At 38.8% G+C, this 144,179-nt stretch overlaps 1 protein-coding gene across 1 annotated transcript; it reads left to right on the top strand.

Annotated features, from left to right (window-relative positions):
* Nucleotides 1-25,199: 25,199 nt before the first annotated feature.
* CDH2 (cadherin 2) lies at nucleotides 25,200-140,348 on the top strand. The gene is made up of 16 exons (XM_066562682.1): nucleotides 25,200-25,865; nucleotides 36,669-36,780; nucleotides 101,959-102,185; nucleotides 104,005-104,151; nucleotides 105,237-105,392; nucleotides 106,774-106,918; nucleotides 107,974-108,146; nucleotides 113,079-113,216; nucleotides 113,577-113,762; nucleotides 115,653-115,909; nucleotides 117,242-117,384; nucleotides 118,575-118,808; nucleotides 119,125-119,358; nucleotides 120,583-120,722; nucleotides 131,672-131,836; nucleotides 138,931-140,348. The coding sequence occupies exons 1-16, from the start codon at nucleotides 25,791-25,793 to the stop codon at nucleotides 139,135-139,137; spliced, it is 2,739 nt and encodes a 912-aa protein (XP_066418779.1). The 5' UTR covers nucleotides 25,200-25,790; the 3' UTR covers nucleotides 139,138-140,348.
* Nucleotides 140,349-144,179: the final 3,831 nt, after the last annotated feature.

The raw sequence follows: 144,179 nt of genomic DNA, 5'->3' as shown, positions 1-144,179 counted from the left end.
TTGTAATGAATTCTAAATTGGTAATGGGACCACTTATGGATAACTAAAGGCTTATTCACTCCTCTGGATATCTGGTGGTTTTTTTTTTTCCTTTACTACTCTTTGCTGGATTTAGTGCCACTATTCACTTGGCACTTTCTCTTCTCCATTTATTTCCAGTTCTTTTACTTTTCTACTGTCATTTCTTATGCTGTCCTATTCCTCTAAAATTATAATCTGTCAGGCTTTGCACTTATTCTAGTAGCCTTACTGCAGCAAATCTATGCCCTACTAATCTGTAGGTACTATTGCTAGTTCTCTTTTCCCATATGGGACTTATCACTCAAGTTGCATGATTTTGAAAAAATGAAGTATAGATAATAACATTTCTAGGACAACAAAATTTCATTTTATTACTACTGAAAAAAAAAAAAAAGCAAACTTCATTCATACCACCTAGGGATGGGTGATATAATGACAAGTGGTAAAATAATAGGTGGTACAATGACAAAGGATTGCATTAATGGGCAGCAATCATAACTGACACAGACCTGTAGTATCTGGCTGATGCAGTTTTAAATGATGTTAGTGTTGATTGTGGTGTGTCTTTTTGCCTTAGGACATATGTGTTAAGTATAAAGGTTTGCAGTTAAAATTCTGTGAGGCGCAAGACTCCTCTGGAACATCTATCATGTCAGCAGAACTGCTAAAGTGTAACTCTGGTCAAAAAAAATGACACTATAAAAATTACATCTATCATGTACCCTATTTATTTTCCCTTGGTGATTTCCAGATTAAATCTGCTCAGTTTAAAAATAAAGGAGACTTTTTTTAACCTCCTTTTTATCCGGCCGTCTACATTGCCTGTTCAGCTTCTGCCTAGAAAAAGATGAAACCATGTTCCTTCTATTCCATACATCATTTTCCATCCACTCAGAACAAAAATTCTCCCACTAAAATACACGTTATGTTTACACAGATATGAAATGAATCAGAACAAACTGTGTATCACTCACCTTTCAGATTAAAGTAAAACCTGGGGGTTTTTTCCTAACCAGTAAGACACAAACATGTATAGATGACACGGAGCGATCAAACTTGTCATTTTCACAACAGCAAACTGTAGACTGTTTCCCACTAAATATATACCTAACTCGTGCTACACATTTATGCCTCTCTATATATACAGACACACGGGTATGTGTTATATATGTAGGCATGCAATATGCACCTGTGTATTTCTACACATACATATTTGGATATGCTTTCAAGCATTGTCCTAATCATAGCCTGTCAATGCTATTTTATATCCCTAAAATACTTGTGCTGATACCTCCCTAAAATGTCCTTCTACAGGAAAATTTGGGAAAAGGACAGTACCAGCCTTTACCAGCACCAAATGACTGCAGCCCTGCACTACTTTGTGTGTGTTGAAAAGCATTAGGATTATTTGTATCATTTCCTACCCCTTTCCTATGTCTCCTATTTACTCACTTATACTTCATTAACTCTCTGTTTTGATATGCTGAATTTTGTCAAACTATGTATCTTTTCTATTTATAAGAGATAATACAGTTACCTAGTCCTTGTTATCTCTCCATAGAATATGAATAATCATGTTATAAAAGGTGTTATACCACCAAATGGATTTGGCTAGTTAGCAGGTATTTTTTCCCAAGGCAAAGGAATCTTATTAGAATAACAAAATAAAATAAACAAAAAGCTACTATAAAGAATGATGCATTTAAAATACCAGGATTATGGAGAAAGCAAGAAATGCAGGGTAAAAGATGGTATTTCAAGAAAAAAATTACTTTGTCTTCAGCATTAATGGCTAGAATGGCAATCAGATTATCTCATTTCATGAATGAAGTATAGCCAAATGTAGGTGAAGCAAAGCAAGGCAAAGGTCCTGCAGGTAAACAGAATATACTTTGTGGAGTGTGCTTCACCATGCTTGAGTTTATTTTGGCCAAAAGTATGTGTGAGCAGTTGGTCAACCTGACCCAGTTTTGGAGGAGTACTTTGCTTGTACCAGATTTCTCCATGACTTTATCTGTGAAGTGTCTTTTCTATCAATACTATTTAATGACGTAGATCTGGTGGTGGTTCGTCCCTCCATCACAACCTAGAGGAAAATGACACCATCATCCATTGTCTTGTCCCATCACAACATTATTGCAGGAAGTTATCTGGCCAGGAAATTATCATTATTATTATTATTATTATTATTATTATTATTATTATTATTATTATTATTATTATTATTATTATTATTATTAATCTTAAGCACATGTTCTCAATAATGTAACCTATCACATGTACATTTGATCTGTTTTTCATTCCTTGTGCTGGGTCACAGTCTTTATTTTCCAGACAAGATTTGGGGTGGAGCCAAGACAACTGAAAAATCACCTAAAGCTCTCAAATGATGACTAATGGGTGGTAGTATTATTCTTCAGACACAAGGGAAGTTTTATGACAGAGGAAAAGCTTGTCTGTGCAGGAGACACAACTCTTTAGGGGTGTCTGCAGGACTATCAATTAAGCTACCACATGAAATAATGGCCTTTAAAAATCTTGCCACTTTCTTCTACAACTGCATGTGATCAATGTTAATCATTTCATTTAATGTAGTGCTGGAAGGTGAAAGGAAGAACAGGAGCTGAGACAGAATTTAAGCCTCAATTTGTCTATATCAGTGGTTGGCTTACAATATGGTCTTAATGTATTTGTGTCAGTTAATAAATTGCTATAAAAATTTACAATAAAATTGAGTTAACGTTGATGGCATATATTTGAAATCTATACTAAGACATATCCTTACACTGTTAAAAATTAAAACTGTATAGGAAATAGTTTAATCATAATGAAAAAGGTCAAGATTTTATAATCTCTTCCCACACCAAATCAAGAAAAAAATTAAGATCTCAAGAATAGTCAGTACAATCCAGCTCAATTTAAACAATTAATCCAACAGTGTAATAAATTTCATCAATGAACTTATTTAAAAGGTTTAAGGGAAACATTCAACTGAAAAATTATTGACTCATGAAATTATTGATTCTGTTGTTTTATAGACAGAGCTTTGTTTTGTAATTTTTTAAACTCTCAATTTCTTGCCAAAACAGAATCTTCCACAGGAAGTGGTTCTGCTTGAAAATCATGCTCAACAAAGACCTCTATGTTTTTCTGCCCAAAACTATCATACACAATATAGTCAAAATAGAGCTTAGAAGTTTGACATGTACAAAAATAAAAAATGCTTAACATTAGTTCTAAAACCAAAACAACAGCTATGGACAACAGAGGAACCAAATCAACTAATTACTGGTCTACATTGTCCAGTGAAATCATGAAATAACCCCAGGTCATGACTGAGGCATTCATCTGGCTCTTCACCTTCAGTGGAATATTTATTAAAAGAAATTGCTCTTCAGAATACATGAAAGTGCCTTTTTCTTCCTTTTTCTGGTGAAACAGGAGCCCATGTGGCTGAAGTATCCGTGCTAGACGTCCTCACCACTCCATATCTTTTCTGCATATCCCCAACACATGCTGTCTTCTGCCATAAATACTCTCTCATAGCTCTTCTCAGCACTCCCTGTTTAAATGCACACCTGCACTGCCGCTCTTCCTTATCCTGTGCTTCTTACCTCTGCTATTGTTTGAACTATCAATAAAAACACAGAGCCGAAACCTGCTTTCATTAAAAGCAGGTGCTTTTTTCTAGGGAAAAAAAGAATTATTCCCTTTCAAAATGGCTGCTGCTTCCCACTGTCTCCAGCAATACTGATGCTAAGACATGTACAAAGACAGAGGCTTCCTACCCTGAAAGAGGAAAGGGTTTTTGGAATGATGTTCATAAAAAGGAATTAGATGTTGAAATGTGTATCTGCTCAGATAAGTGTAGTCATAGATTTATCCTGGCTGTACTCCAAGCTAGGGAGTTATGCATGTGCTTTGGCTTGGCAGCCAAAGAGGCAAATTAGAAGAGTGTTAATACACTGTGCTTTTCAGCTTTCTGCTCCAGGTACAGCTCTAGACCAGGCTGACTCATATTTGGGAAACTCAGAAAGAAAGATGAGAGAATAGTAGGAATATCTGGTACAGCTGACCCTCAGCTATGAACAAAAAGATGTCAAGAAACAAGTTCCAGAATTAAAAAAGCCCCTGATCTGGTAGGAAATTTATGGCAAACCTCACTAAAATGCACTTTTTCATAAGCAGCAGCATATTAACATTCATAAGTAGTATCACGTTAATATTCATAAACAGCATCATGTCATCTTAAAGTAATTAAAGGAATTTAAGTGGTGAAATTCTTAGAGTTTTAACATGTTAGCTGTTAGACAACTTAATGATAGCAAGAACTGTGGCCCAGCTTTGATTGTCAAGTTGTGAGATAGTGAAGATCTCACTGCACGTGCAAGTGGAACATTGGTGGGACATGACTTCAGAGGTGACAAACAGCAGCCTCAGAGTGACCTGTCCTCTTAGTAACCTCCAAGGTAGCCCCACAGAGACCCATCTAACATCTAACTTACCTGGGTGGCCCCTAGCTTGATCATCCTCTCCTCTTCCATGGAGATCTGGGAGCCCTTAGATCACTATCCCTCACTTATTCCTTGCACATCCTCTTCTCCTCTGCTACATTAGTTTCCATGGACATAGAGAATAACCAGCAACTCTTTACATATTTGAAGTTTGCAATCATGTCCTTCCCCTGTCTCTTTTCCTTATGGAAAATATCTCATGATGCAGTCTTGCCTGGAACTTGAGGTGTTTCAAAATCTGGATTACATTCATTCTTCTGCTTTTACACCTAGAACTGAACTCAGTCCACTATCTAATACCCTATTTTCATTAAAAATACTGCAGTTTTCCTGCATACCAAGTATGTACAGCAAGATTTCAGTTCTTCCCCTCCACCTTTTTTTTCTTCCTTTGCATAATACATGTAGATTTCATGGTGTTTAAAAAGAAAAGGACTAATTATGTGCAATGGAACTCCAAATACAACTTTCCCTGATTTAAAACTCAGACTTGCATTCTCTAGGAGTGATGTCCCCCTGTGTTGTTGCTAGTTGGGATGCTTAACCTACCTCCTACTTCTAAGATGAAGAGGCAGCCAAAGGTACACCCACTACCTAGATGGAATAGTATGATGAGCAGCTGTAAGCATTGCTCAGTTTAATCCTCTTGACCTAAGGCTGTCACTATATCACTGCAGTTACACCTAGCTAAATAAAGCACATTGCAGCAGCTTAGTTTATTTTTCCCAGACCAGAACTGGGTGCAAGTTGGTTTACCAAGCATTGAAAGTAAAGACTAAGAGGTAGTTAAGAGGAAATGTGGGTATAAGCCTTACCTTTTATCTTTTTCCTGCTTTTCTGTGTTCTGTGAATGAATGCATGAATGCATGAATGAATGAATGAATGAATGCCTACAGTTGAGTAGTTTTTACCAAGTGTGCTGATCATAAGCTCTTTGACAGGAAAGATTTTGCTTTTACTGTGTATAAGTACATCCATAATGCCAACACTGTTGAGAATACAGAGTTATGGGACTCCAAGGCTTCATCTTCTGTGATGGGTGAGGGAAAACAAACCTGTCACTTAATGGATATCCTAGCAGGATCTAAAGCACAGTTTGTCATGCAACCATACCAACACACTTGGATTTTCTGTGCCAGACACTTAAAAGAAGCCTGGGCTAGTTTGTATGTAGTCCATAAATATCAGATTTCGCAGGAAATTCATAAACACCTTTCTGAGAGCTACTTGCCAATGTGGTTTTGAATAATACAAACAACTCAGGTTAAGCACATCAGATGCAAAAACCTTCATGGCAGAGGGATAATGGTGTGATTTGAGAGCAGTCTCAGTGCTGATTCAGAGCTGTATGCAGTATGCAGCATCACTGGGTAGGCCACAGAAGCAGATTAGCTGCTAGAGGCACCATGCTCCCCTCTCTGGCTAACACACAAAACTGAGACTGTCTAATTCAAGAAATTGAGCCCTTCCATCCTCTCAGAAACCTTTCCTAGAGATTGTACATCTTATGTTTCCCACTGACAACAGATTACCTACTCAAGTCCCCTTCCTTCATGTAATATTAGAACTTTTCAGGGCATGAAGACATATAAATGCATCATTAGAAAGAAAAATAAGATAGAAAGAAAAAGTTATTATGCACACCTACCTGATCTCCAAACACTAACAGTTTTGGCTTTACACTTTTCTTTTCCCAGAAAAACACAAAATTCAGTTTTTACAGTTGCTTCTGTGGGTGGAAGGATGCAAAAACATGAGTAAAACTGGCTTTCTAACAAATGTTCTTGAGATTGGGTGTGCTTTAATCTCTTTTAGGAGTTAGACATTCTCCTAAATTTTACTTTGTTGTTGAGCAATTCATGTTTTCTTCAGTACAAGATGAAATGATGGTAAAGTCTAAAAGCAAAAGCAATGTACAGAAAAAAATAGTCTTTAGAGCTGAGTTTTCCTGCCTCAGCCATCTTGAGGGATGCTATTTTATTTGCCTTTTTAATGTATTAAATCTTAAAGGGTTATTATTACTAGTAGCATTATAAACATGACAACTTCTCTGTAGTGCAGTTTTATTAGTAGAAAATGTGAAGATGGTTTTGGCAATGGTTGAGCAGCATGTGACTGGACAACCAGTACAGAGATATGAGATATTGGCAGCAGCCAGAACAGCAAAATGGCCACTGAAGCATCAATGATAAAAAATGTCTAAGCAAATAGATCTTCCAGGAATCAATGATCATTAAGTTCAGGCATTAAAAAATCAACAATTCAGGAAAAATGTCTGCATTTGATATTTTTCAAAGGAAATCTTATTGCTGCTCTGTTTAGAAATTAATTTCTGCATTGAAAAACAGGACTTGTGAAACTTGATGAGAGAGGATTTCTTCTGATCATATTATGGACCATGTGAGAATATACTGGAAGTAGAAAGGAGAATAATTTTACTGTTCATCCTGCCTCAAGTTTAGAAGGAAAGAGTATCTATTTTTGATCCAGTTGTTTGATGTTTACAACTAATATTTTTATAATGTTGTACTGCATGACAGAAAACTAGAAGAGATGTGAGACTGTGTGCTTGTACAGAGGCGATATTGGCTCATTTTTTAAGACAAATCCTGTGACTTAATTACCTTTACAACTTTAAAAAGTAACACAAAATGACAGGAGTTTCTAGACTCTACATCTCTCTCCTTCAGACCATGCTTTCCACACCATGGCTCCAGCTTAAACATTTACATTTGCTGCATGCATGCCAACAAAATCCCTGACAAGTCTGGGGATGAGATGGGAAGAATGATTCAAAGGGAGACTTCAGTGTTTTGAAGGTGCTAGTATTTACTGTTAGCTTCTCAATTAGAAAAAGACATATTTCAGTCAAATTGTGAAAATAAATTTAATTGTTTTGTCATTATAAAATTTGTTTCTCCTCTATGATGGAAACCTGTCCATTATTCCAGTCCTGTGAACAAAGGGAAGCAGGAATTTTGAAATCTTTTACACTTGCATTAAATAGCAGGTATGTGGAGTGAAGATGGAAGAGATGCTGAAGATCTAACAGGCTCACATGTAACTTAAAGAGCTGAGATTAAAGTGGCCTATTTAACATAAATTTTACAACAAAGTAATACAAAATTGTAGGAGAGGTTTTCAAGATTCTTTATGAGCGTTCTTCTGTATTTATTCACTTAGCCACCAAAAGCTTTTTATACAGATTTATATGTAAGTTATTTTTTTAAATAAAAATTTTTATGGCAGTTCCAAGTTGTCTGGTTTTATTTAAACCTCATCAGAGTGTTCCAAAAATAACTGTAATGTAAGTACTTATCAGAACTCCAACAACATAAGTCAACATTTATTTCAAGTACTATGTAATAGTGGACTGCTGGAAAGGCCTGTATTAAGTCTTATCATTACTCTAACTTTTCTAAAATTTGGGATTTATGAAATTTGAGAATACACAGGACATCATCTACTCAATTTACAAAGCCTCCTTTTCTTGGCTGTCTTAACAGGTTCATTAAACCATAACATCTCCTGTAGTATCAGTCTTAACAGGTCAAATCTTATCAGGCCAGAGATACTCTTGAAAATAGAATCAATACAGTCCCTGCTCACCATCCTTCTTGAAGATGAAGAATAACTTCCTACCTTCACTCCCCCTGTGCAGTATAAAGATTCTTCTTTGTTTACACAGTGCTCAGAACAAAAAGGCTCTAAACTCAGCAAGAGCCTGGTAAGCAGTGTTAGTAATAAAGGCATGTCAAAAGGCATTTTGGAAAGTTCATTATTAAGCTGCACTTGTGCTCCAACTTCCGTGGAAATTTTGTATAGTCTTTTTTAACTTTTGGATATAAAGAAGAGGAAGGAGGGGAAATCAGCCCACAATTTTATTTGTTGTTTTATCTAACGCTGAGATATTTTGGTTTAAGTATCTTGAGATTTCACTGCATTACGAATACAGTATAGGAAATACAGAAAGACAGAGAAAAAACTGCAGAGAAAAAAACGATGAGAGAGAGTGAACACAGAATATTTACTGAACATGAGCTTTTTTTCCTATTAAATTGTGACCAATTTTCAGACTTGAATCAGACCGAAGAACTAATTTTGCTGTAAACACATAGATACACGGACAGCATAAAGTGAGGCAATGACTTCTTTCCTTGAAGTATGCTCAGACTAAATAAAGTTCAGTTTGGTAACACTAGAACAGTACAAGAAAGCTTATACTTTTCCCTTGAAGAATTAAGCAGTTCAAAAAAACACTCCAGGAGGCCTGAAGAGACCCCCAAGTCTACATACTAAAATAAAAATCTCCATTAACGTTTTCATTTCTATTTCTTAATCTAAGAGGCAAGGTTGGAGGAAAGGCTGGAGGCTAGAACATTATGTCTCATTCAGGTTTACAGCATCTACAACATGAAGATTCCATCTTTGGAAATGCACAAAAAAAGATAGATTTTTCCCCGGTTTCTTTTTTCAACCTGTTAATGAAAAGTTGTCCCAGTTTGAGACAAATTTTGGGAGGAAACTGGTTTTTTTTTCTCACGGAATGAGATCGCAGATTTGCATCACTGCAAATTATTGTTTGAATGTGAATAAGTCCTCTTGAAAAAACCCCAACATTTTAGCTAAGCAGCTTGTTCAGTTTTGCTCCACACCTTGCTTGTAACACTACTTAACCTTGGTTTTAATACAAAGCTAGAATATATTGCCTACTTTTATCAAAAGCCAAAAATAACACAGTACTCTGTATTTTTCTGTGCAAATATTGTTAAAGCTGGGGGATGAAGGGAAATAAAACTGACCTGAACAGAATGAAAAATTGTGCTGCAATTAAAAAGACTCTGCTGTGGTAGAGAAAGAAAATATGAAAAGGAAAAAATACAGCCACATGTAAGAAATAAACAGCAATTAGTGAATGAGACTATTGCTGCTTAAAATTTGTATTTAAAACTTGGAAGAAGATCAAGCAACTTTCTTGTAGCATTCCTACATTAACATGTACAATGAAACCTCATATCAGCAAATTGCAGCATAAAGACGTTAACGTGTTATGCTACCATAAAATAGCATGAAAAAGTCTTAGAGGGGAAAAGAAAGGAATCTGGGGGAGAAAGGTTTCTACAGTTACACAAAATTATTTATTTTGCCTCGTGTGTATTTGGCAATGAAGATTTAAAACTTAACAATGACAAGGACTGTTAGTATTGCAGCTAATGTTCTAAGCAGAGGTATTTATATTACTTAGGTTTCTTCTTCTTAATGTTAGAACTCTGTTATTACATAGAGAGAGACAAACAAATCCTGTAGAATAACAATATGTTTCCTTAAAAAGTGTATTTCTGGTAAAACAAGAATGCTCCTCTAAGTGTACTTTATTGACTTTTAAAATGTTCAAAGTGCTATCTGTTTTGGAGGTAGAAGTTATATTAATATTAATCTAAAATCGTCCTAATATTTCTTTTGCTTAAAACAACAAAAGTTGGAAGAGTTCGGTTACCGTAATGCATAATAATACACCTGTCTTCAAAACATCTTTCAAAAATGTTATTCTTTGAGCTGGCAAAGCCACCACTCTCTCTGGAAATTGTTTCAAACCCCATCCTATGTGAAGGCCTGCTGTAGCTGACATTTATGTGATTTCCTTCATGGACATTGTAGAGAGGTCACAGACCAAAATCCAAGTGTTTGTTTTTCATTCCTAATAGCAGAAAGATTTTAAACATGAAGCAATCACTCTCTTCTTCAAGAAAGGTAATTTATCTCTTCCCTTAGCACAGTCAGATCCTGGAGACTTGCCACTTCAATTCTCTGAGATTTTATAACCCACACTACAATATTCAAATAAAATTTTATTGTATTGTGAAAAGGGGAGGGAAGAAGAAAAACTGTGTTAGCACTGATTGAAGTTGAAACTTCAATCTGTGAAGGTCAGGGAATTCAAAATAGCTTCTTATCTTTATTCAGCTTCAGTGTGTGAACATGTAAAAGTTTTTTTTTAAGACATCTGTGTGTGCATGGAACAAAATACTATTTAAAGTAGTCTGAAAAGAAACTAATTCCAAGGTGATCAGGATTTCATTTTCAAAAAAAAAATGTGTAAAATGTGATTTACTTTTCTTTATAGCTCATTATAGTAAACCTGTGGGTTCCTTGCCCATGTTGTTTGATAGGGAAAGTTGGTGGTGCCCAAAATAACTGACTCAGGAAAACTTAAACTTGTTACCAAAGGTATTAACAGTATGATTTCCAGTAAAGCCTGTAGAAGCCAAGATTGTGAAATCCAGACAACTTATTTAAAATGCACCCTTTTCAAGTGTCAGCCATCAATTTAAAAGGCAGCTAAACTGTCTATTAAGTCATCAAAGCAAATCAAATGCCTACTGTCTTAGCATTTCCAGTGTTTTCCCTAAAATTAAACTTTTGTACGTTCTTTAAAGACAACAGTAATCATGTCATTGCTTTTGGACATAATGTCCAAAGCTGAGCATGTTTTAAAAATTCATCCTATTATTTTGTCAGACATCTCTCTCCTTTCATCAGTTGAAAAAACAGCCTCCTGTAGAGAGTCAAATCTTTTTTTTTTATCATTTCAGTGCTAGCTACAATTATCTTTGTTATTTTAAAGAACTTACCCTCTTACTGAAGAGACCTGAAGAAAAAAAGTCTTCAGTTAAAAGGACACCTACTGTCAGCATTGTTAGTCTTTTATGAAAATTGCCTCATGTCGTGCCTTTTCAATTTAATTTTTTTTTTGTGAATACAGTATGTAATTCATACACACACATGTGAGTGACTGGATCACTGAATAACAAATATTAGACTTTTTTCTGCTGTAAACAAATTGATTGCCTATAGCAACATGTCGCTTCTAGGCTGATTAAGAAAAAAATAACTACAGGAATCTTTAACACAGAAACTTCAACACCAGCCAGCTGTCCAAGTCTAATCACCTTGGCTGCATTTGTTTAATAATGTAGGAGAGAGCTCCTCATGCTCCATTTGCTCAGAATGTAAGAGATACTTTCAATGGAGTTGAATGAAAATTAGGCTGAATTTAAGGAATTAGGATAAATCCTGGCCATAGAGGATTAAGGCAAGTGAAGGAGCATCTAAAGGGCAACTAAAGTGCAGTACAGTAGAGGGCATGCTGTTAATTCCCTGCAGCTGGGGCTGGAGAAATGGCAAATTCTCAGGTTGTGACCAGTTTAAGAAAGAAATTCAATAGAAGTCCATGGACCCATTCCTAGCAGTAAATGTTAACTTGAGCTTCACCAAGGAGAAGCAGAGTTCAAATGTGACCATTTGAGCATATGCTCAAAATATTCACCTCTTTTTTGTTGTTGTTGTTGTTGTTGTTGTTGTTGTTGTTGTTGTATGGTGACCTGTGGATTTTATTAGCCAGTTCATCCTAAGAGCAGGCTTCTTCTGTGAGTCAAAGAAACTGATATCTCAGTGCCTAATTTCCAGGGCATTTAAAATTTCTGATTTTTTTTTTCTCTATACAGTGCCTGATTTAACACATAAGGAAAAATTAAAGCTTTTATAATAAAGTATTACCAATTGAAAAAATTTGGTCATAAAGGTAACAGTGTAATGGAGGTGCAGATTCTCTTACCCAACCCTGAGACCTTCCCAGCTTCATGGATATTAATTTTTATGGTGATTACAGGAGTAGTTTTGTTATTTCCATGTTTGAACTGTTGGCAAGACACTTAAAAAGACATTGCTTAATGCCTTTAGTATAACACAAATAATTTTTTTTTTTTTGCTTTTTGGGAATTTATTTTAAGATTTATTTGCTCTATAAGGACTAATATCTTCATCTCTTTTCCATGCACTTCTCCACCAATAAAGGGTAACAACTAACTGTTACATGGTTAGAGATCTATAAAACTATTATGGTTGTGTGGATAGATGACTGTATTGGCTGGCCAGAGTTCTATTTCTGATTCTTCTATCCAACACAAACAGAGAGTAAATGGGTTTGGTTTCTTTTTTTTTTTAAGTGACCTCTTTTTTGGGGGGAGGGGAGGGGGGGGAAGAAACCTTTGGTTTTGGTCTTTGTTTTATTTTATTTTGGATTTAGATGAATCATTACCTGGGTGGAGTGCCTCATGGTAACAGTATTATTATTTCATTTCTGTTTGGTTTGAAACAAACAAAATCCTTCATTTCCTTCATTGATATCATATTCAATATTTTGCATTAGGTGTTTTCTTCAAGGCCAGCATAATATCAAGAAAATGAATGCTGTCCTTCAGTTGACACTGGCAATATTTAAATTTTTTGCTAGGATTGTGCAAAGCGTTCTTAAACTGTATTGGCACCATACTCCATCATGACTTCATATAGCTAGGATAATGTACATTATTTTGCACTAAACACTGTCATAATTCTAGTCAATGGGATTTTGCCTTGTAACAGCACTTAATTGGTGTAAAACCACACTAACTCCAAGTGCTTAAATGATCTCACTAAGTGGCATTGAGGTTAATTTTAATCTTGATTCTGTACTTCTGTGGTTTATGGGGCTGTGCCCAGTTTTTAGAAAAGAATGAGCCAGGGGAGAGCCACAGCAGTCAATAAAATAAACTTTCTCAGTACTACAATAATACTTCCTGGTCCAGGTTTTAGCAAACTATAGTGGGTAAAAATCATCTGAAGAAATGCTTCCCATACACCTTTCTGAGGCTGCACCTGTAATTGACCATACACAAGATGGTCACTTAAAAACCATGAATCAGTTTCAGCACAGCAATTTAGCAACATCAAACCCAAGTGGGTCTGTGTCACTTTAGGCACCAGCTTAGAGTAGTCTCACTGTAATGAGACTATTTAATGTTAACTTTTTTTCAAATGTGCCCCTCTGTAGTCTGAGGAAATGCACCATGGTACAATGTTCCACCACATGCCTTTATCCTACATCTTTGGGTTCTCAGTGCAGGATAGTCCCTGAAGAAAAGAATTTCAAACTTTGACTCAGACCAACACTCTCCTTGTTTTTTTGATATCCATTACTTTTGCCATTTCTGTTTTTTAATTGCTTTCAGGACACTTGACAAAATCTTTGAATAATGCTATGAATATAAATCTTATTTATACAAATAGGCTGTGCCTTTGCAACAAGAATTATATAGCACATGGATACCACTGTGCAGTATTGTGCACCTTCAGATGTCATGGCTCATGGAAGAGGAGAACAAGCTCCCTATGAATTGCATTGTACAGCTGCATTTCCAATACCATGACTTGTAGAGGGATGTACATGACTAACCTTTACAAGGTTTCAAGCCTTCATCTTTCAAAATCTCCATATACAGGACAAAATATTTTTTCATGTTGCCACAGGGCCTCATCAGTTATTAAGGAAGGTCCCCTAATATTAATGTGAAAACATCAACATGGAAGAGGAACTGGGGTTTATCTTTAACAGTGTTCAAAGGAAAATCTGTTCTCTGGATAATCTAGATATTAATGTCGCTAAGAATTCACACCTCACTAGGGAATATCTGATTTATTTTCAGTTCCCCAGCATATGGTGCTTTCTCTGTGTTCCACAGACAGCAAAAAAATAATAGTTTGGCTTAATTTCGCTCAGTTTAAAATTGGAAAACGCTTTTGGCCCACTTATGGTTAAATGTTGTATTTTTCCCAAGGATATGTGGAAAGAACTGTTTTATTCAGAAGGAAGGAAAGGAGCATTAAGTGACTGCTGTGGGAAGGTCCTTTAGCCAATGCTTGAAAAGGTTCTCCCCACAGTGACAGCAGCAAAGCTTGGGGCCATCCTGCCCAGCCTTTGCTGAAGAATTCCATTGGGATAATTTTCCATTAATTTTCTTTATTCTGACCCTTCCTGACTCTTTTTATCCAGTTTCATCCCTTGGTCCTAGCGTAAGAATCTATTTGCTTCTCAGTTGTCTCTTTATGGCTTTCTTAGAGCCAATATAATAATCCCCCAAACAGATCTTTTCTTATTTCTTTTCCTGTACAGATGTCTGCTTCTCAATGGAGAAAAGGTATCCCCTTTATGAAAGCAGCAGCATGAAAGAAACATCCCAGCAACTTGGAGACCTCTCTCCATAATATCAGTGCCAACAACATAAAACTATCCTTTTCTCCCTTCCCACTACCCCCTCAGTTTTTGGGGAGCCATTCCCAGCTATTCTTCTACCTTAGCCTTTCACTTGACATCCCTTGAGAGGCTGAACTATGTTGGAAATCATTTTCTTCTTCCTAAAGCTTCTGTGACAGCGTAACAGCAGCTGGTTGTTCAACCAGGAATGTGTTAGACTGGGGGCTAGGCAAAAAAAAAAAAAAAAAAAAAAAAAAAAAAAAAAAAAAAAAAAAAAAAAAAAAAAAGAACAACAAAAAAACCCTTAAAAAACAGCCCTCAATTTGAGGGTTGCTACTACCCTTAAAGCTGTTTTTACTTTTGAGGGTTGCTACTACCCTTAAAGCTGTTTTTACTTTTTAGGATGTTACCCAGAGACAAGCCTTTCCTGATAGATAGAAGGATCTTACTCAAAACAGACAATGGATAAACTGGAAAGATGAACAAGGGTGCTCTTTATCATGATCATAAAAGATCATGATCATATAAAAGATCATGATCTTTTCCTCATCTTACTCTCAACCATAGATACAGTCTAGATGCTGGAAGAGTAAAGGTAAATGCCAAATATCTGAACAAGCACAGGAGATTTTTTCTTCATTGGAGTCTTTGCCCTTAGTTTTCAGTTCCTTTTTATTATACCTACAAATTATTAGCAAATACACTGTAAAATTAATAGCATTTTGCAATAGCTGTATAAGGCCAAGCAATTTTCAATGTCCTACATGTCTGAATTTTCTCTGTAATGTGATTTTTGGTTGTTTATGTTATGGAGCAGATCACCTTGAGTGCCACCATGCAGCACACACAGGACAACCAGGAGATCAGGCCCAGCCAGCCTGAGTTCATGAAAGCCATGTGCTGCTTGACTGGCCTGATCTCCTGTTCATGACAGTGTGACCCACTTAGTGGATGAGTGGAAGGCTGTAAATGTTGTCTACCTTGACTTTAGGAAAGCCTCTGATACTGATTACCACAGTATTCTCCTGGAGAAACTGCCTGCTCATGGCTTGGGTGCAGTGCTCACTGGGTAAAAACCCAAGAATTGTCCAGACAGCCAGGCCCAGGGAGTGGTGGTGAATGGAGTTACATCCAGCTGGCAGCTGGACTCAGAGTTGGGGCCAGTCCTGTTTAATATCTTTATCGGGACTGAGTGAATTCTCAGTCAGACTTAAACAATTCTATGATTCTATTAAAATACTGTCTCTGGCAGCAAAAGTATTGCCAGACTTTTTTTTCCCTAGCACTCCTCGAGAAGAGCCAGTACTGTGAGTAGAGGTGTCGAGTCATTATATGGATGTGTATGGAAAGTGGGAAAACGCCACTGAAAGAATTAACCATTTCCAAAAGTTCTATGTTGCTCGAGTCCAGGCTGAAGTTCATGGTGTTTACACAATGCCCTGACTCTAGGAAAGTAACAGCGCTGAGAAGGAACAGATGTAAAGCAAAGCAATATGCATAAACAAATCTCCAAACCAACCCAAGGCCTGTAATTTTCTGCATACAATGCAAAGTTACAGCCAAGGATAATATCAATTGTGGTTTTGATGGATAACTAAACAGTACATAATTCTTTGGTTTGACTCAACTAAGATCCAGACTCCTCACAACTGTGGTACACTCATCATCATAAGTCCTCTTCTGTTTTTCTCATCCTTCAGTTCTTTTGTTGCAATTTCTTAGCCATTGACACAAGGACTCATATTTGGAGGGATTTCGTCACTAGTTCTGAATGCCTTGTATATGTTTACAATTTACTGACTCATCTCCAGGTGGGATTAGACATTCTTCACTTCAGAAGCTTAAGATATGCTCAAGCAGAATCAAAAGGGACATGGCTGCTTTAATGGATATGGAAACTCAACATTATTTATCAGCACTCCTGGCTTCCCAAGGATATTTATTTGCAAAGGCAATCTGGTGATGACTCCAAATCAGTGTCAGGAGAGAATACGGAGAGATATAAAGTGATGAGCGTGGGATGGAAGTGGAAGACTGCCAGGAATGGAACTGCAAAGAATGTATTTACAAAAGCTTCAGTGCAAAGGAAAATGAGGGTTCTTCCTGGCCCAAGAGCAAATGCTGAAGGGTGTGTTTCTCAGCAAAGGATATTATTCTGGGAAACTGGTTCTGATGGGGAGTCATCTAGTAACCAGAGCAAGGGTGTGATGCAAGGGTTAATATGATCACTGTATCTGCTAACATGGGAGCACTGAGTAGGAGTCTGGTACATGTATTACTTCTGTTTTTCAAATTACTACAGCTGGTGGCAAAATACAGCATGCAGTTCTAGTACCAGCATTTCAAGCAGCATGTTAGAAAATTAGAGGGTCAGGGGAGAACTGGAACATTTATTAAATTATTGAGAAGTATTTATTTTATGAAATACTCAAAGACTGATTTAGTTAGCTTAATGAGGAAAAGCTTCATCTTATCAAAGGTAACTGGTCTGTTCCAATACAGTGAAAAGACACATGAAAAAGTTAACTCTTTCAGTGCTGAAAAAGTAACAAGAGTGAATGACTAGAAATTACACAAGTCAGATAAATGTAGCTTACTCATTACTTCCCTGGAAGGGTTTAAGGCCAGGTTGGATGGAGCTCTGAGCAATCTGGTCTAGTGAAAGGCATCCCTGACCACTACAATGGTGTTGAAACTAGATGACCTTTAATGTCCCTTCCAACCTAAACCATTCTATGATTCTATGACATTAGCCTGTGACATTTTTAAAGAGAAGGGTAACCATCCACTTAGTACAGGCAACATCAGCAATTTTTAAATGAAAATGGGAATTTTTTTGTAGAAAATAGTAAGTGTCTAATTAGGCAGTAACTTCTGCTTTGTTTCCAAACTAACAATTTTAAGGCAAATCACTAGCATGCGTAAAGAATGCCTGAAAACAAATCCTGTGACAACAAATACTGAAAATAAATACATTTTCAGTATTTATTTTTCTCCAAAAACTATTCTTGGCTATGCAACAGCCGTGGTACAACGTAGGTACCACAGCAGTACCACAAAGCTCAGTGCCGGATGCAAAATCCTTCTGCAAATCAAAGTGAACACTTGGGTGTTTAGTCTGTGTTGAGCTCCCTGCTGTTGCCTGCAGCTCAGGAACTGTGAGCAGACGAGGCTGCAGCAGCAGCTCATAGTGCACCCTCTCCACAGTGGTTCAAAGAAAGGCCTAGGTGGAAAAAGTGTCTCTCCCTGACTTGTGAAATAAGACTTCTCACAGAAGAACTGCATTTCACTAGGAAAATATAACTAGCAAGACTTGCCACTCCAAATCAAGTTCCTATGTCTGCCTCAAAAACATCCCCTTGCTCTGCACAAGTTCTTGGCCTTGTTAGGAAAACTACTATGTAATAATTTTGAGCCTGTGCTTTGATGAAGTCAAAATAAATTATTAAAATGGCCCCTTCTGACTTCAGAAAATATAAAAAAACAATGAATATTATCCATTAGTAGCAGATAAAAAGAGAATTTATTTTAAAGCTGAAGAACTAAAGTCACAGATTTTTTGATTAGCTAGTTAGTTGTTTTCCAAATCTGCACGTGTATTGACCTGTGATCTTTAACACAAAAAATAAATTAGAGCTACAGTTAAAAACAAAAAATTAAGTTCTTAACTTCAACTCCTAAATACTTTCTTTAAGACTCTGGGAAAAAAAAACCAGACCAACTTTCAAAGTTGACAAGCCCTTAGGAACTCCCACTGATCCTGAGGTGAGAAGCAGCAGAGGGGTGTTTATAAGCAGGAAGAACACAGATTTAGGCTTTTGACAAAGGAGCCCTGTCCCATCTTGCCATGACAGTTGTTAACACCCTAATTCAAAGAACCCTCTCACTCTGCAGCCTCAGAGCCACCTCAGAGTCACCGTGCCATTTCCTAATCCACTGCCTGGCAGCTACCGGGGGCACCGCTCAGCTCTGCAGCTCGTGTCGCTGTTGAAGCACCTCAACCAACACACTGGTGAAGAGGGGGACAAGCACATGTTCCCCTCAGCTCTGAGGATGGAGACCTCTTGGGAAGAGATAAAGTGGGGGCAGCTGTCAACAGTAGCAAATCATGGTGCCACAGGAAAAAGCCCTTTTTTTTGTCTTTTGGGTTGGTTTTGTTTTGTTTGAAGTTGCAGACACAGTTGTGCCTGCAGAGATCAGAATTTTCACAGGATATACCTGGCACTGTGAGGACAAAAACCCAAGTCTCCAAGCTGCCAGGGGTCTAATGTAACCAAGGGAGAATATTCTTCCCCCATGAATAAATCTTTAGCGACTTCCTAAAGTTCAGATTAATGATCCGGTCGTGTAAATTCAGACAGCATTTGGGGATGATTTAGGCTTGCATTGCTGCAAAACATATAGAAGATCTGCAAAATTTCATTTTAAAGATGAAAGCCATTTTTGAGTCTTACTAATGTAAAAATGATTCAAAAAGTAGGAGGAATTTTTTAAAAAATCAGATTTTTCTGCAAGAATGTAAAATATTTCTCCATGGCTACTTCACTGCATGTCTAATTTTAACTTGGACTGAATTTTTGCAGACAAATTGCAAATGCTCTTAATAAGAAAACTACCATTATTAATATACTTTTTGATAAAAACAATTTTTCAGATGCTTGAATCCACAATTCCCTAACCTTCTAACTGTTCTAAACTTCTGAATCCTTCTGCAATTTTTGAGAACATTGTCTGAAAGGGGAGCATTGAGAACATTGTCTGAAAGGGGAAATTCATGAGCATAGACAGCAGCCTCTCTTCCATGCTTAATCCAACGGGAAGTATTGGAAATCTCAGAGCATCTCTTCCATACCCAAAATAAGGGACTTGTTCTATGAAGATGGCTTGTTTGCAGAATTTTTGCAAAACGGCAGTTGTTGGGGGAATAGGAGGTATATTGGATGCAGATGGGTCTGTCAGGGGATATGGCTGTGAAACTCTTCTGAACTGTAACAACATAATTTTCAGATCTGTAAAAATGCCAGATTTTGGCCAACTTTAACAGCAATTGAAAAAGGCACAACCTCGATGTAAGGATCATGCTCCTCCTGAAGTTAAGCTCTCTGCTTCAGACCCTGGAGTAAAATACCAGAAATGGCAGCAAGAATTTTTCAACAAAAATAAAATTACATATTTTCCCTGATCTCCTTCTTCTAAAAGGACAAAGAATTTTTTCAAAGTTTTCAAAAAGCACTTGGCTTGAAACAGAGAATTAGAACTTATTAACTAAAGGAAATAATACAGTAAATGAAAATAAGGTTTAGTGGAAAATATTAGACATATCTAAATATAGGTGTTAGAATTCTATTTAATAATGAAAGTGACAATCCACATGAGAGCTCTTACAATTTTATTGAAGTAAATTATTAAAATTTCATTAAATTAGATTATTATTTGCCTATGCTGATTTACTACAAACAACTAGGGTTACACTTTCTTAATTTTTATTACCAAGAAGTCAGGAATAGTAAGATTTATCTTTTGGAAATTTCTTTGTTTCTTTTTGTAGGTGTTACATACATACTTCTTCATAGAAGTCAACAGCTTCATTCACACCAGTGAATTCTGATTATGGCTAAAGAGGGAGTCTGGGACTCTCCTGACTGCATAAATCAGAAAAAAGTCGAGACTTCTCATCCCAAGACAGTAAAATTATTACTTTATATTGTTGGAAAGCCAACCAAGAAAAAGTAAATACTTCAAATCATAAATAATTTTTAAAGTATTTACGGAAGCTAGCTTTTTAAGAAGCAAGTTCACCTCTTTCCTACTGGCCTGATCAATATGAAGCAGCTCTGTGAAACTCTAAAACTTTCTTTTGTAGAGATTAGAAATCATCATATGCCCTTGTTAGAAGTCATCATACTTTCAGTCGATCATCAGTTACAGGTCGATCATCCTTTCTCACACCATATGATTAAAGCCTTGTTCTGGAAAATATTTTTTTCTTTTTTCTAAGATATCCCACTGAATAGAGATGCTATGCTGATCTAAAGGCCTCTATCTTGATTTTCAATAGGAACTCTCCATGCCAAACAGCTTGAAGGCAGTGGGCAGTGATGCTGAATGAGATTCCTGAAAGAATGAGGCACAAGCAATCAGCTTGAATATGTTGATCCCAGATCTTCACACCAAGGGTATAAACATGAAGCCAATTACACAATATGCAAATATATTGTATCACATCTGTATTACATATGCTCAGCTTCTTCTCTGTAGAGAAATCCTTTAGAAAAAATTCATTAGCAATTAACAGAAATAAAACTATGGTGACACATGCAATTTAGCTACCAGAAAAGGGAAAAGAAAATCCTTTTCTAGAAATCATATATATATATATATATATATATATGTGTGTATCTGTATGTGCATACACACACACACTTATGTATATCTCAATAAAAAGCAATTAATGCTGCTAATGCTGCTGAAGCTTGCTAAAGCAGAAAGAGATCTGCTGTATGCTACATTTTTCTATCCTAACCCAGCTGATTTTCAAATGTGAGCACAACAGCACACTAATGCTGCAGCTGTAGTCACCTTTCCATGTCTTTCATTGCCTTGATTTAAGAAAAAAATGGAAAAATATGTAGAGCTATGCATCTTAAGTAATGATAGGGCCAAAAAAGCCCACCAGGAAAAACTGTACAAGTTCTGTAAGGAATTACAAGATACAGTCAAATAAGTATTATTTACTTACTGCTAAGACCACCTTTTCCCCCTTCTTTCTGAGAATATGTCCCTAAATAAAATGACAATTAGAACTTTTTTGGGGTTTTAGTTCAAATGGGTGATCAACATGAAAAAGCATATTCAAAAACCGGAACATTCAGACCAAATAATTCAGTGTCATACTTATTTTACTGAAGTTAGAGAAAGACAGCAGCACTAACAATAGCATTTAAATTATTCTGATTTTAAAAATATTTAGGCTATTTAAGTTTCTGTGCCACTCAGTTTTTCTTACCCACTTGATGCTATCTATGTAAAACTTCATTCTTCTTGGCCATACATGATTATTTACTTCCTAAAGCAATAAATCATTTTCATGTGGTGCCTACAACTAACAGTCTTACTATTCAGAAAAATCTCCCTCCCCTTAGGAATTTCATATGTGTGAAGTTGCTACAGGGAACATACAAATATGCTTTTTCCCCATTGCCTGTCACAGACTACTCAAAATAAATCTGGAGTCTTAGGATGACAACAGAATGCAAGTTTAAAACCACTGTTTTAAAAATTTGGATTTTTGTTAGTACTTCCTTCTTTTCTGTTAGGAGAATTTATCTGGATTAGCTGATGGTGTATGCAGCCTTTGTGTCAGAGTAAAAAACATTCACTGCACTTTCCACCATTGTGATAAAACTCATTAATAAGCATTGGACGTCCGCAGACCTATTAATTGTGTGATTTATTTCTGGGTTTTTTTTTTAGACAAATAAAAGTATTTCTTCATATGCCATGAAAAATACAAGAAAAGTGGACAAAAACTAACATGCCCTTAGTACTTTTGCTCAATGCATTTACACTTCCATCTTGTAAATACTTAGACATAGAAATAGGAGTTTGCATGTGTGCAGTGTAACTCACTGAAATCACATGCATAAATGTCAGATAAGGGCTTAAACTGTCAGTAAAGTACTTAATGTGCATAATTTGAATTGAGGAGAGGAGTAGTAGTGGCAATACCTGGCAGATTAAATATAAGAACAGATCCACAAGGGAAAGGGTCTCCTTTTCCAAAATATTTGAAGCCATGAGCAATCTAGTAGGTTCCAAATTGAAAGCATTCATTTTTTACAGAATTTTTATGAACCTTAGAAATTAAAATTAATTTGGACAAGTTGAAAGAGAAATTCAACTCCATGACCAACATGGGAATTACCCTAATCCTCTCTTCAACTCAATCATGGAATTTGAACAAGTTTTTCTGGAAGCCCTTGAGATCTCCTAGCTTGAACATTAACTTGTGTCCACTATTTTCATACTAGTTAAAACATATAAATGCAATCTGAGGCTGAATTAGGAGATCAACCCTTTGAGTTCTAAATCACTTGTTTGAATCTTAGCCAGAAATTGCCAGCTGGCTGGCTTTTGCACGATATACATGAAAAAAGTTGACAATCTCATTTTAGCAGCAGTACGAACTCTGAATTTCCAGCTATGCCTACTTACTGCTAGATTATTTCTGTGTGGGAAAAAAAAATAATAAAAAGGTGTTCTCTTGGGTTTATGCTACAGATTAAGGATTCCCTAAGGAGTCATTCGTGTTTGGAGGCAATGAGCAGGTTTCTCCTCTGCTCTGCTCTCCCAAACAAATGCCTCTCACCATAGAGAGATGTGGTGCAGAGATTATACATCAAAAGGTACTACCCACCCCTGCTGTCTTACCTCTTAATCAGAATATCCAGAAGTAGGGAACTATGAGCCAGAGGAAACTTCGGGTTTTAAGTAAATGAGGGAAGCCCACTGCTTTATTCAAACTTGTTCAAGGCTAGAAGATTCAGTAAAATGACGTTGGTGTGAGCAATTTTTCTGCCAGTCTTACTAATCCTGCCAAGTAAATTTAAAGGCAGCAGTAGAACCATAAGAAGCATCAGCCAGATCTCAGATCTGGTAGCTTTCCAGATATGCTGCTGAGCCTTTAGTTTTTCAGGCCTTTAGGGATGGATGGGTTGAAGGATGTGAGGGGCCAGGCTCATTTAGGTGACAGGTAATTATTCTCATCGGACAGCTGGTTTATGGAGTAGTTTATAATGTGTGCTTTGCATTCTGTAAAACACTTGTGAAAGTGAATAAATGCTCAAATACAGCCATTAGCAAATGCTAATATTTTGCCTACTTATCAGAAAATACAAACAGGAATCCGTTACTCAGGGAAAGTTACTGTTTCATAAGCAAATCCAAGCATTTCTCCTTAGAATTTCTGAAAAGACCGAACACATGCTCCGTCAGGTGCAAAACCAGGAAACTCGTCCTTGTTACAGGATATAAACATCAGCTGTGCCCTTCTTGCTTACTTTCCCTCAGGCTTTGGCTAAATTTTAATCCAGAAACTCATGACCAGCCGTAGTTTCCTCCTCTCATTTTTCTTCTCAACTCTTGGGATCGGTGCAACTGCACGGGCTACAACTTTAAAGAGGGCGCGGGGAAGGAGGGAGGTGGCGGGGTGGGGGGGGTGGCTGTTTTGCTAGCTGAGGCCGCCTCTGCTCGGCTGAGTCTCCTTTGGTGTCGCAGCCTTGCAGGTGGCGTCTGGCTCGGCCGGTGCCCGGGCTCTGCTCTGCCCCGCGGAGGCGGCGGGCGGCGCGGCTGCGGCTGCCCGGGCGGGCGGGAGCGCATCCCCGCCGCGGCTCCGGGGCCTTCTCCGCCTCTGCCCTGCTTTGGGTGCGCAGCTGCATCGCAGCTCACGAGTGACCGCTACTTTCAATTCCCAGGCTAATGAAATCAGCATCGTAAAAGCACGTACTTACCCCGCCTTTCCCCGGCAAAAATACAAAGACAAATCCGCTGTTTCCTTTCAAAACATTGAGCATGACGGTTTGCGTTATTTCCTAAAGGAAGGGGGGATGTTGGGAAGAGTATTTTCCTTGCAAGTTCGGGTGTAAAGATGCTTTAAAATAAATAATGCACCATTTTGAATGAACGCTTCATGAGATAGCCTAGGGGCCAATACCCGCGAATCCTCCCCTTACTATGTCCCAGGATGAAAGCTCTGATGCATAGACACAAAACAACTTTGCCGACTGCGGGCGAGCGAAAATCTGTGCCAGCTCGGCAAATGACCCAGCACTTGGTACTTGCTTCTCTAACTGTTCGCTCAGCAGCACTCCCCAGCTCCGTTCCGCACGCTGACATTTTTGGACCCGCGGACTGCGGACTCAGCCAAGCTTTGGAAAACATTTGCTAATAAAATTCAGCAGGTAGTTTAGAAAAAGAAATACGGAATGAGGGGGACGGAAGGTGGCTAAAGGAAAGAAAAAAGGGGGGGGAGGAAAGAAGGAAAAAAAAAGAAATAAAAAAGAGGAAAGCTAAGCAGTAACAGCTGAGCGGAACTTGCCGAGCCGCCAGCACCGGGCAGGGCTGTCCCACGGTTCCTGGGCTGGGCGCCCCCGCAGCTTCTCGCTGCACCGACTGTGCCCTACCGGGCACGGCGGAGACGGGTCCTTCCTTCCCCAGAAAGTTCTCGCCCCCCAAACCATTGCAGTACACCAAGTGTGTGGGTTGGAATTTATTTCGTTCCACCGCTCTGTAGCTGTTGGCGTTGCGGGGTCAACGGGCGCTGCCGCCTGCCCCGCTGCCCCCAGCGCCCGCTCTCTGGGGACCGAGGAGGGGCAGCACTATTCGCAGGCACAGCGGCGAATTTCCCCGGCGCTCAGCGTGCCGTGCCGTTCCCATTGGCCGTGCGGCCGGCAGGGAGCGACGGGAGGCGGAGAGGGAGCTGCCAGCAGCAGACAGGCAGGCAGGCACCGGGCGAGCGCGTAGACAGGCGCACGGCAGGCAGAGGCTGCTGGGGTATTGTTATCATTGTGCTTCGGCGGAGAGCTTTGCCTGCAGGGGGAGGGGTGGAGGGAGGAGAAGAAAGAGGGAGAGAGAAAGTGCGGGGCGAGCATGCAGCAGGGCTGGGGCCGGCGAAGCGGCGGTGCTGGTGTGCCTGGGCTGAGGCGCTGAGAGGAGCCGCCTGCCCAAGCTCGCTGGGGGGCACCGGCGGGAGGAGCGAGGCGGGCACGATCCAGGCGTGGGGAAGGCTGCCAGCCGAAGGGAGCCGCCGCCGCACCGGCCTCACAGCAGCAGCAGCGACTACTTCTTTCTTATCTCCCAGCCTTTGTTTGCCCATCCTCCTCCTCCTCCTCCTCTTCCCTGCCCACCCTCTGCACCGCGGAGGGGGCTCGGCCGAGAGGCAAGCAGGCTGACCCAGAGCTGAGTTTCACCCATCCTCCGCCCCCCGCGCTCTCTCTCTCCGCTGCATCGCTGCCCATGAGCTAGAGCGGCAGCCGGCTCCGGCAGGCGGGGGCAGACGCCGACCGCAGCTCCCGGCAGCTGCCGCTGCCCGACCCTCCCCGCCGCTCCCCTCGCCCCGCTCCGCGGGCTCCAGCCGCGCTCCGGAACTGCTGGGGGCCGCCCTGCCGCCGCCCCTCCTCGCCTCCATGTGCCGGGTAGCGGGAGCGCCGCCGCGGATCCTGCCGCCGCTGGCGCTGATGCTGCTGGCGGCCCTGCAGCAGGTAAGCACCGCCGGCGGGGAGCGGGCCGGGCTGCGGCTCTTTGTTCCCCCGCGGGCGGCGATGCCCGGGGAAGGCGGGAGAGCCGGGGGGAGAAAAGGGGGGGGGAGGTGGTAGAGCAGGCAGGCTGCGCTTCGTGGTGGGGGTCTCGGGAGGGGGTAGGGGAAAGCGGCCCCGCCGCCGGGGTGCCCCGGGGTGGCTCGTGGCCGCTCGTGCAGAGGCACCTGCTCGGGGCAGCCCCGCCACCGGGCTCCTCGCCGCGGGGACGGAGAGAGAGAGAGGGGGGAGCCCCTGCCCGGGGTCGGCTGAGAGGGAGAGGGTGGTCCTGAGACGCGAGAGGTGATGGGGGCACTGATCCCCCCTCATTCCCGGGAGAGCAGGTGCCGCGGGACGTGGGGGGGAGCTGGCTGGTTCCCGTGCGCCTGGCAGGAGCACGGGAGCGCGGCCCCGCCGCGGGCGCGGGGGACAAACTACCGGAGTGGGGGACGGAGCGAACATTCCCCCCTCCGTCCCGCGTGATGGAAGGGCGGGCTGTGGTGCCAGAGAAGTGCGGGGCAGAGAACAACCCCCGCATCTCGACTACCCCCAGCTCCCTCGCCCGCTAATCCTTTCTCCGGGAAGAATTTAATCAGCCTCCGCCTGGGCGCTGGGCTTCCCCACCCCCTGCCGCTAACGGGAATTTCCACTGGGACGGGCTCGGGCCCTGAAGTGTTTAATTTATTATTATGAAAGTCCCGCTGCTGCCTCCCCCCGGCGGCCTTGCCGGGGCGCTCCGGGCGGCTGACGGACGGGGTCCCGGGCAGGTGGTCACGGGGCAGCGCCGGGCACCGCTAGCCGCGGTGCGCTCCCAGGGGGTGCAGAAAGTGGAGGTCTGTGGCGAGATGGGAGTCAACGGGAGGGTGTGGGGAGACGACAAAATGGATCCCGTTGGGGCAGCAGGGGCAGTGCCCGCAGGGTGATGGTTGGGCTCCCCTCCGGCGGCAAGGAGTGTGCGGAGCGGCAGCGGAGCCGGGGCACCCGGTGGGTTCCCCGTTCGTTTTGTGCTCGCTGAGCTCGTATCCGGCGCGGCGCCGGGGGTGGAGAGGGCGGTAAGTCCGAGGGACAGATGGCGCAGATCATCGCCTCTTAATGGTATTTACGATTGGGGCATTTCTGTCGGGCCGGGGGAGCGGGTTGAGGCGAGGCCGGGGTGCCGGGGCGGGCAGGGCGCCCTCCCGCAGCGGCTGGCGCAGGGCAGGGGGAGGCGGCAGTCGCAGCCACTGTCCATGGTGCGGCCCCGCTGCCTCCGCCGCGCCGGGGCGGGAGGACCCCGCCCGGCCTCCCGGCTCCTCTCCGCTTCTCCGTCTCTGACGCTCCTGTTCCCTGACGGGGTCCCCGGGCAGTTGAGTGCTTCACGCAGTTTCTGAGGCACTCTCAGGGGCTGATGACTTGCGCCAGGCGAGCGAGGTGCTGAAACGCCGCTCCCCGGCAGCCGGGCATTTTCCCTTGAGTCCTAGGAGGACGCGCGGCAGGGTGGCTGGCGCGACACGGGAGCGTCCGGCTGAGCATGAGCGGCTGCATGTGATAGCAGACACCCTGTTCAGAAACTTGTGTGTGCCACTTACCGGCTGTTGTTGTGTTGGGTTGGTTTTTTCGTGTGTTTTTTTTTAAGTCCTTGTGTGCTGTTTACTGTATGTGCTTTCAGTTCTGTTTAGTCTTCCTATCTCAATAAATCTTTAAAGCACAAAATCTGCAGTAAGCTTTTATTTCATCTTTTTTTTTTTTTTTTCTCCTTACCCAAGGCAGGTTTGAAATTGAAGCACAGGCTATGAATTAAGGACAGGAACTAGCCGTGTTGCTTTTATATATCACTCAGTGTCACTGGCACGTTATGGTTGGGGAATCCAATTTCCCCCTTGTTTGGGTATCTATTAAATCAGGTTAGGGTTGATTTTTAATAGCGTGTAACAAAATTGGAACTTGAGTACGAAATCAGATTTACAGACCTGTATCTGTATAATGCTTTCATTTTAAGAGCTCTTTTTTTCTTTCTCCCTTCTTCCATCATGCATTCTGCAAGAACCTTCACCAGCTAGGTGCATTGCTAACTTTTTTCCCCTGTTGTTAAACCTACTAATTTTGGTTTGTAGGAGGTTATTTGTATCGGGTTCTTCTGAAATGTTGAACCTTTTCACTCAGTTTTTCCTCTTTGCAACACAGCATCTATCCATTTTCTAGAGTATTAATCAGTTTGTTATTTGTTATTGGTATAGAAAAGCTGTCACTGTGGAATTACTTGAAAAATTGTAACTGGAACCAGATTTTAAGGGCAGATCTGTGGATGTTTTTATGTACAGGAAATACAGCTTAAGAGTTTTGGTAGTGTGTAACCTGCACAAGAAAGAGAGGAATGAAAAGTGCACTCTGTTTTGCTGGCTAGCATATCAGTATGAGTCTGAGAGTATTACATGAAAAAAATCCTGACAGAAGATGGGATGAAAGGAGTGAATCTTGTTTTCCTGACTAAATCAACAATTCCAATCCAACGAAGGAATGGGAAAGCCAGTATGAGTTTACAGGAATGAGACTACTATTAAAAATAAACTGGAATGCAAATTAGAAATAAAGTGCTCAAAAAGGAAATATATTTCTTTAAATATAAGTTGATTGAATCACTATGTGGATGTTTTCTGTTTCTAAAGCAAAAGCAAGTAAACAATAAAGCAGTTTTTGGAGGCTTTTGAGCTTAGGTGACTGGTTTGAATTCGAATTATGATGACAAAGGACGTAAGTTATTACCCTCTGCAGGCAATTTTGGTCTTATTCCACGTCTTAGCTAATGTATCCAGGTGATAAAGCTACTACCCTAAATGACACTCCTGTTAAGCTGCCTCAGCTGAGAATCCAGCAATGGCGTTTCTTGCCAGCTCTACCACTCTAGTAATTACCCCCAGCAGCAGTAGTCTCTGGCAGAATTAGGGTGAGGAATATTAATGTAGTTTTGTTTAGAAACAAGCAAGATTGTGGGTAAATCTTCTGTGTCTCACAATATACCCGTGTCTTAGACTTACTTTTTCTTATCTGTATAAGCATGAGTTTTACAGTGTCTCTGATAAATTACTCCATTAAGAGACACCAACACCATTCAAAGTACACTGAATATAGTTGAATTGAGGGCATTTTGTAACACATTCATAAGCCCCTGACCAGAGTAGTTACGTGGAGTATCTCAGGCTTTTTCTGTGTAGATCTCCGTGGTCTGATTTTGTTTTGTGTTCAAAGATTCCATTGGAAAAGTTAAATGTGGCAGGGTATTGCAGGAGAGAGCTCTCCAATCCTTGTCTGTCTCGTCTAAGTGATAGTAATAACACTGACACATCCTCAAAATTTAGATAATTGCAGAGCTGAATTTCCTTGGATATTAAACTGAATATATTATTTAAATATATTTTGTTAAAATACTTTTTTAAAAAACTCCTTTTTACATCTATTATAGGACAGATAAGGTTGTGTAATTCAGTGAGTTTTTTGAATTTAAGTCATTGATTGATCGAACAGGAGATAATCAGAATTTTTTTAATAAACAAAATTATCTGGGCAGATATTCTAGCAAGGTCAGAAATATATACTCTGCTTATGTACCAGAGGGCACATATTCTTATGTTGTCAATCTATGTATTTTTAATAAATGTGTGTTTTCTAGAGAGCCTTCTACTGCTCTCTCTCTTCCTGGGTAGTACTGCTACCTAGGCATGCAGCTCAGTGTGCTGGAAAGATGCATGTATAGTTTTGATACCACCTTTTAAAATATTTCCCAAAATTATCATATTTTTGAGCTACATCTAGTCAAGAGTGTATAATTCAAAAACTTCCTATTATTTTCCTTTCTGTTTCTAGAAGTTGAAGGACCTCCCAGAAACATCATTGGAAGAACCCTGTCATGTTCTATCTTACTTGGTTTCATTGATGCTTTTATATCAATAATGTATTTTATTACTTCTTTTAATAACGGAGCACTAACACATGAGACAGTTGAGTTGTGACAGAACTGCATGTTTATATTTAAAAATAGCTTGAGGAAGCTGTGAGTAAAGTTATTTTTACTCAATACAGACAGTATTGTGTAAAGGACTTGTCATGTGATAAGGAAGAGGAATTTTTGAATGGCTTTTCCTGCTTAACAAAATCATTTACCAGTTAAACTCTCTGTTTCTCATTGGTTTTGTAAGTGCTTTTTTAGGTTAACAAAAAAGTTCAGAAACCTTACAATAGTTTCAGTAGTTACCAGCATTCACATTAGAATGAGAGCATAACTTACTTCAAACAATGTACACACACAAAGCACAAGTCTATTCCCAAAGGCTGTGCAATCTCTAATGTTCCCTGGAATTTTTTATTTTAAATTCTTGTTATAAAGGGTAGGAGGAACTCATAGTGGCCTTATGGAGTAGCCTGTGTGCTTCCATTAACCCAGTAGCACCAGTTGTGTGTAAGGTTCAGTGAGACAGATTACAGAATAAGCTGATGATCTGATAAGGATCATCGAGTCCCGCTCCTGACCGTGCACAGCACCATCCCCAAGAGTCTCACCATGTGCATGAGAGCATTGTCCAAACTTTGGGTGGAGAGTAATGAAGGCAAAAAGAGTTCTTGACTTCCTTTGCAGGAGCAGTGGTAAAGGACTTCTCACCTGCCACAGACTGAGACTCGCTCATTGGCCAATGGTGACATACAGTGAGGTGAATCCTGAGAGGAAAGAAACATGAACATTATTGCAGATGAGTTTAAGGAAGATCTGTATTTTCCTCAAGTGCATTTGTAGTTTGTGAGTGAGCTGAGAGGGACCTTCTTCACCTGGGTGTTGAAGCATGTTGCTGTTCACCTTGAGAGGTATATAATCCAAGTGTGCATGATTCATCATTTGATTTGATCCTGCGCTTCTTGCTGAAAGATCATGGGAACTCTGTCTGAATAAAGAAGGGAAATTAGGCTTTCTATTTTTATATGACTTATGAAAACAGATACAGTATCAGCAGCTTCCAAGATGGGAGGTGATTCGCTGCCAAATCTTTTCAGCATTTCACTTAAAGTATTTGGTTTTAGTCAGTATTCGTATATTTAATTAAATACCATGTTTCCAAAAAGTGTGTTTATCCTCTCCTCTAGGCACTCCTTGACATATTTAAAAATATATTATTACCAAGACTCCTCTAGGGACTCTCCCATTCCTTATAATTAGCATATAGTTATCACCCAGCAACTGAAGACATAGTTAAATTTTGTGATCCCCCCAAAGAGGCCTTTCAAGGCCTCCCCCAAAGGTCAGAAAAATGCAGCATCCTCCTGTATGGAATAGCAGCAGTTTTATGGGCTGAGATGTTCAGTATGAGCAATACAATGGCTATTACCAAATCAGAGAGATGTCATTTCTTGTAGAGAAATTAGAATGTGTGGTCAACTACAGGATCAATTTTTTTAAGTTATTATTAAAACAATTATTAAAACTTAGACATACAGACGTTTTAAGATATCCTTCTTTGAGCTGTGGCTTACCTGAGGAACCATGTGTTTTGGAAGATGCAGCCACTCCCATGTTCTCCTAGTTGAGGGAGGGCAAAAACCCAAACTTGGATCATGGGTTTGAGCTATGTGGGGTATACTAAATAATTGTCTTAATTTTTAGTAGAGCCAGTGAATATTGTCTCTCATTAGGGGTTAACAGGATAGGCTGTGAACATGGTTTGTAAAACTGGGGGATGAACAGATGCAGAGCAGGGCTTGGTGGTACTGGTGGATGAGAAGCTGGACATGGCCAGAGAGAGAGACTTTTTACATGGGCATGTAGAGATAGGATAAGTAGGAATGGCTACAAACTGAAAAACAGTAGGTTGAGATCAGTTACTCTTCACAGGGAGGGTGGTAAGGCAGTGGAACCACTTGCCCAGAGAAGCTGTAGATGCCCCATCCCTGGAAGTGTTCAAGGCCAGGTTGGATAGGGCTTTGAGCAAGTCCCACTGGTTTAGTGGAAGGTGTCCCTGCCTATGGGCAGGAAAGGTGGAAATAGATGACTTACACAGCCCCTTCCAGCTCAAGGCGTTGTATGTTTCTATGACCCTTTGGTGGTTTAAGGCAAGTTACTTTAAACCAGATAGTAGCATAAAAGTTGTAGATCCTTTTAATTAGGAAGGTGCTTTAGAGCTCTAAGTGTTGGTTTAAGAAATTGGATTTTCTGATCTAAAATCTTGTGGTTCACAAAGTAGAGTGCTGATTAGAAGTGAAGATGGTGTAACGAAAGCCCTTTCTGCTGTAACTGAATGACCTCTGGGACGATGTGGCCTGGCACCCACTTTGGAAGCTTTTGGCTTCCAGAACAATTTGAATGAAAGGCACTTTTCTTTCTCTCCAGTTGCACTCTATGGTTGAAAACAAATTGTACTTGACTACTTTTGCTGAAGTACTGAGTACTGTGAGAGTATAAACTGTTGGCAGCTTTGTTTGCAGCAAGTTGGGGATTTAAGAGAGTTGCTGAACATTTTGAATTCTTGTATCTAAAGGTTTTCGGATATGTTTCTATCATCCAGGACATCTTTCTTATGCCTTATGACAGTAAATAGAAACCAGTTACTAAATAATACCACCTCGTACAGCATATCCCTTTGTGTCAGATAATGTCTGTACACAAAACTAAAAACGGACAGAACAATCTCTAGTTTTTAGAGTTCCCTAAAACCTAAGTTGCAAGTGAGTATTGGGTATCATCCTGGCTTTTAAATTAATGAAGAAACACCCAGTCTTTAAACACAGTCACAAATGTTTCTGTGATCTGTGCTTAAGTTGAATATTACTGTGGTAGTTGTAAATGAATGTTGGTTATTAAGGAGGAAGAGCTCAAATACCCCGTTCTTGCTTCATCATACATATAATTATGTCAGACATTGTTTTGAACTTCACACAATAATGTCCTGTGAATTGGCTAGACTTGGCAATTGGTAACTGTACTGTGTTCAGTTATACTGTGTAGTATGATATTTTCTTTGATACATACCCTGCTTGGTTTCTCATTTTACTACCTAGGCTTCTTTTCTTATGGGACTAAGTTTACAATATAAAAGAAAGCAGTCTTCCAAAAACAACTTGCCTTGCATTCTTGCATTTTGTTAAAATTGTTATTAAGAAATCTTGTGTTGTAGTAGTAGTACATGTAGATGCAAAGTAGAAGAGACTTGGGTATTTCAGATTGATAGCTACTACTCAACTCCAGTGGTGTATGGCATTTGCAGAGGAGGTGGTGAGATTACATTTTGAAATACATGTTTCTTTAAATGGATATTTCCAGATATTTGGAATTTTAAATGTGTCTACTTTTTAAAAACAATGGAAATTGGTTATGAGTCGAGATCTGTCAGTACTAGTGAAGAAATTCTGCCTGGCTCAATACTTGTTTCAGTTAGAAACTTTTCAAAACTCTGAGGCCTGTTTTGTTGGAAGACTTTTACTGGTGGTATTAAGAAAAAGATGTAAATGCAAATCCCTTAGAATTATACACTTGAGATTGTAAACAGGTTGTTAATAGTATTTTGGGTTTCAGGTTTTTTTTGGTGGGTTGTTTGTTTTTTCTTTTTTTCTTTTTTTTCTTTTAATCTAGCTAGAATACAGCTTTGGAATTAAACCACAGTTTTCATATCTAGAGATGAAACTAAAGTAACAGAGGAGCAGGATGTCAAAACTGCAGGCTTAACTGCCTTAACTATATCAAAATGGTGGATTCTTTTAATTGATTGAATAACAGTTTTGACAGAAGACTTCTAATTTACATCATGTTGCTTCATAATTGCCGTTTTCCTGTTGCATTTATATTTGAGATCTACAGTACTGAGTTTATATGCATGAGTTGATACCATGTGTGACTATCTCTCTAGCATCTGGAGATGGTAATGCTTATCACTCATTTAGCTGTTAAAAATGGCTAAACAAGTCATAAAGGATAAGGAAAGCAGAATAGTTTTTTAGAAGTAATTTTATTTTGCTGTCGCAAAGTCTGGTAGTATTTGAGAGGAGAATTTTCCAAGTGCTGAGCTTCTTTAAAACTCTGTGACTCCGCTGAGCAGGTTTTATGCGGGTACAAGCTAAGGTAATTGCTTTCTGTCTTAAAAAGATGGTGTTTTTTAAAGGAGTGTCCTTTTGCAGATGGATGTACAAGTAATATTATCTTAAATTTGAAAGTGTCTTGGGAATTGTACTAATCACACAAAATCCTGTAAATTATAATAATGTGTCCCATAATCTTCACTAGCTTTTGCCTTTTGCCCCAGATAAGGGGATAAAAATATTTCAACATCCTTCTTTTCTTAGGTTTAAGTCTTGCTGTACTCTTAGGCTGAACTTAATGTGACCCAGCATGTCTGAAGTTGCAACTTCTACTTAATTCAGAATGCTTAACACAGGGCGATTAAGAATTGCTGAAAATTTGAATTCTTCCTTCCCTTGTGTTTTTGTTCTGAAACAATCTTTATAAAGGGCTGTTTTTGGAGAGCAGAGTACAGTCTTTTGTTTCTGGATAAAATTGATGGCTGCAAATGAAAGAATAAAGAAGGCTCTCTATTCATGTTCCCCAGCCTTTGTTTCATTGGGCATTGTTTCAGTTTATAAGAGCTGTTTAGTACATATAGATTACTGGAAAGGCTGAAAGATTCCCAAACACATCAGTGCAGTCTTGTTAAAAATCCTGCTATCTCCTCAGCTGCCCAGCCAGTAGTTTTTGGTTTCAAAGATACCATGGAAGACTTTTGTTTCCTTTTCCACCACATTACTTAGAAGTCACCTTTTCTGCAGTAGTTTAAATGAGTCTTACTATTTTTATTTCAAATTATGGAAACCTTATCAAACCTGTGATTTGAGTTCTAAAGCTGAGGAAACTGGCTAGTTAAAATTTTAGTTATTTCTGATTTGCCATCTTCTTACCTTAAAAACTCAATGTATAAATAAACTGTTGGCACATGGCTACAGATCTTGGTTCTAGTTTTGTGGGGAACATGGTTCCGTGGCAGCTAAACTGTTGCTTTATTTGCTTTCTCTTTAGGGTCTCCTTATAAACATAATAAACTACTTAAGCAGTTGTACACAGGTGAGATACCCACGTAGATCTTAAATCACAACAGTTTAAGTTAATCTGAAACTTGATAATTACAAATTCTCTTACTGAGGGCATACCTGGATAGTGCATTAACTTGCGAGTTAGTAAATTTTAAATTCTTTTTGGTTTTGCAAGTATGAGTGTTGAGCTGCACCGGTAGGATGCTCTTGGTGTAAATGCAATGCAATGAGTTACAGATGCCTCCTTGTATTAGTGATAAAACTCTTCTAACAGGGCTTGACATGCTGAGTTTGGCCATGTTTGTCCATGGAGAGATTACGCTTCCACCAAGTCCCTTTCCCCTGAGTAAAAACCCCTGTCATTTAAGGTGCTCCTGTCCCACCTCTGCTTTAGTGCTCTCTTTCCCTGAGGTTGCTAGGGTGAATGGGTGTGACACCATCATCTCTTCTTTCTCCCTCCCTTTTTTATTTTTTCCTGTAGGCCTTCCTTTGCAAGATGCAGGGATGCTTACGTGGCCTTGAGTCAGTCTGCTTGATGGAAGCCCATCTGGAAAGCAAACAGGACAATCTAATTTAACTCTTGGTCAGATTTAAGTATGATATAATCACACAGTTGCTTGTGCTGTCCAAGACCATATACTACATCTGGGCATGCATGTGGATAGGCCTTTGTTTGGCATTTAGAGGTGTTTCAGATTGTGTGGGAGCTGTCATGATTTCTTGGCTATATCTCAGCCCAGGCTGCAATGGGAGCTGACCTCTCTGCTGTAGTATGAAAGGGATTTGCCAATGTACATTCATGTAGCCACATGTAAGGTGGGCCATTGTCTTGTGCAGTACTAAAATGAGACAAAACCAATCCACTGAAAAGAAATCTTAGTTCTTTGCCGCAGAAAATTTTTAGTTTTGGTTTTGGTTTTTTTTTTTCCAAATAGGCAACAAGCTGTCCTGGAAAATAGCTTTGCTACCAGAACTGTTTTATGAACATGGAAGACTACAGTACAAACACATTTCCAAATGCTGTATTATATTTCTTAATGGAAAGGCATTTATGAAGCTCTTTTTAAGAATGTGATTTGAGGGTAAACTTTTTTAATAAGTGAGAGAACAAACAGTTTCAGTGGCTCAGCTCTTCCATTGTGCAAATTTAATGAGCTGCTGTCCTTTTAAGTTAATGTCCCTTTGAAATAGGAGTTGCATTGGAGACATTTGGCTTTATATGATAGCTGTTTGAACGCTAACACAAATGTAAGTTCTGTTAAGTTATTGCAAATGTAACGTTTTGTCTGAGTTTACTTGTTCTGGTGCAGCCTCACGTAGAAATATTCCATATAAAGCATTTTACACCAGTGGTTGAAGTTATCCCTTTCAAGCAATCTGGCTGTGAAAAAGTCGAGATGTGTTTTGTGCAACATTTATTTCCAGAGGAAGGAATGTTTTTGTTCCCTTTATGATTCCCCTTCAGTCTAGATGTCTGGTTTAGTGGAAGTGTTCAGTTGTCAGAAGAATCAAGATGGTGTATTATTTAGATCTTACCAGACAAGTGGGATTTGTTCCTTCCATTCCAGTTATCAGAAAGATTAACCCTTTGCCCTCACAGTCCTAATTGCAGTCGTTCAGAAACAAAGATTCTGCTTGTACAAGACAGCAGCAAAGTGTAGTATGTGCCAACTGGAATGTTTCTCTGGTGAATGTGGGTTGCAAGTATTACATACATTTTGTCTTGTGTTTCAGGCACCGATAAAAGCAACCTGTGAAGATTTGTCATGCAAGACTGGATTTCCTGAAGATGTTCACAGCGCAGTAGTCTCAAGGAGTGTACATGGAGGACAGCCTCTTCTCAATGGTACTGTTAGAAAACATATTTTGAGCTTTTTTGTTTCTTCTAGTTGTATCCATAAGTTGTAGCCACTCTGGAGCATTTTCATCCTTAAATAGGACACAAACTCTTTCAGGAGAGAGCATTGGCTGCTCTGTGATTATTTCGTGATCACTATCGTAGGACTTTGAAAATCAGTTGGCATTAGTGGCAGCACATGCACCTCTGACTGTAATTTGAGAACACTGAGTGTTGCAATATTTCCCATTATTATCCTCTAATTCTTGGCACAGCATTCACACTGACGTTTCTTACTACCACTGACAGTCTGTATGCCATTAGTCTGTACTTACAGCTCATGTATGTATGAGGAGGTAAAGAAAATTTCCTTTTTGTTTTACCTCTCATAGAAGAACTGCAGTTACATCCAGTGCTAGTGCTCATGTTAGTGCAGAGATAGTTCCCTTACTGCTTTTTCGTGGCAGTCTGAGGAGAGACACCACTAGGAAGCAAGCAGTGGGATGGGCAGCAACATGAGAGAGTGGTTGTCTGTGAGCCCCTGGTCAGTGACCGCAGCGCTGCAGGCTCTGTGAGGAGGCGTGCCAGGAGAGGCAGGACCGTGCCAGGGCTGTCTCAGGGACAGTACACACTGCTCTCTCACCCTGGCACCTACCTGCATCCAAATGGCATGGTGCCCAGGCTGGGGATGGCCTGCTTGGTGAGCACAAGCCCTTTCCTCTGCCAGGGATGCCCTGCAGTCAGTACACCTGCCCAGGTTTGTCCAGGTTGGGAATTCAGTTCACTGTTCTTTTTGTGTCTCTATTTTGCAGGGATAGACTGGGACAAAGAGGCAGATGCTCTGAATGTTTCCTAGATTTCCCAGCCAGTTAAGTTTCAGTATACAAGCTTGCAGAAGTACAACGTTTTTAAAAAAATTGCATTAATTTGTCTGTTTTCTGAACCGCTAACATAATTTTTTTAATCTAATTTGGAAATTGTGGAACTAAGAACATCATTTTTAGACAGTTTCAAATACAGCTTAAATAAGGACTAATTTCATTTAATTTGTTGTTTCTTTCACATATAAATTTAGCTACACAGTTCAAGACATTGAAATGAAAAAAATTCTAATGAATCTGCAAAACAAATGAACTAAAAGCTGTAGTCTTGATTTTACATGCTGTATGTAGCAGTCTCTCGTTAATTATATTTTACAGACCTGTTTTGTAATTTCTTAGAAGTATAATGGAAACTTGAATGCAGGATGAATTGATTGGCTTTAGTGTATTTAAACTTGAGTTATTAAAGCTTTCTCTATTCAGTTTCAAGAAAGTATATTCTACAAGCACAGACTTTTATTAAAAGATGGCTTAGAAATTTATGTATTGAAGTAAATGTTCTGCCAATTGAGAAAATAATAAAGAGGAAAGAGAATATTCCTCACTTTTTCACCAAATGGGAGTTAATAGATGGCTCTCCTATATACTCCTGTAATAGACATCAGCATGAGAATTCCTTGGTATGTGATGAGCCCAGGCAGGGTGCAGAAACGGGGATGCAGAGCACAGCAGCCAAATGCTTTCCAAAGGTCCCGCCTTGAAATACCAAATGTTTGTTACAGGTTGACTGTCACACCAATTCCTCTTGAATGGAGATCACACAATTTTTGAGATCTGCCCTGTTCTGTGGAAGTTCTCTTTACTCTCTATGGAATCAAGGCTGTTTCTGCAGTTTTCCCTTTTCCCACCAGTTAGGAACCACAGTAGACTGGGCACTAATTGTCTGTTGTCATTGCTCATGCAAACCCGCTGATAATGTCTGATCAGCTTTAACTGAGTCTGAACTAGTTACATAGGATGACAAACTGACTTCCTGTCTCATTATTCATCCCAGTCCCACAGTCCCTTCCCTTGCTTCTCAGAAGTGAGTGAAGCATGACTGTTGGTTTGTCCTTGAATGGTATTAAAATGCATAACATTTTAGGGAAGTAAGAATTGGAAACACTGTATGAGGCAAACGGTATGTATCACATCATATCAGCTGGTTGAAAAATGACCTGGGGGAGTCTTTTTCCTGCTACCGTTTCCTCAACTGAATTACTGCAGTGGTTAATTCTTTTGAAAATTTTGACATGCTTAAAAGCATATAATTTGGTGGTTACACATAAACATACAGTCCATCATTGCATAGCTTTGACTTAAATTTAATTACACTGTCATTTTGAAATACTGTTGTTGTCAAAAGCCTATTTTCTGGTTATTAAACTAGATTCAGATGATGCTGGAAGTTAAGTATAGTTGCATGACATTTGCTTCGTTGGGCTAATCATGTGCCTGATTCTGATCTCGGCTGCCTCGCCTATCTAAATGCATGGAATTATTTAAGTTGGAAAAAGACCTCTAAAACCATAAAGCCAATCCATTAATTCAGCACTGCCAAGTTTACCACTAAACCACGTCCTAAGCACTACATCTGCATGTCCTTTAAATACCTCCTGAGATGGTGACTCCAACAATTTCCTGGGTAGCCTGTTCCAATGCTTGCCGACCTGTTTGCTGAAGAAATTGTTCCTAATATCCAATCTAAACCTTCCCTATGGATGGTGATGCCATTTTTCTTTGTCCTATCACTTGTTTCTGGAAGAAAGGACCAACCCCCACCTCATTACAACCTGCTTTCAGGTAGTTGTAGAGAGCAGTAAGGTCCTACAATTGGCCTTGGCTCACTGATCCTCTGTATTACCTTCCTGCCCTCCAGCAGATCAGGATTCCTGCCCAACTGAGGTGCACTTAACCCCCTCATCCCCATCATCGATAAAGATATTGAACAGTACTGGCCCCAGCAGTGAGCCCTGGGGAACCACTGGTGGCCAGCTGCCAGCTGGATGTAACTCCATTCACCACCTCTACCTGGGCCTGGCTGTCTGGACAATTTTTGGGTTTTTACCCAGTGAACACTGCACCTATCAAGCTGTGAGCAGCCAGTATCTCCAGGAGAATATCGTGGTAATGGGTGTCAGAGGCTTTTCTAAAGTGTAAGTGGACAACATCTGCAGCGTTCCACTCATCCATTAAGTGGGTCACCCTGTCATAACAGGAGATCAGGTCAGTCAAGCAGCACATGGCTTTCATGAACTCAAGCTGGTTGGGCCTGATCTCCTGCTGGTCCTGTGTGTGCTGCATGGTAGCACTCTAGGTGATCTGCTCCATATCCTTCCCCAGCCCCTAAGTCAGTCTTGTAGGTCTGCAGATCCTCCTTCCAGCTTCTTGTAGCTCTGCATCAAGTTTACTCACCTCTGGTCAACTGTGACCTCCCTGGTCATCCAGGACTGCTGATAAATGATGGAAAGTGGATTGCTGAGCACTTCTGCCAGTTCCTTCAGTACCTTTGTGTGAATCCCATCTGTCTCCGTAGACTTGTATGTGTCTAAGTGATGCAGCAAGTCACTGAGAATTTCTCCTTGTGTTATGGGGGCTTTACTCTGCTCCCTGTTCCAGTCTTCTAGCTCAGGGGCAAGGTACCCAGAGAACAACTGGTTTTTTATGACTGGACCACGGCAAAGAAGGCACCAAGTACCTCAACCTTTTCCTCATCCTTTGTCCCTATGATTCTACTCATATTTGTTAAAGGATGGAGGTTCTTCTTAGCCCTCCTTTTTCCTAGAAAGATTGCTTTTAAAAATTGTCTTTTAGTAGTAATTTGTCACTAGATTATGTTCTGTTTGGGTTTTGGGGCTTCTGATTTTCTCCCTGTATAACCTTGCAATATTCTTGTAGATACTTACACTAGTTCCTGTATGTTTTAGAGATGAAGGCTTTCATTTTCTTTGGTTTTGTGCATTGATACCGCCAGCACAGACGCTTTATGGACATCTCAGATATCTACAGAGTAATTTGACCCTAACTTGATGCTTTCTTGACAACTTCCACATGTTTATCATCTGTCTTGTTTATTTGCTTTTGTCTAGTATATTGGAGGACAGGCTTCTCTTAAATTCTTTGGCTTCTCTCTTACCAAAACTTAAATAAAATTAGAAGTATCATATGACTTGTTGGTCCCCCACATTCAGTTTGTTACAGTAGCACAGGATATCTGGATTTTAAAACTCTATTATAAGAAATTTTCTTGCACTACACTGTACTGTGTATTTTTTGAAGAGTTTTTTTTTTCCACCCTCTGTTCAGGTGGTACTTGTTTTTGATGGAAGATCGAACTTGTTCCCATTGCATTTAAGAATAATTTATAATGGTTTTGTTCATTCCTATGTCTAGGACATTATGACAGCATCTACTGATTTTTTTCCTTTTTGGCATGAGGGCATGAGAGGCAACTATACATTCAGTTCTTGTCCAGGTGTTCAGTTGTCCCAGTACATGAAAAATTGGTGGAGCAATATATATTCAGAATAACTTAAATTAGAAAGGGGAAAAAATGCTTCACATTTATTAATTGTGGGGGGGAGGGAAGTTGGTGGGGAAGGGAAAGAGAGATGCCCTTGCTGCCCTTGGTTTCAGGATGAGGAAATGGAGGAGATGATTCTAGTTGAGAGGTCACAGGAGTTGGAAACTTCTCCTTTTGTAGGCTGTGACTAAGCTGTGTAGAAGGTGACCTGCACCATATAGGCTGTCCCCTATTGCCTCCTTCTGGTTTAGTGTCACCAGTGTCCCATGGTCCTGTGTTCCCCTGGAACAGACTTCCCTGGTCATGCCCTTGGAGACTCTTTGACGCTGATACTTTACAATTCATCTTGTACAATGTCTGGCAAGTCTGACTTAAAGACACAGTATGCTCAGGTCACTAGATACAAATAAGATAAGTCCTATAGGCCTAATATTAAATTTATTTACTATGTTTGACATGTTGTTTCACTTGATACCAGTAGGTTCATTGAAATTACAGTGGTTTTTACCGAGGAGCTAGGTGACCTCAGAACTACTGCCTTAATTTCTGTAAAGGGAGAAATGAATAATAATTTCAGAAGCAGAATTAAGAGAAACTTCATTCATTGCTAAAAATTGTCTTAGTAATAAACCCATGGAATTACTTGAGCCCCTAGCTCTTTTAAAATGTAATATACTTTGAAATTTTTTAGGACTTAAATCCTCCAACGTTTAAAAAAGAAGATAAGTAATATGCAAATAAGTCTCCAGTCATCAGCTAATAGAAGTAGATACCTAACCCAAATTGAGGGCACAGTACTTAGGACTGGTTTCTGTAAATAAAATGTGATTACTGTTTGGAGAGCCATAAATAAGATGTAGTGTTGGGAGAAGAAGAGTTTGAGTCAAGAGGGAGTTCCGTTTAATATATGAAATGCCCTTGCTTGCACTGGTTTTATCACATTTTTGTAGTTCATCCAGGGAAAAGTACTTTTGGCAGTTTGATATGTCCAGCATGTTTATCTAATCTTTGTTCTATATCCTGCAAATTTTAAGGTACAAATAAAGCACTTTCAGCTAAAATCATTCACCTCAAAAGGTTACTTGAATGGTTTGCAGAATCATTTTTTAGAGATTCCTATGCTGATAATTATTGTAGCAGTTTCTTATCTCTCAGAGATGTTATTTTAACATTGTCTGTCCTGTTACTAAATGCATGGTTTTAGTTGTCTGCTAAGAAAATTCATTCCTAAACCATTAATTCAAATGCTGTGTAGCTGTAAAATATTTCTGAGGTCTTTGTGCTGTACAATGATAAAGAAAAAAAATGTTTTGGTGTTGATCACAGAGATAAGCAGTGATTATTGATGATTAACACTGCAGTTTCATTTAAGCCACAGTAAGCATCAGCTCTGCCAAAAAAGGAACGCTTATGCCCTACCTCCTCTTTTAGCCTGGGACCAAGTGCTCATGAAACCATCAAATGAACGGGGTTAGCCAATTTATCTGGGGTAAACTTTCACTCCCACTCCTTTAGACTTTTTTTCTGTGTGACCTTGTAGGCTTAAACAGAGCCATAGTGTCCCTGCTGCTTTCTTTCTTCTAGCAATGAAATGCTTAGAAAATAGTGTTTGTTTTGATGCTTTCAAACTGAGTGGCAAAACTTGGTTTTTGCATTCCCACAGACTTACTTTGTAGTTTACCGTTGAAAATACCAATTGGTCTCAACCCAGAAATGTGTTTTTGTTGGGAGTGTGGCCCTCAGGCATGGCCTGGTGTTTAAGAGTAACTTGACATTTCTTCATGATGTAGTGGAGGGTTACATGGACACTCTCTGTCACAGGTGAAGCTACTTGGCTTTGTTGCTAGTGTTGTTTTATTCTGCATATACAGATGTCTACCATCAGCTAAGAATAAAATTCCTTTCTAAAAAGTCATAATGCTTAAAACTGAAGACAGCAGCACATCTTTTAAGGTGGATTAACTGTAGAGCCAAGGAAAGTGTTCTTAAAAGAATTACATTTTCCAAAAGGGAAATTAGTCTTTACCCAGGGAAAAGATTTTGGCTTTTTTTTTCTTCTATTAAAAAAAATGAAAATAGTAACCGCTTTGTTTGAAGTCTCCTTGCCTTAACCAAGAAGACAAGTTGACAAGTTCCTTCCAGGCAGACAGCCAAACAATCTCAGATAGATGGGGTCTCTCTATGAGCTGCCAGCAAACTGGGGAAAAATTGTTTCAATTCTTCCCAAATGTATTGTTTTCTGAAATTCTTTTCCTGTACTCTTCACCCTGCCCCCTCTTGCAAAAAAAGAAAGAAAGAAGAAAAACACTACAACCTACCATCCCCTTCTAGTTACTCTTTTAAGCCTTAGTGGGAGTGAATTTTTTTTCCAGAAGCTTCTGTTGTTAATATATTTTTCCCCCCTGAGTTATGCTTAAGACTTAGTAGGTTTAGTTTTGCCCTCTTCTTTGAGAAGCAGAGTAAATTCTATTGCTGTTATTTGGTGATGCTGTGCATTGTTGTTTTATTGTATGTTACAGTTGCATTCCAGTTGTTGGTTTCTTGCCTTTTTAATACTTTTCATCTTCTTTTCTCAAACAGTTTTCCTGTTTGTACTCTTACCATACCCCACAGCATCCTAAATTCTCCAATGTCAGTTTGGAGCTTGCTATCCTGGATTGGAAGAGCTGCTTCTGTTTGCTTTCACTATGCTAGCACAGTACCTGTTTTGTGATACCAATTGTCTGTTCATGTACCAAGCTCTTAATCTATTCTTAGATACTTGTCCCCTGAAAATTATAGCTTTCTTTTGCTGAAGCAAGAGACTGCTTTTCTTGAGATGTCGTTTCCTTATTCCCTTTTACCAACTACTTAAAACATGGATTACATTTTAGAGTATATATAGCATATATTCACCTTACTAAACAGTGGTAATACACTATTTGAATGGTGACTCCTTTTTGCTTTTTTTGTCTGACTTATATGGGATACCTGATTTTAATTTTGAATATTAAACTACTGACCATAAGTTTGCATCATCTCAATTCAAGCTTGTATGTTGAATGTTGCATACATATAAATGGAGAATAGCATAAATAATGAAATGCAGTGATGTTATGAATGTATACAAAGGACTAACATTTCAGAAACATAATTCTGTTATTCATTGGTGGACTGTAAAGCTATTTTGGAATTGTGTGTAGTATGTGAATCAATTTGTACATCCAGTATCAAAGAACTTACAACTTAAGTTCTAGGTAAGAAGGAATTCTAAAAAAAAATCTAATCAAAATGTACTAAACACAATTTTTACTTTTCATGGAATATTTTTAATACAGGTTGAGAATACAGTTTATAGTAAAATCTTAAATAAACTACTCTGTCCAGTTTTTCCAAAGAAGAAACATGATTCTCCCTTATTCCCCGGAAAAGGAGCGCTGCTTCTGTTTCTCATGTAGATTCTTATAACTCCATCTTGATAAAGAGAAAAATACACCTACAGAGAAATTATAGAAATCTTGAATGGTTGCAGTGTTCTGGGATCTATAAATTACTATCTTAGTTAATTAGTCCAGTTCAGATAGTAATTTCTGTCTGTAGTCCATTGACTTGGAATGCACTGAATTAATTAGTACTTATTCCCTTTTCCTGTATTCAGCTGGTTACTTACAAGGGTCTCAAATGTAGTGTCCTTTCTGTGTGCAGAAATCTGAGTTACAAGCAGCAGAATTGGTAGCTGCCTCAGTAAGCTCTGAGCATGGCTCAATGAAGGATGGCAAAGGGGATGTTTCTTTCTGCCCTCTGAAGCTGGCTCTAGCATTATAGTCTTTCTAACACCATTTAGTGTAGCCTTAGTTCAATTTTAAGCTATACCATCTGGCTTTGATTCCCAAGGGGCCATTATTTTTCCTGGAATCATTGTAGTTAGAGTATTCTTCAGTGCTGACCAGTGCTCTAGGGAAAGCTGGAAGGAATGGTGGCTGCAAAACTGTGCAGAAAACCTCCCCAGCAGGCAAAGGTGCCCCTGGGTATGGGTGATTTATTTAGTTACAGAAGAAGGTTGCTGTTGCATTCAAGAGCTGCGTGGAAAAAAAATATTTCTGTGTGGTACATAAGTATATGGAATATATGGAACAGAAACTCAGGTGAAGCCTTCTGTGTTAGCATATATAATGTGAGAAAATGGTATTTATAATTAGGAATTCAAATTGTTACTTAGGACTACAGTACGTCTTCTGTTGACTTGTCATTTTTCTAACAACCTGGAAGATAAATTTACAAGAGCATCCTACTGAACTGATATTGCAGGAAATATCCTATATTGCAAAACATATTACCATACTAAATACAGATAAACTCCTCTAGTATTTAAACACTTAAAGACCACATTACATCAAATATTACTGCCTTGAAGACTTGGATGTCAGTCAACAAATCCCAAGTACAGTTTGAACTGCTCTGATTCTGGTTGAATGCAGTGAGGCAGATTTATTGCTTTTGGTTGAACTTGGGACACTCAATGTAAGAGCATTTTTTTTATTCTGGAAATAATAACTTTTGGAAGAGTTCACTTCCAGGCTTTCACAACACATCCTAGGCATCAGAGCCAGCCTTGCTAAACTCAGGAGAAAGGAGGAGCAGAAGGAAGGTGCAAAAAAACAAGATCAGATTTTGGATGGAAAGGAAATTTGCTGGACTTGCTGTTATCTTCTAATTAGACTGTAGAAGGAGCAACTGGCCTTTGGTACCCTGTAAATCTTTCCAATTTAACCCAGCACAGATGGTTTTCTGCTCGTTTCCATATGCCCTCGCTGGTTGATGTGTCCTCCAGAGGGTGGGGAAAATAATGTTGGGGGATAAATGGAGTGAAACACTCCATTTTGGAGTGCAAAATGGAGCTGAGGCTGGGGAAAGGATGGAAGCAGAAGAGTCCAGGTGATGAAGGATAATGAATGGAGGGTGGAGTTATGAACCATTCAACGGGGAAGAGAAAGCAGAGGTTGTCCACAACCCTAGAAAGAGCAGAGAAACTTCACATTAGTTGGAAGAGGAGGCAGAAGCAACCCGAGGTAAAAAGGAAAATATCTTTGAATACTTTCAGATTTCCTCATGGCATCCAGTTTGAGCTAGCCATGGACATCCAATACCCACCCTAAAGGAAATGCTGAGGACCCAGTAGAGCTCACCAGTATGAAATAAGTGAGCGCGTAGTGCTGAGAAGCTTTCCTAGGAGAAGCCACCAGGCCTTCTTTACATCAGAATGACAGCACTGTGTCCCACATCTTTCTTTTTTTTTTTGCAATTTAATTTAAAAAACGTAATTTTGTGAGTGTTCAGCCAAGATCAGAACCTGCACAAGGAAGAGCCTTTTGAAGATAAACTGCTCTTATAGCCAAGACATGAGGCTAGCTAGAGTACCTACAGCTGCACATCATGACTTGTCCACTATTTTGGAGGAAACATTGAGTTTGAGCACTAAGGGTCCATCAGTGTCTATGAAGTTGTATTGAAATCCACTGCTGCTTTTTGTTACAGGTGACTTGGTACCACCAATATTTTCTTCATTTTTTCTCACCTTGTGTGTATATATGTGCAGTTTAAGTGACTATGAAAACACCAGCCTGAATTAAAGTTAGGAGAGGATATATCCAAAATGTAAATCTTTCCTGTTGCTGCAAACGCATTAAAATGATGTGGCTGCAGGATGAGTGAGTTTGATCAGCAAGATAATGCATCACAAAACTGTTTCTCCTTTTTGTGGGCTCCTTCTCTTCTGGGTCAGGTTAGTTGTTGATTTGCTGGGATCTGCTGTGGAAAAGGAGATAACTTAATGAGAAAAGAGGTGTGTCAATGGTGATGAGATAAAAGGAGGTCATAACTGAATTAAACTCCACTGTGTTAGATTCTCTGGTAGGTTTTTTCTCACCCTCTTTTCTCTCTGCAGTGCTTTCTTCCTGCTGTTTTCATATATTCCAGGATTGGGCAGCTGAGGATCAGTGCCCTGCCATCCCTTGCCCTTGATGGCTGCTGCATCCCCACGCTTCCCAGGCACAGCAGTGAATTGTGCCTCAGTTCTTAGCTGGGTTGCAGATGACAGTGAGCAATCCCATTAACCTGCCAGCCTGGCTGCAGATAATCCCGGAGAACCAGGGCACCCAGTGCTGCCCACCCACGGCTGCCATCCCTCACCCTGCTGGCTGCAGCTCCTGCCTGCCTGTAGGCACTGATGCTCTGGGCAGAGGAGCAGCACAGCACGGCTCAGGTGCATCTCCTCCTCCTCCTCTGAGCTGACTGCAGAGCTCACAAACTGGCCCATTTAGATTTATTTTTTTCCTTCTTTTTTGCTGTCTGCTGTGTTTTGGCAGACCTGTGAGCAGTGGCAAATATTATGATCGTGTCTGCTTGCCTGCAGCTCTTTTTTGTGCACTGTGACGCCTTTTAAGAAGTAGATTTTGTTTGGTTTTGAAAGTTAATGGCATATGCCTCTCAGGTTGTAGAGAGAAGGAATTACTTAAGGCCCTCTGAGTTCCAGTTTAACATTCTCTTATATAGGGAAGTCAGAATCCCTAAAAGCACAATTTATAACATAAAAGCTATCAAAATAGCAGTGCAATCTGTTAAAGTGTTTAAAAATTTGATTCGCTGCAGTTTAAAATGTGAAATAAATGTACACTAATTGTTTTGAATGGAGATGAAGATAGTGTTTGAAGCCAGTCTTTAAAGGAATTAGTGAGATAGCACTGCAGTTAATGGTGAAGCACTATTTTCCTGTAATGGGCTAAGCAATGTTCTCTAATTAGCTTGCAAATTGATATTCAAATACAAGTAAACTGGCAATCAAATACAAGCAAAACATCTATGTAAGTAGACTTTGACGTCTGCATTTAGCATACCTGTATCACAATTATGTGTGGGTAAAGGGTAAGCTCTTAGTTGTTTTCAGCATGAAGCTTTTATTAATGGTGGCTCACTGGTTACAGTAGGTCATTTTTTTAACTTAAGCACCTGAAAAGAGGAAAAAGAAGTCCTTTTTTTTCCCCACAAGTGAATGGCTTTTAAACATTAGTAACATAATACTAAGTGTGCATGAGGTTTTTTCCTGTCTTCATTTCTTCTGGCTCTTGTCAGCTAGTTGTGCACATAGGATTTGATACATAGCTGAGTCAGTGGCAATTACCCTGTTGAGTTTTCCTGGATTTGGGATCATATTTATGTTCATGATTAAAATTATTGCTATATGGTATAGCCATTTCATTCTCAAGCCTTGTGTCAGAAACCGGATGCATAAACTATTAGTGGTGTTTATGTTGTAAGGTTTTCAGTGGTATGTAGTACAGGTTCTTAAACTTGAATACCTGGCACAAGTAGGTTTCTCAAAGGAGAATCATAGAATGGTTTGGGTTGGAAGGAATTTAAAGACCATCTAGTCCCACTCCCCCTGACATGGACAGGGACACCTTTCACTGGACCGGATAGCTCAGAGCAGCATCCAGCCTGGCCTTGAACACTCCCAGGGATGGGACGCCCACAGCTTCTCTTAGCAACCCGTTCCAGTGCCTCGCTGCCCTCACAGTAAATTATTTCTTCCTAGCCATACAAAAAAATTGGTGCATAAGAATTCTTGCTGGAAAAGGTAAACAAAAATCACACATTTAAAATTCTGTTTTCTGGGCCTTTTTAATGTCTGTATTTTCTACGCTATATAACATGTCTCACTCATTGATACCTCACACACTGATACCTTGCTAACTACCCTCTGCAAGAATATTATTTACTGACAGAAGTGTGAACTGTATCAGTGGGAAAAGTATGTGGCTTTGTCAACCACCAGTACTCCATCCATCAGCTGTTACGGTGTTTGTTTGGCATCATCTTTTATGCTAAAAGTTCTTCGGAATGTATTTCCCTAAATCAGATTCTTGTCACTATGCATTCATTAAATCCAATTAATGTTTGCATAGATTTAGCTTTCAGTGCTGATTATTGTCTGAATTCTTCAAGGGGGAAAAACTCAAACAAAACCAAAACAAAAAACCCCCTTTGTGTGAAGTGTTTTTTGTAGAGCAGTAAGTATGCATTTTATACCGTAGAAATAATACATCAGTGAAAGTCTTGACTTTCCAATTCAGTATGTGCTTTTCTGTTCAAATAACCCCAATTTTTGCTTTGCTGTGCTTTAGTGCATGTATGTGCTTTTATAAAAAATTGATCAACTTGGTTCTCTGGGGACAGTTAATGGGGGAGTGTAGGTCCCTCAAAGGTCACAGGTTCAGATCAGTTCTGCCATCTGCATCCAGTAGCTGGTAACTTATAACTGCTTGGTGTAGGTTATGCAAAAGGAGCTTTGGTTTGATTTCTTCTGAAGGAGTCTCTGTTGAAAAGGTACTTATTATACAAGAGCAGAAATACTGCTGAAATTAGTGGAAACTGGGTCAGCGCATATAGGCAGGGAGTGCTCATTGGTATGAAGGTAGCTGGAGAAGGTCAATATCACAGTGCTTTCCTGACTGGAAGAGAGAAGCACTGAAACGGATGGGAATTTGAACCTCTGGAAGTGCATTTATGCAGAGCTGTGATATGTTAGGGCAGTAGTTTTAACAGCTTGGGGCAAGTAGCACATTTAGTGTTTTAGGTACTGCAGGTGTTGTTGTCTATGTGTAATTGATTCAGTATGTTTACCAGAACTGGAATGAAGTCTGTATCACACTGAAACTTCAAATACAAATTAACAGCAAAAGAAATCCCTCTCATCTTTATCCTGTATGTCACTACCTGCACTTCTGACCATGCCAAGTCTCATTTAATTAGAATCTTCTTGTTGTGCCTGTGTGCCAATTAATTATTTAAGAATGATATGTGTCATGATTTATAAAAATGGATCTTTTTTCCTCAGAGAAAGTGATTATATCAGTTATTACAGCTGCAAATGATCTCGAAGTTATTTCCTCCTTCCAGTTTTTGAAACAAAGTCTGTAATTTACAGATGCATGCCAAAAAGCCAACATAGTGTGGCTAAAATGGAAGATTTTTGTTAGCCTTCAGTGAGTTTGCTTTTTAAAGGAAGCAAAGCCTACAAAAGCACAGGTGCACCTGGCTTTAGGAAGCAATTTTGCAAGAGACATCCCAGCAGAACATGGCTGTTCCAGTCTGCTGGGCAGGTTATGGTGCACTGATGAAGCCTGGCTTAAGGTGGCCACTGTCTCAGTGTCTTTTGGGTTTTATATTGCAGCTGATTTAAACCAAAATAAAAGTTATTGAATCCTAACAGTACTGAGTTGTGTGTTCCTCACAAAACCCAACAATAGTATACAAAGATTCTTAATTTTTTAAGCCCTGTCATGCAGGACATAGATAAAAAACTGAAGAAGCTCTCTCCAAACATTTGTTCCTGTAAATGACTATGAACTTTGAAAAGATACCTGAAGTTTTTGTAGGGTAACCAAATAAGGTCTTGGAAATGGCTGCTTTTAAAGACTGCTTGCTGCCTGCTCAAAGATGATAGTGTGACTTCTGTTGCAAACAATTTAAAAATTGTAACTGTGAGCCTAGTAGATGAGCAAAGTCTGAAGGTCTATATATGTATGTTCTAGTAGCAATAACTTACAAAGCATTTATTTTGTAGAAGGGGTAGAAATAGATAAATTGTTTGGTAAGCTGTTACATCAGTGTTTTAATAGTGTCTGTCAACCATGTATATTTATGATGCAGAGAATTTTCTAAATAATGGACAGTGTCAAAATGTCACTGCAGGTCAAAACACGGGTTTTTTTGTTTGTAGGTCTTTGGTTTTATTTGGTGTTAGAGTTCTAAAGTCTCTGTATTATTATTTTAGTAAGAATCTTGCTGTCTTACATTTTAAAATTTCTGCAAGCCATGCACAGATCTGCATGCACAGGATAATTAAGTTCTGAGTGTACCATCCCATGAACTGAGAGAGAAGAACATCACCTTAATGCCCTTAATGTAAACTCTGTCAATAACATTGCTCATTTTGTATTGCATACTTTATGTTAAATTTGCTAATTTTGCAAAAACAATTTTTCAAAATGTTTTATTATATAATGATTGTTTTATTAACAATATGATAATATTAGACAAGTCTTTAGAAAGACCTGGTGATGCCAGTGGGACAGTGGGGTCTGTAATACTCAATATGGGACAGACAGATGGTTTTAGGTTGTTTCAGAATGTGCCCAGTTAATTCTGATAATGTGATTGGCAGATTAATTCTTATTTATGCACAGTCTATTTGCTGCCTTTCTCAATGCATGTGGATGAACATGGTATATCTCATCTTTTTAAACTGATGCTCCTACTAAACATTCAAAATATGTTTTCTTCACTATAGTGAATATTAAAATTAAAGTTTATCTTCTAAAAATTTTTGCTGCAGGATGCAGAATTTTTAGTGGTTCTATGACTTGAACCATCAGGTGTTCAGAGCCCTCTGAGGTGGATGTTGCAGGTTCCAGGCACTATCCGTGGCTCTTAAAAAAAAGTTAAATCTCTGTGATTGAAAGACTTAAAGAGTGCTGTCATGGGGGATATTGAAAATGGCTGGGAAGATTAGAAGGCCAATTTGGAAGACTGATAGCTCCAAGTTCCCTCATTTCAAGAGTAACAGTTCCCCTTATTTAGAGGGTATAAGAATTGCAGAGCAGCATCAGCAGCTCCCAAATGGAGAAGCATATCTTGCTAGTGAGAGACAAACATAAAACAGATGCACATTAAAATAGGGTTTGCTGATAAGAGTCCTGCTTGTGGATAGCAGTCCTACTGTGGTAACAGTCCCTACTCTGGGAGAATGTCTCACTCTGCCAGATCCAAATGCATTGGGAAATTTCGTGCAGAAGCATTTGCCTTGCTGTGGATGAGGTGGCTAAATTAAAGTTTGGTCTCTGTTTTTGGTTCTGTACAAGGTAGTAGGACCAGAGAGGGGTGGGCTGGGGGTGGGCTGAAAGAGGTGTTTTGATGAGGGACTGAATGGTACAACTTTCCTGATATGAGTCACCCCCAGTGTGCATCTTCCCTGGTGATGGAGGAGCTCAGGCAGATGTTACTTCTCAAGTCTAAGGTCTAAATCCTGTATTGGAACAAAGTAATCTAAATTACCATGGGAGAGGGCAGTCCCACATCTCTTCCTAGCCCTCCCCAGCAGTCCAGGTGCATGTTTTGTCCTAGTTAGAGTGGTCTTGCAGCCTCAGTATGAATCAGTCTGATCACATGGCAGGCTTACACTGAAGTGACAGAGAAGTGATATTCATGTGGATCAGCAGGATGAATGAACTTGTCCCATAGCTGCACTGCAATGGCTTCTGGGAGGAGAGGGATATGGGACCATGGGCTGCAAGACCACATCTTCTAGCAGGATCTTGTGCCTAAATAATTTTAATTGTTGTGCCAGAAGTGCATCCTAGCTGCGTTTGTAAATATTGCTCATTTTTTACTGAGATCTTCATCTCTCACTGGCCAGCCATACTGCTTTGCTGTCCTTTTAGATCTGCAGAACCAGGGTGGTTGATTTGAGCATCTAGTATGCAAATCAGATGACCTTTTTTTAATGAATGTATAAATCATGGATATTTTCACCATTAGCTCAAGCCCTTCTGTGAAATATGAGGATGATGTGCAGCATTTTAATCTTCAGTCTGTCCAGTCTCTCGCCTTGCCCTTCCCACACCTCCATACTAACAATCCAGCATTAAACCCCTAAGTAAGTGGCAGTGTCTTCAGACAAGAAGAGTCACAGGCTTATTGCGAAGACAAAATGAAACAAACAAAGCCAGCTACCATAGTTGTGAGTAATTTTTGCATGCGATCCCTGTTGAACTCTCTTTTGTCACCTGGGGTGGTGTAAAACATGACAGTCTACCAGGGCTGCTTCAAGGGCTTCAGTGGCATTCTCGGTTCCTCAGACTCTTCCATGTGTAGGGATTTGAGGGCTGTCTCTGCTGGAGTCTCCTGCTGTACCAGAGGATGCTGCTGCCTCGGTGTAGGCATGCTGGCTCTCTGCTGGAGGCTGCCATGCTGCTGCAGGGCTGGTGACGCGGGCTGCCTGTCTGCGCTCTGCCTCCGCGGGCCAGAGCCTCCCATGAGTTATCATCGATAAAGATGTGCTGACACCAGGGCAGCAGCAGCAGAACTAGAGCAGCACAAGGATGTGCGTGGTGGCCTTCTGTCAGGCCTTGCTCATCACTGTTCTTAGCAAAGTCAAGATCTGGGGTTGGAAGGATTTTGTGCTGGGAAGGCAAAAGAGCCCCAGGGCTCTTGGTCACACAGACCTTTGAAGCTGTCTTCAGGAAATGGTCTGCAGTGCTTTCTGCAGTCAACTCCTCTGGTAGCCAGGCTTGCTGCCCCTCTGCTAAGGCTGAAGTCTTGTTCCACGTGGATGTACTGTGGCCCATGGGGTTAAAAATAGACACATTCTCCATGACTTGTAATAATCAGTTTGATTAAGTTTGGGATGAAAACAACAGGAATGTTTTATTTTAAGCTGAAGGCTGTGACTTGTTTTGGACAACACTTCTAAAGCTTCCCATTAAGGGAGGTAAAAAGCAAACCCGGCAGCCTTGTAAACTATCTACTACGAAGTTCTTTAAATAGCACAATCTATCTCTCCTCTTAAATTAGTGGTCAGCTTAAAAGTAATTCATCAAAACCAGTGGATTTACATAAGTATGTGGTATAAGACAGATGAAAACTAGGTCTGGAGTTTCTGAGAATACTTGAAATTCAAGGCAAATCTGGCTAGTCTAAAATCAACCACAAACTTCGTAAGCTTCTAGTATTTAGGGGTTTGGGCTTTTTGTTGTTTTTTTATTTTGGAATATCTCAGCTGGAAAAAGGGAAATCCTGTAGATCTGCTATGGATCTTGCATTCTAGAAAAGATGTGCAAGTTATTTTATGTATCTTAAGTGAATGTTACAGGGAATGACAAGGATGCTGTCTTTCTGTTCAGGGATGAATAGGAGTAAAGGTGTATCTCGAGATTGTTGTGTGTGATGAAGAAAATGTATTGGAGGGCATCAGTATGTTTCTTCAGATAAAGATTTTTTGATACCTGATTTTTTTATAATCTGACCCAGTGGTCAGGAATCTTTTGGTTTTACTTACAATTTACATGTTTTCCCATAAAGTTGGATGTTTGTTAATACCTTTTCTTTTTAATTAGAATATTGATGTGCAGTTGCATAATCTGAGCATCCAAAGTTATATTAGTATTTCCTACTGGTTTACATGGATTATTTTTTTATTTGCCCTTGACTTGTAATGAGCCTGTGAGCTACAAGCTATCTGTGTGCCCATGGGCAGATCCTGATTCTAAAAGTAAAAACTGACAGCTATGGCCAGAGGGGGCTTTTCAATGCAATACAGTGTGGCTTTGCCAATAATTTTAATTTTTCTAAGCAGACTTTAAGGGGGGATCAAAAATTTAATTAAGACATTTCTTTTTTATTATTTTTTGTACATCTGAACTATTTTGTGCTCTTATGAGAACATTGTGAAAATAAATCTCCAGTATTTAGACAGATTTAGTACAGAACAACTTCCTCATCTGAATTCAATGACTGCCTGCCTTGCATGGGTGAATACTTGTCATAGTGCAAAACTTTAGAAGTAGACTATAATACCGAAAAAATAGAGCAATTTTAAGGAGTATTAGGAACTTGGAAATGTTCAGCTTTTCTGAAATGCTGTGCAAAGTACTGAATATGAATATTACATTTTAAAAGAAGCAATTTTAGTACACTTGCAGCAGTGCACATATTAAGCAGAGATCAATAAATAGCTTGTGATAGTTAATGTGCATATCAGTTTTACTGAAAGTATTCCGTGTGAGGAGGAGGCGATCGCAAGAAGATAGAAAATTATTTGATTAATTTCATTATGGGCTTTTATTTTATTCCAAGTTACAAATTTAGGAAATCCGTGACATGATAAAACATGAAAATCTGTAGTTCCTGCATACTTGCCATTAAGATTGGTAATTAGATGTTATTTCTGTAACTTTTTTGTACTTCTGTCAAACTGCAGTAGACGTGAAAACAAGGGACATCTGTTTTTCTTAAATGGCAAATGCAGTACCTTAATAGTAATTAAATTATATAGACTCAGTTCTCATTAGGTGAATTGTTTTTTTCTCCTTTACATTATTGAAGCAGCAGAAAACAGTGAAATTTAATCATTTACTGTCAATACAAAAGCTGTGTTCAAAGCTTGAAGTGAATTTTGCTTTCTAGAAACTGGTGGTTAATACCAGAGATGAATTGTGCCATGCGGTGCTGGACAGTGTCTTGTGAGCTGATTCAAGTGTAGGAATTGCCTGGAACTACAGGGAACATCACACTTTTTTTTGCAATCTTTTCACTTTGTAGTCACTGAAGCTGTAGGGAGCAAGAGCCCACATCCTGTTGGGTGTCACCAGAAATGCCAAAGGTTTATAGGTGATTTGGAGGTAGAGGACTTGCTGGTAGGAGAGTTTGGATGGAAGACTGCACTGTCCAAACGGGTCTGTCCCTTTGCTCAGCCACCCTGCTCCCTTGGGGCATTTACTGAGTGCTTTCTCCATCTCCATCTCCATCTGTCCTTATGCTTAAAATCTCTCTAAATTTCTAAAGCTGTAGTTTTGGGTGTTTGGAAGCACTTTTAAAGCGGTATGACATTGACTTAAGCAGGAAGCACAACCTTGGAGGAACAGGTTTTTAGAGCAGGATGCCAAGAGTAGTTTAAGAAATGCAGGGCAGTGTTCATAGTTCAGAGCAATTAAGTATGAAAACTTCCCAGTAAAAATGTTGAGATTGGAATGGGCTTTTCAATAATGCAATAACTCTGCCATCTACTAAAGCCTTTGATTTGAAAAAAAAAAAAAACAAAAACACAACCAAGCAAAAATACTCCCTGGTTTTATGTAATGTGTTCCGCAGCCTTTGTCTTTTGTTTCATGCTGTTTGAAAGCCTGGTAAGCAATATCAGTTATTGACACCTAGTCCAGTTTTTCATCTCCCGTTGTTGTTCTTTGCTTCTAAAAGGATGTCATCATTGCATACAGAGGAAGAGTAGCACATGGATTAAAAATTATCTACCTAAAGTGAGTGTAAGGCTAGTTGGAGTACACTAGGTTGCCTTTACTGAAATATTTTCTCCTTGAATCTCTTAAGCCATCACTGTTTGTCATACTGCTTGGCTTTGCATCATTGGTCAAGGTAGCTCCTGTCCTGCGAGTCTGAAGGGCTGATCTAGAAACCTTTTGTGTATTGTGAATGTGGGAAAACTTTGGGGTCAGACAGCCCTGAATGGAACCACATGTACTAGGGAGGCCTTGCTTCCCACCCATGGACATGGTGGCATTTCTGTGCCACAGGGAAGGGAGGACAGTGGGCTTGCTGAGGCACAGTGTACCACCAGTTCTACCAAGCAAGGATAATCTCTGTCCAAGGAGATCAGAGCTGTGCTCCACCCTTGCACTGGGAATGAAGGCACAATAGCAATCTTCAAAGTCTTGGGAGACTTGGGATGCATTTTTTAAAAGTGCGTTTTAAAAAAGAATAAAAAGTAAGTATCAAAGGTGATCTCTGTATTTAAGGGTCTAGTTATAGGATAAGCTTCCAGAGACCATCTGAAGTAGAACAGCCTTTAAAGAAAAGTAAGTCTTTTCAAAGAGCAGCTCTCTGTTTCACCCAGAAGAGACAGTGTAAAGAACCCTCACAATAAAGTTTTCTTACATATTTGGGTGAAATAGTCTTTTATAAAGATAAGTAAGAAAGATGGAGAAATCCTCCTCTCCTCAGCAGAGGCTGGAGTTGAAATTCTCATTGAAGACAGATTTTGGTAACTGCTAATCTTTTGCTGGCAGTATTTTCATCGTGGGGAAAGCTGAGGATGGTGGTTTAACCTTTTACTTTCTTTTTCCTCTTCTTTTCTTCCCCTCTATTTTTTTAGCCTTTATTAATCTAGTGTTAGTTTTGGAGAATGAAGATTTTTGTTGCTACCAGGAACTGTCTGTTCTTTGATACAGTTCTTACATTTTTGTCTTTATTTTCTGCAACTTAAAAAAAAAATCTAATGGGTGAGTTCAGAGAGAGACCAGAATGTGCACATGCATCAGACTTCTCTTTGAATGCCACAGATACCGAGGCTATTTCAGGCAAATGACTTAGGAGGTGTGGCAGTGAGCTGATGGCCCTTATCTCTGGCTCACCTCCGTGTCAGATCTGATGGGACCTGGGCATGCAGAGGGTGTGCTGCATTCCCAGATGCTGCCCTGCCACAGCTGCAGGGAGGTCAGATGCTAGAGGCACCTCTGGTCATCTCCAGGCAGCTCCCAGGATGGTAATAGCAGAAAGTGTCTGTGGTTTATTTTGGTCCAGTGACTTTGTCTCTGGCCACAAAGCAGAGATAGGAAAATCAAAGAACTGCATGCCTCCAGGAGCCTGTAGTGGGTGTGATTTAAGTTATCTGCAGGGCACATAGTGTTCCATAAACTTTCATCATATGGATTCTGGCTGTACTTTCTGCTAGATCTAAAATTAATGGTAGTCATTATTGCTTCATGCATTAAGTGAAGTTAAGAGGTAAAAGTGAAATTTTCAGCAAAAATTAAGACATTAAGGGAAACAAGCAATGCAGATTTAAATGCTGAATACTTCTAATAGCAGTGAGTAGTTGAGCATGTTTCTGTGGGCATCCTTTACAGCTAAAAGAGTTGAAGAATTGGGGTCAAATCCTGCCATGCTGGATGAACTTACTTATTTCTCCACTGCCTGAGTCTGTAAGACAGAACAATCAAACATATAAAGGTGACACAAAAAATACTCTTAAATTTAAAAACCTTAATTAAAAATCATAACAATGTGAGTAAAAGTCTAATGTTTCCTATTTGTTTGTCCATCTTTGTAAAATAATGTAAAATGATCCTTTGACCAGTAAATTAACACAGCTTTTTAATATGCCTAAAGAAAATACTTAAGGGGAGGAGAATACTACACTTGAGGGTACAGCACCCTTAAGTTGTTACTTTTTATGTACTAAAATTAGAAATTGTGAGAATTCTGGCAGTGGGATTGAACTTTGACAACAGAAATTTTTGTGAGTGTTGAGGGTTTTTTGTCTTCTATGGATCCAGGTTGCTGCTCAGATATATTTCCTGGGAAGGTGGGGGTGGATGGCCTTAGAATGTTGTTTCTTATACCAGCTGAACAGTGCTAATTCTGTAGAGCCTTCTTTGATGTTCTATCCCTTAAAAGAAGGCAGTGCTCTCCATTTCTCATTGCTAGACCTGTGACCCACTGGCAAGTGTTGGTTCAGAGGTCTCATATAGAATTAATACATGAGGCAGTTAATGTTCCACTGCATTAAAGCAAAGTTGGTCTTCTATCAACTTTTACACTCCCCAAGAGCAAAGAGGCTTGAGTTGGCACACTCATTTTGCCATCTGACGTCTAAACAGGGATGTGGTCAAGAAGGAAAGTTGAGAGGAACATGTCAGGGGTTGAAAGTTCTTTCATATTTTTCCAGACAGAATTTAGTTAGGAAGGATCTTTGTGGTGATGCTTTTTTTGTTTGCGAAGCTCTCTGACAATGACAAGCCCTGGGTAGTGCAGGCTGTCATTTATGCTGTCCGTGGTCTAACCATTGCACAGTATGCATATTTTGTGATGTCTGTAATCTTCTGACAGGCCAGAGCTGTTGAAATGCCATGTAAAGTTCATTCCATCCTTTTTACTAGTTAGCTGAATTTTCTTCAGAAAGATGGTTTTGCTTCATGGCATACCTTGGAAGACATTCTCTGCTGTTTTCTCTAAGAACGAATGACAGTGTTACAAAAATAGCCCCAAACTTTTGTGTCATCTCACTCCACTCTACATTTGTTTGCAGAGTAGTTGCACGTAGGCTTGAACTACTTTCAGAGTAGTTGCACATAGAATTGACCTTTTTGACTTAAGTTTGCTCCATGCAACAAGAGGCTCTGCAGTTACTTGAAGGGCTCTCAAATCTGTCTTCCCTATACTTCCACTATATCCATACCTCACTGAAAGCAGGACCCAGCCCTACCCCTCTGCACGTTTTCATCCTGCTTTCCTTAATGCAGACCCCAGCATTGCTTTTGCCTCAGTTCCTGCTGTTGTCTTCTTCAGTATCCCCGACCTGCTGAACCAGATAGGCCTCATCTTTCAAGTGTGTACCTCAAATGCACCTTTGCTTCAGCTTTGAGGTTTGAGCAGGTTGCCATTTTGTCACGCAGCAGCTGACAACCTCCTTGTGCATATGCTCAAGCGGTGGCACATCCAGAAGGTGGCAAACTGAATGCTACCATTCATTGCTAGTTTATGCCAAAAAATTTGTAGGTGTAAGGTATGTACTTGAGTGCTATTTCTTTTGGCTAGATCATTCAGCAGATAGACCTTTCTGTTCTTGCAGAGTCTTCCCATATCTTGAGCCCTGTGAGCTGTGTAATACTGGGAGTTGGGATATCAAACCCATGTGAGTTTTGTGTGCTGAGAACTGATCATCTCATAAGACAGCGGAGCAGGGATTGGTTTAAGTTCTTCCTCAAGACTTATATGTAAATGCTCTGTTGAATACTAAAATTAAAATTATTCTTAACAAGACATGGCGTGCATTCATGAGAGTGTAATGAAAGACCAGAAGTTCAGGAATTACATAGCAGAGAGGCACAAATGGTTCTGCGGGGATCATGAGAAGTTATGCCACAGTTTTCTCCTGCTCTCTTGGGATTTGGTGCAAGACCAAAGATAACTCATTTTCTCATAAGCCCTGTAATTTATCAAGTTACTTAGATGTTTGTGGTTTTCCTTTGTAGGATGCCATTCCATGAGATGGCAATGCTCAAAGGGCTGTGCTCATTCTTAAAGTGAGATTACAGGGTGGGGAGAAGTGGCATCAGTTTAAAAACAGAGAGGGAAATTCTGACCCCACTTTTAACTTTGCAACAATGATAAGGCTAACTAGACTGAAGTCAGCCTACATTTTAAGCTGGTGACATGGTGTGGGAGGACACTCTTGACTGGTTGATTATACACCAAAGATATCCAACATGACCAAGATAATACAAGTTTTGAAAAGTTTTTAGATAAATACTGTACATTCTTACAGAACAAACAAAGCACGAAAGTCCAATCACCTTCATGCTCAGTGCAAACCTGATTTTTTAGAAAATCTGGGTTTGGACTTGCTGTTGATATCTCTCCTAATGGGATAAAAGAGTTGGGGAGTGACTGTGTGGTGAAGGCCTGAGCACCAGCCCACCTGGGTACCCTGGCACTGGCAGAGCCCCAGGCATGAGCAGTTGAATTTTGGCTGCTGCTGTTGCAGCAGCTGGACCTGTTTAGCTGAATACTCTGCCTCTGACTTTCTTCAAAAAAAAAAAAAAAAAAAGAAAAAGAAGAAAAAAAATCCACTCACTTAGACTGCAATTAGGAAAAAAGTTCATGAGCTCATATGTTAGGAATGAATAAATGTCCAGAAGTTTATACTTACAGATGTTTTGAGTGTCAGTAGCTTGCAGGGCTGCTTGCCAGGAAGGGACCTCTTGGTCAAACTCCAAGACTAAAGTGTTAGAAAATGAGTTGGTTTATCTCTTCACCATTTGTCATGCTCATTGGACATATATAGGTTTATTTTTTTTAATTAATTGTCTAGAAAGACCCCTCTCCTCTCATATTTTTTTCTTCCCAAATAGTCTCTCCTCTCATATTTTTTTCTTCCCAAATAGTCTGACCCCTTCCTATCAGCTGTCAGTTACTGTTTTGTTTGCAGACTGAAATGGTGCTAGAGAATTTTGAAATAGCTTCAGTTAAAAAAAAATCTGGATAATTGCATTTAATTAACAGCAGAATAATATGTATTCTTTAAACAAGTAGTCCTTTCAAGATAAATCTTGTCAGTAACTACAAAAATAATACTGAAGGGAAAAATCACTATAGCTACAGACTTTGTTAAATTTGTCTTGGTCTTCTTTTTGCTTTGCAAGCTAACCAACCAAAATGCATGGAAAATTTTTTACTTAAGCCTTCCACCAAAGTATTGCCTCAGAATGAGGCATCTGTAAACAGAAATGCTGACCTTTGTGCAAGTGGGCTAAAGACATAGGTTATATGCCGTTTTGGAAACATGCATTGATCAATGTATGTATATAATTATCTATGGCATGTTTTCATTGCATAAGAACTAGAAATTAACAAACAAGCACAATTTCTAATACAATAATTTTTTTAAAATTTCTAATTGATGACAAAAAATAAATATTCTTGGTGAGTTTGTTTTATGAACTATTTTTCACAGCTATATTAACTTTCGAAAAGATAGAATGTTGAATTTGTTTAATGGTTTGTGTTTACAAGACCATTGTTTTCACAACCTGTTAGCTTTCTTTTTTTAATTAAACTTTATTAGGATTCCATGGTGGTCATTTTGACACCAAATCATGCTTTCCTCATCTACATCAGCTATTTGGACATAGGTTAAAACTTCTTGGTGTCCATGAAGTTTTGAGAGGTTGATTGTTGTAAGGCAGTGGCTTAGTATCCATGAGAGAGGTGGCCAAGATGCCATGCTGTGTGGCATTGCAATAATTTTCTTTTTTTTTTTTTTTATCAAAAAGCAACCTTGAAATGCATAATGTTAGCTCAGGAAAGCAAGGATCTATATGACTGAAGACCCTTCCTCTGTGCTTTCTTCACTTTTCTGTTGCGAATCAGATAATCTCATTTCTGATGCTGCTCAGAGTTCCATAACATAAATCTGAGTAGACTAAATGTTCAGCTGCATCTAATGACTTCTGTGTACTTTTGAACTGACTGCATAAATTATATAGTTGAAGATTCATGCACAAAATATACAAATACTGAGTAGCAGTAAATGGGGTTTGTGGATGAAATTCACTCCATGCAGATGGCCCATTTAAGATGCTTCTACTTGACAACCTCTGCCAGAGGTATGTTTATGGGAGGAGGGAGGGTAGTAAAGGATGAAACATAATTTTGGCACTGTCTAAAAGGACAGTAAGTAAGCATCTTAGTTGACAGCCTGTCTAGGATTTGTGGATCAGATAACCTGGGTGCATATCTTTCTCCTAGTTTTGCATTTGTATTGGAGGCTGCAAATAAACATTACTTAATGGTTCTTAAAGGGAGCAGTAGTCGTTCTGAGGGGTGATCACAAAGTACTGAGTGCCATCCCTCAAATAGGGTAAAATCTAAGCGTTATCTGGTGTGTGGAGCCAAAGGATGCTATATTGAATGAAGATTTAAAGTTAGACTACAAGAAAGCAAGTGTAAATTCTGTGAACTGTACCTAAATTAAGAGAAAAATCAGAGGGGATGGTCAGAGCAGGCTGATGGCAGGGCTGTGGGGTCGCTCTTTGGGACAGCACCCTATGGTAAAACTGGCAGACAAAAATGATTACATTATTTGTTTAAATAAAATTGACCTTAGAAAGAATTTCTTTTTATTGAGGAAAAAGCTTCATATAAATCTGACGTTATTTGTGCCCTTATTTCTATTTACAGCTATTAAGAGATAACTATCACATTTAGAGGAAAGTAATGATGTTTTCTCCTTCTAGACATAATTACCGTAAGCAGCAAACATCAAAGGTCAGTGTTACCAGAGCATTCTTTAGGATATTCAAACAAGCCATTTTCGGTTAGGAGGCTATACTGAGTTGAAAGCTGTGGTATGTGTGGGATTGAGACAGAGAAATTACAAAAAGTCAACAGAGGATGCTCCATTCTGGTGTCACCCTAAAGTCAATGTCTGTGTGCATGTATTCTGTAAAGCATGTCTGTAAAAATGGCTTTGTACTTCCTGGTGTATTGTTCAGCAGTGAGATGTGCATCAAATATGCTTACTGTGCAAGTTTAATTATGTTCCCTCTAACTGCTAGTCTTGCATTTTCAGTCTGGAACCTAAGTTTAAAGTGCATTTTGCTTTATCATCTTCAATATTAAATGTTCTGTGGATTCATCTAAGCCTTTATTTTTGCAGCTCTAGTCCTGGCAGGTTTGCCCAGTGGAGCTGTTGAGGCTGTACTGGAAAAGATGTGCTGTATACTTATAAATAAAAGAAACTGTTTTCTCTTGGTACTTATATCAGCCGTCCCATCATCATCCAAAAATAGTTTTGCTTAGCATTCCCACAGGTGTATTGGCTTCTTGCATTTGGCTCACAGTTTACAATCAATGCATAATTTGTTCAAGGAAGGTTTTTTTAAGCTAGGATGCTATAATGCCATTCTTCACCTTCCCTTTTGTATACACAAAGATGTCTTCCTCATTCTTATGAAGTGTGTATCCAATGATGCATTTGTATATTTGTTGTTTGCAGCTGCTTTGTTGTTTTATTTGGGTTTTTTCCTGGGTGATTAGGTAACTTCTCTTATTTTTAATAGATTTATTTTTGTATCTCCCTTTCTAGTTTAGCGAAGCTGAGAATCCCTTTCAAAGACTAGATGTAAATTTGCTCTCCCAGAGTGTTGATGTTGCTAACCTTGAACCTTAGCAGATACCTCATCCTTGATCCTGTGGAGCTTTCATGAGTGAAACATAGCCAAAAACCTGATCTTTTTCTTTCCCCCTGATAGTTTTTTGAAACCGATGCTAGTTAGAAAGCTGATCTGAGGAAATTCCTACATAGAAGTACAGGAACTTCTGGGATTTAAGCCTTTCTGTCATCTGCTCTATGTTACTCTTGTTTGGCACATGCCTGAATATGCAGGTTCATCAGCCTTGCTGTTTTGTCTCTGCCCTGTTCAGAGCAATCTCTGGAAAGTGATTCATAAAATGGTTTTATGGATACTTTTCAGATGCTGATGTAACTCTTATTCATGACTTAGAGAAAGCAAAAAATTATTATAGTCTTATCCCTTTCACATATTTGTCTGTGGTAAAGTGTTCGTTCATCCCCAGAGTATGTTAGAGTATTGCCTCCAGATTCTTCTGGGGAAGTAGGTGGGGTGTTTGCTGTTGTTTCATGGGTTTATTGTGTGTTTTTTATTCAGGCATTTTGGCTTTTTCATGTTTTAGAAGGATTTTCCAAAGGATTTCTTACTTTGCTATTCATGTTTATTGATTCTATTAAAAAAAAAAAAAAAAAAAAAAGAAATCATCTCTTGTGTGGCCAGTGTCCTGGTTCAGTACAAAATTTAGGAGGAAATGCCTAACATCACCCCTGGACTGCCAGTGATAAGGCTTTCTAAATCTGTGTTTTGTAATTCCTGCCATACCATCAAAGCCCGTGTGGAAAAGCACCAAGATTGCAGAGAAGGAAACAAATCTGCAGGTGAACACCTCAGACTGACTTCTGTGACATAGATCGCAAAGAGCTAAGAGTTGTTCCGGCATGAAAGGCTGTTTTTTTTCTGGAAGTGGTGCAAGGTTTTGGAAGCTACCAGAGTCAGGGGAAGTGTTACTCTTTCAAACATAACTGCATGTTAAGTGATTCTTATTAAAGACTCTTGCTGATATTGTGCTTCCATTGTTCCTATCTTCACAGGCTGGTGCACTCTTGGCACCCTCACGGGTCATGCAGCCTTACAGAATTCCTCATCCTCCTCTGCATTATGTGTCCTTCAAATACTTTGCAAAGGATATCATGCCTCCCTCAGTTGTTGCTTCACTAAGATATGTGAACCATTATGTTCAGCTCTTTAATCATCCAATATTAGTTGCTCTTGCCAGGCTGCTTCTTCTGTTTGTTGCTTAACTTCCTTTTGGTTTGTCTTTATCCTTCTCTTTTTTAGACTTGGACAGACAACAGATTTGGAATACTGTTATGGAGGATAATAGAATATGGCTAATAAACACTAATTATCCTACCTCCAGTCTTTCTGGATGATGTGGCCGTATGTTCATTTTTTTTTACTTTATGTCATTAGAAGAGGAAAGTCATCTTGAGTATTGCATTGACTTAAAAAGTAGCACCTGCATCCTTTGGTTGCAGTAAATGTAAGGTTTTGTTTGTTTTGGGTTTTTTTTTTTTTGATGGAGAGGAAATTGATGTAAAGAAACGTAGCAACTTAAGCATTAGTCCAGTTATCAGAGAGGCGGTAGATTTGTAGTCCTTTTGTAGCTGTTTTCTTGACCTGGTAATAACCAGCAGTCACTTTGCATGTCTGAATGGCGTTTTTAAAACAAAGATCAAGGAGCAGTCAACAAACAGAATGAAAGAAAGAAGTTATTACAAATATGTAAAGAATGACAACTCATATTCCAGTAAAATTTTTACACCAAGTTATAGAAGAAATACGTATGATTTACTGCCAGACATTTTATGTCAGATGATTAAAATTATTTAGGAAAGCTGGGTATCTGAAACAGAATTGGAAAGCAGATCAGTCTGGGGAATTGTCCCATCTGGCAGATGTCTGCAAGAAATCACTGCAAGCAAGGATAATTTATTTTTCTTCTTTCCCCCAAATTATATATGCTATTCCATTCCAAATTTAAGAGCAGCCCTCTAAGAAATACGTGGTTTGAGTTTCATTGTTCCCACTGTGAGTGCCTGTAAGAACCATTGAGGAAAGACAGATTTCCAGACTGAAGCAAATAAAAGGATTATTGCCCTCCAGAATTGTTATTTGATAGGTTAAATCTTGCAGTCCCAGGTTTGGTTGAGCAGAATTATTGAGCAGCCATGACTTCCTTGTCTCTACAGCCAGATGCCTTTTATCAGTTCTATATCTCAGTTGCAATGAGGATAGCTATTCAATTACTGTGATTTTTGCCTCTTGTTTTTATGTTTTGAAAGGTCTCCTGTAGATGTGTTAAGAAGCTCTCTTACCAGGAAACTGAAGTTTGTTGGAGAGGTACATGTCCAGTGTAAAATGTTTTAGGCCTCCTCATAAAGGGGAACAAAAAATCCAACAGCTGCTTGTTTTTGTGTTTCCCTGGCTCTTTTCGGATATCTTCACGCCCAGTTTTTCCCTCCTCTGAAAACTGACTTTTGGACTGTGAAGTAGAAAAAACAAGTTGAAAAAGTTGTCATTATGTGTATTCTTTTTGAATTTTTAGCTTCCTTTCTGGAATTAGTGCGCCTTTGAAATCCTGTGTTTCCTTTTTTGTGATTTGCAGTTAGAATATGGAAACATATAATCACTGACTGGTAGTTTGCTCTCTTACCAGCTTCAGTGAGTGAAGTAATACTTTACAACCCTGTTGGAAGTACAATTCTAAATGTTTTGTTCATCTTTAAAGATTAATTGCTATGAGTTTTTTTAATGTAAATCACCAAATACCACAGTTTATCCGAAACATTTTTCCCTATGCGTGAAACAGACTTGATAAGATGTTAGATGCTGGATATTTATTTATTACTGAAAAAATTCTGTTTAACAAAGTGTATTCAGAATAGCAAAGGTTTTTTTGCAAGCATACCCATTTTCTTTGCATGGGAAATAATTTTTTATGTGCAGTTTATTTTCCATGTTCTGGCTTTCTACAGCATGATTATTTCCTCTTTTAAGTCATTAATATCTTATTGTATCTACTATCACATGGAGAGTAGAACAGTCCCTTATAGTAAAATGATAACTGGTTAGATTTAAAATTATTTCATCTATAAATCTTGGCATCTTTATAATTTTTCATACCTGGAAGAATCAATGCTTAGAGAAGTAAATTATATTATATGAGGCAAAAAAAAACTCCTGGTAAGTGTGGACCATGTGAATGAGAATAGTTTCTCTGGAAGTTTGTTTAAGTTCAATATTTCCAAGACAAGAGTTTTTCTTTATTATTTTTTAACAACCATGGGCACATCCTACTAGCTCTGCAGAGAGGGGAGAGAACTGAAGAACTACAAAAATAAAAACCTTCAGCAGAAGTTTGGAGTGGTTTCTGTGTTACAAAGAGTAAATTTCATTAAACATAACTGGTCCACCCAATAGTGAGACAGTCTCTTACCTAATGTAATAAAGACTCTGTTATGCTTTAGAAAACCCTAATCAAATAATACTTAAACTAGAGAAGAACCTTCCTGGGATGCTACTTTTTTTTTTTTCCTATAAAACAGCAGTGCAATTTTAGTTTATTGTATTCTGTTCTTGTTCCCATGCTGGTGGAAGTCATGCTTAATTTTGGCCAAAATGAAATACTGCCTTTATTTGTCTGCATGTTTTTGCTTCTGAAATGAGCACCAGAGAGAGCCATGTATTATGCAGTATATTTCTCTGCCTCAGTCATAAACACAATGTTTCTTGCCCTCACAGTCTCTTCAGGACATACCAGCACTATCCTTGGTCACATGAGGAATTTTAGCTGGTTTTGGAGCTATGGGACACTTTAATAGTGACCCAGGATTTATACTGTGCTCTGCAGTACTGTGAAAATGTTGCTCAGTTGAGTCCTATACTCATCAAATGTGTACTGTGATGTGAATTCTGCTCTGGAGGCAACAATGCATTCCCCTTCTGAAAAGAGGTTTTGCATGTCTCTGTTAGTATAATTATCCAGAAATTTCACAAAGGAACAAAAAAGACTTTGTTTCACCATGTCCCAAAGTGTTGAAATAATGTATTTTTAAATCTGTTTAGTGTTAATGTTTCAGATTTTTTCCAATTTTTAAGTTGGGATCGCTTAGAAAGCAGAGAAGATTGGATGTTGCAGTGGTCAACAATATCTCCCTAATAAAAGCCTAAATGAGCACAGTAAAAGCAGTATTTGGGTTTGATACTGGCAAAAAAGTTTGTATTTATTTAATTCTTCTTTTAATATTATCATGATGGTAAACTTCTTTGCACAAAATTCATTACAATTTAACTATGATTGAAAGGAGAGGTAATGTTTAGAAGATGGATAACAACACTGATTTTAAATTGAAACTCCTGTCCTCATGTAATGCTGTGGTAGCACACATTTTGCTCTGCTGTAAAATGCTGCATCCATTATTTTGTGAGTTTGGCTTTGGTGCAGCTGCATTGGGGTCCAAATGCAAAAGAAAGGAATCTGACTCAGCAATTAAAAAGACCCTTTTGTCGAGATGAGGTCTAAAACTAGTTCTCTCCAGCCTGAATTTTTGTTGCTGTTATTGTTCCTATTGGTCATTTGCTAAGTATAGGAACAAAAGGGTTTTTATATCCAAGTTAAGAATAGAGTTTCTAACAAGGTGGAACCAATAACTGAGAATTAAGAACTTGGTGTTTGGAAGAGCCAGCAGAAGGGCTTCCCATTTGAAGACATCTGTAAACAAAACAAAACACAATTTTTTAACAGTGTTCCATCCATCTTTATCCCTGTTTCAAAATAAAATTTTCCACAGATTTGCAAGCTCTGCTTTGCTAGTCTGTTGAATAGTATACTACATTGCTACATAAATAAAGAGACTTGAGATTTAAATTGCAGAAATGAATCCTATGTGACATGCTTGTCTGCCATTAAAATTCTATTAATCACCACTCTTAAATTTTAGGAGTAGATCCTTCTTATACACAGTTAAACTTTTAGCTACATGAGTATGCAGGCTTTTATATTCAGTTCTCATAGTGAAGGAAAGGTAAGATTCTCACTGGTCTAGTACAGCATGTGTTGAAGCAATCTGAGTTAAGCACAATAATGCCATCCATTGACACGCTGTCAGTCTGTCAGGGTTTTCTTCATAATTCAGTTTACTTATATAAATAATGCGTAAAAAACATTGAATTAAAGAGCAGAAAATAATGCGGATGAAATAAATGTTAAATCAAATTTGTAATTATTAAAGTTCTTCGCAAATATTGAAGTAGTAAAATATGTGTAGCTTTGTTGGTCAAACTTATCTTTTCTTTCCAGTATAGAGTCATGCAATCTGTGATACACCTTACACTGTGTTTTTTTGTAGAAATACTGTGTATGGTACTTCTAAAATATGTCTTCTGGACAACTGTGCACTGGGAATTTCTGAGAAAACATGGTACACTTTAGCCTGAACCTTGTGCCGTTAGCAAGCAGAGTGGTCTCACCAGCAAATTTCCATTTCTGTGCTATAGCTGTGTGCTCATATTGGGGGAGAAAAATTCTTGAAACAATTTTTCATGTTTGGTGTATACTTTTATTAGCAGTTTCCCTCCCCCTTGTCTTTTTATCTGCCCTGTGTACTTCTCCAGTAAAAATGCATTTTACATGCAAATGATAAAGGTTGATGATAATCAACCTTTGCAAATCCATTTGACTCAGTTTGAAAGGAGCAGAACTGGAATGATTGAGAGAAGAGAAATAGGATCCTTGACAAACTCATGATATGTGGTTCTATATATGTTGTCTTTTTTTCTAAATTTATGTATAAAGAAAAATAACATGTGGGGAAAAGGAAAACTTCATCGCTTGCTTTTGGTGGTTAAAGAGACTGCAGTAGTTTTACTAAGATACTCATGTTTGATTAATCATATCTTAAATTGATTGGAAACTTATATTGCTTCTGAATGCAATTGTACTTACTAACTTATCTCATTACCAGTATTTATTCAATGAAGATTAGTTTTAATATACTGATATATGCTTAAATTGTTTTCTTTATATGTTAAATTTCTTTGAAAAGTACATTTAGTAAGCCATTAACATGGAAGAGTAGAATAGAACATTAACAAAATGAATGTTTGACAAGCACAATTCTTTAAACGTACATTGTTTCTTCATTTCATATGGCTGTAAAATTAAAAGTGCTCTTAATGTTCAGTTTTAACAAATGGTGCTTTTATCCAATTGAAAAATAATCACCTTTTCTTTCTCTTAAGCAAATATTTTTACCAAGTAACTAGATTATTAACTTAATGTGCCTCAGTTATTTTGACTGACATGAGAAGAAAAAACCTGTGTAGGTTTTGCTTAGTATATTCAATCTGTTAAACCCAAAAACCCCTAAAAGTTTATGCAGTAAATCATAATTGCATTAATTTCATAGTATAAAGACTATGAGCTTTAGATATTGTCTTACTAGCACAAGTTTGTGCAAAAAGAGAGATGTAGAGGGACTGGGGAGGTAAGTCAGAACAGCTGAAACTAAATGCCATGCCAGTTTAAGCTGTTGTTCATGACATTTTTAGTGAGGCTGAGTTTGAAGTTAGAGGCAACAATATATATGGAAGTGTAAGTTGCTGTGGGTAAGGTGACAATACTGACACAAAAGTTAATCTGTGAAAGTTTTCATACAAAGTGGATTTCAATATTAGTAACTTTAGTCTAAGATGTTATTTTGTTTCACTAGTTTGCTCTTTGGGTGAGCTACAGATAAAAATGCGTAGGTAGATTTATAATTATTCATGTATCACTTGACATCAGGCATAGTAGTTGAACATTAAAGATTCTTATCCTAAAGTTAGTTTGGAACAAAGAGTTTTTAAATCTAATGTTACAACAAGCATATAGAATTGCTTTAATACAGAGATAATTCTCAGTCTGTATTGCATCTAGTAGCCCACAAAAGAGTCTGTATTTATAATTTTCTGTAAAATTAATCAGGAAGGCCCAAGACTATGAAGTAGAATAGAAACTTCTTCTTTCATGGATCCATTTGTAATTGAGTGGATGTGCAGGTGGAAGCATCCATTTGACCACACTTCCAAAGTCAAGGTATCTCACATGGACTTGGAAGAACAAAGTTGTGCAGGACTGTAGGTTGTTGATCTACCTAGTCCTTTTTAGGTTGTTTTCTTGTCTTTCAGCAATAGTAACAAATCAGTATTTGCATACTCTGTGCACGGTCATCACTGTCTATATAACTTCGAAAACATGATAGAAGAACTTGCCCTGTCTTTTGAGATGGTTGCCTTGTCTTTTTGATACATTGGATCTTTCTACATTTTGGGTTTTTGTGTTATGGTTCAATTCACTGGATTGGCAGCAGTTGCTGCTTTCATGGAGTGAGAAGCTTAGTTTCTTATGTTTTCGTGCATCCTTTTGTTCCTACATAGTTGGTTTCTTTGATAGCCTTGGTTTACCTCATGACATCTTGGTGGTTCATCTTGGATCAGCAGCAGAACTGCTTTATCATGCTGGTCTTTGGGCAGATGTGCCGCTCTTTGTGTGCCTGCCTTCCAATTTTCATACTGCCTTTTGTCCCTGTGGCGTGGAAATTGATCCCTCCTAAAGGGCGCTGTCAAATTCAGTCAGGGAGAAAAGGATACCCTCCCAAAGCTGGAGGAGAAAATCAGTGAGTCCCTAAGGATAAGCCTGTTTCAGCATGGCTGCATAGCTGAAATATTGAAGCTGGTGGCTCTGTATGTGCCGTCTTAAGAATTTGTCAGTGTGAATAACCCGCGACCCTCCGACTGTATGCAAAGCAAGGCCTGAATAACAGCTTTGTGCTGCAGGAACTTAACACATGGAGCGGGACTAAAAGCAGGGTTTCATTGGTTATTTTGGACATTTAACATTCAAGTCTCGTAGAAGAAAGAAGCTCGTTATGACTCAGTTCCGTTAATTAGACGTAAATTACTGTCTTCAGTGCCTTAACACAAGGGAAGGAAGGTAAGGGGGAGTTCTGCAGGACCAGAGGATACAGAAATTGCAATTAGATGGGGGCTTGGGCTGGGAAAGAGTGGTTGAGCACAAGCTCCCATTGAGGGTGAAACCCATTCAGGGTTTCACACTGAACAGTGTGTGCAAGGACTGAAGTCAGAATAATCACTTTCTAGCCTCCACCCAGATTTGTTATGTTTCATTCCAGGATGACTGATGTGGCTGACTCTGAATGATGTGATGAACAGATGTAGTTCATCTAGTGAAGGTTTTATCTTCTGTGGAAAGCTTTAAGCAATCTCCGTTTTAAAAAAGGCGATTAGCCTTTAATTCTTAAAAGTTCAAAGGGACATCCAAAGTATTCCCTGACTTCTCATGGTCCTGGGCATAGCCATGGTCTTCTCATAGTATTTATCATCTCTTTATCATGAACAGGCTAAAAATATTATGCCTATTACATATTGTCTAGTGTACCCTGTCCCGGAAATTTTGGGTTTGAAGCAGAATTGCAGAAGCATTAAGGAGATAAATGAATTTACATGTGTCTCTGTTCAAGAAGAGGTAATAATTTGTTTTGAAGCTAATAATTCTTATATTAGATTTGGTGAGTTTTATTTCATTGCTTGCAAAATGAACCATTTGAAAAATGTATTACTTAAAAGATGCTTTAATCCACTAAAAGGGATTTCTAAAAAGCATTTTGCAGTTGGTTGATTCAAATTCAGAGATGAAAGGATTGTTTTCCATAGTGTTAACATGGAAATGTTTATTGTCCATCCTTATAGTAAATAGCAATAGCCACATTTTTTCCTCTTCACTAGGATTTTGCCCAGTGGTAGCATTAAACAAGCATCTGACTCAACAGTAGTTGTAGTTTTGTTCCCCTCTCTGGAGTTAAATTCAGAAGTAACATATTAACATAACATCCACAATAGTGTAGTTGATTTTTTTGAGAAATTGATAGAAATAGAAGTACTTAAAGCATAATTTCATTTCTCTTTGAATGTTAGTATCTAACGAGGAAAAGTTAGCTGTAGGGACTTAATGACAGGGCAGGCTCACGGCACAGTGAATAATTTTTTGTTCCTGCATTGTTATCTGTCCAACTGTTCCATGAATACCTTTTAGAGCTGAGCAGTAAATCTGCCTGTAACTTCTATGCTGTTTCTCTAAGAACAGTTTTCTCTTCTTGTGACAATAATGTTGGTAAGTAACCAGGCTGGTTATAAGTAGAGAAGCTGGGATTTGTAGTCTTGCCTCCTGATGATTAGGCTTTCTTTGTTCCTCAAAAAGCCATTGAAGTATTAATAAAGGCTAAAAACAGCAGGTTGCTCAGCACCAGTCAGAAGCCAACACAGCGAGGAGCAAGGGGCAGGCAGGGGGAGGACACAGATGGACTTGTATGTAGATACCAAAATGTAATTGCAGGCATTTCTTGTATAGAAAATAGTATAGAGTTTAAAACCTATAATGAAATGGTCAGTTTGGGCAACTGACACGTAGTGTATTACAGAATACATTGAAAGAGATTACAAATTGGAATATCACAGTTTGAAATGCAGGAAACAAAAATGTTACATTTCTGTAAAGGCTGTTGGTAAAGAAAAACTATGACCTGCTCCGCTCCCAATAATTCTTTTTGAGTTTGTTTTTAATTGGTACTCATTTTCGAGCCCTTGAACTACCTTTGTAGTAACAAGCGAAAAAAGACAGTTTCACAAACATTAATATTCCAGAGGCAAGTCTGACCCTCAGGCCCATACTTAGCTGCAGACATATTTGCTTCTGTGAGTGCTCAGAGTGGCTCTTACAGCTATGCTATTGTAGACTTCTAAAACCTAAACTTGTGAGGTGCCCTAGGAAAGCAAACAAAGTGTTTTCTTTGAACAAAGTGAATTGTTTTGTTCTTATCTAAAACTGTTTGGCTTGTAAATCCCATTTTAGCCTTTTCAGTTACTTCAGCAAGTTGATAGGGAGAAACATTGTGTTCTTCAATATGCAGTCTTACTCATTAACTGTGGTCACTGTAAATCATTGTCAGAGTGACAATCTGTTAGTGACAGGATGGAAGATACCATGTTCGCCCATGCAGCTGGAAGGGCATAACTGTTACTGAAGGTCATTTCAGAATGCAGAAGAAATAGAGGGTATTTATTTTAGACGATTTTTGCATGACCAATGTTATATGTGTCATATATTCAGATTGTAAGAATGCTGTCTACAGATAAGAACCACTTTATTTTTCTCACTGCAATACTGCCAGCTGAAAATAGCCTTATAGATGTTTTTGATGTGCTTCTTGTATGAGGCAGGATAGAATTCTGTGCTGATTCTTTTCTGCTCTGTCAGTTTACCATGTAGACCATTTAGTGAAATGCTTAATAAATCAACTCTTACGAACTATATAAATAATTAGAGAACCAAATCCTCTAGCAGAGGACTAGTAGTCTTGCTGCAACAACCTATGTGTCCTTCATGCCCTACCTTCTGCATCATCTGATTTTAATACAGTGAAGTACATAAACTTAGTTGAAGTCTTGCATAAGCTTAGTTAAAGTCTGTAGTTGTGGGATTTCTCTCTGCCAGCCTGGTACTCCCGTGTCCTTGTACTTGTTTTTCTCCTTCCTGTTAGTAAGTAAAATAATGACTTCTGAAGAGGTTGAATCAAAGGAATTAAAAACATTATTAGAATAAATGACTTTTATAAAGAAATCTTGTATGTAAAAGACTTTTTTCCTGGTCTCAAAGCACAAATAGCAGGGATACTTCTCTCGTACATATTTGGATGGACTGCCCTCAAGTAATAGATCTTCTGCAGTTAGATATTCTTCTAGAGTGCATGTGATTTCTTCACCAGCTTCTCTGAAGGGCTCAGCTTCCAGATAATTTTGCTCCCTTGGCTCTGTGTGCTTACCTTACCTCAAATCTCAGAAATTTTTAAAGAGAATAAATCCTCATTCTCTGAAGAAAGCAATGTCTTTATTTAAGACTGGCTTTTATAAGACTTGGTGTGCAAGATCGTGTATTTTTGTTAGCTAGTACTGAGCAGCTGGTACTTTTTGACCTCAAGTGGTGCCAGAGGAGGTTTTGATTGGATTTTAAGAAAAAATTCTTCACTGAAATTGTTGTCAAGCATTGGAACAGGCTGCCCAGGGTAGTGGTTGAGTCACTATCCCTGGAGGTGTTAAAAAGACATGTAGATATGGCACTTAGGGACATGGTTTAGTGGTGCATTTGACAGTGTCTTGTTAATGGTTGGACTCAATGATCCTAAAGGTCTTTTCTAAACTAAACAATTCTTTGATTTTAAACCTGGATGGGTCCTGATTGGGGAGTGCTTTGTTACAGTTGCTTAAATTCACCTAATTTTTTTTGGCCACTTGGACATTTTGAGAGAAACTGTGTGTTTTCAGTGGAAAAAAAAATTCCAACCAGCCCTTAATGGCATCTCTTCCCCATTGACTTCCTTTTGTAATCACAAGTCCCTTTTTTTCTGTAAACATATGAATTATAAACTTCACACCATCTTCTAACCGATGTCTGTTCACTCTGCTTTAGTCTCAATAGCTTCCCTGCCACTGCAGCACTGTGAGGTTGTACCAAGAGAGCAGCAGAGCCTCCATGAAGCGCAGCCAGTGCTCCTTGGGGAGTTGTGTGCAGTGCTTAGTGACACAATGTCCAGTCCTTAAATTTTAGACTTATATTTGAAAGGTATATCTTTCAAAGGTTGTGAGAAGCAGAGGAGAAGGTAAAGCAATCATCAGTCTGTTTCTATTTGAGCATCTTCAAATTTGGATGTGGGTTTGTTGGGTGATTTGTTGGGACAACAGCAGGAGCTGGTGGCACAGTTTGCTGACAAGTGCTGAGAGCCAGTCAGGGAGCACAGTCAAATAGCAAAGCAGCATCCTGTGTATGCAGTGAAACTAAATGCATCAGAGGCTAATGACAAGAGGAAGCTTACATTTTTTTATCTGATTCATTTTTCTAAGAATTGCATTGTAATCTCTTCTTTCCAGTGTTAGTTCCTGTCTGCTTCCATCTGGCATATCTTTTCATATTAGGTCTTGCACCCTTGTTTTTCAGTCTGCCACTGTTATTTCTATTGCTGCTTCATACTTGGCTCATCACAGTTTTCTTCAATGGCCTATTAAAGCTTCCCTCTGGATTCTTCCTGCTCTGTTGGGCACTGCTGAACAATTTATGGGAAGCTTCTTGTTTGTGCTTGCCAACTGCAACACAAACTAGAGAAGGCATTGCTCCTCATGAAGTGGCCGTGCTAATTGTGACCCACACTGGCTGTGTCATCAGGGCTATTCCAGATCCAGGGTAGAGCCTTTGCCAGGCCAGCTGGTATCCATTCGAGGTCAGGTCTGGTGTCTGAGTCCCCAAGGGGCAAGTACACAAATATCTATCTGTAGCTCAGTGAAAGGATTATATCAGATCAGAGACTTTTGAAAGACTGGTCACCCTCAGATGCTAATTCTCATCTAGACTGTTTACCTGTAGGCAATCTCAGCCTCAGAACTGTAAACAAATACTTCAGTAATTTTTCCCTCTGGATATATATATTTATAAACCACTTCTGATATGTTCTGACTCTCTCTCTCTCTCTCCTTTTCAGAAACACTTCCTAAAAACAGGCTCTTGTTTTAGTCCAGTTAATCTTATTTAGAACAAATCTCTTTCAGTATAACATATTAATTTTTTATCAAAAAATCCCAAACACCAAACAACCACAAGTGCAACCAAAACAAGCATTCTTCCTCTTTGTAGATGGCTGGCTGTTCTTTGACTTTGTGGAAATACTTGTATAGGTGGATTAGACATTAAAAAAAAAAAAAAGACAATATTGGTGAGGTATGGAGTTTTCTTGTGTCTTCAACCGATACCATTTATCATCAGCAGTGAGTATGTTTGCTGGGTAGATGACTCCAAAATAATTTTATAATTTGAATATACCCTGCAAAAAATTCATTTAAGGCATTTTCACAAGTCTCTTTTTGTTCAGTGCAAGGTCTCCAGAAGTATCAGGAGAAGTGATGTAAGCTGGGAAAGGAGCCCACTCCAAATGTACATCTAGAACCACTTTATCTTTGATCTTTTTTTGCTGGTGGTTTGCACGTAGCCCAGGGCAAATCTTTTGACTTTGTATGTGCGCCTTTCTTTGGCTCCAAAATAAGAATACTTGCCCAGCTGAGAATAACATTGGAAAGATTTTAAAACAAAAAAGGCTTTGTCTGCCCCAAGTCTTGTGTCCTTTTTAAAAACTACACAAGATGACCAAATGAAAGATACTTCTTCATCTAAAACTTATCATTCATTGTTAATCCTCTAGTCTGTGTTGTCTGGGCTCTGGCTTCTCCAGTGAAGAGGGAGTTATTTTTAGATGGCAGGTTTCCCAGTTTGTCTTAACCCTTTAGCAAAGCAATTTGTCTTTCAGTTGAGTACAGAAAGTGTCCAGATTATGAGACACGTTGAATTTGCTACAGTTGGTTGCAAGGAATTCCATCATCTTCAGCTAGTTGTTCTTCTCTTTAAAATGTTTACATTTATTTGATAAATTGAGTAGAAAATGGAGTAAAAACATGCCAGATAATTTCTGGAAGTCTGCTTCTTAGGATCCCCTGAAGACAGAAACCATTATATGAATACCACATCAGCAGCATCCCCATGTCAAGGACTTAAATTCACAGTTAACTCAGGGCAGAGATAAATAGCACTTGGTGTCCTAAGGCATTGTTATGAATCCATATATATTTAATAGTATGTGTGTATAGGGCATGCGTGTATGTATAAACAACACAAATGTCCTATGATACAAGAAAACCTGTTAGTTTACATTCTGAATACATTCTGCATTTTTCTGTATCCCCTAACAATAATCAATCTTGTTGAGGGTAAGCTGAAATTCCGAAAATACACTAGCCGATGGTCCTTTTACAATATATGTGAGGTTCTCTTATGTATGTAGTCCTTGTCTTTGGATAAAGTCCAAAGAAAACATTTTTAATGCAACAAGTTAATACAAAAATTTTCAATTCTCTGTCTCTTATTTTTCTGTTCTCAAAATGGAAATTGAACTTGTAATACCAATTACAGATACAGTCTTTGAAAAATCAAAGTTGTTATGCAGTGTTATTAGCAAATTTTGACTCTCTATCTAAGAATTTCTAAGGGAGGAATGTGACCACTTTTGAATAAGTGTAGCAATAACCTACATATTTTGAAGTCTTGGATGTTGAAATAATTCCCAGCCATCAGAAACTTGAATGATTTTCCTGTGAGAACTGAAGTGGTTCTGAGTCTCTTGAATAACTTCACAGGCAACTAAATCTCTCCTGTGAAGTGTATTTAGTTGTGATTTCAGCTGAAAAGGAACTTTTCAGACTTTGTGTTATGAATGTTGCATTTAGAGAGCGGGAGAAACATTTAATTGTTAATGTATAGTTTATTTGACATCACCGAGTTTAAGCAGTGATTTACCACCAACTTCATGAGTTATACACACCTGTAATTTGGAATCAAATTGGAAGACTGTTGATTATAGAACTAGAATTCCTGTTGCTTCTGCTTAGCAATCTGTTACACACACAGTCAGCATCCATAATATTTATTGTACACCAGGATTCCTGTTTTGTATTTCTCCTCCCCATACATATTTGCTGTATGCTGGAACTTTGCCCCTCTGTTCCTTCCTGTACAGTAAGATGTCTGTGAGTATCAGTGGGAGTAGAACAGAGCTGGCAGTATATAATTCCAGTGAACTTATCTCTGCTTTGGTGACACAATCCCACAGCAGGAAAACAGGCTTGTTTTGCATTTCTTTCTGCATCTGCACAATAGAGAAGGGATTTAGCTGAAGAAAATAGGGAAGGGATATAAAGCACAGATTTTAAAAAGGGGAAAATGAGCTAGAGGAAGTAATGTTCAAGTATAGTATTAAGAGCCTACTTTGATGGGTTTGAAGTGATTTTGCTCCTTTGGAAGCAGATGACTAAATAAAACAATCAGTCATGGATACCTTCTTAAGTGTCTCCTACCAAATTTTTTATACTGCCAGTCTCTACCAGAGGAATAGCATGAATGTAAATACCAGCTAGAGCTATGAAAGTGATGTTAGCAGCAGGAGTGTAGAACCTCAGTTTTTCATCTGCTGTGAAAATATACTGAGATGTGTATATTAACAGTCCAGGACTGCATCTCCACAAGGATTTATACATATGTCCAGTTCAAAGCATATGAGTGTTTGTAATAATACAAATTATTTTAGTGGTTCAGGCTTTTTTTTCCAGTCAGGCAAATCCTACAGTTGACCTCATGGTGTTTTGTATTAGCTAAGGCTGCAAAATATGTTTTTTGATTGTGTAGTATAATATTTTGTGTGTTTACATTACAAATGTCATTCTTCCGTGATCACGCTTTGTACCTATAATTCTGACTTTATCTGTTACAATGAAGGTTTGGCTTTGGAAAATTGGAAACAGACTTGTGGTTATAATTGTATCCATAAACCATGCAGCCTTTAGTGCTCAAGTCTAAATAAAGAACAGAATTCTCATAAAACAGTAATGGAAGAAAGTAGCTTCTGCTGTGAAAAAATTAGAAAACCTGTTCTACTTTGTAATAAAAGTTTCAGTATGTTAGTTTGCAAGTATTTATTGTGGTCATTGATCTTGTGAAAACTTGATCTATTGGCTGATTATTGCAAATACAGAAAACATACAGAGATTTATTGCCCAAATGTGAATATGCTCACAGAGTTTCAGAGTTCACACTCTTTTATGACAGAAAGAAGGAAGAAAATATTCTAGGTTCTGTTTTTTACAGCTGTGTTCCTTCTTGTTTCTTTTAGGCTTTGTTGTGTCAGAACATATTAGGCAGGTCAGTGATAACTCTGAAATTCGGTGGTCTTTGTACATAAACTACATAAAGCCATGCCCTTAAAAAAGTCCTGGTAAACGGAACTGCAGTGATTTTGAGCTGGGGCAGAGAGGAATGTGCTTTGAAGAACAAACCTCTAATTTACTGTTTCCCAGATTTGTTATGGTGAAATAATTTTAATAGACATCCAGTATGGCATGTCCACAATGGTACAGTTCAGCTATCAGTAAAAGCATATTATCTATTCAATTTCACTTGCCTGTAAATAAATATGGTAGATTTTAATTACAGTTTGTCTGAAAAGTAGAATTAGAACTTGTAATTTTTGATTTCTTTTTTGGTCTGGGAGTCAAGAGGAGATTTTATTTGTGTGGTTTTGAGGTTTTTGAATTGGATCTAGGGAAAAAATTCTTCTAGCTAGAAATTTCCTTACCACAAACATACACTGTGGTCATTGCCTAACTGTTTTACTAAATGCCCATGGATTCATCATGTAAAAACATCTTGTGCCCCAGTTTCGAGCAGCATTTGAGAGCCTCCTCTAACAGAATGAGGTAGGCTGCTGATAGGCATCCAACCTGAAAAGTGATTTTGGTGCAAAAGCATACACCAGTGCCTTCTTTGTTCATCCTCCAGTTGTTTTTCCTGTCTGTTAGAATGTATCTCTAGTGTAATGTCACAAAGATGGATATGGTTGTTCATTAATCTCATGCAATATTTCACTTATTTTAAAAACAGAAGTAGATGGAGAAAGGATGTTGTGTATTGTGTTCTGCTTTGCTCATCATCATCAAAATCACATGGTTGGTATTTTCTGAGCCTAGTCTTTATTGTTGGCATTAATGTCTGAGATGCTGATAGCATGGCTTGACTGTTTAGTTCCTATAAACTTCACAGAAGTCATGATTCCCTAAGTGCAAAATTGACCTGTATCCGTATTGGAGGCAGGAAGGGTTTTAATTTTGCTAACTGAGTAAAATTAATTTTTCCTCACAAATCATGCAAATTGTACTGTCACAGATGCTTCAGGTACATGAAGTAGCTACACCAAGGAATAGGCTCTCCAGATGAGAGGTGTTCTGTCTTGATGTTTGTCCTGGTCTGGATATGCCTTAGCTATGTAATGCCTGAAATTAGATTCAAAAATCCATATTGTGGTATTTATAAATAGTTTGATTTTCAGTGGTCCCAAAAAACCACAGCTGCTGTCAGCAATTCAGTTAATTCAGTGCACTGTTTTGCATTTAGTGACAAAACAAATGAGCCAGAATTAACGGAGTTGGTTGTTTTAGCACTACTTTGTTTCGTAGGCACCTCTGATGTGGAAATACACCAGTAGCACTTGCTCCCATCAGGTTGAGTGTCTTTTGCATCATTTGACCCAGGTTTTCTGCTGTTGTCAGTCAGACGTGAGAGGGTAGCAATTATCTACTACAGATACACAGTTTTACATAAAGACATTGAAAGAACCTCTAAGATGGTGGTGGTGCTGATTATGTCAATATTCCTTTGTCAGGTGCCTATTTCCAATCTATTTTATAGCTCTTCTGAAGAGACTGGAAAGGCAAGGAGTTATCACCTATCTGGGTAGCCTCACTGCTTCCCTCCTCTTCAATCCTCCATACAGACAAAAGAGAGGAGCAACATGAAAGAAAAGGAGGTTATGATGTGGAAAACTACCGATTTTTCCTGCTTCACCCATCCTGCTGTCAGAACTAAATGTTGATATATCATGCACAATTTTCAGTGTACTCACAGAATTTGAAAGTGGGCATATAAAACTCAGCAGGCTATGAAATCAGGAAATTTATAAACTTTCATGCAAGCAGGCGGCCTGTGGCAGGGTGAGACCTTCCATCTCTTCTTGTGAGAAACAGTTACAGCCCCTGCACTCCATTTGCAGGTAAGAAGTCTGTATCATGCTTGTCTTGCAGGAGGGTAAGATGTGGAGAGAGGGAGGCAGACCCCTTGCTGCAAATATTGCACTATCAGCTAAGTAGTCACACTATCCAGCTAGACCTCAGTGATACAGTGCTTAATTCAAGGCTTGATAGATGTGACTGTACCTAAAGCCAGTATTTACTATTATTGTCATGGCATCCTCTGATGTAGTCTAAATTGCATTATCAGTCAAAAGTATTACTAATTGAGAAGATTCTTGTACATGATGTACATACCACAGTGCAATATACTGACCAAGTGCTATCTTCTTACAAAGCTAGAATCTGACAGTCTAGTTTGGGAATTACATTTCAGCTTTACAAGATTTACTTGGTAATTGGAATAAGAAGCATTCACTGCTCATGGTCTCTTTAAAAAACAAACTTCTGTCAAAATTCTTTCCCATGCTTACCTCAGTTACACTGAGATAGAACTTGGAGTTTTCACAGTTACAGCCTAAATGTCACTAGCCATTTCTCTCCTAGTTACCTCAAGGTACTTTGCTGGATTTCTGCTTCAAAGTTTGGAAGGAGCCTAGCAGAAGAGCACTTGAATAATTGGAGAGAGCCCCCAGAGCAGTTCCAAGGCCCTTGCACAAGCCAGGAGAGACTGCTTGCTTTAGTTCTCTTAAAAACCCTTAGGTGGAAGGGTTTGATGCTTGTGCAGGGCTAAACCTTCAAAGTGAGCAAATGTGAGTCTCATTTGCTAGAGTTTCCATGTGGAAGACTCCTGTTTCCTGGGATAAAGGGTATTCTGAGGCTGCATGAAACTCCTAAGCAAGTGCAGATTTCGACCTCAATAAGCTGGTCCTGCTGCCAGCATTCCCCGCATACCCATCCCAGGGAGGCCCTCCTCCGTAAACTCCACATGAAAGAGAGCAGACTAAAAGCCTTAGAAAGTGCATCCAGCTTTTTGTTTCCTTTGTCATCAATACAGTGTGTTCTGGTGTCTCCAAGACAACCATGTCTAAAAGGCTGACTGCATCTTTCACTGCTGCTCTATAGCGAGCTTGCCGAGATCGGCTGTAAGGGCCAACCTCTAGCCAGTTTTTATCCATGTGTTTTCCGGGTAGTGCCTAAGTTACTTTCTGTGCTTGTTTTGGTTTCAGTTTTATTGCAAGAATTAAGCTCTGGTTTATCAGATACTGATTTTAAAGATACTGTTTTGGGGTTGTCCCAGCTCATCTTTCTTTGAATAGTTGTAAGGAGCAGCTAGGATGTTTCCAGTAATGCGTGCAACAATGCTGGCTTTCTTTGCATTTCGGGTCCATTCTGCATCTGATAATAGATGCCTTCCTGCCACTGAATAGAGATGTACTGAGAGTTGCGTTCTGCCTGCTCTTTTGTTGCCCATGTGTACCGCCTTCTTGAATGATTACTGGTTTCAAATTTAAGTTGAGAGAGTCAAAATACCTGGTTTTCTGATTTCTGTGTAGTTGTCTTGTCAGTTTGCAGATTTGCAAACCCGCACACTTGGGGGGAGGAGGTGATTGCTCACTCATGGTACGTGTTCTCTGAGCAACATCATCACAATTCTTTCCCAGTGTTCAGCTGCCCCAGATCTGTGGCCTCTGTGTCCCTTTCCGTGTAATGTACTTCTCTGCCACTTGCTTAGTGAAAACTGGTTAATGAAATACAGTTCCATGAGGTCAGGGGCTTTGGGAATTACCATTGTTCTGTTTCCTTACAGTTGTCTGGCAGAGAGGCAGAATCCAAGGCATGTTTCTTCCAGCTGAAGTGAAGAGTAGTTTAAGATAATGTAATTATTTGTGGCTTACAGCTGCCACAGTCAAGAACACCTCCCCTTCCCTGCCATGGGCTTTGTCAAGGTAGTTAGCATGGTTAAGCATATGCTTAACTCTTAGAGTAACCAGCTGTTGCTATCACTTCCCAGGATGTCTGAGATCCACAATGCTTAGACAAAAGAAAAAGAAATAAAATTATCTCATAGCAAATTCCAGCCTGAGTAGTGGCAATTCTGTTTTCTTGGCAGCCTCAATATACTGTAAAGAATATATAGATAATGTACTGTAAAAATATGGAGATAAACATCTAGATAGATAGCATTTATATATGTTGGGAAATCTTTAAATGGATGCATCATCTTTAATAGTGTTTGTTGTAGCATATTATTTTATTTGTTATGTCTGAATCCAGTATCTTAGAGATAAAATTGATTTCTGCAAGCACTGTATTGGTGTACTTAGAAAAGGATAACCAGTGACTTGCTTGTAGACAGTAAGAAAGGACTGTGTGAATAAGACAGTATTGGTTGAGGTATAGTCTGCAACAGAATGAATGAGAGCAAGCTGTGGTGCCTGTGACCGGGGCCATGTCTAACTTGGCAGAAGCATTCTACCTTGCTTGCATGCTGTTGGTGAGAGCAGTCATGTGTTCCCTTAGTACTGTGTGTAGAAACATTTCCTCTGGGTTTTTTACCGGGTCTCAGCAGAGCAGTCAAATTGAGAGGCGAGAGGATATGGTATAAAGGAGGAGCAGACTGGGATGCTCTTCATGCTTGGTCGCCTTGATTCCCACACACACACACAAAACCTCTTCCTCCCCTTTTTCTGTTAGTCATCAGAAATTTTAGGAAAAGCCACAGGAGCAAATCCTCCATTGGGTGGTAAAATTCCAGACATCATAAAATGTGTTGGAGCTACTTTTCATTTCCCTAGGATGCAGTCTTGCAGTTCTCCTGCAGACCAAACCCCGCCAAATCAATACCAATGTGGTACAGAGAGTTTTCTGGGATCTACTTGTTTCCCTTTAGCACTTTGCAAGCACAGTGACTACTCTGGAAAAGCTGGCCTTTGGTTGTTGATATTTTATTTATTTATTATCAATTTGAGATGGATGTTCAGAAAGGTTTGTTGTTCAACTTTCAAATGAAATCACAAGTGAAGACTCCTGCATTTTTCTGTAGCAGTCTGTTCAATTTTCCCTTTCTTGCCTCATTCAAAGCAAGAATAAATAATACCAAGATTACTTAATGCTTTCACCCTTTGAGGTGGTTTTTTGTTTTTTGGGTTTTCTTGTTTGTGTGGGGTTTTTTCTTGTTTTTGGAGGTTTTTTTCAAAACAGCATGAAATTACATTTCCAGTAGACACCATTCAAGAGTTCTAACTGAGCAGTAGAGTAAATAATACCTAAAAATTTGAGAGGGTGGGGGAACATGTGACTTTTAAAATATTTTCATAGAGACTTAAATTTTATAAAAACTTGCAAGAACTTAAGGTTGGTATGATTGGTGTTACTATATTAACAGACTGTGGCTGGTTGGTTCAGGCTTTTTAGGTCTTGCTTAAATACACTGAATTCACGTTCATTAATAATGTGGCTGCCATCCTTTAGTTGTTCAGTTGCACCATAAATAATTTGTTTCATGCGTGTGTAATGTTTTCAGTAAATTGAGTGATGTGGGTGGGCATTGAGTTATGTAATAATGAAGAACTTGAAACTATAATTAGTTTTAATCTGCTGTGCTATCAAAATAATCTGTAAGTCAACTCACTTTCCTCTGAGTTACTGTTCTAAGTTGCATTTAATAATCACAATTCATAATCTGTTAAATTTTTGATAATTTCAGTGTTTCATGTTTAATGTTTTCATTTGAAAGGTGGATTGTTTCTCTGTAAATGGATCGGTATTAGCTGAAGTCACCTTCTTCTATGAATGTAATAATTTACAATTGACTTCAATTTTAGAAGTTTTGACAAAAAATGCTCCGTTTCCTAGATGAAGTTTGGGGGGGGGGGGGAAGATAACTGATTATTTCAGGTTAGTATGAAATTATTTCCTGTTGTTACCAGCTGTGTTACAATTTCTTATTTTACATGTATTAGTGGTACAGCATAAGCTACACAATGGCCCACAAATAAACTTCACAAATCATGCTTCTATTTTTATCATCAGTAATGCCTGTAGTGGGCTCTGTCATTTAACTTCTGCCTTGCTGTAAATAAAACTATTTTTCAGCCATATGTCGCTTCCTTAAACTTGCCATGAAAATCTTTAGCCTGAGAGAGATTTTTCTCATGAGGAATCTCTGTGGCATTGTGGTTTGCTGTGAAGGTGAGGGCAGATTCTTGCTCCATTTGTAAACCTTTGCAAAAACAGCTTGCTAAGTGGTTTTGGAGGAATTTGTTTGCCTGCTTTCTGTTTGCTTTTGAACTGGCTTGCTTAGCACTCTTGCTGGAAGTGTTATGTGGAATAATTGGGGAGGGAGGAAAGAGAGAAAAAAAAAATAAAGTGCCACATGTAGCATAGAATTTGGTGGACTTGATAAAGAAACAGACCTAAGACTGGCAATTTCCCTGGACACCCATCAAGTACAAACATTTTTGTAGCTTTCACTGCCCAAGGCAAGCTGCAAAGAATTGCCACCCCTCCTAGTCAAAAGCCACTTGCACAGTAAACGAAATAGTCACTAAACAATTTGCTGCCCGTAATGTTTTGGTGACCTGCGTGACCCCTTGTCCCACCTGCATGGCACAGCTGTGCCTGCAGCAGCGTCACTGCGGAATTCAGGGCTACAGCGTTTCGGTGGCGTTTGGCATCACGTTCCTGAGCTCCATGTTTGTGGGTCAGAGCGTAAGTTCCTCATCTGAGCAGACTGAGATGCCTTCTCTTGCCTGGGAAGACAGAGGTTTGTATCAGTTACAGGAGGAGCAGAAACTGCTTGTGTATAGGCTCTGGTGGTGCTTTCCCTATGCAGTGTGAAACCGCCCAGCTCAAATGTGGCACCAGAAGCAGGGGATCCTCCTCACCTCTTACTCCACCTCCATCTGCAGGGAAACTCCTCCTGTTTGGCCAGGGAGTGATGTTCCTTGGGGTTATCCAGCAAAGCAGCATTAATAGGGGCAGGGATAAGCTCATTCCCTGCCTCCTTTACTTGATGGTTTTATTTACCTTAGATCGTGTTTCATAGTAGCTGCATTTGAAGCCCTTAAAAAATTTGGGCTGTTTTTTTTTTGTTTGTTTGTTTTTTTAATTATCTATTGTAAGAAAAGGAAATAGTCAAGCCATTACTATATGTGCATGATGTTTATGAGCAGATGAGAAATGCAGATGTGGTCCAAGTAGTAAAGTACTATATCAGGAAACCTAAATGCACCTTTTAAAAACCTGGTAAATTCAATTTTGGGAAACAGTGATAATTAAAAACACAGCATTAAGTAGTATCAAAACTGTGTTTAGTTCTGATGAGCCAGTTCTCTAATTCAAAGTTATATATATATGTTTGTTGACCAGGCCTTCTAAATGTTTCTCAGACTCAGATGTAAAAAGGAAAGGACAAAGTCACCTTTTTTACTTTAATAAGAGAACTCTCAAATCTCAGCCTTCTGCAGCTGATGACCACAGTGAAGAAAAGTATCAAATATTAGCAAATATTTCAAACATAAAATGTGCTATGTGACTGAGAAGACATTCTTAGGAAAAGATGCACCCTGTCAATTTTTATCTAGAGAAATTAGATATCTTTTTTGATCTTAAGCATCTAGTTTTTCCTTCAGATAAATGAAAATCACAAGCTCACCTGTGCTTTTGACCTGATGAGACTACAAAGAAAGAATGGTTCTCTTTGATGAGAGAACCATTAAAACACATTGACACAGATCATATTAATTTATTTTTTTTCTAAATAAAACAACAAAGATTTCAGTACATAGTTCAGGTGGTGACAGATTTTCAGGACAGTATTTTGAGAGTAATGTTGTGTTCCCTCATGCATTTCTTAATTACTTCAGTATGACTTTCAAATTTTTCTTTACAGACTTTGTTGCTGATTTCTGATTCTTTTGTGGAAGGTTTCTGAACTTAGGTCTTGCCTGCTTTTTAGAATTAATTTAAGAATAGTTTCTGAGTTCATTGTAAACACAGCATGAATTGTGTTTGCTCTTCATCCATCATTAGATAACATCATCTCTAGTTGTGAAGGGGAGAATGCATTTGATAGAATAGTGGAAAGAAGTGATGTGTCCAATGATGTCGTCCCCTAAAATACTTTGAGTTAAGCTTTTTCAGGTAAGGAAGATGTTTTTGTTTAAGACATTGCTGTTTGTCTTGGCTCTGCCACTCTGCATCAAGATTTTGGGAAGACCATTGTGTCTTCTCCTTTTAGAGACTTTTCCTATTCTCGGTTTCCATCTTCCCCATTTGGGAGAGCGATAGAACAAGCACCTACTTGGCAATAGTACTGCCCCGAAAAACATGGACACATTTTATGGCAAACACCTCTCAAAGACATGTAGTTGAAAAACGTGAAGGCAGAGAATAGGGTTGTGTCATGTGTAAGAAGGTAGGCTGAGAAAAGAATGGTGGAGTCAAGCTGTATTAAGGATATTAATAAATACCAGAACAAGTTGACATTGCAGTACTTGGTGAAAGTGCAGAAATCTGCTGGATCTGGAGGTAAACTACTGTAAAACCAGAGTTGTGTAGCGTAGAGAGACATGAGTCACTTGAATGTGATTTGAAGACAGAACTGAATAAAATTACTGATTTTTATCACGGGGGCTTGTTGAGAGTAGCACAGATAAATCACAGCTCAACAACTAGAATTTCACGTCTCAGGTTCTGTTACCTTGGCCCTCAAAGAAAAATTTGAATTGTATATTGGAGACATCCAGCAATAAAAGAGTTACGGAAAAAACATGTAGATTGGTTATACCATTTGTTTTTAAAATCTGTAAGTTATGGCTATAATGTACAAAATGCCAACAGATGTACATTAAAAATGACATCTCTGCATTTATAAAACAAAAAAAATCCACACTGTAATGAACTTTATAAATTTTTGACTTGTAATAAGGAACAGCAGCCGTGTTGTGTGCTTGTGAGCCAAAAATCTGATTAATTTTCCCCAAATGCCTTTCTCCATACCCAGGGTACCATATGTATTTCATTGTGGCATCATGTGTATGTTCCTTGATATTTTTTTTTTTTTTTTGATTTATGACACTACTAAGCATGAATCTGCTAAGAACTTCACATGAATGTTATTACTTTATGACATCATAGTATGTTGCTTTTTGTAACATCCTTAAGTTATGTACACAGTACCACAAGGATTATTGAAAAATGGACTGGACCTCAAAATGAAGTTCAATTTTCAGTGGCTCTTTGCTTTCCCTTGGCAGCATATCAAAGCAAAGTAATAACATTTCAGTGCCAGTATTTTAAAATGTAGCTCAGATGTTTATTGTAAGGTCAGATCTGTTCCGTTTCACTTGCTGCTTACTCCTGCTGTGGGAGAGGCTGCTTTTAGTTTGCAGAAATCCATTTCTCATGGGAAGGTGAGCTTTAGATACCATGATCTTGAGCTCTGAGAGGCAAATCAAAATAACACATCACTCATTTACTGCAGGCACTGCCTAACTTAATAAGAGTTGTTCTGGACGCCGAGTGCTCAGCTGAGATGGGCAGATCAAATTTATTATATTCCTTGCTAACCTGTCTGATTACCTCATCAGAGTGTTGCACCAGCCATGTAGACTCTCTCCACTGGCAAGAAGGTCTTCAGTGCAAAGACTGTGAGCAGCCTGTCCAAACAAAGCTGAAAATGTGATTCCATGTGTTCTGGATAGTGCCTTTTGGACAACTACTGAGCCTGTGTTTGCAGGCTCTCAGGCTGTGTTCCTTGGGAGCCTCACTGAATTCCTGACCTTTACTATAAAATGGGGTAGGATGATGTGAATATGGATCTACGTTCCAGTTAAAATGTGCACCTTTTAATAGAAAATACAAAGTAGTGGAGAATACCTGCACTAAAATTACTTGCAATGAATAGAATACATTTAGCTTTAGGGGCTATTTTTTTTTTTATTTTCAGGGTGTGCATGTGCAAGGGGATGGTTTGATTTGTAGCTTTTTGTGATTGATTAGTTTGTGGTTTTCAGGGTGGGTTTTTGTTTTAGTGGATTTTTTTTGCTTTTCTTGTTGTTTTTTTTTTTAACTTCCTAGAGCACAGCCCCAAATCTTAGTGAAATAGATCCTAAATATCACTGCAGAGACTCCAGTCCTTGCCCACGGATGCAGACTGGCCACAACTGCGTGCAGCTATCTGTCAGTTCCCTCAGACAGAGGTGAGAGGAGAGAGCAGTTTTTTATCTGCTACTCTTGAACTTCAGACTCCCAACATCCCATGACAGGTTGCTATTTCATGCTCTGCAGTTTTGTTTCAACAGAAACTCAGTATGCTGTTCCACTGAATGACTTTGTGTTCTCCCTGTTGGTGACACTATTGCATTTATGGACCAAAAGCATATTCACATGCACACAAAGACACATCTGGAGGATCGTATTAGAGAGGAACTGTGCATCATGCACCAAGAAAGAAAAGAATTTTGCCATGAGTGACTTTAACAGTCTTTTAGATAGATCATGAATCTGCTTGTATTAGCCATCAAAGCACAGCATTTCAGTGATTTTTGCACAAGATGTTCATGGTAATGCTTATCCTAAGGACAAATATCTCTGGATCAGCAGTCATTACTGTAGAACACACTGGATAGTATTTTCTGAAGTATACAGCAAGCATAGCATGGCTTTCTTTATTCCCTTTGCAAATTGGCATTGTTTTTTGGGAAGAGGAAGTGAAAAGAGATGCTTGTTCTCGTGAGTGAATGCCACAGGTGTCTTTTTGAGGAATTCAGACATTTGAGGAAAATTGAGAAGAATACAGATGGCAGTTGAAATAGCCATTGAAATGTTAAAATGTTTATTACAATGGGGCTTTTCCATTCAGATTCCTTTTGGAAATCAATATTTAGTATTCTGGTAAGCAAAGCAAGAAGTGCCTTCTATTGGAATAACACAGTACTTGGGTTTCTAAAGGAAGATTTAGTTCTATTTTTGTGATGGATTGAGTCTGCAAGTTGCTGAGTATTTCCATTGTTCAGGTATTTGTATTACATTTGATTCATGTAAATGTTAGACATTATCCAATTTTCACCTTGTACCTAGGACTCCCAGACAGGGAGCAGCCCTGGTACACCAGTTGCTGTAGAAATAATCCCCAGACATGCGGGATGCAGTCTGGGCATTTGGAGGGTGTTGCTGTGTAATCTTTGCTAAGAAACTTAGAATGTTGTGACTAATAATTGAAAAATTAAGACTACATAGAGTGCAACAGCTCAGTGCTTCTCAGCAAAATAGTCTTGACTCAGACAGTAATAGGTTAATTGCCACATCCAGAAATGAATCCTAATGATTCCCTCTAGGAGCCATTATCACATGTGGGGTTTTCATTGAGATATTTATAACTCTAATCTTTTGGTCTCAAAGTCCATGTAACTGTTCAATCCAGCAAAGGGGTTCAGAAAGGTAATACCCTGCTCTCATCCTTAGGCTTTGCTAAAAGTAGAATTTTTAGTTCTAGTTCAATCAGTCAAGCCCCTGCTATTTTCAGGCATTATTCCAATCTAACACAATTTGAATGTCAAGTGTCTTGTGTTTTGTGCTCACAAGGCCCACAGGAAAGTCTAGACATGCAAAAAAAAAAAAAAAAAAGAAAAAAGAAAAAAAGCTGCATTTATCGTAGGAAGAGGATCTTCGAATATATCAGAAGATCCGTTCTTTTTCTTCTCTGCTCTTCTGTGACTAGACTGAATCATGATTGTAAAACAAGAGTCTGTTCAGCCAGGTCTGTCTCTTCTCTTTCCACCTGGAATAAATTGCATAAATTTGCACAGCATTGCTTTGGCATAGAATCCTGAAGTATGTCTTAATTTTGCAGTACTGAAAGTTCCCTCTTTAATGAAGTCTGTCTGTATTTCTCTCATTTGTCTGCAAATTGTATCCAAGGATTTATTTTCTTTTTCCCCTTCCTATATTAATCCTGGTACCATGTTGTGCTGCTGTCATGCTTGTCTGCATTTTGCTAAGAAAATGGGGTTTTTTTAATCTTTTTTTTTTTCTCCTGGTGTGATGCCTCTTTTATTTCTGTCAATTCTATTACTGTCAGTCTGAATTTGAGGGGATTATCTGAGCCTCGTAATTTTGTAATCACTTGACAAGATATTCAAAAAACAGTAAAAGATCTTGAAGGAAAGTAGCATCACATAAATTTTGACTTACACTGTGTCACATGTACACAAGTAACCTCATGTTGGTCATTCTAATGAGTTTGCATTGTATGGTGCAGTCAAACATGAAGCAACAGTGCTACTTCTGCTTGCAGCCAGTGTTTGTCTAATTTACCTACAGTCAGGTGGGCCTTACATGAAATAGAAAAATCATTTGAAAAGACTCAAGTCTGAGGTCCTCACTCTGCAGCATAGACACAAAAAGTCCAAATTGCTCCTCCTCTTTTGTTCTTCCTTTTGATACTTGGCAACTTTGCAAGGATGGGTGGTTTTCATCTCATTGAGAATAGTGTTTAGGTGGTCAACCAAGAAGATAAAAATAATTAATTGTTTGAGAGCATTCACCAAGTGCCAGTTGCTAGAAGGTATTCCAGCACTGGACTTTTTTCTGATCGTTGGACTCACTTTAGCTCTTGAGGAAAAAATTCATAATGTATGTACATATTTTTTTTCATGGACTGATGATAACATTAAGATACCCCTATGATGTTGTAGTGTTTTAGGTGAGCTTCCATAGTCAGCAGTGTCAAGTAATTTCCTACATATTTCTAATTAGATCTAATTCTAATGCTAGTGGTTCTTCATTTATTTTTAAGGCATCTGCACACATTATTGGATTGAGGGGGAATGTGAGGCATATTCAGAGAGATGCTATAACAAGATTCTATGAACAACCTAAATAATAATCTTAAAATATGTGAAATCAGGCATCTTCCTGATAGTTCCCTTGATATTTCCCCCTCTTTAATGGTAATCAGTTAATTAGCATGTCACCTTAGCTATTTTAAATGTTGAAAGTAGCACACAGAGGGAGTGAATACCCATTTAGGGGTTACTTTCACCCACAGGTACTCCCTCATAATATCATAGATGTTGTCATCTTATTGCACAAGTTCCATACCTTCTTGGTGATGTCTCATAGGCAGCTCCTTACAGCACTGACTCCTTCTTCTTCACAGCACAGCCAAAAAAAAACTCCAACTCTCTCCTCACCCACTCTTTTATAGCACTCATCCTCATTGGACACAGCTGTGGCCTGTCAAGGGCAGCCTAATCTTTGGTAATTAGTACAGCTGCAACTCCTCAGGTGTAGGATTACCTTCTGCACTATCTTTATTTTCTTACATTCTATCCCTCCACAGATGGATGTGCAACTTTTTGAGTTCTCTGCTTTGTTATGGGTAGCACTACTGTGGCCTGGCTGTGAAACACTCTGTACTAGCCTGCACCAGTCACCAAGAGCTTTTTCTGAATTTTAAGGTCAGATATCTCTGTTTAAGAATAATAATGATGAACACCTGAGGTCTGACTAGATACTATTAAGCCAACTAGTTTTCTGCCTGAGGCCTACTGGACATGATCCAGTGATACTATAATCCGTGGGATTTATGGTTTTTATTGTTATCTAACCACATCAGTGTAAATACTGCTGGGCTGTCTCTGCTGTCTCTTCCACCCCCTTTGGCAACTGGCAGGTTTCTTCCCCTTGTTTAATACAAAAGCACAGTGTTCGAGCAGGGTAGTTTTTCACCATTATCCATTTGCTAAGGAAATGAGCATCCCTGTGTTACAGGGAGGTTCTGCTTTGAGATCAGGCATGCACAGCAAAATGCAGACAAACTCCTTCCTGTGGGGATGCTACTGCAGTTGTGTCCATGTCCATTGGCTGGAAGGTTCTCCAGGTTCCCCCCAGAGGATAACAGCTTTCATCTTTTAGCAAAGAAGCAGTGCACAGAGCTGTCACAGTAACTAGAGTATGACTAAGGACCTTTTAAAAGTCATAAAGAATAATTGCAGCTTTGGAAAATTAGACCGTAGTATGCCCAGAGGAGTGACATGTGGGAGAGTGACAAAAGCCACCAGTGTTGGGCAGACCAGACAGAGGAAGGAAGGAGAGGAAGGAAGGAAGCAAGCAAGCAAGCAAGCAAGCAAGCAGAGGAAAATCTGTATTGGGGTTTGTGGAGGGTCGTTTCATTCAAATGTGTGCTGGTTTGTGAAGCTGCAAGGAGGGTTTAGGAAGGGTTGTCCCCTTTCCCCTTGAAGCATCCATAGCCACATGGGAGGGACTGCCAAATATGATCTCTAGAAACAGGTGGTATCCTGGAGTATGCAGCAGAATACAAAATATTAAGCTTTCCCACATCTGCTTCAAGACTTTTTTTTTTAATGGATTGTTGAAAGGAGTGCTGCCATTTTGTCAGTGCTGGGAATTTTTGTTTGATGCAACGCAATTCAAATACAACAGTCGCTTCTGCCTGAGCAGTCCTGTAATTTAATGAGAAAAATCCCTAATTTTATTTTGTTGTATTTCTTTTCACGGTACGAAGTGACACGTGGCCTAAAAGTGATATATGCTTCTCTCCTATGTTCTGTTGTTGTTCCTAAACCCCTTTTAGTGCTGGGGCTTAAGCTGCTGTTTAAAGCTGCTGACTGATTGAATTTATAAAATAGATCATCAGCTCATTTGTAAGTATGCACCCATTTGATATTCCAGCAAGTTCTGGCTTTTTACAGAAACTATAGGTGCTTGGATATTCAGTTTGTTAGTTAATGTGTTTATTTTTGTAAAGACAGCCTCCCATGATCTTTCTGCCTAGGTGTGCTCCAAGCCTAAGCTGCAGCCTGAAATTAGCAATGCTTTGACACCTCAGCAGCTCTGTCAGGAGCACAGGTGAAAGAGGGGACAGGAAAAATGGGAGCATCAGGGAATAAAGTAAGGTTCTTTAAACTAGAAAACAGAACACCTGTAAAGGCAGGGAGAAGGAACAATAAAGAAGAAAGAGAAGAGAGCTAGGAAAAAAAAAAAACTTGAAACCTGAAGCCTAAAAGGACTTCAGGCCAAGAACAGTTAGCATAGAGAACATATAAAAGCATCTATTCTCTATTCTCACTTTCCTTATTGCTAGTGAGGGAAAAGGAAAAAAAATAAAAGAGCTAACTTTTTTGGCATTTTCTAAAGATAGAATAAAAGGAAAAGCAGCTTATCCAGTTTTTTACTAGATATTTAAGTCATTACTGTAGCACAAAAACTGCCCTTTAATTGCTGCACTGTAATTGTAGGTATTTGTTTCTTACGCTGCTTACGGTCACATAAAAACGAATAGAGGTAAAAATAGGTTTGTGTTAAGTGCCTCAATTTTGAAAGCATTTTCTGCTAGCTATCTGCAGAGACAGTACTTTCCCTTTAGTCTCCTGGTTTGACTGTTCAGTAGATACATTTTTTTAATTACCAAATTGGATTTTAGCAGGTGTAGTCAGTTGATGCATTATGGGTATAAGAGATTAGTGTTTAATCCTTCTTTTTATTACTGTGTAGAATGGTGTGCTTGGGAAAGTATTAAAGGTGCATTGCATACTCCAGAGTACAGAAATGACATTTATTACTGAGTTTTCTTTCAGCTAGCATCATTTAGAAAAAAGCTGGTGCAGAACTCTGCAGGGGCCTATAGGCTCATCTATAGTGAAACTGCCTTAATGCAGAGTGGAGGAAAATGGAAAGAAACCTTTTTGTGTTTTAAAACAAAAGCAGTTGTCGAAATACAAGAACTTTCCCTCTTGAAGATGATTATTCTCTTTTTCTACATTTTACTTTTTCTAAAATAAAGACAAAAGGGATGTGAAAAGCACAGATCTTTGTGCCAGTGAGTGGTAGAGGCAAAGACTGAAAAGGGTCAGTGAATCAGATATAATTTGGACTCTGTTTGAGATACCAGTCCTGTGTTTTGCTGATGGCTGGTATTCCTGTACTGAAAAGCTGCAGAGGATTTCTATCGAATAGAAAGAACATTATCCCCATTTTCATTCTGGCATGCCTGTTACGACTTTGTTCTGTAAACAAAGAGGATTATGGGAACTGGAAACTAGATGGCATTTTATTAAAGAACTGTGTAAGTCTTTCCCTGTGAATGCAAGAATTAGGCAGTCTGGTGGTAGCTACCTGTGAAAGAAAATACTTTAAAAAATAGACCTTAATGTTTGAATTATTAGGGCTCATAAAGAGGCATTAGGGTTCATAAGGCCTCATGAATGTAGGAAGGAGCTTTAGTATTTCCCAGTTGTACCTTGCAACAAAATACTTTAAAAGAAAAACTTTCACAGTAATTGTACAAATTAGGAATGAAAAAGAATATGTTGCAGAAATAGGGAGAGGGAGATTTATGTCCAGTGTTCTTCTGTCATATAGACTGCCAGATTGCTTTGGAAGTATGTTATTTTGGGAAATGTACGTATTTATCCATTTAGAACTAGCAGTCTCAGGAGTAGGGCAGGAGAGAGAATTGCACTGAGTCATAGCTGTGGTAACCAGTACAAATTACTTTTACCAGCATAACATACAACTTTTATAAAAACTTAGGGTTTTTGTACAGTAGACTACTTAACATCCTGTTTCCCCAGAGTAAAGTCATACATCAGTACTAGGTTTTACCTAATGCCTGCTGCAGATCACTCGAACTGCTTTCAATTAATGAAAAAAGTGTACAGTATGAATTAAACCTAATTCTTGCAAATCTCCTTTCCTTTTAATTATTGTTTTCCTAACTGAATAGACAATAAGCAGACAGTTCAGCGTGGAAAAGTGGGAAGTTGAGCTGCTATTAGTCAGATCATGAAACACCTAAGGTTGGTAAATAGCTTGAATACATCCTCAGTTTCACCTCAGTTGAAACCTTCTGATTTGACACCTCTTCACCACTTGAGAGCCTCATAACCAGGCTTGCCTATGGAACCAGGCTGTAAAGATATTGAAGACAAGTGTAAATAGCATTTAGAAGCAAATGGGCCGTATTTGGCCCTCAGTAAGTGGCAAAACTCCAGTTGGGCTTGCGTGACCTGCTGAAGCAGCCCTCTACTCCAAGTGGGCTGAGGTGGCAGAACACAGGGCTCAGCACAAGGCACAGGTTTTCAAAAGCAATTATTGAATTAGCAGGCTTTGGTAAGTAGCTGTCTTTTGACAGCCAGCTTTCTTTTCAAGTGTCACAGCTTGGTTAGTCCAGCAAGGCTCAAAATGAGTAGTGCTTTGAGATTGTTGGATGGTCTGGAGTATGGGATAAACTACAGGTCATAAATATAAAAGCAGAGAAGAAAAAGGGATTAGGAAAAAAGACTAGAAGAAACTTTTAGAAACAATGCTGGTGTATGGAAATATCTCTAAAGGATATAATGTCAAATGGAATTACAGTACAGCTGGGAAATGCCATTGCCTAAAATAACCTGATTATATTTCATATTTATTTTGACTCAGTAATTTCTGTAGCTAATATTCTCAGTTTGCAGATGCAAACAACATTTTTCTGGCTGATGTAGACAACCCATCAGACAACTGATCAGAAAATCAGATATTAAATAATACTTAGTAAGATTTCAAGATGGTTTCAGAAAGTTCTAAAATCAGACTAAATTGAAGGGTGGTGATGGAAAAGGCAAGTTAGAATGTATTTTAGTTCTTTGTGATTATAACAGTTTGCCAGGACGTCAAAAACCCAGTTCTTTTGAAGGTCATCTATAATTATAGTAAAGGATGTCTCATGGGCATTACACATGCCACTCCAACAAGCCATGAACTGAAATATGAGCATGTGCACTATGCCAGTAGGACTAACAGATCATCTTACAGACACAGAAGTAACCAGTATGAATAAATTACTAATTTATAAAGTAAGAGCGGGGAGGGGGGCATTATATGGGGTTTCTCTTGTAGTTTTCTCCTGCTTCTCTCTCTGAGAAGTAAAGACTTGTTTAATACAGAGTGTTCTTGGAGAGTGTTCAGATATTAAATATGCAGATGGCTAGACAGTTCAAGCAGAATGTTTCCATATAGTTTCTCCATCTGTCAAAGGTAAAAGTGGTATCTAGTAGGTAGTTGTACCTAAGATACTTTCTTATTCTGTTTATTTTGTCTGTTGCAAAAACAATCCCAAGTGGATGAAATAGCTGTAGGTTTTCTGTTTTATGATGCATGCTCTTAACTGTATTGCTGAAGTACGCATTGTTAGCACTTGGCATTTGTTGCAGTTTTCCATTATTTCTACTAAGTGAGCCTTTGCCTTGAGGTTGCTGCTTAGGCATTGAGAAGAGCATTCCAACAAATTTACAGAAGGAAACACTCTAGTGTGCTTATATGCATGTGGATGTTATCTGGATGTGAACTGAATTCTTTTCTAAGTGCAGAACATCCAGATGGCAAACTCAGTCTCACGATCAAAACGGGTAATGAAAGTTCTGTATTAATATTCTATGTTGCACATGAATATATATGTTCATGAAATATTTTACAGTGGGCTATATTATTAACAGCAATTTTTTTGCTCAGTCCTTGTTTGGATCAAGTAATTCTGATATTATTTTCCTAGGACAAAAAGAGCAGAAGCACGTTGGCAAAGAGTGCAAACCAACATGAGTAGCTGTATTTTACAGATACTATGAATCATTCATCTCATTAGACCTGAGCAGGAGTGGTGGTGATCTCTAGTGCACTTTAAATGAATTTGCATGTCTAGTTCTTAACGTTTTGTACACTACACATGTATGCACACGTTGTAATTACTTCCATGCAAGAGTGTTAAACTGAGAGCTTCCTTTAATATCATGGAGCTGTAGACTTTCATTTTACAATGTTGTAGTCTCAGAGGTCCTCTTCTATTCTTAATAGAATATACTTGCCTTGTTTTTAAGACAAGAAAAGACTCAAATTAGGAAATTAATGGTCTTTTGTCTTAGGATATAATATTTAATAATAGTCATAAGCTAATACTAAGTACAATTTCTCTTCTGTTTAAAGACCCTACATTTATAAACCCTTGTGCACAGCCCTATTTCGAGCCTGTGAACTGAGTGCATTTACTCCCATGTTGCATATTACCGCTTTTATATGACCAAAAGTATTCTCTAAAATTGAAACAGTTATCTTTGAGTTTGATTGAATACTTCCCAGGGCTTTCAAATAATATACTTCTAAAAAGCAAATACTTTCAGAAGATGCACAGGATACTCAAAAATCCATGAGTTATTTTTACAGATTATGTTACTCTTGTCTGATCATTTATGCAGAGTGTTATGAAAAAGCAGTAAAATCAGATACCTGATTACTCTTTCTCTTGCATATTAAGTTACTAAGATTCTGCAGATGATATCTAGTTAATCTTTTTTTTAAGTGGAAAAAAAAAATCTGTGATTGATCTGTCAACATAAAGTGACTTGTGGAAAGTATGCCTCCCTTTCCTGTGGTTTTTAGAAAAGAACAGGGTTGCATAAGCAGTCATTATTCACAGTAAAACAAAAAAAATATTTCCTGTAGCATTTTTGCAAAAAAAAGTCTTTGCCTGAAAACCTACTGTCAGAAATCACTCTTTCTTCATACTAGTTGAACGCTGAAAAATGAAGCAAAGTGATCTAAATCGAATTTACAAGACTGATAGCCATGTGTTTGGGGGGAGAGTAGCTACTGCACAACCTGTACTCTGTCAAGGGAATTTAATTATAGATGGTTATACTTGACTATAATTCGTTAATGTGTGCTCCTTGCAAAGGGAGAATAATTCTCACATTGACAATTTTATATGTTTTTACCAGGATACTGTCAGAGGAAGGGATTTTCATTGAATTTCATAATACAGTTGCCTTGGGGAAGAATATCAATGAAGTGGCTAGCAGGGTGGTTTTTCTGTTTTATTTTTGTGCTGCTGGAGTCTGTATGTAAGGAGATGGGGGAAAAGAAATCTTCTTCTTTATGAATTTGAATATCTAAAATAGGAACATATTCTGTTACTGTGCAATAGTTAGGAAATATTTTTATAAAATATTGTTGTGATATCTTGCTCTTTCAGACCATAATGACAAATATTCATTTTAGCTTTCACCTTTTTGAGAAACAGTAATGATCAAAGTTTAGATTAATCTTCATTCTCTTTCCCACTCTTGTACTTTTCAGAAGTAAATCTGAGAAAAACCAGAGATAGATCTGGCTCTAGAACTGTTTGTCCTTTTGGTCAAGACACATTTTTGAAAAGCAGATTTTGAGAGCAGTTGTAGCTGAGATGAGATGAGAGGTTAGCAGAGGCACAGAGCTATGGGTTATGTTGCTGGCTGCTGGTTTTTTGGTTGTTTTTTTTTCTTATGTGAACTGTTTCTGAGAGGTTTGTTTGGGAACAGTGGTGGCATTTTAAGGATGTCCAGCTTCCTCCATGCTTGAGGTCTGAGTTGTCTGTGCCTGTGTAACCAAGTACAAATAGCACTGTTCAATAGTCCATTGATTATTCATTAAATTCTTTTATTGTTAAACATAGTGACTTTGGAGTAAGCTGTTCTTGTACATCTTTTTATTTCTGTGCTGGGCAAGAATTACAGAATTAGGACTGTGATAATTTCTACATACTGGAGTAGTTGCTTTAAGTAGTAGCTTTATATTCTTGGCTTAGAGTCATGCATGTTCTCATTTGGCTGTAGCATTTCAACCAAGTGTTGCAGTGAGCTGACTCAAGCTGCAAGGCCCATGTTGAAAAAAGCAGGGGGTCAATGGGATGGTTAACATCTGGGAACTGGAACTTCTGCCTGCCAATTTTCTCCTCCCATGTTACCTGCTAAACAGAGGATCTGACGTCTCCAAATTCTGCAGACCTGTAGCCTGTAGATTATAGGGAAGGAAGTCATTGTACCTGATAAAGCAGGTAGGATGGACTTGAGGATCCATAGGAATTTCTTAAATATATGAAAGCTTACACTAGAGGCTGAGTATTTACTAGAGTTTCAGAAAACCACTCTCTTTGCTTATGAGGAAGACCAGAGGCAACCTCTCCAAGGAGGATCACAGGAGCAGCCCTGCTGGTGAAGCTTGAGCCTTTTACCCAGGGAGATTTGTTCTTTCAGGGCTCAGTGCTTTGTGGACATGGCATGCTCTTCTCCCCAAGGGGAGGCTGGCCTTTCACAGGAAAAGAACTTCAAACTCTGTGATCTGTCTGGAAAGAGCACTATCCCTGCCCAGTTCAGCAAGATTACGATTAAGAAGGTTGATGCTGTATCATTTATTTAGAGTGGTGCTGTGCTTTGTCTCCTTTTTTTATCTGATGCACTCTTTTAAAATACAGTCTTTTCTGTCAGGAGAGGGAAAATGAGGGATTCTGGATAACTGGAAGGGTGCAATAAGGAAAGAAATTTAATCTCTCATGTGAACATCAGCCTGGTCCTTAAAGTTCAAATACAAAAAATTATGATTCTTCTTAGTACCTTCCTGAAAACAGTGCATTACAGAAGAAAGCACATGATGCATGACATTTAGTAGTGATTTTTCTTGTGAGGGACCTTTAGGTTTTGAAGCTAAATAGTTTTTGCATGGTTTAGCACAATATAAAAAGTGCAATAACTGAAATGAGGCATAAAGCCTCATTTCATCTTCATCTTCACTATGTGGATTTCAGCACAACCTTCATAATGGTATTTTGCACTTCTATTGCCCATACAATCAAAATACTTCATAATGCTTTGGAAACATTAAAGAGTGATCATTGGTTATAAAAGCACACTTTCATTTTTTTACTTACTATTATTTGCAGTAACCCAGAAGATAACTGATGGTGAAAAGAATTGGGTAGATATGGCAGTAACCTGTTACCAGTTCTGTTTTGTGGACAACACATCATTATCTCTACATTCGGTTTTCCTGACTTCTTGTTCCATTGTGTGTCTTTCAGACACAACAAAAGGAAGGAGGGAGGAGGGAATTAAACAAGAATAGGTAATTCCTAAGTAGATAAAGGGACATGTGTGGTACAGAACATAGCTTAAAAAAACCCAAAAACAACCTAAAACGCCAAACAAACAAACACAAAAACCCAAACAAAAAGAAAAACTCAAGGTCGGTAACTTGGGTTTTCTTTGTGAGGCATTTACTGCCTCCTCCACCTTGTCAATGAGGGACAAGGAAACTCAGTCCCAGAGCTCAAAAGAAATCTTCCTGAGATGGCACAGCTGAATCACAGGCTGATGTGGGCACAGAATTTAATATTCTTAACATACTTCAGGGTTTCTGCCTTACCCCCACTAGCAGCGAGAACGTGCTGGAAACACAGTTGTGTTTGCAGTTATGATTGCAGTGTAATAAAATTTTTTGAGCATTTTTAATGACTCAGCTTGACTAGATCTTTGTGAAGCTTGAGATGCAAACCCAACTAGCAACCGACTGAAGTGTACCTTAGGACATGGAAGGAGTTGGTTTTCTTGCTGGTTTGTGGGCAGGAGACTGTTCCTGTCTAGGGTTAAAATCTCAGCCTAGCAGTCCACAGAAGAATATCATTGTTATGTGGCAGGGACTGACTGGTAAAGTACAAGTCTTAACTTGTAACTGCATGTGATAGTAGCAGCAGCAAGTTAAGCATCTCTGCTTTTGAGTTTGTTCTTAGTGCATTGGTGTCACAGTAAATTCAAGTGGGCTGCTTTTTCAATTTTGTTATGTTTGCCATTTTACGTCTGTTTTACAGTGAGGTTTCGAAGCTGTGATGGAAACAAAAAAATACACTTTGGTAGCAGTGAGCCAGAAGATTTCAGAGTAGGTGAGGATGGTGTGGTCTATGCAGAGCGAAGCTTTCAGCTTTCAGCGGAGCCCACGGAGTTTGTCGTGTCTGCTCAAGACAAGGAAACACAGCAAGAATGGCAAATGAGGGTGAAGCTAACCCCTGAACCAGCCTTCACAGGGGCTTCAGAAAAGGTAAAACAAGAGCTTAATGCAGCCTGTATAAATGTATCTCCACAAAGAGGCATAAAAATAGGGGTTTAATTTTGCCTGTCATGCACCTCTCCGTGAATCAGCTTATTAATGGACACCTAGTGCATGCAAAGCTGGAGCTTTAGAAGGAACTTTGATCATCTTTTATTCTGTAGTTTTGCTAAGGCATGAAAAGACATGCCTATTTAACTATATAGGATTCTTTGTGTTTGAGCTTTTTGTTTGTATAGCTTGAGATTTATACCTGAATTTAAGTCTCACACAGCCATTTCTTTATTTTAAATTGCTTGAAAGTATTATAGTATTTATTCAAGTGGTTAAATATAACCGCAAAATAAACAAATCTGTGATAGAATGCATCAGTCACATTTATTAGATGGGAACTGTAGATTTACAGCAGTAAGTGGGAAAGCACTTCTGGCAGGGAATATTGGCTTTGTCGTGTCCCGTCATAATCAAATTGGAGATTGTAAATTATTCATGATTCCAGCACTACTTGGTAAGGAAGATAGTCTCCCTCTGCTGGAAGCTGCCATAGGATAAACCATGTACTGTAACAAAAATCAGACCTAGCAATGTGCAATTAGCAATGTGTTTACTTTAGAAAAGCATATTAGTTTGTTTACCTTTTTCTGTCATATTACCTGTTGCCTACTGTTACTTGCCTTCTCCTTAGTGAAGGAGAAGTGTTCAGTTTACAGATAAAGAACAAAATGTATTCATAGATTAACATACCTATAATAGGTACACATTTAAGATTTAAGCATCATGTTAAAAGTAGGTAATGTGGTTATGCAATACATTTTTCCTGAGAACACGCTGGAGACCACTGTGTGTAATTCTCATTTGTTTGCTTACTTGGTGATTGTGTTAAATTTGCTAAGGCATGATTTTAACAATGGAAATACTGTCATTTTGTTTGTAGAAGCACTGTAAAAGAGCAGATGCTTAGATGTGCCAGTGCATGCCCTGTTTATTCCAAAGCCACTATTCAGGTGTCCTTACCATTAACAGAATGTAGAGGAGTAGAATCTGGCCTTCATTTGGGTGTCCATTCGTACTCTGCAATGTAGTTGCCTAGATTAAAAAAAAGTTCTTTTGAAAGATTTGGAGGATGTTTTTGTCACCCTGTTTCTAACCTTAAGCAAGCTAGCTAGCTGTGTGTGCTGTCATCCAAAGGATGAAATAACTGCAGATATAGAAGGGAATGTTGACACCCAGCAGAGATTAATGCCCAGTGTGTAAAGTGGGTCATCTACTGCATCCATCATGGCTGACATAGGTTTAAAATAATTACAGCATTAATTCTATGGGATCTAATAGGGTCATAAATATTTGAGACATTCCTTACCAGTATGTATTAAACTTCTCTTGGAACTCAAATTACATTATAGCACACCCAGATCTAAATTTAGAGTACAGTAGCACATTACCTGAACTGAAGCTCTAGCTAATGAGAAATGCATTAAGGAATACTATTAAATTCTGCAAAATGTTAACTACTTCTCAGAAAGTGCCAGATAGTTTACACAGTTAGTGCCATGTTATAAATGGTTTATAATTCCCTTTCTCTTCCTAGTTAAATAAGGGAAAAAAAAGGTTTCTTAAACTTTGGCAGTGAAATTGTAAATGATATTGGTTATTTTCAAACTGCACTGTGAATGCAAATAAAACAGTTTGATGAACACAGAGAAAGGACAGTCTTTCAGTCAATTATGTAATTGTACCTGAGTTACTTTATAATGTCTGCTAGTAATTCTCCTTCTAACATGTGCTTAATTTTATCTTGAACCTGGGAAAGGACCAAAGGAAAATTGAAGAAATCATATTTCCATGGCAACAATACAAGCACAGCAGCCCTCTGAAGAGGCAGAAGAGAGACTGGGTTATTCCTCCAATCAACCTACCAGAAAATTCCAAAGGACCTTTTCCTCAGGAATTAGTTAGGGTAAGGAAGTTAATAGAAGTGTGGTTTCAGTATCCCTCAGAGAGCTCTTGAAGAGGTTTTGTGTAAATGATGTCTTGTTCATCATCCAGACATTTATCAGAGTCTTTTGGGTCTTTTGGTTTCTTGTTGCTACCTGTGCATTGCATGCTGGGATGCATCTAATTTCCTGGGGTTTAACTTGTTCCTATGCATCTCTACTGGTGGAAGATGACCTTGTTTTGCGTGGTAAGTGTGTTAAGGGGCATCTCTGCTGGTTCAGGAGTTTTCCAGTCTCCTGCACTGGAGTTCTCTGCCTGGGAAATGGTGTGGGAGTGAGCAGGAAGCAGAGTGCGCCAGGAGACCAAAGGAAATTGTATCTGATGGGGTGAGGACAGCAGCTCTTCCACAGGATTCTGCTGCCCAGAAGTGGCCACTGCAAGGAGCCACTGCAGGAGCCAGCCTCCTCTGGGCTGGCTTCCACACATGATACTGGCTGGTCATGATCAATTTGTTGGAACTTGGCAGAACATTAGCCCAAGTTTATAGGACGCAGTTTCACTCTGTTCTTTTTTATGTGTGCACTGGTGATTCAGCTGCTCCTCAGAGATGCACTTCCCTTCAGTTGTTTCCTTGGAATATGAAACAAGTTCAATGTTTAAGCAAAAATGGTGAGTTTCTAAAGAGCTGGCCTGTCATGGAAGAGAGCCTGTAGCTTTGGGCTGAGAAGGTATCGGAGAAAGGGGAAAGCATAAACCAGGCTTTTTATTTCATGTGTAATTTTAGGATACTATATGTTTTCTCTAAGATCTAAACAATTCTGCTTAAAATATTTGCTTGTTTTTGTTTAACACAAATAATTTTTATTTTGAGAAATTAACAGGGATAATTTTACATTTCTGAATATCCTTTGACCAGTTTCTAACAAAGAGTGCTGTTAAGAACTTCCAACTTTACACCAACTCTGTACCATTTCCAGAATACTTATTTTTGCAAGTACATCTTAAGGAGCAAGGAGAAGATAAATAGAGCTGCTGCTTGTCTCAGCAGCAGTCCCATCCTGCACTTGTTTGTAGCTAATGTAAACTTTATCTTTTTTTGACACACAGATTAGGTCTGATCGTGATAAAAGCCTTTCTCTGCGGTACAGCGTGACTGGCCCAGGAGCTGACCAGCCTCCAACAGGCATCTTCATCATCAACCCCATCTCAGGACAGCTGTCTGTCACAAAGCCTTTAGACCGGGAGCAGATTGCTTCTTTTCATGTAAGAGTTTAATTTACCACAAATCAGATTATCAAATTGAAGATGAACATCTGCTTCAAACATGACTTGAGCAGCCAGCATTTAGTTTTGTATGAGATATGATTTGAGGAGTTTGTAGCAGATTTGTATTTATTGTACTTAATAAGGCTAACTCTTACTATATTTAAGCAGCTTAAGTACATTAACATACGTAAACAGTGATTAAATGTATTTAGGTAAAGTAATTTTAAAATATGGAAATATGGGTACTGTGGCTTATATTTCAAGTACAGGCCATGGATCACAGTCTCCACTGAATTGTATACTTTCCAGAAGTTTATTTTTAATTCAGCAACTTAAATTAGGATGTGACTGCTATTAGAATTGCAGCAGCAGCTGTGATTTGAGAAATGGATGGGAAGAATAACATACCAATTTTTATTTTAGGGCCAAATCTAAGCATTTTAATAGAATTGTAAATTAGGCCTGTCAGCTTATGAAAATGATATTCTTTGCTCGAAAGAAATTGAAAAAGTAGACCACAGATTCCAGTACCAGTGGAAAAGGAAAGTTGCAAGGAAGATGGGGAGAGCAGGCTGTGACCTAAAGTTTCCTGTGCTTTTGGGAAACCATGCTGAAATCACCCAGCTCCTGGGTGAGTGAAAACTGGAGAGAGTTTTCCAGCATGTTGTGCACTAAAACACTCTTTACCTTGTGCTCTGGGGAACTCTTTGAGTGCTGCTCCCAAACAAAGGACACAGCAGGAAGCATCTGGGGGGGAGGTGTGGGTGAAAGGCTCTCAAACAACAGCTCTAGCATCCATAAGATTTTAACTGAGAATTTGACATTGGCGATTCAGGATTTACTGACTTAGGAATTTACATTTATATGAGTCATTACCAGAGTGGTGAGTTAATAATGCCATCTTGATGCTTTCTAGTAGCTTTGTAGCCATAAGATACGTGTGTGTGTATGTACATGATGGGCATCAGCAGGACTGCTACAGGAGAAAGTTGCTCTTTTCCCTAGCAGTGGCCATGCTGTGGTCTAAATACACAGATTTACACTTAAATCTCCATCTTTATAGAGAATGTTTTCTAATAGCCATTATTAAAAACAGAATTCTATATGACAGTAGGCACTAGTAGTAATCAAAATTAAATGATCTAAAATAATTTTCATCAAATCAAGGAAGGAAGTCTGCAACTTAGAATAGTTTGGAAGTCTGAACATCAGTTCCATTAGCAGCTTGGAAATTTAAAACGTCGATATGAAGGAGCAGTGGCAGATAAGAAAATACACTGAGCTAAAAATGTCTGGCCTGAAATTTCCTGTCACTATTATTATATCTATTTGCACCTGTATGTTGTGCAAATTCTAATACTTTTAATGATTTTTGCAGCTGAGAGCACATGCAGTGGATGTAAATGGAAACCAGGTGGAAAATCCTATTGACATTGTTATTAATGTCATTGACATGAATGACAATAGACCTGAATTCTTACACCAGGTTTGGAATGGCACAGTCCCTGAAGGATCAAAGCCAGGTAATATATGGGCTTTTGGGAGGCAGAGGTATTATTTTGAAGTATCATATTTACAGTATCATTTTGAAGGTGTGATGAAGGGAGTGCGTTCAGACCTTGTAATACTTTGAAAAGTGTCTTTAGTGTGATGTGCAAAATCTCAGATCCTCTATCTTCTTATTTCACCCTATTTTTAATGCACTTTTTAGCATGCTGGGATTCATTTCCAAAAGGCAAAATTGCTATGTGAATGAACTAAAACCAGGGGAGGCTTTAAGTGTAAGACTTCTGGTTTATGGTTTTCAAAATCCTAATTATAACATCACAGTTCTTACATTTATTTTTATGATGGACATTGATGTTCATTTAGTTGACAGGTCAGGGTATAAGAGATTTCTGAAATGTCACTAGATACAGTTCTAGTTCTGATTCCCAGAGGCTTTGCAAATACTGGGATTTGAAATCAGTGTCATTTGAATTCTTGAGAAAACCTAAGTGTTGTTCAGATCTCATTAAAATTCTAATCAGCACAGACTAAAGTTTGCACTATGGCTGAAACCACTTCCTTAATTTGTCAGAAGTGCAAAATGAAAGGTTAGCACCAGAAATGTGTTTTCTAACTTTGCAGTGTTTATTTGGCATTTGAGATCTACCTCAAAGACTTTTGAAAGAGTATTATTTATATTGATTTTCAGTCACTATCAGTATGTCCACCAATTCTGAACAATAAGTATATTTCCTTTGGCCCAATTAATAACATAAGTATCTAAACATGAGATGTTCTTTTGTTACAGAAATGTTATTTGTGGCAGAACTGTAGAGTTTCATTGTTTATGTAGCTTCTTCAGTTATAAGCAAATCTAGTCTTTTATAAACATAGAGTATTTTTATCTCCTCTTATGTATTTTAATTACTCTGTTGGTGAGTCTTGATTTAAGCCAGTTTGTTTTAAGTAAAGAAGGAATGTGCAGATTTTACCAAAAGAAATATGTGCTTTGACCACTGCTTGTAAAGTGATCTTGTATAATCTGAGTGTAAACTGTTGATATAACATCAATTATTTATCCTGCTGCTAGGGACCTACGTGATGACAGTTACTGCCATCGATGCTGATGATCCCAATGCCCAGAATGGGATGCTGAGATACAGAATCTTGTCCCAGGCCCCGAGCAGCCCCTCTCCAAACATGTTTACAATCAACAACGAAACTGGTGACATTATCACTGTTGCAGCTGGGCTTGACAGAGAGGTAGGGCAGGTCTTAATCCTGTGGGCTGGGTTGCACTTAATGTTGTAAAGATTATGGCTCAGGGTGGTGGGTGGGTGAGAGGGTGAGTGAGGAGCTGGACCTGAGCTGACAATGTGCACCTGCAGGCAGTCATATCCAGGGCTGCATCAGAAGCAGCATGGCCAGCAGATAATTCTCCTCTTCTGTTCTGCTCCTCTGAGACCCCACCTGGAGTGCTGCATCCAGATCTGGGGTTCTCAGCACAGGAAATAAGTGAACCTGCCTGGAGCAAGTCTAGAGGAGCGATGTGAAGATCATCAGTAGGCTGGAGCACCTCTCTTATGAAGATAGGTTGGAGCACCTCTCTTATGAAGATAGCCTGAGAGAGCTGGGGCTGTTTAGCCTGGAGAAGAGAAGGCTCTGGGGAAACCTTATTGCTGCTTTCTAGTACCTAAATGGGGCATAGAGGGGAGCCTGGAGAGGGGTTTTTAATAAAGGCATATAGAGCTAGGATGAGGGGAGATGACTATAAACTGAAAGCAGGTGCATTTAGGTGAGATAAAAGGAAGAAGTTCTTTACTGTGAGGGTGGTAAGACGCAGGAGCAAGTTGTCCAGAGAAGTTGTGTATTCCCCATCCCTGGAAGTGTTTAAGGCCAGGTTGGATGGCATTCTGAGCAACCTGGTGTAGTTGGAGGTGTCCCTACCTGGGGCTGGGTGTCTGCAACTAGATGATCTTTAAGGTCACTTCTAGTCCATACAATTTCATGATGCTGTGATATATTTCTCCCCATCCCCAGTCTTAACTTACTCCCTTTCTTCACCCTGTTGACACCACTTGTTTTCCTAGTCTCAGAGTACAAAATTCAGAGGAGAAAAATTATGTTAGGGATGAAAATTGGACCTTTGTTCCATACACGTAGTTACTCTTGGCTCTGTGGGGTCATGGAAAGGATCTTATCCAATAAGCCTGTTTGCTCTTAAGAAACAGATACATCTAACAGATACACACTAAAGCAGAGCAATGCAATAATAATAATAGCAAAAAGAAATAATCTGTCAGTAATTCACTGCTACGTGCTGAGCAAGGTGCATCCTGTCTAGACAGTTCCTCACTGTGCCCACCACTGGAGAAGGAGTGTGCCAGATCCTCTGCTCTGATTCACCCATCTGTGAGGTTGGGAATAAAAATATTTCCCTCCCAACTCCAAATCTGTCACACTAACTGTGCTTTTAAACCACTTGAAAACTTCAGAAGAGATAAGCATTATTTTATAAACAAGCTATAAAATCCTAACAAACCTCTTTTGAATACATCTTGTTTCAACTTCTGTATTACTAACCTCATTTTAGCTCATTAAATCCCAAGTACTGGGTTTGCTGTTCATCTTTTAGCTGCTTGTTTATAGTTATTTAAAATAGAGAATAAAAATGCTTTCTGAAGCTCTGTGTTTGCTATTAATATTCTGATGCATTTCAGTTTGAAAGGGGCAATCAGAAGATTAGAAAAGCTAAACAGACTGTTAGATATTGCAATTAATTTTTGAGGTTTTATTAACATTCATTCTATTTAAGTTGGTTTTGAAGAGAAGGGATTTGAGCAAAGGAAAACCCTGAACTTTACAGTATGGCCCTGTTAAATTAAAAGAATGATGGGCAGCTTTGCCCTTGTTTTTAAAATCCCCTGGTCATCTTTGACAGATGAACTTTCAGAAGGACATAGCGATAATTCTTGAGGTTTTATCACTTGGTGACTAGCTATACTGGAGGGATTTAACTTGGAAGAAACCAGCTGCCTGTGGAGCTTAGACCCTCACATTAACAGTTGGAAAAGCCTTGTCATTCACCATTAGTTTTCCTGATGGATCACTCTGCTGACACCCAGATGGGTATATATAAACATTTCTTGAACATGTTGGATATTAATGATTAACGTTAAATCATTCAAATATTAAATTAGACTAATATGAAATAAAATGGTTTCCTTCCCAAGCTTTGCTTCCTCCATTTCCTGAGTCATTTTGTGGAAGTCAATTAAATTAAAATGACTGGGAGTCTAGAGAGCCAAAGCTGAATCGTCTTCTGACAGTGAGCTGGGGAGTGCCTTGTTGTCCGTGTACCCCAGCTGGTCTGCCCACTTCTGCCTTTCCACTCTTTTCTCTAAGTCTTGTCTCTCTTGATAAAGCTCTAATTAAAGTCATAAAATGCTAGGCAGAATTTTAAATTCTTAAATAATGTGACACATTTTTTATGGGAGCATAAGTGTTGTAGGCATTAAAAAAAAAAAGTGGTTCCTCTGATAGCAGTCCTCATCTGCTGGTATTTTAGATTAACATGCACAATGCATTATCTGTGCTAACATGCACAGGAGGAGATTTGCTTAGGTAAGGAAACTCAGCTTAAGGCAGAAGAAATCTTTCATTTGTTATCTCAAAAGATGCTGTTTCATGAGATCCAGCTGCTCTTATTTCTTCCGTTATTGCTGTGGAATTCACTTCGGCATTAAAACATCTGCCTTACTGCTGGAGGTGCTGAAGAAGTCAGGCAGGGTACTTAAATTTACACACTGACATTCCTGCCTCACGTGAGGTTAATTCAGTGAAGTGGTCTTTTATTTGGCCTCTGTTGAAGTGGAAAGATGTGAACTGATGAGGTCTGCGTTCTTTCTTGAAGCTGCCAGTTTGCTTTTAGATGTGTTGCTGCTAAGTCTCTGTGCAGGCTGCTGACACATGCTCCACAGCTCATTCCTGGCTGCTTCTCAAACCGCAGTAAAAAGAGACCACGTCCCCCAATTTCCCCATGCCTGGAAAGTTGTGTGCTTCTTGATTTCTGAAATTTCACTCTTAGCAGTTTATCTGCTTTATGTGAGTGCTGGGAAGAGGGGAAAAAAAACAAGGAACCAAACAAAAACACTGATTTGCTGTCTTTTGGGGCACTTTCTGGGGAAGTTTTTAGTGTGGTGGTTCTGTTGGAATTAAGTAAGACGATTGTAAGGAAGCTGAGTCTCTGTGTAATAATAATGGAGTTTTCTTTAATGAAATTTGCTTCTTGGGATCAATGTATTAAGATCCAGATGAATCAGAAGCACCTGCTGTTTCAATAATATAGAATCATATGGCAGTGAGATTTGCTTCAATACTGCTTTAGATTTTATTGCTTCACAGTAAGTAAAGTATGATTTTTTTCCTGGATGACAGTGGTAAAAGCATTTCTTTGATTCCCTCATGACTGCTACTCTTATTGGTGTCCTGAAGCAAACCTTTAAGATGTTTAAAGCCTATTGAAGGTCAGTTTACAAGTATATTTTCCGAGCCAAAATTCATATACATCTACATATATATATTTATGCATTATCAAACAGAATACTGCATTTCTGTAGACTTAATACTAGTCTTGCTTTTTTAAAGAATTGTGGGATGCGTATGTAGCAATTCACATTTAGGGTGTCTTGTAAGGGTTTCTGTGTGAAAGAAGTCATGAGCATAAATCGTTATCTTCAGTGGGCAATAAAGATCCATAGAGCTTATTTTTAAAACTTTCTATTCCATGACTCATTGTTGCTGCTTGGAAATGTTGCAAACCATTAAACCTCTCATGTCTATCGTACTGTCTGGCCAAAGTTTGAAAGAAAGCTAAATACTACCCATGGAATTATCCTTGCTTATTTTTTGTATCAATACCTGTAATTCCTTTTTGTAAATTGTGTGATTCTAGGGGTGTCCTGCTTAGGGTCAGGAGTTAGACTCTCTGATCCTGATGGGTCTGTTCCAACTCAGCAGGTTTCATGATTCTATAAATTGTTTTCATGAGAAGTAATCTGTCATATACCCCCCTCTTTAGACAGTGGAAGAAAATAGTGTACCAAGTGGAACAAAAAAAACCCCAAAACATAAAAATAGGCTCTTTCTGAAATATTTTTATTTTGCCAAAATGTTTTTGCCAGTGTTAGTAAACCGTTTGTGAAAGTGCTGTTTCAAAGTAATAGCAGCTCCTTATATTTGTGTCCTTTCTTTTGGGAAGAACGGGATGATAACACTTCTCTGCAAGGAATGACGATGAACTGAAAAAATGAAGGAGCATGCACAATATTTGAGAGCAATTAGTTAAAATATTTGAGAGCAATGAGTTAAAATAAACTTTTCAGAAATTCTACACAGAAAACATCTTTATGATGGCTTTTTTTTTTTAATAGAACCTTGTCAATGTTGTTTTAAGCAGCTCACCAGGCTGAGGTCAGGTCTCCACCAGGCATTTCGGGTGCTTAGGGGCGCTGGCCCCAGTCCAGTTGTGAGGGGGGAGTGAGTGCCCAGCTCAAGGGCCGTTAGCAGCAGTGGGGGGAGAGGGGGCCCATGGCTGCCATACTCAGCCAGGGTGTTTAACATTTATGGAAATAGCCCGTTTGGTGCTTCCCTCCCCCTTTCTCCAGTGCCCTTACTCATCTCTGTTGGCCTCGACATCTTTGGTTTCCATAGAGATCACAAGAAGTTGCAGCAGCAGTTTTATACTCAGGCTTGGCTGAAACAAAACCTTGGCACTTGTGGCCGTTTGGCCAACAAACCTACCTTGGCTCAGTGCTCTCAAATGCTTTTGAGGACTTTCCCTGTTTTAGTATAAAATGCACTCTGGCTCTCTTTTCGCTGTTTGAAAAGCATTGTTAAACCTGTGATCATGCATTAACTGTCTAAAGTGGTTTGATTTATTAGAGTAGGAAGTAGTCAGCCTGTCCTAACCTTGATGGTCTTTGAAGAAAGTCAAACAGTAGTTCAGTATAAGCAACCTGCTGCTGTATTCCTGTGGCACAAACTTTGCTTGCTCCTGTCATTTTGGGTGATGCTAACTAGAATAAACAGTGTGATAGGCTCCGTTGCTTAGCAGAGTGCAATTTTTGGGAACACCTGCTGTCCTATGGTAATGTTAGTTTTGTCTAAAACTTATGTTGTCATTTTGTGTTTTAGAAAGTACAACAATATACATTAATAATTCAAGCTACGGACATGGAAGGAAACCCAACATATGGTCTTTCAAACACAGCAACTGCTGTCATCGCTGTGACAGATGTCAATGACAATCCTCCAGAGTTCACTGCCATGACTGTAAGTACAGGATAGGAGTTACTGAAGGATTGTGTATTTATAACCCTTCTCTGTTTCTCTCATTATATTCACAGACAGTAAATATTTATTACTTATTAAATACTGTACTGGCAGGCAGAATCAAAATATGTGCAGAATATATATTCCTTACATGCTGTGTTCTGTTTTTGACCAAAAGGCAAAAGCTGACAAGGGAATCAAGCCATTGGTTCTCTGGGTGGCCTCAGGTAAACTGCATTAGATAAATTATCAGAGCTCCAGTGAAGAGAGGTGGGCTGTCCCGCTTTGATGAATGTTCAGCCTGGTGTGGCCCTTGCATGCTCCCCGAGCTGAGGTGAAGTGTTTCCATGGTTTCTGCAGTTCTATGGGGAAGTGCCGGAGAACAGGGTGGATGTGATCGTGGCGAACCTGACGGTGACAGATAAGGACCAGCCGCACACGCCGGCCTGGAATGCCATGTACCGCATGACCGGGGGGGACCCCACCGGCCGCTTCACCATCCTCACCGACCCCAACAGCAACGACGGGCTGGTCACTGTCGTAAAGGTAAGGCATGCCTGCCTTTCAGAGAGTTCAGCAGAGATGGAAGAGGTGGGAGAACACCAAAATGTGGGAAATGTGAATTCCTGAGGCCAGCATGAATCTGGAATAAAACGGATGCTCCCTTTCTTGTGGAATTGAGTCTGTCTCTTCTAATGTTACCTTGCTTATGCTATCAATAGTATTCCGCCTGCTCAGTTTTAAAAATCTGCCTAGGTTATTAGAATTTAAAAATCTTGAATCTTTATTTGCTAAAAGTTAGAAATTACTCTGTGGAAAAGTGTCTGCTTAGTATTTTTTGCTAGTCTAAACAACTTCCTACCTCCTCAATTAGTAGTCATGCGTGTCGTCTGCACATTTTCTGTCAAGATGTTCCATTAAGGAAGAGATACAAGCAGTCAAAGCACAATCAGAGAGGAAAAAATAATAGGTGGGAGGGTACTTCTACAAGAGACATTTAAAGACTGGCTATTTTTAAAACCTCATTTAAATACCTTTTATGGAATAACCTGTCTGTCTTCATTCTCTAGCCAACACAGCTCTGTGTTGAGGGATGACTTATTTCAAGTGATAATAACAATGTGATTCTATAATTAAACCTGCCAGGCAATAGCCACCTTTCCTCATGACCCACTGATAAATGTCTCATCTCTGAGTTGGCCTGCTCTGCTTTTGGCTGATCAGTTTCAAAGTCAAATGTGCAATGCCAGTAATCCCATTTGGAAATTAAAAAATTCACTTTTCCTTTTGTTTTGTTTTGTTTTATTTCATTTTGTTTCATTTTATTTAATTTCATTTTGTTTGATTTTAATCCTCCCAGTATCTAGGTGACAAAAAGATACAACCTACATGCAGCATTAATAGTAATTCACAGTGGGTTTCTTTAAGAACTGTCTCTGGTTTATAACTGCTCTTCCCCAGAGGTACCAATTGTTGCATTGCAGTCTTCCAAGAAGAATTATGTGAGTGTCTGTGCTTTTTAGCACTCCTTTAAGTGCCCAGACACGGGAAGAGTTGGAAAGCTGCCTACAGTTTCTCTTGGCAGTGCAATGAGTTGATCTGTCAACCTGTAATGAAGATTAGATTGTCTCTTGTCACTTACTTCATACTGTCACATGCCAACTGCCCCAGTAAGGTACAGGGTTTTCTTCCAATCTGGGATCTGTGTGAGTAGTACAGTGCATAGTACAAAGGGAAATCCTGTCTCCAGGAATGCCTCAACCCTGTGCAGCATGACAGAGGAACTCTAGATTCACACTGTTTTTAGATCTTCTTAAGTTGGAATTCCGGCTCTTGAGGAACTCTCCAAATGGAAGGTTATCTTCACTGGGAAGGTGGAAGCTATAGGTATATCAGAAAACAGGTTGACTGGGATTACCAAGAGTCTTTCTAGTGAGATGTTGAGGACATGAGAATCTCTGATCTATGGGAATAGCTATAGTCATGAACTTCTTTGAAGGAAACTTCCATCCTTCTGACAGAAAGAGGCAGCTTTCTGTCCCTAGGAGAGATCATCAGGAGGCTCATCTGAGTGCCTGGCACAAACCTGGGAGCTCCTTCATCATTTTGTGATTAAACTATTAGTTTCCTCATTTGTCTCTAATGGCAGTACCAGAGTAGGTTAAATCCCAGAATGATTTCTAAAGGTTTCTAGCTCTTCTGACTTCAAAACTGCTGCTGCTGCTGTGTGCAGAACTGAAACCGCCACATGCTGCTAAGCAAAACCCCAACACATGGGCTTGTGTTGAGGTGATGGTATTGTGCTCTCTTCAGACTCTGTGCTGATTTTTCAGAAAAGTACAAGTAATCTTCAAAAATGTGCTTAATTTTAAAATGTTACTGTGTGTCCATTGCTACTGTGAGTGAACATTAACACTTGCTCTTTGCTCTTCCCAGCCTATTGACTTCGAGACCAACAGGATGTTTGTACTTACCGTAGCTGCAGAAAATCAAGTGCCTTTGGCTAAGGGGATTCAGCATCCTCCTCAGTCAACAGCAACCGTGTCCATTACAGTCATTGATGTGAATGAGCCCCCATATTTTGTTCCAAACCCCAAGCTCGTGCGTCAGGAAGAAGGGCTGATGGCTGGGAGCATGTTGACAACTTTTACTGCTCAGGACCCAGATCGTTACATGCAGCAAACCTCCCTAAGGTCTATATAAGCACTTTGCAATATCTGTGTTGTGGAAGGGGGGGGGAGCAAAGAGGTGACTTGTGAAATGACTGCATTTACTGTAGCACACAGCTGTGCCAACACATCCTGTGGGTTTTGTGCAGCTTTCTCCAAAGGGATTTTTGGCTGTAGAGAAGGTGAACTGACCAGGTGTGTAAGCTGGGTTGTTTTCTCATCCTAAGTCCCATTGCATCAAGATAGAATGCAGTTATGCATCTGTGGTAAAGTATATGTTCTATCCCAGCAAATTCAGTCAGGGCAGGCACGTGCTTCTGTGAATTAAGATAATTTGCAATTAAAATTCACCAGTAATTTTCACAGGGCAACGAAGTCAGATTGTTGATGAAATCTGAAGGGTTTTCTTTTTATTTTTTCTCCAGTAATGCAAAATGGAGGTGTTGTCTGTCTGTGAATTCTTGTACGGACAGCTATGATCATAATTTGATCATAATTTTTCTTATGTCTAAAACTTTTCTACACAAGTATGCCTCATGTAAGAAATGGGCGTTATTTGCAAATTAAGGCTGTGACTCCCCGTGGGTCAGGACTCACCTTATACAGCTTCTTTTTTTTTTTAGCTAATGTAGAAGAAACTCCAGGACTTCTGTACTGTCTTTCCTTCCAAAATAAAGATGATTGCAATTTTATATTCTCTTGATATTTGGTTAGCTCTTTGTAATACTTTGCTCATTTCTGGACATAACCATCATAGAAATGACAGCATGAGGACTTCAATACTAAGATAGCTTGCATGTGATTAATGTCAAAGAGAAAATTTATCAGATAGAAGAATGGTTTTGAAAGTCAGTTCTCTTTCAAATTAAGATGAAAAACATGCAGTAAAACCAGGGCCTCTGAAAATGAAGTGATACTGAAGTGCTAGAACAATGTGAGTTAGTGCAACTAACACTATCCGTTTTTACTTCTCTCCTGCTCTCAGCGCTCTGACAATATGAAAATTAGTATGAATAGCTCTGTAGGTGTAGAAGAACCAAGGAGGATCCTGACTGAATATTTTAATTGAGTCTGAGTATTAATGTTATATAGTTTATGGTAATTATATGATTTCCTCCAGTTACATGATAACTTACAGGGCAAGGCACTTGAAGAATCGAAATGCAGGACTGGTTTATGTATTTCCAAGAAATTTACTGACAGGGCTTGATAAATGGAAATTTATTATGGAAAATAAAATACTGTCTTCAAATTCCAAAAACATGTTCAGAATACAAATTAAAATACCAATACTGTCTTTGTTGTCAATTTTTATGTTGCTAGATAAATAACGTAAACTTATGATTAATTACACAGGTACTCAAAACTTTCAGATCCTGCAAATTGGCTGAAAATTGACCCTGTTAATGGACAAATAACTACTACAGCTGTTTTGGACAGAGAGTCAATATATGTGCAAAACAATATGTATAATGCAACATTTCTTGCTTCTGATAATGGTATGTATCAATATTGTGTATTTTTTTCAAAAAGCTTTTCATCTTTGTGATTGAATGGCATTCAGTTTTAGGGGCAGAAAACAGGATATGCTTAGAATACATCCCGTTGGAAGTCTGTATTACTATCAGACCATGTATAATTTCCCAGCTACTTGGGAAATGGCTGAAGAATAATTCTCTGAGTTTAAAGAAAAACACTGTCTTGGTTACAGTAGTTGTGTTGACAGCAAATTGAAAAAGCCCTGCATGGGAGTGTGGTAGGTTGAGTGAATGCACAGCATGAGTGGGCTTTATGGGGAGTAATGTGTCATTGGAGGGGCTTTGTATTTTCCCACATTCAGGCTGCTGCAGTGCAGAAGGAAAAGTATCTTTTTGTTGTCAGATTGTTAATGACAATTAACACTGCTCAGAAATGAGTCCTTTGATTTCAGCTGGAGGGCTGTACTGTTCATAGCTGATAGCAGAAAGATGGACAGGCACAGTTAGGGACATTCTCACATTATAAGGGAAAACTGAAACACTGGGGCTATTTGCCTTGGAAAGAAGACATAGTAAAAATTTCTGAACTGGAAGCTATATCAACTGTTTCTATACTTTGGCCCTGTTCTGGAGAAAGGAGATAAATGGAACTGGAAGATTATGGGAGGTAGAATGAGAACCATTGCTAGTTATACTGAAAAATTCAGTGCCAAATGATCACACCAGTGTGTGATTCCACAAGATTTATGGAAGCATAACACATTCGATATAGATGGCAGGAATGTCCAAAAATAGCATGATGAAACTCAGTATTAGAAAGAATTTAAATAGCACATTTATGGTAAAGGATGATCTTAAGCCTTCAAAGTTAGGAAATAATTTTTCCAGAGGACAAACCATCCCTATTTTGCACCTTCTTTGAAGCCTTTGATGTGGACCATCTCTGGAGGTTAACTGTCTGTCTGGTCAGTGAAGTGAGTGAGTCCATGATCTATGGATCTGCAGTTATTTGCTGAATTTTGCTGAGTAGGGCCATTTTTCTCAGTGCAGACTACATAAGAATTATTGTGTCAGCAGGGCCAGTGACAGTGTTAGATTGGTTTTGTAAAAGAATCCCAAAACTGAGGTAAACATGTAAGTGTGTTGGTACAGCTTCATTTAAATAACTTTGCAACTGGAAACAGGCTTAATGCTATTTCGTTTTCTTTTAGGAATACCCCCAATGAGTGGAACTGGCACACTTCAGATATACCTGCTGGACATCAATGATAATGCCCCCCAAGTGCATCCAAAAGAAGCCACAACTTGTGAAACACTGCAGCCTAATGCTATTAACATCACTGCTGTAGACCCTGACATAGATCCAAATGCAGGCCCGTTTGCCTTTGAACTGCCTGACACACCTGCTAGTATTAAGAGGAATTGGACCATTGTTCGAATTAGTGGTAATTAACATTATGGAAATCTTCATAGTTTTAAAGAAACTTCTGCAAATATCTTCTCTGTGGTATTTCACAACATACATGAGTTTGGTTGATATGAACAAGAAATCACCTTAGTGTAAGTTCCCCAGAGGACAAGAAATTTTAAGAAAGAAAAGATGATCACAGCAGTCAGGAAGTCTGTCACCCTGAGTGTCACAGAGCAGTTTGAGCAAGAAGTTAACACTGAGCTGAAACATGAGCTATTTTTGCCAATGCTGTTTTAATCCCATGTGAGCAATATATTACTTTTTAACCAGCACCTTATTTTCACACGCAGGCGATCACGCCCAGCTCTCCTTAAGAATCCGGTTCCTGGAGGCCGGTATCTATGACGTGCCCATAGTAATTACAGATTCTGGAAATCCACATGCATCCAGCACTTCCTTGCTGAAGGTGAAAGTTTGCCAGTGTGACTTAAATGGAGACTGCACGGATGTTGACCGGATTGTTGGTGCAGGGCTGGGAACTGGTGCCATCATTGCAATTCTGCTTTGTATCATCATCTTGCTCAGTGAGTAGATAGCTCTCTTAATTTTAACTCCTTTACTCTTGTTTTGCAAGTACAATATTACTTATTTTAGTATCAGGTACCTTGACAAAGACAGGGGAGTTATTGAAGGCTCAGGTCTAGGAATTGTTTCTGCATGTTTCAGTGTTTCGGACAAGTACAAAAACTTCCTGATAGTACAGGATTTGGAGTTGGACAGAGTACAGCTAGCACCTGTTTGGCACTCAAAGCCCTGCATTGGGTTGTGAAAGATATTTTCCATTTATACTCACAGACACTTGTAGTGTTACATCAGTGAGTGGCCAGGTTGAAGATGTGATTAGTCCCCAGGCTTCTAATCTGTCTTGTGTTGCCAGTACTGTGCAATTTGGTGCCACCCTTAGCAGGTAAAAATGCTTTTAAGGAGTGCTCTGATGTTACTATCACTGTGTTTCAGATAAGTAGGAATTTCTGTTGGAAAATAATGCATCATAGTCCTTCGTGTAAGGCCTGACAAGAAAGGCAGATGTTGCAATGATGTGTATGTTTAAGTACTGCATAAAGCTGTACCATTTTATTTTGTGTGAAGTGCATTGAGTAAGGGAAATGACTAAAAATCATGAGTAAGTGTCTGTCCAGTGGAGTAAATTAGATAATTAGATTAGCTAGCTCTCCTACACATTATAGTTAACTGATTGCCTGTTGTAGTGGAACACAAGGGAGAGATTAGCCTGGTCATAGTACACTATGCACCCATCTAGAACATAGAAAATTATGGAAAGGAGTAATTAAAAAAAAAAGAGCCTGGATAAGCACATGATTTTACACAAGCACACAGTGCGTTTACTTTCTTGATAGAAAAAATCTTTTAAATGCTAGGTATGAAACTAACAGAGCCTTATTGAAGGAAAGATTTCTTTCTGAATATAGTGGTTTATGAAGCACAGTCTTTCTTAATTCTTTTCATGGCAAGTTTATTTTGCAATGTGGAATGGATTTGTTACTTACAACCTTGAATATGTGATTGATTTCTAAACTGAATTGTCTGTAGTGGTCTGAGTTAAACCATCTCTTACTTAAGCTGCCTTCTGTCAAATTATTAATTTTAAAAACCTCCAGAACAGTCAAATCCAACTTCATTGCTTTTTTTTTTCTTCTTCTTTTAAATCTTCACACAATTTCTACAGTTTTTATGGCTGTGGTCCAGAACTAAGGTGTGGTTTTGTCTCTTCCATTTTTGCGTTACAGTTTTAGTTCTAATGTTTGTGGTATGGATGAAACGCCGTGATAAAGAGCGTCAGGCAAAGCAGCTCTTGATTGATCCTGAAGATGATGTGAGGGACAACATTCTGAAATACGATGAAGAAGGGGGTGGAGAAGAAGATCAGGTGAGGAAAGGTTAATGGGTTTTATGTATAGATTTACACTTCTCACTGCACTTTGTTTTGTTTACATTGAAGCACTCTGGTAGGTAGCTAATTTTTACATTAAGTACTGAAGGCAATAACTTTAAATAAAACATTGCTTTATCTTTTTTTTTTTTTTTTGCCATTACTAATATACCAGTTGCTTGCCGTTTGGATAAGATATAAAAGCAGTATCTTGTCCTCTTGCAGTAAAAGCATTCTGACCAGATTCCAGCTAAGGCTGTTATATTTAAATGAAAGTTAACATTTACTGTCATTGCTGTCTGTAAACTTTCCTCGCTCCCTGTCTGGGAACTTGTACAGCAACACGAGTGCAGGGTGCCTAATATCATCGAAACCAAATACAGCCCTTTCTTGATGGTGGGTGAATGCCTTTCTAGATAAATAGTAATGTTGGCTATTGACAGATTTGCCACCACTGGGATTTCAGGCTTGGAAAGCATTTAGGTTTCAAGTAGCTGTCAGGGCACATCTGTGTTTATTCAAATACTTTTCCAGGCAGGTGCCATGTGCATTTACTCTCATGTCACCTCTGGTTGAACCACTGCTGATATGTCAGAGGACTAGGAGTGATGTGTGTATGCTAAGAATAGTGTCTTTTCGCCCCTCTCTCTCCAAGTTAGTGGATTTTCAAGCAGTGTGATTTCCTTCCTTTAGAGGACGTTTATTAAGTGCGTTATGAACATGACAAACAGCAGATTTATGCACATTATCAATGGTAGAAGTGAGTGTAGTAATTACAAAGAGAACAGTGTGTATAATAGAGTCTAAGAAATTTTCCAGTTAAAAGCCTTGAAAAATTAAGTGCAATTCTTCCACACATCCCCAGTCTCAGTCATCTGGCACTTGAGTTATCTGAAAAGTGTCTCCCTTCACTGCTGCAGACTTCTATAGTTTCCTTCTGCTCATTTGTTTGTTTATCTGAAATTTGTGTTCCCCTTAGTAATTTCCATGCTTCCTGCATTTCCCCAAGTACTGTTCCTACTTCCTAGCTTTTCTGCATAATGTTCTTCTTAGGCAGTTTTCAAAGGAAACTTCAGTTTATGCAGTTTTTGAAAAATGCTTATGTTAAATAAAGTGAAAACAGCCGTTTGAGTCTATGCATGTATTCCAGTTATTTGTACATAGTTTCAGTACAAGAACTGCATCCTGTTTGTGCATCTGTTGTTGTACAGAAAAGTTACAATCTTAAAAGAAAATTAGGAAAACTCAGTCCTGTGAGAAGTAATTTTTCAGTTCGCATATTCCCAGCTCCTGTTCATCCTGAATTCTCTGGGGGATCTGTTCAGCAATTGTCATGGATCTTTGATTTTTAATTACTGTCCACACAACCCTCAGGACAGAAGTGAGTAAGGTTCTCTGAGTATAGTGCATTGGGAAGCCATAGGTGATGGTAGGGTAGCATTGGGTGGGATTGTGCTGCAGATCAGAAACATTAACCACAGTAACAGTGTACAATGACAGCAAAACAGGAATGGTTCTGAAGTCTCTCCTCTGCCCATCTTGTGCTGTGCTCCTCTCCAGCTGGCAGTGCTGTCTTTGTGAGAGGTATAGTCAGGGTGGTGTGGCAGGAGGGAGTGAGACATCCTGTGAGTGCCGTGGAGATTGGGGCGATGTAAAGCATCCGTAATCGCAGTGAATGAACGTGCTGCACGCAGAGAAAGGAGAACTGCCAACGGGTGCACTGGCAGGAAAACAGTAAGGAATGTGAAATTAGGACCATTTCCTCTCACAGTGGACATAGAAAGCATCTAAACCTAGAGAATTTTAAGGGCTTTACAAAAGATTGAATGGTTTTTAGTCACAAACCCCCTTCTTACTTTCTAAAGATGAATTTAAAGCCACTACTGCAGTTTAGTTATCTTCACTGCAGCCACTTTGTTCAGGTACGCGGGTCCCCTTTTTGATCCATTGACAATAGGCCAGTCTCTGGGGGTCTAAAACACACTTGCACACTCTAAATGTCGAAAACATGTCCAGAAAAGAACAGCTTGGACAAAGTGTAACAAGCTTTTTTACCATTTCTAGTGTAGCCAGTTTTATACCACTAGTAGGCAAAAATAGTGGTAGGTTCTCCCATTGCTTCAAAGCTTGGAATTTGTTCCTATGCAGAATGGATGAAGAGAGAGTACAAACTTTTCATCTTATTTTCTTGTCTACAATGTATGATGTAAATATGTTCTGTCTTGCTTTTCAGGGAGATTATTTTACTTTATTTTGGTTAGACATTTTTTTAAATCTAAATTCTTTCTGTACTTAACTAGATGGTAATAATTCTTAGATTTGTTTCGTCTTGATTCCCTCCTGGCCCTCCTCATCCTCTGTGCCCAGAGGAAAGAGGGGGAATGATATTTCATTGGGGTTTATTTTGTTTTGCACACATTTATGTGAGATTTCGGAACTTAGAATGCAGAGCTTTTCAAATGTCCCAACAAGTTCTCTGCAAGCAGTAATCTCATTTTTTGCAAACCATGGCTTAGCAAAATACTGCATAAGCAAACTTGCGTGCAGCATTGTGGGCAAAAGATACTGGCTAGAAAGATCTTTGTGTTTTTTTCAATGTTAATGAAAGTATTCAAGTATCAAAGTGAGTGTCCTAAAAAAGTACGGGGCTAACATCAAAAATGTATTTTCAGAATGAGACCTCACAGAGTAAAACTGCCACTGTTCTATTAAAATCAAGAAAAATTGCTTTGTGTCAATCTTGGATCCATAAGTCATCAGCAAATTAAAGGAAAATGCTCTGCATCAATATTAACTTTTTTTATGGTGCACCATGCCTAAAATCCTGAGGACTGATTAAACAAGCAGCTTCAGTAGAAGGCAGTAAACAAGGTGACTCAAACACAGAGCCATCCTGCCCAGGGTGCATCTCATGTGATGAAATAAAAGGGAATTTTAAAGCCTTGTGTGCATCTCAGTGAAAACAGTATTTTAAAAGCTTCAGACATTTTCATAAAAGGTAAAGTTGCTTTTATTTATAGCCAGCAAATTACTTTTTAAAATCACATGCTTCTGTAGAAGGACAGCTTAAAGATTTACCCTGTGTGGCCTGATATTTCCCAGATGTTTAGGTTATTTGAAGATGAGACTGTTAGGGCTTGAAGGTAAGTGATAGAACTTAGATCTCTCTTTATCCTGAAACAAATTAAATGTTGGAGGTTTTTATCTTAAAACACTTTATTTATTTGAGAGGTTTAATTTATTTATATTGAAACTATGCAAGTTGGGTTTCTTAGCTGTCATGGCAGACCCAGAAACTCCTAAAACATGTTCAGCAGGTTCCTTTCAAACTCTCTGTACATTCTATCAGGTTGATGTCTCCTGTAAGAAATTAGATGAGTTCAAATTCCAGCTAGTTCCTCTTGAGTCACAGCAACTGCCAGAAACAAGTTGGAATTCCTCTTTCATTTTGTTGGTGTGTTTGGTTTTTTTTTCTCCTGTGCCAGCAATTCCAAGGAATTATGAAGTGAAATCTGTAATAAAAGAGCAGTTTAGTCCTTTGTGAAGGTCTTCTGGTAATCCCATCTGAGGCCATCTTGGCCTGCTTTGTTCAGTCTGACAGACTGAATGCTTGTCAAGAAAATTGAGGATCTTGAATGATTCATAGTTGTCTTCTACCCTGGCATGATGTACACAGGGTCGTGTGATCTCCACAGCAGCTGAGAAAAATGCTATTAATTCTGTAAGCCAGAAAAGCTTTTGATCTGTGGGTTGTAACTGAAGTCAGCCTGCTCACCTCCAAAGAGCATTGTCAACACTGGAAGTGTTTTGGACTTTTTTCACCTAGAAAAAACAGGCTGAAAAACAGGCTCCAAAATGTTTACAGCACTCCTGTTGTTCCAGGCAGCAACTGTCTGGGTTTTCTGAGCTATGAATGTACCAGCAGAAGTTGGTGATAAGGGAGGAATGAGAAAAAGCAGAATTATTCCAGATAGAAAGCTTTGGATTCTTCTCAGGATTCTGTTTACTGTTTTCTACTTTCAACAGTTGAGCTACCTGACTTAGAGGAGATGGGCCATGAGAGGGTTTGAGTCAGCATCATTCTGCAGAAGTCAATGCGACTTGTTTGGGAAGGGGAAAGGTATTGGGGTTGGGTTGGTTTTTTTTTGGTGTTGGTTTATTTGGCTTGGTTTTTTTTTTTTGTTGTTTTTTTTGTTGGTTTTTTTTTTTGTTTTTTTTTTTTTTTTTTTTTTTTTTTTTTTTGTTAAACCCTGGTATTTTGTTTTGTTTTTCCTAAAATTGTATCTGAATCTTAAACTCCTGCTGATGGGGGACAGTATAGTTTGTTACATTCTGAAACAGAAAGTTCAAATTAGGAAACTGTAGTGAGTGCCTCTCTTGACTATTAATGAACCTCATGATCCGTGGCTTGTAGTTGTTCAGCAAATGGGCAGGTGTGAGGTGCAAATAGTGAATATTCTTTCCTGATATAATGTGCTCTGAACTTGTAACACCAGTCTCAGTTCCAGAGAACCCAAACCTGCTGCTGACTGAGTGTTGGAGCACTTAGCATGTGTCTGCAATGTAGTTTGCACACACAGCACATCACACCCCATAACCATCACTAACTCATTTTTGTCACGTATCTCGGGCCATTTGTGTGACTTACATCAAGGTGGTGGGTGCTTGACTGGGATATGTGCAGCATATGTCAGCCTGATAACTGTGATACTTTTTTTTTATCTAATTGCTGTTGTAATATGTCTCATTGCACAAGATGATTCTCTCCTTTGAATTCATTTCTATAATGTTTCCTGAATTTTAGCAATACTTGCTCATGCAGGTAGTCCTGCTGAAGCAAGTTGTCTGAGCAAGTGGGTGGTATGCTTTTAAAGTATTGCAGATGAGCTGTTTTGAACATGTAGGATAATCTAGCCCTCAGATCTTTTCAGCACTAGAATTTCAATGCAGTGATTTTACTATTATTCAGAGTAGTTTACTTGCTGAGGAGTCTTCATTGTCCTTCCTACATCAATTTTTTTTACATTAATCAGTTGCTTGCTTTTTATCATTTTTTTACATATTTACATAAAGAGAGAAAATCGTAGCATTTAACGCTGTTAATCGCATTAAAAGTAAAAGATGAATGGTTTATTGTATGTGTGCAGGATCTAAATTCTGAACAGAAATTGCTCTTTTATGAAAGGGTAGCTGTGTTCCAGCATTTATGTGTCATAGATAAAAGCAAAATTAGGTAATCCTTCTGAATTTTTGTGTGTGGGTTTTGGGGTTCCTTTTCATATTGTCATAACTTTCTGTATGCCCGCATTTTGAGATAACATCAGTCTTCTGTGCTGGGTCTTTTTACCACTTGTAAACATGATAATGGTCCTTACCTACTCCATGAACTTTATAAATCCATGTGATTAGATTTTCTTTTTCACCACCCTGTGTTAATGAGATTGATTTACTCTCAGTTTTTAACCTTCATTTTGCATTGCATTAAGAATAGAACATGTTTTATGTTCTGAAATTTCAAACATAATGAATGAAATAAAGGTTGCTATGATATTCCCCATGAATATACAATACTATAATTAAAAGATAGTTATTTCAGGGATTGTGTTTGCTTACTAAGACATTAGCTTCACTTTTTTGAATAAGTGACTCATACAGTGCTCCTGTGGAGGAATTACTGTCATTCCTTGGTGAATCTTTATCTCATGATATGAAAAGTAGTGTTTTCGTAATTCCATTACAAAATTGTTTTGTTTTATTTTATCATATCTAGACCCTCTGCCTGTTATTGCATTGTATCTGCAGCTGGAGCTTCACTTTCACCTTTTTAATTATGAAAAAGATAAGCCAGCTTCTTTGTTATCTTAAAAATTATTAACTTGTAGTACTCCAGATGCATCTGTTATAAAAACAAATGGGAAAAGCAGTATGGCAGAAAGTAATCTAAAACAAGTGACAAAGAGCAACTGTTGGTGTAGGCATTTTAACTATCCTCGCCCCTGCAGCCTACATCTAGTCAGTTCTCTATCTTTGCTTTTTTTTGAAGTCTCATAGTTTCAGGAAATGTAAGATTTAGGGGAGGTTGTAGTATTTTGCAGAACTGAAGCAATATTTTATGTGAAAATTTCTCATAGCCTTTTAGGGTGATTTTTCTGGGTTTGGGGGTAGAATATATAGCAGGATTGGTTTTCACTTCTTTTTTTTTTTTTTTCTTTTTTTTTTTTTTTTAAGATTTCAGTGGGAACATGCAAGAGTAAAATATTTTTTTCCTTACTTCTCCATCTCATTTCTCTATTGGAGTAGACAGTAATTGCCTTTGGGACAAAAAGGCAAAGCAGAACACCTGTTTTATCCATAGGTACTGCAGAGTCATTATTAGTTCTGTTCTCTTCAGAAAATAAGAAAACTGAGTTTCTACTAAAGCTCCATCCTCTAAAAGGGGCAGGTAAAATTCAAATTTCTGCTACTCTTGCTTTATATGCACCTAAACCACTGCAGCTGGTTGTGTTCAGTGAAAGACACTTGCAGGTCTTACCATCAAATTAAGTCAAAGTGATCTGGTGACATTAAAGTTGATTATTTCTTCTATGGGGATATAGCTGAACTTCCATATTTCTTTGCAAAGGGTGCATCCCTTGAAAATGAGAAAGAGGTATAGTGGTTTTGTTACATTATTCATGTGTCCAGTCCTGTGTTAGTGGCTAACCAAAGCTTTCGTTCTGTAGAAGGTGAAAACCCAAATCATCCCTCAAAGTGTATCACACACAGTCTCCTGAACAGCCAGGAAATAAACCAAGAGCTCCGAGACACCAGAGAAGCCAGAGTCATAAATCATTAATGCATGTCAGTCACATTCCAGGCACTAGGCTGTGGTAGTGGAAAGCTCTCAATTCAGATGTAATGTATTAAAATATTTTCTGAGTTTTCTTTTCTCAAAAGAAGTCCTACCTGTCTCTGCATAGCATTTTGTAGTTTTAGTTCATTGTTGTTTCATTCTGTTGTCTGCAGTTCTGCATCATAATGTTCCAGGATACATTCATCTAAGACAGTTACCAGTTAAACATTTTTTACTTGTTAGGGTTTTTCCAAGAACTTAAGTGAATTTTCTAATTTAGAACAACTAATGAGGATGAAAAAAATAAAAGCTGTTTAAAACATCTCCTGCTGTAACCAATGATTGCTCTATGAGGGATTATTACTCAGGTGCTGTTCAGTGAATAGCTTCCTTGCCCAAGAGAAAGTTATTTAATAATATTTTTGAAGGCTTCATTATCCTGTTTTTCAGTGATTATTGGGGAGTGTAAAATAGCCTTTTGTTCTGTTTTGGATATTTCTTCTATTCAAGTTGAGATACTTAAACTGTGCTTTGGACTACTGTGTAGATATTCTTAAAGAAGTGCTTTGGGGGGGTTTTAGAGCTCTCTGCATAAATTTCTGGTAATTTTTAGGGCTTGGTTACCTGATTTTGACATTTAGCAATCTTCATTGGAATTGCATGTTTCAGGAATATAAGGTTTGAACTAATAATGGTTGAAGTCTTTTCTTAAAGCTGTTAGAACTAAGTGAAGAGATAATGTCAACATTGCAATCATCTTGGAGGGGAGAGGGTAACGGTTAGTGGGGTTTGGGGGAAGAGGTGGGCGGTGAGATGGATTGATTTCACAGGATGAAACTTCTGATAAAATGTCCTTCTAGCACTTTAAAGTTGTCATCTCTTTAACCACCAGTTATTGAAAAGGCAACCAAAGTTTCTCCAGTGATAACAGATCCCTTCATAAACAAGCAGAAAAACAAAAAATCATTCAGCTTGTTTCACTTACATCACTTGTAGAATGTGAGGTTTCTGTTTCCCTGTTGACTGTAGATTTAGACTATCAGACTAGTCCAGGTTTCTGGTTTCCAAAGGCCTGAGTTTTTCTAGATGCAAAATGAGAGCAAACTTACATATCTTAGCAGTATTGCAGTTGAGAAAAACGAAGTAGATTCTCTCTTTCATCAACAATTTTAAGTTTGTCCAGAAGTTTGACAAGGAGAAAACTTGAATGAAACATCTGTTTGAGTGTGCACAAGTCCAAACTGAAGGAAGGGATTTTTTTCTAGAATTGCTGGAGTTAAGGCTAACCAGCCCTAACTAAATAAGTACTCTGACAAAAATTGGCAGCCGTATGAATTAGATACCCACAACTCTCGCTGAAGTACATTTCCAATGGAGGGCCAAGACATTTTCTCCAGTGAACTGCCAGTAATCCATAAGGAGATTTTAACTATCAGGAAGTTATATGGGAAAAGACTGGAGTGAAACCAAAGCACTGTAGAATTGTGGTCCTGAAATTAAGAGTTAAAATGATGACCCAGAATACTGATCAAAGCTGTCTGTCCCAACCTATCCCACCATGTTTTGTTCACTCTTGGATGTGCCAGTTTTCCATTCAGCTGTCACTTCTACAGTTAACTATCTTAACAAACTCTGTTTGAGGCTAACCTTTAAGTCCATTCAATAGCTTTAGGTAGTGTGTGAAAAGCTTTCCTGTCTGTGAAAGCAGCACTGAGTGAAGAGATGGGATCTCAGCACCTCTAAACAGCTTATGACCTGGCGTTTTAAAACATTTTTCCATCTTTTACTTTGCAATAATTGAGTAGAGTTACTTTAGACAGAATGTTGAAACAGCTGGAGTGGTTGCGTGGTGCCTGGCGCTCCGTGGGTTTGGGGAGGTGGTGGATGGGTTGGCCATTCCCCACTGGTGTGCACTTAGTACTGGTTTAAATGATAGGAGGGGTTTGAGAGTCCAAGGTAATACATACAGTGGATCTGTATGTATTTGTGTCATCCAGACACTATTAGACCTGCAAGATAAATTTTCTCTGATAGAAGGCTAAATGACAGTGTCATAAATTACCCTAGAAAAGAAAACCAAAGTGGGATTCCACCTAAGGACACGTTCTGCACTGCTGTCACCTCACAGATGGCTATCTTTGCTGACTTTCTAGCTATTAGAGTCTGCATATATCTCAAACTACTAAATACATACAAAAGGATGCCTTAGATGTGGACATAATAGACTGACAAGCTTGATTTATATTTCTGTATTAGCACTAACCAGTAAAAGAATTGTATACAAATGTGTGTGGGTGGGGAAAAAAATTATAGAGTTGAAGTGAATAGAGATGCTCTTCTGGTTTTAATACATTGTTATTTAACTGTACCAGTTTGAATTCTTCCACAATGAAATGCTTAGATTTAAAAAAATAGATACATATTTCATTTCTCCCTGTTGATGTTTTCCACCTTTATCTTTTGGGTGGGTATGAAAAGCACTCGTGTTACATATTTATAAATTCTAAAAAGTACATTCTTCTTTGTTTGATAGGATTTTCTGATAGCATGTCTCTAAACTATTTTGATTTATTTTACGTAATAAAAAGGGAAAGGATAAAAAGTTCTGTTCTGTTTACTTTTCTCTGATTCATACTGCTTCCTGGAGATCACTTATTATTCTGTTTGGTACATGAAGTACCAAAGGGTAGGAGTTAAAGCTCTGCCCCAAGGAACTTGTAATCTAATTAAAGCATATGAAACTGCATTCTCAGATCTCAGTGGAGCTGTTCCACCTTTTTTGACTATATATTTGTGTGCAGCCATCTGAGAACCCAAGTAACAAATCAGAAGGTGTAGTGGGTTTGATAATCAGTTACAGTTCTCCCCACAAACTACCATCACTGCTGTCAAAAAGAACTTTTCTCCTGTTGAAAAGTCTGGGTTTGGGGTCACAGGAGGTCATAGTCTCAGAAAGGATCTACATCCCGTGAGATAACAGCAGCAGTGAAAGCTTGCACTCCTTCCCTTAGGAGCCAGTAAGGAACTAATGAAAAATAGTCTGCGCAGACAACTTCCAGCAAGTTGAGATTATAAATAAGATTCTTACCAGAACAGCACTGTTGAAAAATTGATATTTTTGATGGGTAGAGTAGCCTATTTAGGATGTCTATAACTGCTTGGATTATTTGTGGGGAAGGGTATCTGGCATACAGCAGAGTTGGCATGAGCCCCCATCTGCTGGTAGTGCTTGAATGGCCTTCGTTTAAGCCTTGAAGTCCAGTTCTTTGTTTTGCATTCTCACCAATGCCCTGTGTAAAGGCATCAGAGAGCATGACTTTCTTCTAGACACGGCAACAGTGAGGAGAATGATAATGATGAAATGCATCTCACTGTGCAGAGAGAATTCAGGAATATCTATGTTGAATGCATAAACATTGATCTAATTAAATTTTTCACATACGTACATACTGCTTATTGGAATTCCTACTGCTATGCTAACTTCATCAGTCTGCCAGAGTTTGAAACTGCAGCATCAAGTACTTAATGAACAGATTCATGAGTAATCTCTAGGAAGTGCTTAGAATTAAGGCCAAATCTAAGGAGCTTTGTACTTCTTATGACATTTTTCACCCTTTGGCTTTCATATTATGGAAGCCACATAAAATCAGCAAGGAGTCTTAAATTCATTCTTTGAAGGTATTAGAAAATACTGCAGAACACTGTGCTTGCTTTTTTCTCTCAGAATGTATGGCATTTATTTTCTTAGAAAAATAAGAGTTGGATTTGGCATCTTTGCTCTGTGCTGTAAATCATCATTACTAGGTAAAGTGTTTAGTCCCTTAATAGTACTACTCAAATCCCTGCTTCTCAAGGGAAAACTTATGAGAAGCTCTACAAATCTGATGGAATAGAATCAAACCAGGAGATTCAGGGAGTATAAATCAAATAACATCCTGTTGGTATGCAAATAGCAGTGTTATTGACTTATCCTCAGTAAGCATTACAATCCTGAAAACAGGACTTCTGGTGAAATGATACTTTGCATTTTCCTTTTTTCCCTTCTCATGTTTTCCCCCTGACAGATATTGTTTGAAATTCTGCTACCGTACTGTGTCTGTTTCATATTTTGCAGGATTATGACTTGAGCCAGCTCCAGCAGCCTGACACTCTGGAACCAGATGCCATCAAACCTGTTGGAATCAGACGTCTTGATGAAAGGCCAATCCATGCAGAACCTCAGTATCCAGTCAGATCAGCTGCTCCTCATCCTGGGGACATTGGGGACTTCATTAATGAGGTAAAGAAGCGAAAAAAGGTTTCCTCCTAAGATCTGATAAGCTTTTGTATTTTGTTTACTCTACTCCGCATGAGTAGCTGCTATGTTAGAACATAATAACTTTTTAAAACTTCCTCAGACAATTAAAATTGTCTCACTAGACAGAAATAAATACAGTCTTCTAAAGTACAGACAAATTTAATTAACTCATTCAAACAGAAAGGGAAAGATGTATCAATTAACTTCTGTGCATCCGTATTAATTGCATTCATAGTACGTTATCAGCAGCAACCACAATATCTCCAAGCAGGATTATGCAATGGGTTGCAAGTAATAAACAGAATAACAAAATTGTATGTAGCCTGAACTCATTTATTAATTCACAGTAATTTAATAATGGAAGAAGTTCATTTTCATTCTCCTCATACATTACCCTTTGAATCCAGATAATAGTGGAAATTCAGTACCTTCAATAAGACCAAAAGAATTCCGTCAAATACGATTAGTAAGCAGGGCAGCTAAATTAAATGTTATGTAAGTGCTTTTAATACTTGTCTTGTCATAGAGCTTTCAAAGATTTTGCATTATCTTTGATTCTTCAATCTAATAAATGTAATTGAGATTCAGACTATACCAGAGTACTGATAGCTCTGAAAGAAATTATCCTCATTATTTCTATCACTGGTCAGTCTTAAATCATTGGTGTTGTGGTACTTATGATAGAACATGTTTCTTGTGTTTGCTGGTTATAGGGAAAAAAAAACGCTAACCCAGATTTACTTCTATTTTTACTTTATTCTGTACTGAATTGTAGTAGTTAATTATTTCTCGTATCTTCCTTGTCAGCTGGAGCTGGACACATATTGCAGAGTATTGCAGAACAGTTTCTGCAAACGTGTTTATTCTTGTTTGCCTTGAAGAAAAGTCATGCTAATATACTAAAGTCTTTTGTGTTAGAAAGCTGCAGAAAATTGAATTTGCCCCTTTTAAGGTATACGGTGATACATTTGTCAAAAAACTTAGAGGAGAGTTGACTAGCAGGAAATGTACAAATATTCTTGTAAGACATATTTTAAGAGACTCCAGTTTTACTCCAGAGACTGCCTTACACTTCTAAATATTACAGTTATAATTGGCTTCTGGAAAATAGCGGAGACGCGGGACAATAAAAGGCCCACATAGCTGGCCAAGGCAGTGTACACACAAGAACTTCCTTGTGCTTCCAAACACTCAGAGATTCCCCATCCTGTTCTCACACAGCTGTGGCCAGACGGTGCCCACCTGGCAGGCAGTAGTGAAGAACCCTGTTTTTTGTTGTTCTCAAAGCAGCCAGGAGGCTCTGTTATGGAGCAAAGGCAGGGAATGGGTCTGATTCTGCTGGAAGGCCGGAAAGGGGCCAGAGGTTGTCCATCCTCCTAAGATTTTTTAATGACTTAGCAGGCTGTTCTTGCAATATTATTTTTCAGTAGGTTATCACTCTTGAAGCTGATAGCATCAGTGTGTACACATGGGGCAGAAGAAACAGTACGTGCTCTCTTGATTTAACCCTGTACGTTTATAATGCATTACAGACGAGCATGGAGTCATTTTTTTCCTGCTGTCTACTGTACTATATCAGTACCTCCCTTTATGCTTCGCCTTGCCATCCACCAAAGAAGAAAGCTTCTCCCAGCTATTCATACACAGTAAAATAATGTCATTGATTAAGAAAATATGTGCAAATATATATGAAGTTAAAGAAAACACAGCAGTTTTCTTGTCTGCAACTTAGCTCAGAATTAATTATATCTGCTGATTGAAAGGAACTGTGTGAGGTAGTTTCTGTGTTTTAAGGATTATATATTTAGCTTGTCTTCTTCATAAGGTTTTTTTTATGAGAATTTTACAGGAATGTATTGTTTTACTGTGGGGCATTCCATCTAACCCTCTGTCTAGCAGACAGTAGCCACCCAAAGATTGTCTATGCTCTGTTTTCCCAGAAGACTGAGCAAAATAGGCATTTTATTTCTCTAAAATAGTGTCAGCTTAATTTGTGTTTTCTGTAAAAAATTTCCCATGACAGATGTGATTCTAAATTGTCTGCTGGGTGTGGGAGAAAATGGGTATGTCTTTCATAGGAGTATTCCTATGGAGACTGTTACAGTTAAATTTCAAAATTATCAGTGTCTAGAGTATAAATTTTCAGGCTGCACAGGTTTTCAGACTCTCCAGAAAATTGCACCTGCAGTCCTGGTGTGATTAAACCCAAGAAACTTGGTAAGTTTCTCTCAGTTTTACTTGAGGTAAATTGAAAAAATATCTTGAGTAAAGCCTGTACCAGACATTTCTTAAGGCAGTTCCTAAAGAAGATAAGCTGAGCTGTGGAAACAACATAGCAAGATAAGAAAGAGCAAAGTTCATATCTCTCTGCATCCAACTTCAGTATTATTAGACGTAATTCTTCCCTTGGGCGTCTCTATCCCAAACCACCCACCAAACTAGCCCAGTCCCTAGCTGAGCAGGGAGAGAGGCTGCTTTTGAACTGTCAGCACTTCAGTAGCAAAGTCTGCATTAGACCCTTGGTTTGAAAAGATGCAACACTTTCGGAGATGAGTCCAGTCTTTTGGAGGACTTGACCCTATTCCAGGAGATGTGGGTCAGTATGGTCTTATGAGATGCTGGTCCACATGTGGAAATTAATTTAATCTGTTGAATGCTCACCAGCACCTCAGATACACTGTTCAGATTAGCTTCTGAATTCCTTTAGCTTTTGACAAAAAATTTATTTCAGATACTGGAGGGTTTAGCTCCCATTTCCAAGCAAGACCTGGGAGTTTTCTTCTTATTTTCCTTACAGAGTCATAGAAACAAAAAGCAAAAAAAATATCCCGTGGGTCATTTAGGTTTTTTCCTTTTAGCAGTACTCTGTTTCTTCTGGTATATTATTTTCTACCTGTCATTCTTTGTATTAAACCTACTTAACTCAATGAGACATACATAAGTATGAGTATTTTGTAGTGTTCTGGTGACTTCTCAGTTGAAAAACAAGTTAGAATTACAATAAAAAGTCTTGCATTTTTTTAACACAAAGTTGAGATAGCACGCACAAAGCTATGAACTGTTTAAAACAGGAAGGTTCCAGAGGTGTCTGATAGTCAAAATAGGTTTTGCAGGCATAAGCTAAATGACCTCAGGGACTTTCTTGTTTTGTCTGTTTCAATGGATAGATGAATCTGTAATTTAAGAGGGGAAGGGAAAAACCTCCTTTTCTTCCAGTCCAGTGTACAAACAAGTCAGTGAAATAAGTCATGTATTATTAAGAATCCTCTGTAGACTTTGTTTTCCATTTTGAGCCTTTCAAAGCCTAACCTGCAGAGTGTGGAGCATAATTAACACTTAGAATAGTCAAGATTCACAGGACAGTATAAATTAGACCTGTTTGAAGTAGTTTTGTTAATCCTGTTTTCAAGACCCACCTGTATTGTCCCTAGAAATCTCAAGAAAGTTATATTGTGGTGGAGAATTTGTGGCTAAGAATAAATTTATAATCAGTAGAGGACATTGCCTGAGGTAAACTAAATTTAAATTGCAAACTGAAGGTCTCATCCCATGGAGACATGGAGGACCCTCAATTCATTCTTAGTAAATGGTTATTGATACAGTGCACCTCCATGCAAAATGGACTCCCTCGATGGTTCCAGATATAAACCAATTTGTTTTTTGTATTTCCCTGAAGGTCTCTGTTCTTCCTTTCCTTCTCATCAAAAGTCTGCTGAATCGGATTAGGTAGTAGGATTAATGAAAATAGAAGCATTAGATTTTGTAATGTTCCATGTTAGTTCAAGATTTGAGAAGGTTGCTTTCCTTTAACTTGAGTGAAATGGAGAATGCCTGCCTGTATTAAGGCACGTTTACTGTTGTTCCTCAACCAAGGCACTCTAATTTCTCCAGTTCTGCCCCTTATCACCTCCCTAGTGAAAGCTCTACTATGTATATAAAAGAGGAAAAGGAAATAAGTGAGCCTGTCCAAGGTCTCAAGCTGACCTCTCTGTTGCTGTGGCTCTTCTGTGACTGCTTGTTGTGCACTGGTGGTGTAGCACACGTAAAGAAATGTGACAATTTACTGTCCCACCAGGTTCCCCTGCTCCTGAGGATGTGCCCCAGAAATTCTGTTGTTGAATGAGCTTCTCACTCTAATGAAAGCTTTGCATTTTCAGATCAGGAAACTGTAAACCAAGTAACTGTAACGGCTCTGTTGCTCTGAGGTTCTTGAACACATCTGGTAAAAACTGAGATCTCTTTTCAGAAGTGACTGACAACGAATGCCTTGGCAACAAAATCAGTAGAAGCCACTCCTGGCAGCCATTTGTTGTCTTTTTGGTTGTGCAGATGCAGCAGGTCATGTATCCATAGCACCTCCACCCACTGAAAAGGACAGTATAGTAAAAGAAAAAAGGTGGCAGTGCTGAAACCAAAGGGAGCTTCTAAGCTGATGGCACTGCCCGTGCCAGGGCTGTCTGGCATGCTGTAGAGCCCAACAGCAAAGAGCAGCATCACACTGGGTACGCTCAAAAAATTGGCTTAGCAGAGGGAAAGAGAAAACATTGTAGTACTTCTTTCTCATTTCAGTATGTAACTTGTGACACAAATATAGCAGAAATCTTGTCATTTGAAGAGTTAGACACTAAGTTCAGTCATTACACTGTGCACCAGAAGATAGGTGAAAATGTCAGTGTAACTTGTGCGGTGCAGTTGAATCAATACTTCCAAAACATGACCCGTAGCTACGTTCTCTGAATGAAATGGATTACACTGGCAGCACAACCTTTGAGAAAGTGAATTTGTTAGTGAGATCCTATCTTGTAAGTCAGTAACTCAAAACCAGTTTCCTTTTCTGAAATGCTATCATGATAGCCGCAGCAAATTGAAAAAAAAATTACAAGTTCCCCTTTGGAAAAACAGATGGGAAAGAGGCTGCCTTCTGCCTTGTCATGGATGACTGATAGGTATCAGAATTTTTGCAGTGCTGTAGGAAAATGTTTTGTTCGCTGATTTTTTAAAATAAATTGGTATCCCATGGTTGGCTGGCTATTAGTAGGCAGAACTGCAGGGAAATAACATTTTGTCTCCAAACTAACTTTCTAAATGACTTTCACACATGGATAGCTGGCATTCGTACCTCAGCACTCCTTAACCTCAGCTGGCATTTATTCTCCTTCCCTGTCACCTGCGTTCCAAACACGTGGGTGTCTGTCACCCCAAGCAGGCTTTAGGAAAGATCTGAATACCATGAGGCCAGTTACTGCCTAAGAAGTAAAGTTGTCTTTGTGCTTCACTGCAGAAAATAAGAAAAAGCCTTAGAACTTGCCCCTTGGAAGCTGGATAAGGGATGTCTTCCAACACTTACTGTTGCCTTTTCAAAATCACTCATCTTTTTTGCTTATTATGGCCATCAGGTTTGAAAATGCCAGAGAGAGATAACAAGCATCACCAATTATTCTTATCTCATAATTCAAAATTGCACTTTTAATTCAGGCTATTAATAACCTGCTTGATGTTGTTGTACCACATGCAATGATCATTTCAAGGCCAAAATTTGTTCTTGATTGGAGGTCATTGGGTTGATAAATATGCTGGGCTTTTCCACCACTGATTTGGAAATTATTTTAGGTACATTTTGCACAATTCTGAATTATTTAAATAGGTGATAAAGAACCAGGATTCACTTCTACCTTATCAATACAAAATGCTTTAATTAATGGATTTAATATGTATGTACTCCATAATACATATTTGTAGAAGAAAAATCAGCTTCTGGTTCCATTTTGTCATATTTGGACAAAACACAATTGAGAGTGAAACGTACTTTTCTAAAACCAGAATATATTAGATAGTTTGAAGGAAGCTCACTCATTCTTTCAAATAAGTAGGAGTATAATGCCATTCTTTAAATAAATAAACATTAAAAATTGAAAGTAAAACCAGCACAAATATCACTGGTAAAAATTAATAGTGAGCAATTTAAAATCCTAGCACAGCCTTATGAAATTCTGAAAGATACATTATCCCCTGTCAGTGGCTGCCAGAGTAGATCCTATTCAAAATGGAAGATCTTGAAAAAAAGTGTTGTTAATCCCAGGGAAGAAACTATGAGGTTAAAAAAATAAAAATCATAAGAGAACTTTTTGGCTTCAGGCTTTTATATTCAGCTTGTAAATCTTCCCCAGATAAGCACAGAGAAAATGTCTCATATTCTAAAGTTAGTTACCCATATAAACACTTAGGTTTGGACTTATGTAACAAAACAGAGAATGTAGAGGCTTTTCTCTGGAAGAAGTGTGGTTCTTTCCTGGCTTTTCCTCTTCAATTCCCCAGCATTTCCTCCAATTCATTTTGTGTTGCTTTTAATTTTGTCTATTCAGCTCCATAGACTGGAAATGTAAAAATGCTGATGGCCTACTGTTCGTGTGTTGGTAACTTCAGTACTTTGAAATGAGGAAACAAAAACAGTCATCATCTTGTATTCAGCTTTGATGTCACTGTGTGTATTTTCTGAAGAGCAGGTGGATTTCATGGGTGGATGTGGCAAAACATAAAAGGCTTAAGACAACGTACCATATATTTTTCTCACAGCAGCCTACAAAGGTACATGAGTTTAAAGGACTAACTTAATATGGATTTTGGCACATGCAGATGGATCGCAGGCCAGAAAAGTCAGTGGATATGCTATTTACCATGTGAGATGGCTGTTGAATTGAATCTCTGCAAACATGCTTATTTCTCCTTCCTCATCTGTCTAACCATTCCCACATGGCACAGGTTGTGAGCTGTATATCTTTTAAACTGTTTATTTACTAGCTTCAGTCCCAGTGCCATGATTCTCTCTTAAGGTTTTGTTAGGGCTGTGATTGCAGCTACATTCAAAATGTCCAGTGCTGCAATGCTGGAAACCCGGTCATTCTAAAAGGAGTTACAAAAATGTAAATCCTGTTTTGCAATGAATGGCAGGAGAGGAAGAACGTTGTTTTCTCAAGTGGTGCTTGATAGATAACTGCACTGCAAATATTCTGGATATGCTTTTGTCTCGCTCTCAGATACAGAACTTTATCTTCTTTTTTCCCCTCTCCTTTTTGCAGGGACTTAAAGCAGCTGACAATGACCCTACAGCCCCACCATATGACTCCCTCTTAGTCTTTGACTACGAAGGAAGCGGCTCCACTGCTGGATCCTTGAGCTCTCTTAACTCCTCAAGTAGTGGTGGTGAGCAAGACTATGACTACCTAAATGACTGGGGCCCACGTTTCAAGAAACTTGCTGACATGTACGGTGGAGGTGATGACTGAACTTCAAAGTGAACTTTGGTTTCGGACAAGTACAAACATTTCAACTGATATTCCCCAAAAGCATACAGAAGCTAGGCTTTAACTTTGTAGTCTACTAGCACAAGTGCTTGCTGAAGGCTTTGGCTTAGGCTGCAAACCAATTTGGGCTCCGTGGAATATCAGTGATCCAATGCTGTTTGGAAAAAAATATTGAGCTCAGTTACACTTGAATTTTACAGTACAGAAGCACTGGGATTTTATGTGCCTTTTTGTACCTTTTTCAGATCGGAATTAGTTTTATGTTTAAGGCTTTAATGGTACTGATTTGTGAAATGATGCATTAAAGAGACAAAATATGTTGGGGTGGGGAGGAGTAAGGTGAAACACAATATACTTCACAATGCTTTTGTTACATCGCATTGCTTTTATTAAAATAAGGAGATTAAAAATAAACAAAAAAATCCTCATGGAACAATTTTATTATCTGGGAGAGAGGACCATGAGGTGGAACAATGTACATTACTTCTAGTTTTAGATGTTAGGGGACTTTTTTCACTAAAATTCTAAAAATTATGCAGCTGGTTGCAAATAAAGGGAGTTTTCATATCACCAGTTTGTAGCAGAATTGATTTTTTTTTTCTTATGCTAGAATGTTAGACACATTTTGGTCTTAATCCATGTACACGTTTTGGTTTTTGTTGGGTTTTTTTTTTAATTTCTAGTATTTTTTTCCCACTTCACTGTAAAAAATGGTATGTGTACATAATGTTTTATTGGCATAGTCTGTGGAGAAGTGCAGAAACTTCAGAACATGTGTATGTATTATTTGGACTATGGATTCAGGTTTTTGCATGTTTATATCTTTCGTTTATGGATAAAGTATTTACAAAACAGGTTGCAAACAAGTGACATTGATTCAATTGTTGAACTGTAGTTAGAGTACTCAATATTTTTTTTATTTTTATTTTTATTATTTTTTTGGTTTGGGGAGGGAGAAAAGTTCTTAGCACAAAAAAGTTTTACATAATTTGTACCAAAAAAGGGGGGGGAGGGGAGTTGGCCTGATACTGGTGGCACGAGAAAATATACAGTATGTTTTCGGGGTGGGAGGGGGGGGAAGGAGCTTTCAAACTGGAGAGACTTCTGAGAACAGCTTTGCCTCTGTATTGTGTACCAGAATATGAATGATACACCTCTGACCCCAACGTTCTGAATAAAATGCTAATTTTGGATCTGGTGCTTGGTTTGGCATTTTTTCTTCCACCTGAGCAGCCCTGACCGCAGTAAATAAAAAGTACGCAAAATGTGTTTGAGTTCTGTGAGAAGTTGTGTGTGCTTCTTTGGCATTTCCTACTGCCAGACTGAAAACAAGCTGCATGTAGAAGAAAGCCCAGCACAAATTTGGAAGGCAAGTTCCCAGGTAAAAGCAAAGTGATCTATGCTGGGATTTCTGGGAATTCACAATTTTCAGTTCCCCAGTGATGGGGTGGGGATGGCTCTTTGGTTTAATGTGCATTATCTAAATAAGAACCTGCATAATTTTTGGCTCATTTCTAGACTGACAGTTTAATGGATGTGTGATTATGCTGCAGGCTGCATAAATAAATTGCAGATTGTGGCAATCCTCTGCTGCCTGGACTTTCTTGTGCTGAAGTGAAGACAAGACCCTGCTAACCTGAGTGCACATCAAATCGTGTCCTTCAAGGAGGTGCTCACATTCATGGAGCTCTATCAAAAAGCCCCATTAGGAGATTTGTCATTAGTAAACATGTTTCTGACCTGTTACCATGATTTACTTGCAAACCAAGCAACCATAGTAGGTACAGTTCTGTCTTTGTTCTCTTGCAGCAATCTGCTCAGGTTTAATGCCTACATTTACAGACATTAAGGACCTAATTGTGAACGGTGTGAGCCTCAAACAAAATGAAATGCTCTCAGTGGAAAGGGAGGGGAACCAGGCTCTGGCAGCAAAATAATCTGGCAGGAAAGCTCATCACTGGTGCCACTTCACTGCTTCCTCAGCACTCACACCATAATTTACATAACTTGACTTTGGGACATAAATCCCAAAATCTGATTTGGGGAGGGTTAACGCTGCATGGGGAATGTCTCCTTTTTTTGCTCCTGATGAAAGGTAGCAATCCTCTCAGGTTGGGATATACTATTTCAGCTTCTGCACACCTGGCTATTATTTATGTCATGCATTTGCAACTATAACTTAATGCTGTAATATAGCCTTGATTTTTGAGTAATGTGTCAAAGTTACCAACAAGTGCTGTTAAGCTATTTTCAAATTCAATTTGTATGTAGCATGTAGATCAGGACATGGAAATAAAGTCTGACCATGCATAGTTAAGTAAGGACAACTTTCATAAAGGGCAGATTTTAAACTGTCAATGCATGTTAAATAAGCAGAAGACAGCTTTTAGCACACAAAATTATGCAAAAATGTAGTTCAAGCATAATCTAGTATTGTTACTTTGAACCAACAAACTGAAAATGCTAAATGAACTTTATTCATTGACACTGAATATTAAAAGACACACTGGGAGAGAGATCTGTGAAAGATTTCCCGTCCGGGCTATAGCACAATTTTTTGTTAGAAGTGGACAGAGGTCATCTTTTATAAGCACTTGGCTGTTCTGCACAGCACTAGGAGCTTTATCTTGATCAGACGGACAGCCAGCTCTACAGCTCCTTTGAAATTGTAGCAACAGTTCTCAGACCTAGTGATAGTTCAGCATTAGGTCTGCTGAACAGAACAAAGAGATTTTATGCATCTCAACTGCTTATAGAAGAAGAAAAAAGATGTTTGAACTGATCATCTTTCATCAAGTTTCAGATTCATCTTTATTCTAGAAATGTGCAGCCATGTTTTGTACCTGTGATATGTACCTTCAATGCCCCATCAGAGGGTTGCACTGAGAGGAAGATGGCTGAACATTGGTTGGGCCCTACAATATTTTTGAAAAACAGAAATTTTGGCAGCCTAATTTGTAAATAGCATTTGGTAGTAGCATATACTACCTCTGCTTTGTAGACACTGTATCCAAGGGAAGTTACTGGCAAGAAATGAGGCTTGAGCAACTTCTACCTTTCAGCCTTTCTGCAATTTGTATTTTTTTCAATGATAGTCTTTCATAGCCTATATCCTTCTCAGCCTCAGGGCTGATAAAGGTGGGGAAGAGTGGTTTCAGGAAATAAACATTTGAAATGGATACTGATGGCCTTATGGCAGATGGGTCTACCCTACTGCATTTTCTCTGGGATTGCCAAATACTGATGAATATAGGCTAATACTCATCCCATAATAGTCTAAAATGTACTCACCATGCTCCCTCCAGGTAGTTGAACTCTGAAGTGGTTCTTTTGGTAGTAAAGTAAACAAAGTGACTAAAAGCCACATGAAGGCTGCTGCTTAGGAATTCTCTTTCTTGGTATGCAGTACTTTTTTGGACTAGACTAATGTTACCCAGAACATTAACATCGACTTTGCCATGGTCCCATTCACCTTAACACCCGAGGGAAAATATCTTCTGACAGCTGATGGGACACACAATTCCCAAAAGGGTCTCTAAAACCTTTCTGTAGTTACTAGAGATGTCTCATGTAAGCCACTGCTAATTCTTCCTTTACACAACTGCTTCCACCTTCCTAAGGAACATTTCTGCTAGCAGTGGTAGCATAATTTTGACATATTTACCTTTCTGGTTCAGGAGTGTGAAAGCAAAGTTCCAGCTTTTACCTTAGTCAATATTTATTAGTCAAATAGAAATCAGAAAAGTCAGATGAATGCTTAAATACCTAATCCACAGTGGTATATTTTATACACAATTTTCAACCAGGGATGATCCACATTTGTATGGTGTCCTTATTTTTTATTTGTTTTGCATTTGCTTAAATAAACTTTAATGTTTAGTCTCTCTCTAGACAAGGATCTTTCCTAGGAATTTCTTTAGAGCATAGGATAAGTTCTCTTTACTTAATATATGTCACAGGAATAACGAAAATATTTCCCTTGAGCAACAAAGCCCAGCTGGGAAACAGAATTGAGGAAGAAAGATTAAGGAAAAAAGGCTAAGTGTTCCTCACAGGGACCCAAGGTGCTTTCTAGCACACAGACAGGGAAAGAGCACCCCATTTGTTAGGGACCCTTTGATGAATCAATGCAAGACACTCTTCAGCCAACCTGTGCCTCTGTACTGGCGAAACATCTTTTTGGGTGTAACAGAGAACTTGGAGATGTCCCTTCTCTGGAATTCTCTGTGTCAGTGCTGCTTCCTGTCCTGCTGGGTTACATTCCAGCACTGTGCTTTCCCAGTTTTCCTCCTCAGTTTACCTAGGAAGTTGAACAGTGCCAAAACTCACCAGGTTTTATGTAACTTCCAGTTTACAAGCCACAAAGAATCAAGGTCTTAAGTCTTGTTTTGCTTTGGTTGTTTTGCTGTAGGCTGGAGGACGTGTTCTCCACACAACAATAGCTGGGAAGGATTTGTCTTCCTTTTCAAAGTTCAGTATCCTGAACTGTATTTTACCCCCGTAACCTCTGTGTGCTTCTAGGCCATCTAAAAATGCAGCAATTGCCAGTGATACAGTAGACACTTATAATCAGATTTCGCATTTATGATGTGCTCTCTTGACATTTCTGCCACAGACGGGCATATCCTGTGGTGACAACATGACACTGCAACCCCACCCAGAGAGCTTTTTGGAAAGATCAGTCGGGGTGAGGTGGTGGACATGGGCTAACTGAGCTGCTCTCCTGTTGCTCTGGCTGCAGAGAATGCATTTCTGTGTGTGTAACTGTTGCCTCTCAGAAGATTTAAGCATAATGGCAGGTCTCTTGCCACTCTTCTCTGAGCACAAAAAAGCTCCCATGTAGGACGCCTGGAATGCACCCACACATCGTCATCTCCTGCATGCCTTGCCACCTTTATAATCATTTACTGCCTCAACAAGATGGTCATTATTTTCTATTTGCTTCCATCTTTATTCTTCTCCCCCAGCTATGTTTCAGAAAATACCTAAGAGCATTTGTCTTTCATTAACAAAGGGAATGAACT

The sequence above is a fragment of the Molothrus aeneus genome, chromosome 1, assembly GCF_037042795.1.
Source record: "Molothrus aeneus isolate 106 chromosome 1, BPBGC_Maene_1.0, whole genome shotgun sequence".
Taxonomy (NCBI): domain Eukaryota; kingdom Metazoa; phylum Chordata; class Aves; order Passeriformes; family Icteridae; genus Molothrus; species Molothrus aeneus.
Note: the sequence above shows the minus strand (reverse complement) of the source record. Positions and strands in the feature narration are given on the sequence as shown.

Coding starts and splice junctions, on each gene's coding strand:
- CDH2 (XM_066562682.1), top strand. CDS start 25,791: ATGTGCCGGGTAGCGGGAGCGCCGCCGCGGATCCTGCCGCCGCTGGCG. Junction 25,866..36,668: donor TGCTGGCGGCCCTGCAGCAG/GTAAGCACCGCC, acceptor CTTGTGTTTCAG/GCACCGATAAAAGCAACCTG. Junction 36,781..101,958: donor AGGACAGCCTCTTCTCAATG/GTACTGTTAGAA, acceptor TCTGTTTTACAG/TGAGGTTTCGAAGCTGTGAT.